Genomic DNA, 144,179 nt, shown 5'->3' on the forward strand with positions numbered 1-144,179 from the left:
AATCAAATTTGTCATCCTTAAATTGTTGTACTTACCAAATAATCCTCAGATGGCGATGGATTCTATCCAGGATGCTAAGCATATGCAAGTCTCAGTTGAAAATGGCGGATGATCAAACTTCCACACTGCACATGTGCAAACTCAGAAGTACGGAGAGCCTATTAGGACAATCCTCTTTAAATTAAAGTGCTCTTCATTTTAAATGAACTTTTTACGTTGGATTTAATTTACTGCATTTTGTTGTATTGAAATATTATGTTGTTAATTAAATTCAAAACAACATACTTGTGTTTAAAGTTAAAAATCAATTGGTGGCATTAGTTTTAACATGAAACATTTACATAATGCTACCAACATCAAGTGTAGCGGGAGCTTGCTACCTGTGGGTTCTGTTGGTAATTGCAAACAATGTGGTTGCTGCGACCAGTTTGTGTATGTGTTCTTAAGTTTAGACAGACCCAGTTATGAATGGGTGCTGTGCATTCATAAGTTGCCCACACTGTAAAATGTAATATTGTGTTTAATTAAAAATATTAAATAGGCTGAACTCAATTTTTATCAATTTGTTATCAGAACTCCATTTAAATACGTTACCAGTACTTTTTATGCAAAAACGCTGATAAACTCCATTTATTTGAGTTGTCTTAACTTAGAAAAACTAAGTAAGCTGGAAGTTTTGCTTCTCAGGGCGGAAGGATGAAAGATGTGTTTTGAAAATGCCACGTGACTACCGTCCTCCTCCCTCCCGGATCAGTCCGCATGTTCATGGCGCCAGCATTTGTTATGGAATATATTGAGCAAACCTGGAGATATTATTGTTGTCATTGCTGTGGATCTTTACCTGATACACTGACTTGGTGAGTAAATGTTTACTCTTATTCAAACTGATTTTGTGGCTTCTCTTAGTTTAGCACCAGGTTTCTAATCTTGCTAGCTAGTGTGAGATTATTATATTATCTTATGCCATGTTATATCCCTGATTAATGATTGTGAAATTATTATGTAGTTTTAGTTTGCTTTATTCTCCTGAAGAGGTGATAACTATTAGATTTATTAAACTGATTTGTATTAGATTAGACTGCTGATTTATTGTGAATGAATGATATTGTTTTATGATGCATTATACTGCTGAGTTATAAGAAATACTGTTTTCAGAGAGTCATGATCTTATTCGTCTGATTAGAAGAGAACAGAACATACCAGAGAGGTTTTCTGCCCCATCTCATCAGGAGGAGATAAAACAAGGAGCCGAGGTCATAATTTAGGCGCCGTGTGAGAGAAAGAATGTGAATGTTTAGGCTTTTACGACTAGGTGGGGGCCACTAGAGGCTATAATAGGCTGAGTAACCCTCCACCAGTTTGAGATTTGCTGTGACCCTCTGCATGCAGGTCTCCCCATCATGATGGTTTATGCTCAAAAGTGCTGAATTGTATGGAAATAAATAATGGTTGATTGAGCATTTATACACCGAGTATTGTCCTTCCTTCAGCCCAAAGATTAAAAGAATTGGGAGATTTCAACAACTTGGTGCCGTGACCCGGATCTTTGGTGTGCTGAGGAAGGGCAGATTTGGCCTGTGGTGAGATCGTGGGGCGAGGCGAACAGAGGGCCGGTCCAAAAACAGAAAGGTAAGCACAGCCTGTTGTATTATAAATACCAAATGTGCATATTGGGCTTTCCAAATTAATCTGTTCGCTGAGTTACACGTATTTTCACATTAAATTTGCCGGTGTCTGGTTTTCGGCGCGAGATACTAACATCATAAGTTGAGGCTGAATTCCAGTGTGTCATAGGAACGGGCTCTAACAAGAAACTAATAACATACTACGTTGAGTCTAGTTGCAGCCCACGTTACCTTCCACATTTAACTTTGTTTAAGACTGGCTTCTGTGGCAATAAGGTAGTAGAAACTCTTTCGGAGATGCGGCCATAAGTTCAGTACATAGAATAGAGGTTTGAAGTTGGTTTATGGTGCGGTTGTGCTCCGGTGATGCGGCCATAAAATTAGTATGAAATAAAGGTTGAAGCAGACGCTGGTTTGTGGTGCGGTTGTGCTTCGGAGTAGTTCTAAATTGAGCTCAGAGGTTTCTGTGCATGTTTCCGCAGGTGAAGCGCCCTCTGTGTGTGCGTTTCTGTTGGTGAGACTGCTCTGTGTGTGGTTTTGCTGGTGATACGCACGTGCTGTGTGTTTCTGCGTGTGAGACGCGCGCTTTGTGTGTTTCTGTGTGTGAAATATGAACATGGTGACAGTGACAGTTAATGTGTGAATTGGAGGACACTAGTGCGAAGAAAATGCTTTAAGATCAAAGGTTGACGCCTAGTGGACCTGTGGAAACTGGTTTTGTTCATGGTGTGGCAACCCCTCTGTCTGTGGACGCACAGGCCGGTCCAGCGGCGTCTGGTTAGCCAAGGTGGCGACTTGGGAACTGAGGACTCCCGCATAGCTACAGAATAACACTGAAACTTCTGTGTAATCACGGGTTTACATTTATTCTGGAATAGAACAAGAAAATGCTTTGATATGTAAGGTTGAGTTCTATCATAGGTAAAAGATAAAAAGGTTGAATTCCTCGTTTCAGTGGTTGAAATTGCTGTGTGCCTGTCCCCTGACGAGTGTAAAATTAAATAAAGAGGGAATTTGGAGCCACATAGAGATAGACGGGCATAATTGGGTGTATTACTCTGTGGTGTAAGAAAAAAAGAAAAAAGGAATAGAGGAGTTAAAGCAGTAAGAGGTGAGTAGTGGTGTGAAATATGTTGGGTTTTAAATCTGACGTAGAGAAAAGAGAAATAAAGCGAGAGTGGAGAATTATTGAGAAGCAGAGAGAGGAATGTGTTGGGAGACTGGCGTGCAGTTTGCGCTGTCAAGGTGGGCGTGTTGCCTGCTTGTCTATTTAACAGTGATGAAAATGATATTAAATAAATCTCTTAGTGTGTTAATACAGGAAGCTACGGACCTGGACCAACCGCCCCCCACAAGCACAGCGGCCAAAGCAAAATTATAGTAATGGAAACCACACCCAGCAAGAATCAGCAGCTGTGGAAGAGACAGCAGCAAGGAGAGAATTAGAGGAGAAAGTAAGATAAGTTTTAACACATTAGGGCCGACAGACTTGTGGAGGTTGGGAAGGCGTCCGGAGCATCACAACAAAAGGTGAAACAAAAACACACACAAGCAGAGAAATGTGAGAGAAAGGCTCCTTTTAAGGTAATGCCTTGTATGAGAAAAAGTTATAAATAACCCGCCTACAAATGCACACACACGCAATGAAAAAACAGCTTACACTCATGAACGTGTGAAGATTTTCTGGCAAGATTGAAGCAGGGAAATTTAACATACACCTGCTGTTTTTAATGATGAAGTTTATCCATTACTAACAAATAAACCCTCTGGGTTGCAGGACAACAATTTAACTTCAAAGAAAAAGAAAATAAAGAGACTGGTATGACCAACCAGTGATGAAACAAAAAATTTAGTGGTTAAGAGTCAAATTGTGAGATGTTTTCTGCTGATTGAACAACAAGTGATTGGAAAGAAATTTCTCTTTTGTGAGTTTAAACATGATCTTAAGAATTTGAACATGTGCATGTTGTCCTGTCAACTTGGTGGGTTATGAGTTGATTATATCGTGAGAAAGAGAAAAAAAAAAGGGGGGGGGGGGGAGAGAAGGCTGACACAGGGCCTGGCCCGGTGTTTCTCCCCTCTCTTTGTAACACAGCCAACACAACATCATTTTCCTGTTCGTACACTTCTGTTTGTTTTTGTTTTGTTTTGTTTTTGTTTTTTCTCTTTATGTTTAATTACAGGCTGCTTTGCCAGCCCTGAAAGCCGAGGCTGACCTGGACTCCTGCTCTCCCCTCTACCATCTTCGACGTGACCCTGACCAAATGCTGCAGCAGCTGGACCCACAACAACAACCTGAAAATGTCAACAGTGCTGTAGGAAAAGGATCTCATGCAGCGGAGACGTATAGCGCTAAACCTAAGGCCCGTTTCACTACACGGGGGAAAATTCTCAGACAGCTTCAGCTGACAGAGCTGTGACGAGACGCCCAATAAGCCCGGATGAAAAGTAAGGCCGAGCAACATGATGCTGACCTTGATAACCCTGCATTAACACTGTGCAGGACAGTGATGGACCAACACGGATGATCGGGCAGCAAAAAGGGCGCGACAGAGACAGAAGGAGCAACTGAGGTCAAAAGGCACCTCAGAATGGACAAAACACAGAGGAAGATGCAGGTTTCACCTGCGGTGAGCATGGACACTGGAGAAAAGGACTGCCACAATTGGGGCCAGAACTAGGATGGACTGAACTTTGAGCAGCAGCAGCAATGGTCGCAAACGGACTGAAAAGGAGGAGGGCAGGACCCCAGGGCACGCTTCAGGCCGTGGTTTACCCAAAACACCAGAACAGGAAAGTGATGAACACTCACATAAACACACACATCTACATACACTGACTCAGAATGAAGTAAAATACACACTCTGCCTGGTTTTAGTTCAGACTCTCAGTTAGCCAATGAGCTGAATAGATTTTATTTGAGATTTAATGATAATCATAATCCAAGGAATACACTTGATTTCTTAATAGAGAGCACCAGAGCCCCACCAGCTTTGTTCTTTGATGAAAGAAGGGTGGGAAATCTTTTTAAAATGAGTAAGATTAATAAAAGTCCAGGTCCTGATAATATATGTGGCCAGGTGCTTAGAACATGCGCTGAGCAATTATGCAGTATTTTTTATTATATCTTTCTTTTATCTCTTCAGCAACAGAAGGTTCCAGAGGTATGGAAAAAATCAATTATTTCTCCAGTTGCTAAGACCACAAAACCTACGTCATTAAATGACTTTAGGCCTGTCGCTTTAACATCCTTAGTGATGAAATCCTTTGAAAAACTTGTCAGAAAGGAGATCCTGCAGCAAGTAGAGAAGCTTATAGATCCACTACAATTTGCATACAGGCCTTGTAGAGGTGTGGATGATGCAGTGGTCACTCTGTTGAACTACCTTTATCGCCATCTTGATGGCGCCAAAGCTCATGCTCGGCTCTTATTTATTGATTTTTCTTCAGCTTTTAATACTATCCAGCCACATCTTTTAGTTGATAAGCTTCTTAACCAGTTTAAACTTGATTTTAATCTCGTTGGTTGGATTTTAGACTTTTTAACTGACAGATCTCAGTGTGTGAGAGTAAACGGCTGTTTTTCCAAACAGCTGAACTCTTCTACTGGCTCACCACAAGGTTGCTGTCTCTCTCCTCTACTGTATATTTTGTACACTAATGACTGTCGCAGTACACAGGCCAACAGGCATTTCATTAAATATGCAGATGACACAGTCATTGTAAGCCTCCTTCATGGTGAAGAGGATTCCCATGGGCCTGTTGTGGATGAGTTTGTTTCGTGGTGTGATCAGTCATTCTTAATGATTAACACCTTAAAAACCAAGGACATGGTTATTGACTTCAGGAAGACATCCCCCCATTCTGCACTAACAGTGGTAAATGGTGCAGCCATTGAACTGGTGGACAGTTATAAGTATTTGGGGCTTGTTCTTGACAAGGCTCTGTCCTTTGATTCACATCTTGCTGCTACAGTGAAAAAGGTTCAACAAAGACTGTACTTTTTAAGGAGGTTGAGAGGTTTTAATGTTTCATCTGAAATGATGACTCTTTTTTATAAAAGTTTTATTGAATCTGTTTTAACTTTCTGTATCATTGCCTGGTACGGTAATATGTCCCTGAATAATAAGACCAGACTTAACATCCTGGTTAAAGTGGCTGGCAAGATTTCAGGGAGGCCTCAGGTCCAGCTTGTGGACTTTTATAACAGGCAGGTGCTGAGGAAGGCGACCTCTGTCCTGTTGTGTTCAGATCATCCTCTCTTTAATGATTTTCAACTGCTTCCATCAGGTCGTCGTTATAAAGTGCCTGCAGTGAAGACAAAGAGACATAGACTGTCTTTTGTACCTAGTGCTATTATCACAGTTAATAACACTAAACCATGAGTGTTGTTGCCATTGCACATTGCACTTTTTTTGAAGAAAAATCTAGGTTGTCTTATCAGGCTTATATTATATTATTTTGGTGAGTGTATGTGATGTGTTGGTTGTCTGTTTGTTTGTTTGTACGGACATACTGCAAATCAATTTCCCGTTAGGGACAATAAAGTTACCATTGACATGAACAGATGCGCACTCGTTGATTGAGTGAGAAATGACACACACACACGCACACAAATCGAAATGCTGATTCACTGAGAAATGATCCACACACATACACATGCACACGCTTGTGCAATGAAGAGTGATGCGCACACACACACACACACACACACACACGCTGATGCAATGAAGAATGCTTTGCTAACAAATGCTTATGCTGATACGCAAAATGCTGCACACAAACTTCCAAATACAGAATTTTTACAAGAAGCCATTGATTACTTAAAATGTGATTTATGTCACCCAGACGGCATTTATGTAGATTTAAGGAACAAGGTCTAAAACGGTTTGGTTATGAAAACAATGTCTGTGCATGATGTCTGTTTATGGCTCAAGGCCTTGACTGAATTCTTTGCTGTGCTTCACACAGCCTGGTGAGGAGCAGTGGCACAGAGTGAAAATGATGAACTAATAGTGTAAGTTTTATTTCAGAGTGCTGCATTTTCTGTGATTGAGATTTAATTCAAGGAGGAACAAAAGGTGTTACGGTACCTGAGGTTCTCATTCCTACACAATATTGTCCCAGGAGAAGCAAAAACTTTCCTGTGAATTTCTGGCTGATTTTTGGGTTTTGCTTAGCACTAGGTTGATTTTTTTAGTGAGGTTTGGGTTGTTTTCTTTCTCTAAGTGAGAGAGAGAGATGGTTTTATGCTTGAACATGTCTGCAACGGGCCCTAGTATGTGTTATTCTGTTAGTATTTTATTGGTTACGTTTGTTTTTGCTTTTGTTACAGTGCACTGAGATAAGAAAATCTGAGAGGTGTGATCCACCGGTGGTGATATTTTGATATTTTGTGAGTTCATGATTTAATAATCAGCTCTTTAAACCAGGCCTGAAAAATTTAAATTTAAAGCGCTATGAAATATTCTTACTGGAAACAGTTGCAGAGTGTGCTTCTCCATGATCATAATGGGCTCTGGAGAAATTCACTTATATGGGACATTGATCACAGGAGAAGTCCTGAGTCTAAAAGGATTGCAGCGAGTCAATCCAGTCCAAAAAACAAAGAATTGTTTTCCGTTTAAAATGATGACGTCATCTTGCTGGTGATAGAGGCTCGAATAGGTTGCGCGTGAGACTCCATTATCAGCAACATCTGGTATGAATGTGTGTGAATGTATGCATGTGACTAGACTGGGATGGACTGATGACTAAAAGTTTTAACTGACTTGATGTTGAGACAAAGAATGTACCGACTTTAGGATTAGTAAATGCCGACAAACAAATTCACCCAGCCGGCAAGAGGAGGGTGGATGTTTCGCTTTGTTTTGTTTTTGCAGGAGCAGGAGGATAAGAGAGACTGGAGAGGAGAATTTCTGATGCTTTTTGAGATATGATGTCACTAATCTTTTCTTTTAATTTTCTAGCTCCGGTGAATTGACACATGGGAGTGTGTCAAAAAGGGGGAAGTGGAAGTTGAGTTTGAACATCAAACAATGGTTATATGAAAATTTCTATGAGTTTATTTGTGTGTTTAATAATTTAGCTATGGTAAAACTTAAGCTTATAATGTGTTAGAATTAAAAATGGTTAATTTGTTTTTGATTTCTTTTACTAAGCTAAGTGGTTATAATCATTTTCATACACACATTGCAAATGTGCTCATAATGAGTTAGCACTCAATCTTTTGAAGGTCATAAGCTTCATTCGGCGTGACTGTCCAGACTGATATATTGTAGGTATCGACTTTGAGTGCAGAGGATGCAAACACGCTTACACACACATAGATTATGATTAGAATAAGTCCCTGGGTCAGAGAGTCCTGAACATAATATTCTAAACCAAATTTGAATCACTAGAAGAGCAATGGATAACAACATTAGATTATTAAGGCTAGGCAGAGAGGTGTTTTGGTTTTCTGCCTTACAGAAAAAGGAACAGACACCAGACGAGGTCACAGAGATATGAGAATCCTTCCAGCAGAGACAGACACAGAGACTGCCAAGATAGCAACTGGGGTCAAGTGTCATGCAGTTTGGGCTCGTACTAGTCTCCTCGAGAAGATGGATCCCATAAACACAGCGATAACCATGAAGGGGTTGGCGAAAATTCAGGAACACCAGACCAACGAGGTTCAAGAGGCTCTTGGTAAAAAGGGGGACATGGCGGTGACCCCAGAATACACAGATCTTTGTTTGAAATCGGGGCAGAATAATCCCCTGATCTGTGCAACGACTAAAAGGGTGGTCTAACCCCTGAGGTTGAAGAAAGAAGAATCACCCAATTGGAAGACACTGGTTGCTGCAGCAATAAAATAATGGTTAAAAGCTCCTTAGACAGAGGTTCTAGTCTAAGTACATTTGAAGGTATAAGGTGGCACCAAAATGGGGGTGGGGAAACTGCAATGTAAAAATAAAGCTGTGGGAGAACTGGAGAGCGATGGGAGTGTCATCAGGAACTACTGTTATTGTTGATGTAATCATAGTTTTTATTGAATCTGAACTGCGCAAACACAGAGATTATCGCACATATGGTCCACCCGTTAAAGGGGGACAGAGGGCCTCAAGGGCAAGAAGAAATGGACCTCGTAATGTTGGATTGCAAGATGTAAGTGATCTCTTTGAAAAAGAGATCAAAAGGGGGAATTGTGAGATTATTATATTATCTTATGCCATGTTATATCCCTGATTAATGATTGTGAAATTATTATGTAGTTTTAGTTTGCTTTATTCTCCTGAAGAGGTGATAACTATTAGATTTATTAAACTGATTTGTATTAGATTAGACTGCTGATTTATTGTGAATGAATGATATTGTTTTATGATGCATTATACTGCTGAGTTATAAGAAATACTGTTTTCAGAGAGTCATGATCTTATTCGTCTGATTAGAAGAGAACAGAACATACCAGAGAGGTTTTCTGCCCCATCTCATCAGGAGGAGATAAAACAAGGAGCCGAGGTCATAATTTAGGCGCCGTGTGAGAGAAAGAATGTGAATGTTTAGGCTTTTACGACTAGGTGGGGGCCACTAGAGGCTATAATAGGCTGAGTAACCCTCCACCAGTTTGAGATTTGCTGTGACCCTCTGCATGCAGGTCTCCCCATCATGATGGTTTATGCTCAAAAGTGCTGAATTGTATGGAAATAAATAATGGTTGATTGAGCATTTATACACCGAGTATTGTCCTTCCTTCAGCCCAAAGATTAAAAGAATTGGGAGATTCTAACACTAGTTAGTGTTAGCCTAGCGTTGCTGCTGCCGCTGGGCTCATGTTACTTAAAAATTAACACCACAGCCTTAAAAACCTTACATAAAACTATGTGGTGAAATTTTCTGTTGATTGTTTGAAATAAAAAAGTGAGATAAGAGCCCAGACAAAATTCTTCGGGAGGTGCAACCGTTAGGGGTGGGGTGGGGTGTGGGGGATATTTTCAATCCATAGCCATAACTAACTAACTAACTAAATATATATATATATCATGTTTAACCTGAGTAGTAAAAGACCGCAGGGGGGTTGAAAACAATATGCCAGGAGTTGGCTGTGCTCGCGGACTCTATCAAGCCTTGACCTCCCAGTCAGCTATGGCGCTGGTGGATAACAGAGCTCTCCGAAAACGTGGAAGCACTTCTGCAAATATGTAATATTTTGATAAATTAAGTAGATATTTGAGCATTACACAGCTACATTCTTGCCTAAAAATATCTTAAAAGGTTATTTTGTGACCCAGAAAGGGTAGTCTGGGGAAAAGGAGGATCGCATTTGTCGGCCACGGTTGTCGGAGCCTGTGCGTACTTGTAAGCGCGGCAATGGCGGAGGAGCGCGGCTAAAAAACTTATTCCTTTTTCTGGGTCACAAAATAAACTTTTAAGATATTTTCAGGCGAGAATGTAGCTGTGTAAATTTCAAGTATCTGCTCGATTTATCAAGACATCACATATTTGCAAAAATGCTCCGACGTTTTCAGAGACGTCTATTTTTTTTTTTTTCATGCTTTGTGGCAGCTTTAGAACATCTGTGACATCTATTAATGTCAAATCTAGCCTTTATTTAACAACATAAGCAAACTCTATGTTACAATGATTGCACAGCCATTAAGGATCAAATCAGTTTCTGAAAAATGTTCTGTTTTTTCTCCCTCTGCTTGCTTCTTACTGTCTTTGAGGCTCGGGACCAGCACTCCTGCTGTTGGACAGAAAGACATCAGTAAGTATTTTGGTTTTCCAATATATTAGCAACTGTCAGTGACATTTATATTAATCAGGCTGAACTTTAATCATACTTTAGATCAGCCTGTTTTACTTATTGTTTTATTTGTGCTTTGGTTTGGGGAAGTTGTTTCTTTACTGATCTTTTCCTGTCTTCTGTTATTAGACTTGAGATATGACTGCACTATGCTGTTGCTGGTGACCACAGTTAATTCTACAAGACATGCTGTGTAAGTAAACAAACAACAACAGTTTGGTCTGCATTTCTTGAAAGATCACATCCCCCAAACTTAGTTTAGAGGGTCTACACTGTATATAGTGAAGTCTGCAAGTTTTCTAACAGAAAAATTTGTTTTGTGCCCAAAATCATTTTGCGCATCATTAGAATGAAAGTTATTGGCCATGTTTACATAGCCCTTTTTTAAAATGATGCTTTCATGACATTATTGTATGTTGGGTGGTGGTCACTATCCAGACTGACAATTTGGGACACAGAATGTCACCTCTCCGGTGGGGAGGGAGCCTGAGATCGTCTAAATTGGAGTCTGTTTTATATCAAATGCAGAAAAAAATGTTTTAAGAAAGCAATTAAGTTCATGTTCCAAAAAATATGATTGTTTGCTTGCAGGACAACAGGAGAGATGAGGCCTCCGTCACAGATGGTGTGGTCAGTGAAGATGGTCGCCTGCAGGTTCAAGCTCATTGCATCTCCAACCCACATCCACTGCCACTGTACTTAAGGGAAGTTAAAGACTTTCTTCTGCACCTACATTTGGATCACCTCGATCCATGACAGTCATTCAGGCAGTGATGCCTGGACTGGAAACAAGCATCCTTAAAATAATACAACATTCCAGCTCATGTGTTGGAATGGAAAACAAATGTGTTGTTTAAATTAGAGACTGCACTTGTGACAGAACAACAAATAGTGTATTTTATTTTGATTACATAAGTAATGTAAGTACAAAACAAACTTGTGGTGGGCCTAAACTTATTTTCAGAATAATTACATCTGAGACTTTGTTTCATTGTAAGATTATAACAGTGATGGCAATATAATTGTTTGTTGTTCAGCAGAACAGTGTCCAGTATGTTGGCTGTTATACTTTGTGTTTGAAAATAAAAGTTGGGCTCATTTTAACATCATTACAAAAAGTGTTGTTAATTATTTTTAATCATATTCAGGTTACCACAAATTGTTTTTTCATTTAGTTGAACTTAACATGTTTGTCAGTAGGTAAACAATTAGTATTGTACAGTCAGAAATATCAAGTTATTGTTAATACTGCAGACTTGCAATGTATAAGTTGTCCTAACAGTCATCTTAAGTAAGCTTTACTTAGTTTTTTTTGAGGCAACGAGTTTCCATAATTTTTTTGAGTTCTGGGAACTAACAAGGCTGTACAGTGTACTCAAAATGAGTAAGTTGCCCTAACTTGGTCATCTTACGTAAACTTGATCCAATTTTTTTGAGTTCTGGGAACAAATGAGCTTGTACAGAGTACTCAAAGTAAATAAGTTGTCCTAACTTAGTCATTTTTAGCTAAGCTTTACTCAATTTTTTTGACTTCTGGGAACTAATTAGATTTTACAGCAGCATGGCATAGCACAGCACAGAGTGTAACGTAAACTTGTGTTTCTTTTGTTTCTGTCACAGTTTGCCGAGGCAAACTGCGTGGAGTGTGAAGAGTGGACCCAGGTGCAGACATTCTAAAACTCAAAACTTAACTGATGATGAGCTGTTTATTCAGGCAGACAGGAAAGTACAAAATAAAAGGGCAAAAACAATTCAAACTAAGCAATAACCTAAACTGGGTAAACTAGAAAGGAAGCACAAACTATGAAAATCCTGGCAAACAGAAACACAAACAAAACTCTAAACATGGCAATGAGGAGGATATATGAAAACCTGAACGCAGGACATGGCATGGGAATAACACAGACGATCCGACAAAGACTGAATGAGAAGGCACAGACTAAATACACACAGGAGGCTAATGAGAGAAGTGGGAACACATGGGGGAACAGCTGACACACACATGAACATAACGACCTCAGTGGAAGAGTAAAACTAAACATGATGAACACAGGAACACAAGATCTCTTCAAAATAAAACAGGAAACATGAGACGCAGACATGACAACCAGAACCTGGCAACATAAGACAGACATGAAACACATGAAGGGCAGGGGAGACTTAACAGGGGTTGGACGACACAAGGGGAATCTAATAACAAATGAACTAGAAAACCTAATGAGCTTAACCATATACTATAAACATCAAAATAAACTAAAACTCAAAGCGCTGGGTCATAAGACCCAGGATCGTGACAAAGCCCCCCCTTCAAGGGCGGATTCCAGACGCCCTAAACCAGGAAAAACAAAAGCAACCCACCCAGGGCGGGCGGCGGGGGCCCAGGACGGAGGGCCTGAAACAAAGCCACAAAAACAAAATGTCCATAAGAAAACCTGGAAGTCACAAAATAGTCCAAACCAAAAGTCCATGAAAGGCACTGGAGCAGAGGAAACAGTCTATAATCATTTCAGGGTGGCGACCATGACTCCAGGCAAGGAAAGTTCAAAAGCACCACTCAGGAGGCCGACCCGGAGGACGGCTGCACAGGAGATTACACAGTTCAGGGGGCCGACCAGGGGGCCGCCCACGATGGCCATGACGCCTAGCCAGTGGCCTGAAAAGCGGCCGGTGATGTTGAGGAGATGACCGTGGAAAAGCCGGCCGTGCTAGGCGTGGACAAGGTGGTGGCATGGCAGAGGCAGGACCGGGCGAGGCAGGACCGGGCGAGGCAGGACCGGGCGAGGCAGGACCGGGCGAGGCAGGACCGGGCGAGGCAGGACCGGGCAGTGGCGCTGCAGGTGACTGCGTGGAAGCCGCAGGTGGTGGAGCAGGTGGCGGCTGGACGGGCTCCTCGGGCCCCCCAGCTGACGAGGCATGAGGCTGGACGGGCTCCTCGGGCCCCCCAGCTGACGAGGCATGAGGCTGGACGGGCTCCTCGGGCCCCCCAGCTGACGAGGAAGGTTGCTGAACGGGCTCCTCGGGCCCCCCAGCTGACGAGGAAGGTTGCTGAACGGGCTCCTCGGGCCCTCCAGCTGACGAGGAAGGTTGCTGAACGGGCTCCTCGGGCCCTCCAGCTGACGAGGAAGGTTGCTGAACGGGCTCCTCGGGCCCTCCAGCTGAAGCAGTGGCAGGAGCAGTAGGAGCAGAGACCACTGGCTGAACAGAAGGCTGAGCAGGTGGTGGAGCAGATGACTGAGCTGCCCAGTGAGATAAGGGCTGAGCTAACGGTAACACAGGAAATTGAACTATGGACTGGGCTGCTAACAGAGCTAATGACTGAGCTATAGACTGAAATGCATGCAGTAGTGATGGTGGTGATGATGATGGTTGTGGACTTAACTCTCCCGAGCCTCTGGAACACAGGGAGGACTGCTGGGCGGGCTTGCCTGAGCCTTCAGCAGAAACAAGAATGGGTGCAGGCACCTGCCGGACACTAGCCGCTCCCACCCGAGGAGTAGGTATGGGTGCGGAGACTGGCTGTAGCCTGGCTGACCTCACCCTGGGGACCGGCATGGGTCCAGGGGTGGACTGGTTAACAGCCCCCCTCACCCTAGAAGCCGGGACAGGTACCGGCAATGGCTGGGCAGCTGCCGTTCTCACCCGAGGAGCTGGTACGGGTGCAGAAACTGACAGAGCCTCAGCTGGCCTGGAAGCCAGAGCAGGGACCAACTGGGCCACAGCCTCCCTCACCCGAGGAACTGGTACGGGTGCAGGGGTACGCTGGGCCCAAGCTGCCCCGGGAGCAGGAACACGAGTAGGCAAAGGAGTAGGCTCAGAAAAAACAGTCTTAGAATGGGCAGGCTCAGGGTTAATATATACCGGGTCAACAAAAACAGACCTATCAAAAATGAATTTTGCATTTTTCTTTGTTTTAGTAGTGTTTGAAGTCCTTGGGTTAACAGTCTTAGAGTGAGCTGACTTGGGGATGACTGAACCAGACTTGACAAAACCTGAACTGACAGAACCTGAACTGAGTGTTTTAGACCTGGTAACATTGCTCACAGTCTTTCCTTTAACAGTATTCACAGCCTTTGGCGAGTGCTTATTGTCTCTGATTTCTCCCTCTTCAGAGGGAGCAAAACGAAAAAACCTTTCCCAGTCTATGTCATCATCCAACAGGGAGACTCCAACAGTGTCTGGGGTGAGTTTATTGTTCTTTTCAGTTATGACTTCAGGTGGAATGTGTGAAAGGCAGTCATAACTCACCACCGGGAGTTGTTCAGCAGGTGAAAAGTGATGGCGGCGTGAGCGTTGCTTCCTCTGAGGTGAGGAAGCTGACGGGGTGTACAGCTGAGCCTCTGACGTGCGGGACGGCAATGCAGAGGCTGGAGCGTGAGCATCAGAGGAAAAACGGAGCACTCCCACCTGAAGCGGCCGAGGCTTGGGTGCGTGCGGGGCAACAGGCAGAGGCTTTTGGCAACTTCGGGACCTCCAAAAGCCAGCCGAGTTCCACGGAATATGTGCTCAAAATCCAGAGCGCGCCATGGCTTCCAGCGGAGCTCCTCCTCCAGCTGGGCGATGGCTGCCTCCTGGCGCTCATACAGCTCACTGTCTGCTGGGTCCATGTAATGGTCGGATCGTTCTGTCACAGTTTGCCGAGGCAAACTGCGTGGAGTGTGAAGAGTGGACCCAGGTGCAGACATTCTAAAACTCAAAACTTAACTGATGATGAGCTGTTTATTCAGGCAGACAGGAAAGTACAAAATAAAAGGGCAAAAACAATTCAAACTAAGCAATAACCTAAACTGGGTAAACTAGAAAGGAAGCACAAACTATGAAAACCCTGGCAAACAGAAACACAAACAAAACTCTAAACATGGCAATGAGGAGGATATATGAAAACCTGAACGCAGGACATGGCATGGGAATAACACAGACGATCCGACAAAGACTGAATGAGAAGGCACAGACTAAATACACACAGGAGGCTAATGAGAGAAGTGGGAACACATGGGGGAACAGCTGACACACACATGAACATAACGACCTAAATGGAAGAGTAAAACTAAACACGATGAACACAGGAACACAAGATCTCTTCAAAATAAAACAGGAAACATGAGACGCAGACATGACAACCAGAACCTGGCAACATAAGACAGACATGAAACACATGAAGGGCAGGGGAGACTTAACAGGGGTTGGACGACACAAGGGGAATCTAATAACAAATGAACTAGAAAACCTAATGAGCTTAACCATATACTATAAACATCAAAATAAACTAAAACTCAAAGCGCTGGGTCATAAGACCCAGGATCGTGACAGTTTCAGTCTATAGCATAGTGTGACTGCCGCTTCTCCTTGGTGTGTGCATCAATAAGTAAATGATTAACGATTTATTTGAAGCTGTGCTGATCAAAACCCACCTTGCACTATTCCTGTAAATTAATCCACTGATATGTCTCAGAAAAAGGAATAATGTTCTCTTCCCTCCTTCTAATCATTGTCTTTTCAGTCTTAGTGGCTGTAAACTCTCAGAGAGAAGCTGTGAAGCTCTGTCCTCAGTTCTCAGCTCCCAGTCATCTAGTCTGACAGAGCTGGACCCGAGTAACAACAACCTACAAGATTCAGGACTGAAGCTTCTGTCTGTTGGAGTGAAGAGTCCACACTGTAAACTAGAAACTCTCAGGTAAGAGCAAGTATTTTGTGTTTTTTTCCCTGTAATTTAGAAAATTAATCACTAAGAAATTTTTGCTTTAGCTATGTGTTTAATATGCTTTGTGTTTTTAGTAAAACATTTTTAACAGAATTCTGACCAGAAAAAAGTTCCATATTGTCAAATCTAGAAGCTCCTGAATAATACCTCCTCAATATACCATGAATGCAATTTAACACCAGTGCTATTTCAAAGTATGTTCATAATTTTTCAGACTAAGTGGCTGTAACCTCTCAGAGAGAAGCTATGAAGTTCTGTCCTCAGTTCTCAGTTCCCAGTCATCTAGTCTGAGACAACTGGACCTGAGTAAAAACAACCCACTAGATTCAGGAGTGAAGCTTCTGTCTTTTTAAATTTCCTAAGACAGAAAGACTGTGATTTGTCCATACACATGGTCAGAGGGACTTTTAGATTTGTTTCTAAAGTATGAACAAATTCAGGTACAAAAATATTGATGATTAATAGTTTGTCCATGAAACATTCATTAACACAGTTAGTAAGTGAGCCCCACTGAGTGTAGGGTTTCTTGAAGTAATCCAGGTAGTGAGGTCAGATGTGCCTGGTATACTACTCTATGAACCAGTATGGGATGGTTTAACTCTCAGCTGTTATTTCCAATGCCCTTCTGAGCATGTGTTGACTCATGTGCCTATGTTAAAGGTGCTTCAATGTCATTGGCATTTGTTTGATTGTGCTGTGGCCTTGTGGGGATCCTGGCTTGTTCTTCCCTGTGTTAGCCATTCTGGATGAGTACCTGCTGTCAGCAGCACACGTATTTGTGTTTCCAGGAATTCATGAACTGCTCTTAGCTTCTTCAGCTAGTCGGTATGGATCATGTCAGAAACAGGTGGCTCTCTGTTGGATGTCTTTTGCAATGCTGACTGTTTCCTGTTCTGAAAGGTTGCTGTGGTTTTGTCGAACTATTGTTCTACAGACTACAGCCTGTGTGACAACTAGAGGGCTGAAGGATGACTATAATGATAACGCACACAATAGTGGTGGTGTGGTGATGGAAAGCTCAAAAGCTTTACAGTTACATGGAAAAACATTTCACCCCAGGAATATGTAGTTCCTGTTCCAAATACCAAGAAAGCACTCAGGTCTATTATACCTGAGAGACATCATAAGAAAAAGTACTTTATTGAAAATGATTTAAAACATGAAATAAAAGAGAGCTGTCATTTCAATTGCTCATATACAGTTAAACAATTCAAGCTCTGGGTTACAAGTTGGTGAATGGGTTTACAAAAGAGAAGTCCAAGGATTACTCATTTACACATGCATCTCTCCTCTACACACACTCACACTAACACGATTACAAACCAAAATAATCACTCCGAAATAAAATGTTCAGAACCCAGAATAAACAAAACCTTCAGTTTAGAGTAAATAAATCTGTTATTATTAGTGTAGAGTAGTTAAACACACACAGCAACATCCATCCAGCCATCCATCCATCCATCCATTAATTCTCTTCTGCTTATCCTTGTGTAAATAATTGAATATATTAAAAACACATGACACTTTTCATATATCCACACATACACTCAGCTCATCTGCTGTTTAAAAAATGGGCTTGAACATGCGACAGATCAAACGGCGTTGCCTGATTCTAGGAAGAAGTTACAACCCATATTCAACACACCTGATTCCTACTGAGTTAAATGACTCAACTTACTGTACAAAATAATCAATAACATGCCAGTAAATCTGTAGTGGGAAGACTTCTGGAAAAGGAAGAAGGTACAGGCAATTTCTACAAAAGCACAACAAACCTCAATCGGTAACATCGTAGACAATTCAGCCAAACCAGCAGCAACATAAACATGACTCCTACCTGTGACAGCTGTGAAAGTCAGGTGAGCAGAAACCTGGATGTGTATGACAACAGGTGAGCAAGTGATGGGGGTGCTCAGATAGCGTCTGTTACTTATAGTATGATGACATAATGCAATTGGCACCAAACAGGCAATTCGCAATGTGACATTGAACCAAATATTTATTCTTCCCTCTGGCCTTCCTTGATTTTGGCTTCCAACCTTCTTTTCTAAGTGGGGCTTTTTCTAAACACATTCTTCATTTCATACCCAAGTGTGTAAATCTGGGCTATTTTCCTGATGCATATATGGAGCTGTGTCAGTGCCATATGTTTTATGGACAGCAAGATATTTTATGGGCAAGATACTAACCCCAAATTGCCCCAAATTGCTCTCCGATGCATCCATCGGGGTATGAATGTGTGTGTGAATGTTAGTTAGAAAGCACTAAGAAAATGTGCTGGTGTGAATGGGTGTGAATGGGTGAATGCACAAGCTGTGTAAAGCGCTTTGAGTACTCACAAGAGTAGAAAAGCACTATATAAGAACCAGAACCAGTCAATTTACCATTTACATTTATTTTAAAAACAGATGAAAATACCTGTAAAGAATAGAAGGGAAGTTTGACACACACCGACCAAAAAGCCAGAATCCCCCGAAAATGAGAGCAGAACATGACAAGAGGAGAAACTGAAAGACGTCAAAGATGGATGAACAGACTTTGTGTCGATTTTAGAAACAGCAGTGGGGAGACACTTCACATTCAGCTGCTGTAATGGTTCAATAATGTTGCTAAATGTGAGATTTCAGCATCACCTCTAACTGAGCCTGTTGTATAAATATGAACGTACGTAATACTGGAAAGGTAACACGACACTGCTAGAACATGTTTATTTTCGGTCAAATCACATCAAGCTGGAGGTTCAGTTTAAGCAGAAACAGAAACAGGCTTCAAATCAAAGTACAACAACAGTCACAGTCAACAGGTTATAATATGTTATTACCATATGATATAGACAGGTCTTTAACCTAGATCAGAAGGGTGTACTATAAAAAAAGTTCAACACAGTCAGTCGTTCTGTGTATAAGCTGACTGGAAACTAAAACCTGAGACCTATCATCTCAGGGTATCATCACGGCGGTTGTCAACTTTCCCCTCAGATGTGCATGGGGTCAAAAATGATCTCTAATAAAATCAACGTGTTTTTGCTATAAACTTGGTTGTTTTTCTTCAAAATTTTTAAAATGAAAAGTTGTAATATATTCATATTCCAGTTATTCCTCATAAAACATGTTTGTGACACGAGGCCATATGCATTTTTTTTTCATTATTTTTTAAAAATTGCAGTTTTTGTATCACTACCCCACTCTTCCACAAGTAGGTTCAAAAATGACCCCAAGCAGTTCCTATGGAATCTTCTATGAACTTTTAATTCTTAGCAACTCTGACTGTCTCACTTACACATCTGATGGGTCAGGAGGTCATTTTTACACAGCAAGATACATGTAAGTATTATCTCCATTTATGAACTTATTTTTCATTGACAGATTATAAAGTGTGATCAAATTAGTGATCAAATGTGTGAAATGTGTAATCAGATTAGCCTACTTTGTTGTTAGCTAACAGCTTTGTATTTAGGTAGGTAACACAGTATTGTGTCAGTTAATAGTAGCCAACAATATTGTTGTCTAACACACACACACACACACACATACTTTGTACCTGACCTAGCTAACTCAAAAGTAGGCTAATGTTATATTAGCCAGGTTTTTTTTATATGATTTATAGTTTTCTGTGCATTTCAAACATGGTCCTTTCTAATGTTTTGTTTTTTGTTTTTTTTTTTTAAATTTATCTAAAGTAACATGGCTGCTATGACGCCAGCTAGGATCCCTGTGGACCTTGCCCTACAAATGATCCAGGACGGATGGGATGAAGAGCCCATCAGAGGCATTGACTGACTGACTCCTCCCACTGAATAAAGACAGCCAGACACAAAGGACTCCTCTGATGAGTCCTCTGAAGAGGAAATGGATAATGAGTCCAACCTAATGAGCCGCAAGTGCTCTTACTGGCCAGAGTTACCTCCCAGCCAGGCTAAAACACCAAGCCATAATATTCTGAATAGTCGGACTGGGCCTGCATCTGGGTTTAGTACTGTCTCCCCAATAGATGCATGGAAGCTGTTCACGTCTGATAATATAACAGAAGAGGTGCTGACATGCACAAACATGGAGGGATGAAGAGTAGCCACAGACCGTGGAAAAGAGTGGAAAAATGTAACCAAGCATAAGTTCATGGCCTTCATTGGAATGACCATTCTTGCAGGAAGTGAGAAGAACTGGGATGTACCAGTCCATGTGTTTTTTGGGAGTCCTCTGCATAACCCATTGTACAAAGCCACTATGTCAATTCAAAGATTTGAAGATATTGACCGTTTCTTGCGCTTTGATGACGAGAGGACCAGAGCCTACCGACTGAAAACAAACCACATCGCGGTATTACGATACAAATAGGATCTGTTCCTGGTCAACTGCAGGCAGAAATTCAACCCCAGTGATTGTGTTACAGTGGATGAACAACTGGTGCCTTTTAGACGGCTTCTGCAGTATATCCCAAGCAAGCTCGTGACAGCCAGAAGCAAGTAGTTTATGACAGCTGCACACAGTGAAAGGAGATAAGATGTTTGTGTGTGTATATATGCGTGGACAGTGTTATGGTCTCTGGAACTGTTGAATGTTCTCTGTTCATCCTCCAGACATAGGGACCAACATGTTTTGACACCTGATTGACCTGATTGATTGCTAAGTGCTAAAATGTGAATGAAAAGTAAAAAATGTACGTGTCAATAATGACATTACTCTTTTGTTTTAACTAACTATATCATCTTAACCAAAATGAGAGAAATGTCTTTAGTTTATTGCAAAAACGCATTGATTTGGTTGAAGAGTGGGGTAGTGATACAAAAACTGAAATTTCTTAAAATTATCCTGCACTAACCTGTAGAGGATTTTTCATGCAGCCTGTCTTATTTTGTGTTGTAAACTAGTGCTGGGATGCACAAAGGGTCCAGGCGTTTTAACTTTTTTGAATAACTTTGGTCGTCGTGACAGCAACCTCTTCCCACGAGACATATCCCATAATGCACTGGGTTGAGGTCACCAAAGAACATAAAGAACCAATCCGACTCCAACACTGACTTCTAGCAATGAGCTGTGTTCAGGATCAACATGTCAAACATGTTGCAGAATATTACACAACCTTTAAATAATGCAGTTAGTCTAGTTTAGCCTCAAATCAGTTTGATGTGTGAAGGCTTGCAGTGACGTGAAATAACCCAGTGTTTCCCAACTTTTCGGAGCCACGGCACATATTTCACATTAGAAAAATCACATGGCACACCACCAGAAAAAAATCCCACAAAAAGCATATTGATAATTTTCGCCCACGCACCAGGTATAGCAGAATTGGATCAGTTTGTACCTTTTTTTGCTTTCTTCTGACCACTACTCGTGCTACGGCCTTCATCTGGGTCAGAATTTTCTCCAGGATCCAGATCAGACTGACTACTACAACTACTACTTTTCAAATATTTATCTGTTGCTATTACGTGCTGCGTTGTCTCATGGCACACCTATGTGCCACGACACAGTAGTTGGGAAACACTGAAATAACTCCCCACAAATGTGCTAAACCAAAAGTAACGAGGCTGTTCTGGAAATGTGAGGTGGAGAAAGTACAGATACTTGTTTAAAAATGTAACAAAGGTTAATGAAAATTCTACTTAAGTACAATAACAAAGTATTTGTACTTCGTTACTTCCAACCTCTGGCCACAGGTGTGTTACTTTGAAAAAGTAATTAATTATAGTTACTAGTTACTTCTTCAAAAAGGTAACTGACTTACAAGATTCTAAAAGTAATTAATTACTTGAAAAGTAACTATTGCGTTACTTTTTAAAAAATGTTTAACCCTGTGGGGTCCAGGGTATAATTGGTCATTTTTAACTACTTTTGATGTTTCCTCTACATTTCACCTTTAAAAACTATTTACTTTGCCTTGTTTGGTATCATCCTTTTCAGCACAACCTCACGTGTCTGAATTTACAGTTATGTTTTCATTTTGACATACTGTATTAACACAATTGATCTAAAATCAGACAAAAAACATAAAACTGAGTAGAAAGTTATATTTTTTACTGTAAGAACCACAAACATGTTTAATGAATCATATTTCATAACTTTAAATGCAAATATAAATGGTCAATTTTAAAATCATATGCACAAGTTTTGCAAACAAAGTTATTTGCAGCCATTTACCTTTTACTCCCTTTAAAAAAAACAAAAAACATTTCAAACTATTTACAGAACAATCAGCTGTTCTGCATTCAATAAGATGCCACACAAATTATTTGTGCCACTCCAAAAAAATAATTTTTGTCCACTATAAAGGAGAACATCACAGCCTGATACCTGGAGACAGCAGTCACCTCATTGTTCTAACACACAACACAAAACTATCCACAACACTACACATTAACTACATAAGACAACACATTAACTACACACTCCAAACACGCTAAACGTCACAAATTTCTCACATCTCAAAACTCGCTCTCTCTCTTTTTCTGCTGTCTTTCTTTCTCTCTCTCTCTCTGACCATCACTCCTAAAACTTCCCCCTCTTCCTAAACAACCAAATGTCATGTTGCCATATCATTTTTGATTGGTCGACATGGTGCATATTTTTCCACCAACACGAAAGGGCTGTTTTTTGTTTTGTTTTTTTATTTTTTGGTCATAAGCAGAAAGTGCTTGCTAGCGCTGTCCTTAGACAGTAAACTATTCAGGAAAAAACACTGCGTATTGTTTATCATGACTCTGGTTTTATGTGGCCTATCACCACAATTTGTGTTGTGCAAAAAGTGATCGTCGGACAGAAAGTGATTGCTGCCCACGGGAGCGCGCAGCTGCTTAAAGCTGTAGCGTCCAGATTACTTACAGCTACTTCCGTGCAACTGATATAAGATGCGGTAAGCTGAACACAGCTTCAACCGTCTGTTTGTTGAAAAATAGTAACGCGACCGCACCGCATTTTCTTGTTAGTAACTGTAACGGCGTTGTAACGATAGAAATAGTAATTAGTTAGATTACTCATTACTGAAAAAAGCAACGCCGTTAGTAACACCGTTACTTGTAACACCGTTATTCCCATCACTGACTGTACCTAAGATAGTGGCCACTGTGTACCTAATAAAGTATCAGCCATGTTAAATGTGTGTTTCCATGCTGTATGTCCACAGTCACAATGACAGTCCGTGACACTGACAGAAGGATGAACAGGTTTAGACAGGTTGAAAACGTGTTGTCTGAGAAAGAAACAAGGCTGTGAATCATTTCAGTCCGTGTGTGTGACAAAGAGGCAGACTGGAGCAGCTAACTTTTGGAAATGGCAGCTTAAATACTTGAAACTCTGATAAGCTAATGCTGCTAAGTTCATACTCATTATGGACCGTGTTAAAATCAATATTTCATTCTCGTTCTCATTTTGTTGCTCGACAACAATAACAGAAAAATATGTACTTGAGAACACATTTATTGTCGATTCAGCTGTGAATGTAGAGTTCATCTGTGTTTTTGTAGAGTTGTAGAGCAAAGCGGCCTACTTAGCATTAGCTGCTCACCTGGCCAGAAAGCAAGGGAAACATCATAAGAATTAGTGGCTAATCCTGTTTCAAGCGATTTAGCATTAGCCGCTAAAGGCGCAAAGAAAGCAGGTAACCCTGCTAATGGATCCAAAGAGCTGTCCTACATTGACGTTAGCCCTAAGAACACTTCAAATAAAGCCTACAGTTAAACAGAGAGTGATTTTTGTTAGACAAAATATTCAATTCAATTCAATTCAATTTTATTTATATAGCGCCAAATCACAACAGAAGTCCCCTCAACGCGCTTTATATTGTACAGTAGATCGCACAATAATACATACAGAGAAAAACCCAACAATCATATGACCCCCTATGAGCAAGCACTTTGGCGACAGTGGGAAGGAAAAACTCCCTTTTAACAGGAAGAAACCTCCAGCAGAACCAGGCTCAGGGAGGGGCGGGGCCATCTGCTGTGATTGGTTGGGGTGAGAGAAAGAAGACAGGATAAAGACATGCTGTGGAAGAGAGACAGAGATTAATAACAGATATGATTCGATGCAGAGAGGTCTATTAACACATAGTGAGTGAGAAAGGTGACTGGAAAGGAAAAACTTTTTTTGATTGATTGATTGATTTTTATTGATTAGCATACAGAATACAAAATAAAGATTACCAAAAAGCAAAAAAAAAATCATGAGACAAGGCTAATCAAAGGGTATTGGCTGAAGCATTTGCTTATTATGCCAACCCTTTTAACAAAAAATCTTTTGCATGCAGCTCCTGTACACAGGGCTCGAAGCAAAGAATAAAAGAAAGCAAAGCAAAAACAAACAAACAAACAAACAAAAAATTTTTTCCACCTTAGATAATTACATCAAAGCAAAACAATCAAGAGTTTCAGAATTATTATTTTTGCTCTTTTCATTCTTGATTAATATATTTTTCTAATACTCTATTTTTAAACATGTTTTTAAACAAGGAAAATGAACTACACCTTTTTAAATCACTGTCATAACTATTCCACAGGTTAACTCCTCTAACAGAAACACATCTTTGCTTTATGTTTGTCCTTATCTTGTTTGTTTTAAAGACATCTGTTCCCCTTAAGTCATATTGACTCTCTCTGACTTTAAACAGCTTCTGAATACTGCGGCAAAGCAAGTTATTTTGTGCTTTATACATTATCTGTGCCATTTTATATTCGACTAAATCATAAAATTTCAGGGTATTCAGATTAATAAACAAAATGTTAGTTGGTTCTATATAGTTTGATTGATTTATAATTCTTATAGCTCTTTTTTGTAACTTGAAAATAGGAAGAGTATTTGTTTTATATGCATTACCCCATATCTCCAGACAATAAGTCATATATGGAAGCAACAGAGAACAATAAAGTGTGTATAATGATTTTTTGTTCAGGACATGCTTTGTTTTGTAGAGAATAGCAATGGTTTTTGACATTTTTGTTGTCACATGATTTATATGAGACTTCCAGCTCAGCTTATCATCAATTAGCACTCCAAGAAATTTATTTTCGAACACTCTTTCAATTTCAATTCCATTAACCCTGATTTTAGATACATTTTTCATTTGTCTAGTGCCAAAAATAATCAATTTTGTTTTCTTTATATTTAATGATAATTTATTTACATCAAACTCAATGCATCATGGGAATCCCCGGCAGCCTACGTCTATTGCAGCATAACTAAGGGAGGATTCAGGGTCACCTGGTCCAGCCCTAACTATATGCTTTAGCAAAAAGGAAAGTTTGAAGCCTAATCTTAAAAGTAGAGATAGTGTCTGTCTCCCGAATCCAAACTGGAAGCTGGTTCCACAGAAGAGGGGCCTGAAAACTGAAGGCTCTGCCTCCCATTCTACTTTTAAATACTCTAGGAACAACAAGTAAGCCTGCAGTGTGAGAGCGAAGTGCTCTAATAGGGTGATAAGGTACTCAAGGTCATTAAGATAAGATGGGGCCTGATTATTTAAGACCTTGTATGTGAGGAGCAGGATTTTGAATTCAATTCTGGATTTAACAGGGAGCCAATGAAGGGAAGCCAAAACAGGAGAAATCTGCTCTCTCTTTCTAGTCCCTGTCAGTACTCTTGCTGCAGCATTTTGGATCAGCTGAAGGCTTTTCAGGGAGTTTTTAGGACATCCTGATAATAATGAATTGCAGTAGTCCAGCCTGGAAGTAATGAATGCATGAACTAGTTTTTCAGCGTCACTCTGAGACAGGATATTTCTAACTTTAGAGATGTTGCACAAATGGAAGAAAGCAGTCTTACATATTTGTTTAATATGTGCATTGAAGGACATGTCCTGGTCAAAAATGACTCCAAGGTTCCTCACAGTGTTACTGGAGGCCAAGGTAATGCCATCCAGAGTAAGAATCTGCTTAGATACCATATTTCTAAGATTTTCAGGGCCGAGTACAATAACCTCAGTTTGATCTGAATTAAGAAGCAGAAAGTTAGCGGCCATCCAGGTCTTTATGTCTTTAAGGCATTCCTGCTGTTTAACTAATTGGTGTGTGTTACCTGGCTTCATGGATAGATAGAGCTGCGTGTCATCTGTATAGCAGTGAAAATTTATGCTATGTCTTCTAATGATGCTGCCTAAGGGAAGCATGTATAATGTAAATAGAATTGGTCCTAGCACTGAACCCTGTGGAACACCATAATTGACCTTAGTGTGTGAAGAGGACTCTCCATTTACATGGACAAACTAGAGTCTATTAGATAGATATGATACAAACCACTGCAGCGCAGTACCTGTAATACCTACAGCGTGTTCTAATCGCTCTAATAGGATATTATGGTCAACAGTATCGAACGCTGCACTGAGGTCTAGCAGGACAAGCACAGAGATGAGTCCACTGTCAGAGGCCATAAGAAGATCATTTGTAACCTTCACTAAAGCTGTTTCTGTGCTGTGATGAGCTCTGAAACCTGACTGAAACGCTTCAAATAAGCCATTCCTCTGCAGATGATCTGTTAGCTGTTTGACAACTACTCTTTCAAGGATGTTTGTTATGAAAGGAAGGTTGGAGATTGGCCTATAATTAGCTAAGACAGCTGGGTCTAGAGATGCTTTTTAAGTAAAGGTTTAACTACAGCCAGCTTGAAGGCCTGTGGTACGTAGCCGATTATTAGAGATAGGTTGATCATATTTAAGATTGAAGAATTAATTAATGGCAGGACTTCTTTGAGCAGTTTTGTAGGAATGGGGTCTAAAAGACACGTTGATGGTTTGGAGGAAGTAATTATTGAAGTTAACTCAGAAAGATCAATTGGAGAAAAAGAGTCTAACTTAACATCGATGGTACTAAAAGTAGCTGTAGATAATATTACATCTGTGGGATGATTATTGGTAAGTTTTTTCTCTAATGATAAAAATTTTATTTGTGAAGAAGTTCATGAAGTCATTACTAGTTAACGTTAAAGGGATTGTTGGCTCAGTAGAGCTCTGACTGTTTGTCAGCCTGGCTACAGTGCTGAAGAGAAACCTGGGGTTGTTCTTATTTTCTTCAATCAGTGATGAATAGTAAGATGTTCTGGCTTTGCGGAGGGCTTTCTTATAAAGCAGCAAACTATTTCTCCAGGCTAAATGATGATCCTCTAAATTTGTGACACGCCATTTCCTCTCCAGCTTACGAGTTATGTACTATGTGTTAATAGACCTCTCTGCATCGAATCATATCTGTTATTAATCTCTGTCTCTCTTCCACAGCATGTCTTTCATCCTGTTTTTCTTCTTTCACCCCAACCGGTCGCAGCAGATGGCCGCCTCCTGAGCCTGGTTCTGCCGGAGGTTTCTTCCTGTTAAAGGGAGTTTTCCTTCCCACTGTCGCCAAAGTGCTTGCTCATAGGGGGTCATATGATTGTTGGGTTTTCTCTGTATTTATTATTGTGCTATCTACTGTACAATATAAAGCGCCTTGAGGCGACTTTTGTTGTGATTTGGCGCTATATAAATAAAATTGAATTGAATTGAATTGAATTGAGTCATCTGCTTTAGGCTGCGTGTTTGAGAATTATACCACGGAGTCAGGTACTTCTGATTTGAGGCCTTAGTTTTCACAGGAGCTACAGTATCCAGAGTCGTACGTAGTGAGGAGGTAAAATTATTAACAAGATAATCGACCTCTGTTGGAGTAGCGTTCAGATAGCTGCTCTGCTCTATGTTGGTACAGGGCATTGAAGATGATAACAGTGGGTGGATTATATTCTTAAACGTACACTGTAAAATGTAATTCTAGCTGTTTGTTATTTCAACATATTATTCTATATCAGTTTGACGATAGATGACTGAAGTTGTTGTTATAACATAGAATTACAAGTTAAAAATGTCCCAATTACACCAAAAAAAGCTAACTTGAAAACTCAAGTCCAGCTAAATCAGCAACTTATGTGAACTTGACAATGTGGGTAAGTTGAGCACAGCAGGATTCAAAACTGCCTCACGTGACTGCTACCGAGGTGCATCATGGGGAATTGGCGGTTAACGACATGCTCACTTTACTTGGACGTTTTCTAATCGTCTTCTTTGGAATATGCTTTCAAGGTGAGTAACATTGGTTATAACTATAAGGAAAGAGAGCTACAAAAGTTGGAACATGTTTTGAATTTATGAAATGATGTGTGTTTTCTCTTTTACCGAAATGTTTGCTTTAGCTAATGTAACTTTAGCCGACAAGGTCCAGCTTGTGTGTCATGACCAAACTTGACCTAATAAACTGACACATGGCCTTTTTATGGGTTTAATGTGGCACTGACCAAATCACAAGTATTGTGCTGCTAGCTTTAAGGTTGTGCACTCAACCACTGTTGCGATATTAGCAGCTAACTCGGCTAATTAATAAAGCTTATTTCAAATTGTCTCTGTACTTGTAAATTTCTTTCAAGTTCACAGGCTGTTGTATTTTGGTGGAAGTTCATTTTGGCAATATTTCCAATAACTGGCTGGGTTCAAAAGAACTTTTGGCAGGACTCCGATGCTTGTTGTCATCTGTTTACCCCTATGTAATCACTTAAGTTGTTATTAACTGCTGCATGCTAAGCTGCAAGAGTGCACTGAGGACTGAGACAAAATATGGTCTACAAACCAGCATTATATTAGTTTTTATCAGATAGTCCTCCAGTGTGTTTATTTTTGCTTTAATTATATTGTGCAGTTATTTGTTACCCTGAAATGCTTTATGCTTAACAACAGCTCACCATTTTAACTTATTTTTGAACTCTTGTGATCAGTATGACTAGATTGTGTGAGTTTCCATACTAAAAGAGCTGTAGTGATAAAATAATTGGCATCAGAGACACTGATTTTGGCATGGTATACTGCAGAAGTTTGTTTTTTTTTTTTTTGCATAATTTACCTTTTAATTAAACTGCATTCTCTGTATTGTAACAAAACTAACATTGTTTATATGTCAGAAAATTAGCAAACATGAATAAATGGCGAAAACAATATAATTATAACATATATTTTTATTTTACTTATTTTAGGTCTGTGAAGCCAAAACTTGATGCTGGGGATTTATTTTTGTCAGTGGAGTCAAATGGTAAGTTACAATTTGTGCATTTTGTCATACTGTAAACACCACAGATTATATTGTAATTTAATAGCTCTGTAGAACAAATGATATAAAGATTGTAGTGTCAGGGTACTTCTTAAGAAGTAATATGGCACTATTGATGATCACATGCAGGTGGCATAAACTAAATATTCAGACGTGCTACCAACAAATGATTCATTAACAAAAGCAATGGAGCAGACTGTTTAGGTTCTTGTGGTTGTAATAACATCCATAACTGCAAGTTTGTCATTAATTTATTTTCACAGGTCTAGATGATCACATCTGACTTTGTCATTTAAATGAGGTGGACTTGCAAACTTTGCACTCTTTTGGGTAAATTGCTGTCCACTACATATACACAGAATGTGCACAGTATTTCAGATCTAAAAGGGAGTATGTAATGGACTTGCTGGCTTTAATGTAAAAAGCCTGTTGTGTAACTTTAATGAGGCAGTTGGACTAAAACAATATTGCTCATCAAGGTAAACATCTGAGGAATAAGGAAACTGTTACTTGTCCTTTTACTCAGTGTTCTTTTAATCGCACGTTTACTAAAGTTTTACATCACATAAGTCATTTTCACAATCATTCTACTTTAAAAGATTTCAGGACAGAGCTTATTGTTCTCTGAACTTCCTTGTTTGCTGAACGGCAGGTAAAGTGCATCTTTTGTTTGTTTACTTTTGTGTGTTTGTGTTTTCTCTAATGGGCCTCAGATGACCGTTTGCTTAAATTTGGGTCTCAAAGAATCTTTTTTTATTCTGCCTGTACTCTCCACCCCTCTTCTTCTATTGCTCAGGTTGAAGCAGAATTTGCCCGTCTTACATCTGTTGACCTGAAAGGGTTCCTTTTGCTGTGCTTGACCATTATGGAGAGGTTCGTGGAGCTGTACAAAATCAAGAGCGGCATAGGAGGGCTAACTAGGCTCATAAAATGCTTCGGTGATGATGTAAGTGTTCAACTGCGAAATGTTCTCCTTTGTTTAAGTTTTAGGTTATCCAGTTCAACTGATGAACTCATTGAAAGAAAGCTGATAAGTAAAGTCTGTCATCATATTTCACAACTGGACATTTAGTGTGGTACCTTTTACAGAATCTATGTATATTGATGGTAGGTTGGATATCATATTCTACTTGAATGTCCTGATAAGCCTGATTCAAAATCTCCAATGATAATCATATATTGATGGAATTATGTATCAAAAAGCTGTGAATTTGGAGCTGTCTACATGCTTTATAAACACTGTTTAAAAAGTGTTTTTGTTTTCTTTTGACTTCTTTGACCAGAGCCCTACACAAAGGAAGAGGACAGAGGACCTCATTTTCTAAAGGAAGATCCTCACACACTTTCAAGACTGTGAAGGTTAGCATTGTTTCTTTTAGTAAATTTAATAATGACAGCACCACAGTGGATTTTAAATGAAACATGTGGCATCTATGAAACAATAGATGCCACATGATAACATGTACTTTTTCCTCACCAAATGTATTATTACAAGATCTTTGACACTGGATTTGGTCTGGGTTTCAGAGAAACTAACTGGCAAGCTAGCATTGATATTATTAGTGTCTTGTGTTTATTCATGTCTTCACCAGGGTCTTTGACATTTCGCTGCTGTACTGTTCACTTCAGCTTTACGTTTGATTTCTCACATTGTATATTGTAATGGCAGAGATATTAGGATATTTAAGGGGCTGCAGTGGCTGCTACAGCTGTGGGGGCAATACTTTGGTGAAATGTCCTGGACCCTGGAAAAGAGACTGTGTAGACTGGGTAAGCAATTAAAGGTTACTGGCCGAGAGTCATTGGGCAGCTGGGTAAAGGTGGATGTTGATATTCAGTTCCAATTATGCAACCTGTTCAGCCACGTCTATATGCTCTTTTTCATGCTGTTAATATAGGGGAAAATAAACTTTAATCAATAAACTGATTAAAGAAGCATTGTCTATGGAGCCATAATCTGATCCTGTAGTGTAGCTGCAGTTTGCACATTTCATGTATTCTCAGCCAGATTTGGTTTAGAGCACAGCCAATATTTAGCATAAGTAGATTTAAATTCACACACTGGTGATGGCAAGCTACATTGTAGCCACAGCCGCCCTGGGGCGCACTGACAGAGGCGAGGCTGCCAGACACTGGCACCACCGGGCCCTCTGACCACCACCAGTAGGCAACAGGTGAAGTGTCTTGCCCAAGGACACAACGACTGAAACTGTCGGAGCCGGGGCTCGAACCGGCAACCTTCCAATATATAAGACGAACTGTCAACTCTTGAGTCACGATTCAGTCATCCACCCATGTGTGTGAATGACTGAATGTGTAAAGCACTTTGGAGTCCTTAGGGGACTAGTAAAGCGCTATACAAATACAGGCCATTTACCATTTAAATTGAAAATTTTGTTTGAATTCTGCAATTGAAGACATGCTCAGTTATTTATGAACATGATCTTTGTTTAAAGCAAGAAATGGATTTGTAACATGGGGTGCATATCTCATTCTGAAAAACTTTAACAACTAATAAGTGTTACCCAAAGCCAATCACCATCATCCAAGGCATCAGTATGGCTCTTCTTTGGAAAGACATGAATTGTTAAGCACAAGGGATATTGTGTAATTGTAATTGTGTAATTTTTTTTTTTTTTTTTGTCTTTGAACCCTTTTATAGCCGACAGGTATTGAAGACACGTTTTCTAAGAGGATGAAAGTTGGCATTGCGATGGTGAAAGAAGAAGACATCATCGATGTGTTGGTTGTCCTTGAGGCGGCAGTAATCCTGTCTAATCTGAGGAATGTCTCAAGTGCCATTTCCATGCTGATGGGCCTTCTTTTTGCCCTCAACATAGACTATCCAAAGGAACTTAAGGACATCTTTGAAGTCATTCAGAACATCCTAATGAACATTGGTGGAAGTCAGTGCATCTCACTAGTGCATGGTCTAAGAAACAGACTCTTGCAGAAAGCCATGCAGAACTGTAATTGTATGCTCCTTAGTGTTAAGGACAGTTTTTATTTTACCGTTTGTTTTTTTATTCTTGCAAGTTTTCATTCTCACTTTTGTATGTCACTAAATGACTACACTTTACATTCCAGATTAGACAATTACTCATTTGTTCATGGTTTAAGAAACTTATGTGAACAACAATATAATGGTGGACTTTGCAGATGCTTGTCTCATGCAAGTCAGTAGTTTTTCCTTTGTTTTGCAATTGAGCAGACTCAAACTGATGTTTCTGAAATATTCATATTATCAAATGTTTCAGAAGCATGCACTCATTTTCAGAGATATTGGTTCTGTGGAATTTGTTGCAATTGTAAACGAAGACAAATACAAGAGTTTGATGTCTTAGTTGTTATAAACTGATCTTTACTGTCACTTATCAAAGGTTTTGTACTATTTTAGTATTTCAAGTTTTATGCTAACAGGTGTGACTGAGCACAATGAAGTTTAAAAATTTTGCAAATGTAAAGAATAACTTTTCTAAAATAGCAAGTGTCCCGTTGATACATTACATTAATGCAGACTTTATGTTGTTACTTCACAAGAATCACTACTGCTCCTAGAGTATTGGTCAGAATTTAATCTTCACCCAAACTGGGCTCAAGACCAAGTTCAAATTTATTGTTTCACAGGAGCAGCCTTTGAGTTTTGATGGATTGTGAGCCTGATGAGCTACGTCACTGATTTTTCTGTTTCTCAGATGACTAAGATGGCACAATAAATGGTGAATGTTGGGTGCTCATGAGTAAATGTCTTGTCATGTTCTTAAAACAAACTTTCTGTATGAAATGATCAGATAGACTTTAATGGAATCTGTGGGTTTTTATTTTTTTTTCTGTAAACAACAGAAAATTAATTTAAAGGAATGTAGATATTTAAACCTGAGATCTAAGATAAACCTAACAGGTAGTTTTGCTGAAATGGATGTTAGAAAGCTAAAAAACAAAACAAAACTTAAGATGTTTAATACACATTTTTTTCTTTACATCCAGTCAATCAACTCTGATAATTAAAATGAAACTGATTTACAAGTTCACTCAGCTACCTTAAGGAGCTCCAGTAATTAATAAACTTAAATCAACTTAGCTAACAGATTATGTTAGTTGAGCTAAAATAGATTCCTAAGTTAAAAGAACTACTAAAGTATTTGAATTAACTAAAAAACCCAAGTCAACTGAACTAGGACAAGAGTTTAAACAATAGATTATTTTAATTTAGCTGAAAATGTTTTCCCAAGTAAAAAGGACAATTAAAGGAGTTGAACTGACTAACAAATCTCAGTCAACTAAACTAAGACGAAAGTTTAGACAACATGTGATTTTTCATTAAGATAACAATTGGTTGTGTTATAAGAACAAACTCTATTTCTTGACTTAACTTAAAATTTTAAGGCAGCCCTTTACCTCATATTTTTAAGTTGAAACAACAAGTTATATTTTACAGTGTAGTTACAGCACTTTCAGAAAGACAGTAGGAAACTTTGGATCAGGACGGCCTTTTTCGCGGTGATGTCATCAGCCTTTGACGGACTCTGTCAGGGCGGTGACAAGAAGTGACTTCAGTCTAAAGGTCATTGGTGGAGCTGAGCTGATGGACAGCATCAACATGTTACTGCAGCTGAAAAGACTCTCACTTTCCTCCTGGATTCAAACATTTATCATTCTAAACTCAGAATAAATTGTTCAAACAAGTCAAAGACATTCCTACATCAGGAAATAAAGACGAGTTCCACACATACTGACAGCTCTGTAGTGACACGTTCAACACTAATAACATGACCCAGGTATGAAGCTGACCTTTGACCTCAAACCCAGAAACAAACATCACTGATGTGTCAGTTATGGGACTGATGACATCACCGCCCTGTCACTGTGCTGTGATCATAAATGTGTGTTCATCACATTAATATCAGCTCACATGTGTTCTTGTAGTACAACTTCATCCTTTCATTTTAGCTGGCGGCTCAAACAGAGCTGGGAGCTCATAAAAATATCAAAGAGCGTTTAATAACTCATAAATATGACAAAGCTTCAAAGCTTCCATCAGTCTGTGCTGTCGCTCTTTATTCTCACAGTCAGAGGAATGGAAAGGACAGCAGGGGCCACTGCAGTGCAGGAGTGCAGTCCTGCTGAGGAGCCGGCCTCTCTCATCACGTTTTAAAATTCAGTGTGTTTAATTCTATGAAATCACCAAATGTGCCAAATACAAAGTGAACAGGGGGAGCAGCTCCACAGTCACTCCTCACTCAGTCACCACAGGCCAGGCTCACCACATCAGGGGAGGGAATCCAGGAGCGCTGATGAGGTTATCACAGCAGGTGAGTGATTACTGCAGTTCAAACTGAGGACGCGTCCCGTTTGCTTGGTTTTCATCACATTTAGAAGATCGATTTGTTTCAGCCTCTAACTGAGACGAGTTCCAGCTCACTGTGAGGACAGCTCACTCTTTCTGATGGTTTCTACCTGATGATGGTCTCAGGATTTCCTCCACTTCTCTCTCATTACTCTCCTCACTGTGTTTGATCATCAGTCTTCCATGAAAACTTTCATTTTGTGTTTTTCTTTATGAGACATCTTCGTTTGCTCCTTCTGTCCTCCTCTGCGTGAATGTGTGCTGATGGTGAAGAAGCAAACGCTCCACGACGTGTAGACTGATCAGTTTGATTATTTCAGTCAGAGCCGAATCTGTGACGTGTTAAGTTTTTCCTTAAGGAAGTACAGGAGAACTTCTGTCATTTAAATGATTTCATTTGCTTCAGCAGTTGAAATTACAAGTTACAGCGCTGGACCTCGGTGTGAAGTCAGCCGTCTGTTTTCACACAGTGGTTGACCCTGGATCGGGCCGTACACTTTTATACTCCAACAGTAACAAGTATTATTATGACACTCTTCTTCTGGAAGGGACGTGGCGGTCCTGCTGTCTTCCTACGAGTCTTTTCTCTGTCCATGTCCGTCCTCGCCTCACATCTGCTCCTTTTCTGTAATAAAGACAGGAAAAGAAAACACCTCCCTGCCTAGCCTTGATTATTAATATTATCCTACCGATTCTATTCATTATCTACATTCAGGACATTCTGTTTGGACTCCCTTGGCCCAGAGAAGATCATCCTGACTGTTAACTAGTTATGACAGTTATGATATGTAAGCATGTTTGCAAAACCCTCTGCACTCTAAGTCAATCACAATAATTCAGTTCAGTCATAGCGCTGAATGAAGCTTTTAACCCTCAAAACACAGAGTGCCAACTCTTAATGAGCACATCACAATGTGCATATAAAAGTCATACAAACAGCTTTATTTAACATCTGCTCAGAGAAACAGGAAAGAAGAAGTGACACCAAGTTATGTTCATTCTGTCAGCACAAACTTAAACAGTCACAAACCATTACATTGTTACAAAGTGCTCTTATTGTGAAATCTGCTTTCTCCCCACATGTCATGTTTCAGCTGGAGTCCTGCCCCCTTACAGTAAGCAGCTCACCTGTGTGTCCGTGGCCATTTCTCAGGATCGGCTTTCTTTACCTTCAGGCCGAAGAAGAAGCAGTGCAACGAAGAAGACGCATCCAGGATGAAGACGAGGGAGAGGAGACGTGTCTTCTTGGCTCGGTACATTTCTTTAATTAATGGGCTGGTGTTTCTATGTGTGTAATCCAAAATCTAGAGAAAAGCTCACATTTGCTGTGTACAATACCACACAGTGTACCATATACTTTACTAGTATAACTACAGTTTCAGTCTACAATCATTATTATTACTAGTTTTTCAAGTTAATCAGAGATTAGGTGACAGAATAATAACTTGACTGACCCGTTCATAAATGCATTAAATTAAATAACACCCACCCATCTGTTCTTTGTCCAAGACCAACACCATATAAAGCCTGTGCACAAACGTATCACTATGCATCACTGAAACACAAGCTTTTCTGGTGGCCGTGGAACTATTACTTTTATCAAGGAACGGGACCACGGCACATCTCCTACATGCACAGACTTTCTTTTTCAGCTATTTATTAATAAGTGACTTTTATGTATATATATGCATGTATATTGTGCTATTCTTACTTAGTGTATTGTCTGTCTTTGTTACTGTTTGTTTATACTGGAGCACTGTAACCAAAAATAATTTCCCCTAGGGATCAATAAAGTATTCTGATTCTGATTACTCTCCAAAGACAAACATATTGTCATATAACTTAATAACACAAACAGGACATTTGTATATCATGCTAAAGGTCAGAAATACACACTTAAGAAACCCATCAAAGTTCATACTGTCTTTAATTACAAATTTTAAAAACTAAATAAAAATCATTGTAGGCAATTAAAAAAATCTATTACAAACTCATTTATGTCACATGACAAATACTAAAAATACCAATAAATAATTCAGTCACTGTTCAATAAATATATATAAAAGGAATTCATATCTCTTTAAATACTTTAAAAGTGTCTTTTTTAAATAGGATAAAAGCTCAATAACAATGTTCCCATCCTTTCAATGTTCTTTGGTGGAGCTGACCTCAAACCAGCCTTCAGACTTTCAAGAACAAGCATCAACATGTTTGTGCAAATGCTTCCCTGGCAAAAACTACACACTTAGAACCACCAAATTCAGCTGCTTGTAACCATTTACTGACTGGCCTGTGCAGCCTCATATAGAGCAACGGGAGACATCTTTGCCATGCCGGTGGCAACAGTGTGCAGCATCGTCCACAGTGTCATTGAGGAAATAATGACCATTCTGCACAGAGGGATTCATTTCCCTACGACAGAAGAGATGAAGGAGGTTGGGGCAGGCTTTGCATGCCCGCTGGCAATGAGGCATCAACAGGAAACTGGTCCCCTCTATTGTGCTGCAGGACATCTGTGATGCCAGAGGTACATTTCTAGATGTGTACATTGGCAATTCAGGATCTGTGCATGATGCACTTGTACTACAAAGATCACCAAAGTACAAACAGGTCCTGTATCCACCAGCAGGCTTCTTCCTCTTGGGAGATGGAGTTGGAGATGGATACCCCATGCCTTCAGCACCCAGTGGCAATAATGACCCCATTTTATCAGCCTGTGTCAAATAAGAACATAATTCCTTTCTTATTACACCTACAAACACAGGGTAGTGCTACATCTGTCACTGTGAAGCATGCTGAGCTTTAAGAGAACACATGCAATGTTATAATTCTACCATTTATTCAAAAAAGATTGATTAAGCACTGAATAAAAGTATGCACTTTTTTATTTTAAAGCTCAAGTTGAAGAAAGGTTTGATCGGCACCATGCAAAGGACAGAAATATCACAGAGCGCACCTTTGGCATCCTCAAAACACGCTCGTGCTCCATCTTCTTGCGAGCCCTTGAGGTTCGGCCGCTGCTTGCTCCCAAAGTTGCTGTTTGCCCCCCCGGCAACAGATGACTTGGCGTTCGCTCTCTCTGTGGTAGAGTATCACTTCCTGTTCCAGGAAGTTCCTGTTCCCCCAAAATATGACTATCTAGAGTTGGGACCAGGAAGCAGAGTTGCAGTCTTACACGCCTCTCTGCAGCTTCTCTCTTCCTGCTACCCCCGCAAAAACCCATCTCCATTGAGACTGTGTCAGCTCCCAAACAGAAAAAAACAAACTAAAAACCAGCAATAAATAACTTAAACATAAAAAAATCACAAAGAAAGAACAATACAGTATCCAAATCTGAACCAAAGAGTAAAACAGTGAAATGTGGATTATTAAATATTAGGTCTCTCTCCTCCAAGTCTCTGTTAGTACATGACTTAATAATTGATCAACAAATCGATTTACTCTGCCTTACAGAAACCTGGTTGCAGCAGGATGATTATGTTAGTTTAAATGAATCAACACCCCTGAGTCACTAACTACCAGAAACCTTGAAGCACAGGCCGAGGGGACAGTGTGGCAGCAATTTTTCACACCAGCCTATTAATCAACCAAAGACCAAGACAGACTTTTAATTCATTTGAAAGCCTGATGCTTAGCCTTGTCCACCCCAGCTGTAAAACTCAGAAACCAGTCTTACTTGTTATCATATATCATCCACCTGGGCCTTACACAGAGTTTGTCTTGTTATGATTCAGTGTTATTGATGTTTTGCACTGTGTTTTTGTCTGCAACACCAGAGGGTGGCATAGTTTGTGTCCTGTGTTATTGATGTTATGTGAGTTCCAGGTGGAGGCTGACCATTGGTGGAGGACTGGGGGAGGCCGGCTATAAATGAGGACCCTTCTGAACCGGCACGCCCCCCCGCCTACTTCCTGTTCCCAACGAACTGTGCATGTGGCTGCGTATGAATCTGTGTTCTGGAATGAGAAGCTTTTGCTGTGTTTTAAATTGTTTTGTTCTAAATAGTTGTAAATATTTTTACTCGATAGCTGTAGGGGGGAGAAGCCATTTTCTTTTGGAACCTTTTCTTCTGTTTTTTGGTTAGGGAGGCAGGTAAGAGACCTGTATTTTCTTTTGGGGTTTTTCCGTGTAGGTAAGCCACTTGCATTTCATTTCTAGAGAGTTTTGTTTGTTGTTTTGGCCATGCTCACCGTGATGCCCGACACCTTGACTGGATGTTGTAAATCTGTGGCAGTTTTTGGTTCGTCTTCCTAGAGAGCAGGGAGTGTGGGGGCATTTTCCTTTTTTAAAAAATTTTCCTTGTATTGCACACCGGTTTCCCCTGGGCTGGGGTGTAAGATAATTGGGGGCTCGACCGGGATTTCTCAGACTTTTTATCTGATTTAGTGCTCAGCTAAGATAAAATGATGGTGAGTTTAACATCCATATAGATGCTAAACATTACAGCCTAAACATGGCATTTAATGTGTTACTAGACTCAGTTGGCTTCTCTCAAACTGTAAAAGAACCCACCCACCACTTACAATACATTAAAAAAAATGTCTTTTTTTAATTTGGAGTTACACAAAATGTCATCAAACATCACTGACATTGATGTCAATTCATCCCGCAGTTCTGCAGAAACCTCTGAAACAACAAGTGAAACATTTTCATGAACTTAGGCTACGTCCACACTAGCCTGGATAGATTTGAAAACTTTGTCGTTTTCATCTGAAAATGCTCCACGTCCACACTAGCGTTTTCAGTCGTTTTCACAGAGTTGTGCATCCACATTGAAACGGCCGAAAACACTTACGCTCCAGTACTGCGCATGCGTGAAACGCAAGAAGATTCGCCCTGCCTCATTTCTGTCTGCCGTTTATTTTCTTTCCGGCTTCATGAAACGTCGCGGCAAAATGTTGAGGAAAAGCACAGAGTTTTTTAAATGGACTAACAATGAGGTGGAGTTGTTGCTGCGAGTAACACAAAAGTACAAAGTTGCAAAAGCGAGTGAGAATTAAAGGATTTGAAGAAAAGCTATCTGGAGCATGTAAAAAACTGATATTGAAGATAGATCTTTAATAGGGCTGTCAAACAAAACAACTGCTGTATAATGCACTCCGCTACTCCGGGCAGCTTTGGGACATTCTGATCACTGCCTGGTCCATCTTATTCCAGTTTATAGGCAAAAACTCAAACGTGCCAAGCCTGTAGTCAAAACTGTGAAGAAGTGGACTAACGCAGCAAAGCAGGAACTGCAGGACTGTTTTGACTGCACTGATTGGACTGTTTTTGAAGTTGCATCTGATAACCTGGATGATTGCTTCAGACATTGACCCCCAACACACCTCCCACCTCTCCCCCCTTCACCCTCACCCTCCCCAATCCAGTCTCATCGACCCCCCACCCCACCCCAATCCAGACTCAACGACCACCACCACCCTCTCCAATCCAGACTCAATGACCTCCATCACACCTCTCACCCCCCTTTCCTCCTCCCTGAAACTCAGAATACACACTGAGGATGTGAGCCGACTATTTCAGAAACAGAAGCCCAGGAAAGCCCCCGGACCAGACGGTGTCTCACCCTCCTGCCTCAAAACCTGTGCTGAACAGCTGGCTCCCATCTTTACCCGCATCTTCAACAGATCCCTGGAACTGTGTGAAGTTCCCTCCTGCTTCAAACGCTCCACCATCATCCCTGTTCCCAAGAAACCCACCATCACAGGACTGAATGACTACAGACCTGTCGCCTTGACGTCTGTGGTCATGAAATCCTTCAAACGACTGGTGTTAGCCCATCTGAAGGACATTACAGGCCACCAGCTGGACACTCTGCAGTTTGCCTACCGGGCAAACAGGTCGGTGGATGATGCAGTGAACATGGGGCTGCATTACATCCTGCAACACCTCGACTGCCCGGGAACTTATGCCAGGGTCCTGTTTGTGGACTTTAGTTCGGCTTTTAACACCATCGTGCCTGAACTTCTCTCCTCCAAACTCTCCCAGCTCAGCGTGTCACCAGCTACCTGTCAGTGGATCACCAGCTTCCTGACAGACAGAAAGCAACAAGTGAGGCTGGGGGAGATCACCTCTGAAACTCGGTCCCTCAGTATTGGTGCCCCTCAAGGATGTGTCCTTGACTGCACCTCCAAGAACTCTGCTGTTAAACTCCTAAAGTTTGCAGATGACACCACCATCATTGGCCTCATTCAGGATGGCGATGAGTCTGCATACCGGTAGGAAGTTGAGCGGCTGGTACTCTGGTGCAGTCAGCACAATCTGGAGCTGAACACTCTTAAAACTGTAGAGATGACAGTGGACTTCAGGAGACATCCCTCAACTCTGCCCCCCCTTACCATATCAGACAGCCCTGTGTCGACTGTGAAGATCTTCCAAGTTCCTGGGTACCAGCATCTCCCAGGACCTGAAGTGGGAGACCAACATCAACTCCATCCTCAAAAAGACCCAGCAGAGGATGTACTTCCTGAGAAAGGATCATCGGCGCCACCCTGCCCTCCATCCAGGCATCTGTACCTCTCAAGAACCAGGAAACGGGCAGGGAAAATCATCACAGACCCCTCACACCCTGCACACAGACTTTTTGATCTGCTGCCCTCTGGCAGACGGTACAGAAGCCTGCAGACCAGGACCACCCGACATAGGAACAGTTTCTTTCCCCTCGCCATCTCCCTTCTAAACAGTTGACCTGTCACACTGCTCCCACTGCCAGACTGCAACTGCACCTTATGTACATTCTGTAGTATTCATTCCACCTCATTTCATTTCTGTATTTTATGTATATAAGTTTAGATTACTTATTTATAGTTGGTTTATACAGCTTTGTGGATGTATGTGTATGCATGTGTAATGTATATATAGATACGTGTGTGTGTGTGTGTGTGTGTGTGTGTGTGTGTGTTTTACATTGCTGTGCTTGAGAGCCACCATCTACCGGAACCAAATTCCTTGTATGTGTCTGCACATATACTTGGCCAATAAACACGATTCTGATTCTGATTAGTTTAATTGGTCACACGACTGCATCATATGACTAACATGCGTCATCATTTTTGAAAGTTGCAGTTTTCGCTGTCCACAATGCGACGCAAAAGCACCATCTTCAAATGCATGCGTTTTCGAGAGCGTTTTCAAAACGCTGTATTTTCCATGAGCGAAAACGCCGTCTCAGTGTGGACGGGAGGCCAAAACGGAGAGAAAACTATGCGTTTTCAAATGAAAACGTATTAGTGTGGATGTAGCCTTAGAAACTCTGGATGCTTTTAAGATGACCTGGATCACTACGACTCTACAAAGACATTTTCACAGACAGAAGTTGAGACGTGACAGGTAAAGCATTTAATTACTTTCATTGATAAACTCACAGAATTAGCACTGGATTTCAGTGGCCACACTGACCATGACTACTGAACTCTTACAAGACTTCAAAAGATGGACATTTCTGAGCTTACTCTGATGCTGTCATGTCTAAATAATTGAACTATGATCTCTGCAGTAATCTAATGTACACTCACTGGTTACTTTGTCAGTTAAACCTTATTAGTATTTGGATGAAGCCCTTCAGTATTGCCTCAGTTTTCTGTGGCACAGATTCAACAAGGTGTGGGAAACACACGAAGTCTATACATTCTCCACTGACCTGTAGTATCAACAAGCCCCAGAGACCTGCTGCTCAACGGATATTTTCTCTTTTTTTGGAGCTTTCTAAACTTTAGAAATGGTTTTGTGAGAAAATCCCAGAAGAACAGCAGTTTCTCAAATATTCATACAAAATGATCTGGTACCACAAACTATGCCATGTTTAAAAGGTAATTAAATCACCTTTCTTCCCCATTCTGATTCTGGATTTAAATTTCAGCAGGCCATATTAATACCTAAAAAAGTTGCTGCTATGAAACTGCATGATTAGATATTCTGTGAAAAAGCAGTTGAACGGGTGTACCTAATAAAGTGGCCAGTTAGTGTGAATTCTGCTGCTGATAAGTTGGTCTTTGAAAACATCAGTTACCCAGATGCCAAGATTAGAGCCCTGATCAAATAAACCATTAACTCAAATATTTCTTCACGACTGGTGAAAAAGCTCAACGTGATGATGTCATTCAGCTAAGAGAATGAAGAATGCAACAGAAACAGCATTTTATACATAATTTCATTATTTTCTTTGTTTGACAGATATTGTGTATACTGTACAGAAATTCAGTCTGTGAGTCGTTGAGTCCGTGAATACTCTAAGCATTTAACAGGGTTTTAGGAATAGGGCAAGTCACACAGGTCAATGTTCTTATTAAAGATAATGGAAAACTCCTTAGAAAGCAGCTGGTGAAGGCTGATGCCATCATGAGTATATACCCAGCGTTCACCTGTCCAGTCATAGCGCTTGGGTCCACTGTAAACAAGAGAAGAAAGGAAGAGGGAAGTAACATTACTCTTTATTGACTTATAACAGTTTATTATTATACCAGTTTATCAACAGAGAAATATATATATAAATTAAAGTTCCCCTCTCGTCCCTGCGGGCGGTCTATCCTTCAAGCTCGGGTCCTCTACCAGAGGCCTGGGAGCTTGGGGAGTCCTGCGCAGTATCTTAGCCATTCCTAGGACTGCGCTCTTCTGGACAGAGATCTCCGATGTTGTTCCCGGGATCTGCTGGAGCCACTCACCTAGCTCGGGGGTCACTGCACCGAGTATTCCGATTACCACTGGGACCACTGTTACCTTCACCCTCTCCACATCTTCTTGAGCTCTTCTCTGAGCCCTTGGTACTTCTCCAGCTTCTCCTGTTCCTTCTTCCTGATGTTGCGGTCATTCAGTATCGCTACATCTATCACTACGGCCGTCTTCTTCTGCTTTTCTACAGCTACTATGTCGGGTTGGATAGACACCACCATTTTGTCCGTCTGTATCTGGATCAACTTGAAAAAACATTCTAATGTCTTAATACAGACAATTTGAGCAAAAATGGAAAATAGCTGACTCCATAGAGCATGTTCTTGGTGTGCATTTTGATGTATGCAGAGACAGAACAACAGAATATCAAGTCGGGATGTATTTTTGTTCTGATGTTGAAAAGGAGTAAGATTGCCATCTCTAACAATTACACAAACAATGCTTATCTTCTTACTTTTAAGGTCTCAACAATGTATTTCAATGATCACTTAAATGCATTTAGTATTGAGGATGGATTGGATGCCTTCACACTCATCTGTGTAGATGATCTGGTGTACTATACAGGGAGTGCAGAATTATTAGGCAAATGAGTATTTTGTCCACATCATCCTCTTCATGCATGTTGTCTTACTCCAAGCTGTATAGGCTCGAAAGCCTACTACCAATTAAGCATATTAGGTGATGTGCATCTCTGTAATGAGAAGGGGTGTGGTCTAATGACATCAACACCCTATATCAGGTGTGCATAATTATTAGGCAACTTCCTTTCCTTTGGCAAAATGGGTCAAAAGAAGGACTTGACAGGCTCAGAAAAGTCAAAAATAGTGAGATATCTTGCAGAGGGATGCAGCAGTCTTAAAATTGCAAAGCTTCTGAAGCGTGATCATCGAACAATCAAGCGTTTCATTCAAAATAGTCAACAGGGTCGCAAGAAGCGTGTGGAAAACCAAGGCGCAAAATAACTGCCCATGAACTGAGAAAAGTCAAGCGTGCAGCTGCCAAGATGCCACTTGCCACCAGTTTGGCCATATTTCAGAGCTGCAACATCACTGGAGTGCCCAAAAGCACAAGGTGTGCAATACTCAGAGACATGGCCAAGGTAAGAAAGGCTGAAAGACGACCACCACTGAACAAGACACACAAGCTGAAACGTCAAGACTGGGCCAAGAAATATCTCAAGACTGATTTTTCTAAGGTTTTATGGACTGATGAAATGAGAGTGAGTCTTGATGGGCCAGATGGATGGGCCCGTGGCTGGATTGGTAAAGGGCAGAGAGCTCCAGTCCGACTCAGACGCCAGCAAGGTGGAGGTGGAGTACTGGTTTGGGCTGGTATCATCAAAGATGAGCTTGTGGGGCCTTTTCGGGTTGAGGATGGAGTCAAGCTCAACTCCCAGTCCTACTGCCAGTTTCTGGAAGACACCTTCTTCAAGCAGTGGTACAGGAAGAAGTCTGCATCCTTCAAGAAAAACATGATTTTCATGCAGGACAATGCTCCATCACACGCGTCCAAGTACTCCACAGCGTGGCTGGCAAGAAAGGGTATAAAAGAAGAAAAACTAATGACATGGCCTCCTTGTTCACCTGATCTGAACCCCATTGAGAACCTGTGGTCCATCATCAAATGTGAGATTTACAAGGAGGAAAACAGTACACCTCTCTGAACAGTGTCTGGGAGGCTGTGGTTGCTGCTGCATAATGTTGATGGTGAACAGATCAAAACACTGACAGGATCCATGGATGGCAGGCTTTTGAGTGTCCTTGCAAAGAAAGGTGGCTATATTGGTCGCTGATTTGTTTTTGTTTTGTTTTTGAATGTCAGAAATGTATATTTGTGAATGTGGAGATGTTATATTGGTTTCACTGGTAAAATAAATAATTGAAATGGGTATATATTTGTTTTTTTTTGTTAAGTTGCCTAATAATTATGCACAGTAATAGTCACCTGCACACACAGATATCCCCTAAAATAGCTAAAACTAAAAACAAACTAAAAACTACTTCCAAAAACATTCAGCTTTGATATTAATGAGTTTTTTGGGTTCATTGAGAACATGGTTGTTGTTCAATAATAAAATTATTCCTCAAAACTACAACTTGCCTAATAATTCTGCACTCCCTGTACAATAGGCAATTTTCAAATGACACTGTTGACTAAATGTACATTGTCCCATATTCTAATTTTGTATAAGTTACACCAGTAAACAATAGTGGTGCAATGGATCACGGTTGATCTGTAATCTGAACCGATCCCACTCCACGGTTCAGGACGCGCGTGATCCGAAGATTCGAAAAAGAAGAAAAAAGTATGTGTGTGGTGCGCGTGGTCAGTCTGTCAAGGGATAGTTATGGCCAGCGCTAGCAGTCCAAGTGGAGGAGCAGAGGAGTTTGCGGTATTTAAGCAGCCCTTTGCTGCCCAATCCGACCGGGCTAAAGCTATTACAAAAGCTACTGGGGTGTTTAGTTGCAGACGGGAGGCCGTATTCTGTTGTGCAAAACAAGGGGTTTAAACTAGTCAACGCGTTAGTTGACGCATTGACGCCGTGCAGCCCCACGCACGAGGCGATCCGCGGTAACTAGTTAACGGAGATTTGCCGCGTTAATGCAATTATGGCATTAACGTCATTTGAACGAGATTTACGCTGACAGCACTAGTTTAAACTATGATGAACGTGCTTGAGCCACGCTATGATATCCCGTCATGCGTTCACCTCAGTGACAAGATGGCTCCAAGCATGTATGAGCAGGAAAAGTTTAAAGTTATGGCTGAACTGTCCCAGGCATCTTCTGTTGCCCTAACTACAAATGGGTGGACCTCCAAGGATATGGAAAGCTACGTGACCGTGACCGCTCATTATATCACAGCAGAGTGGTAGATAGAAAGCCCTGTACTGCCCTATATTGCATCTTAATTTGTTTTTATATAATTGCGTGGAATGAGTCTTGAGTTGAATGTTTTTTAATAGGCAAAAAATACTTAAGTAAATGGCGAGTTAAATTTTTGTCTTATTTTTTTTCTGCTGATCCGAAAATTGATCCGATCCGTGACGAAAAAAAACGTGATCCAATCCGAACCGTGAGACTTTTGATCCGTTGCACCACTAGTAAACAAACTGGATGATTTATTGTTTGAATACATTTTTGTAAATTAATCTCTTACATTTTTTTTAATGGGTATTTGGCATTGATGGCTGTGGTGGGTACAGTGGCTGTAGGGGGCATTGGTTGTAAATACGTTCTGTTTAATTGCAGTAGTAGAGATGTCAGTGATTAATGTGATTTTATTGTTATCTGGCAGTGACGACACTAATGTTAGAAAATCAACACTGTTCAGTGTTAAACTTTTTGTTTTCATATCGTCATCCGATATATACCATTATATCAAACAGCCCTACTTAACACCAGTGTAGAATATTGTTGACACTGCTCAGTGTTAGTGTTATAAAAACACTAGGTCAGTGTTAAAAATATAACAGGTTGAAAAGTGCTAATTTAACACTCAAAAGTGTGGACACATATAGACACTTTTCTAGTGTTAAATTTAACAGTGTCAATTTCAAACTGGTGATTTTACTGTGTAGAGGAAGAAAGGTTGGCACTATTGGCTGATGTGCAAGAGAGCTACAACTAACAGGTGGTGAAGGAGAAAATGGAAAGGACTTTTGCTTATAGGCGGCTTAATTACAGCAGAGGCAGGGATGGGGTTATTTAAGGTCAAAGGTAATTCTGTTCAGCTGTTGCTGTTGTGTTTGTATAAATGGGAAAATAAAGAAAACCAGACATTGCAAAGGAAATAAATGACATATGAATGTAAACGGAAACGGAGATTGGCATGGTGAACTTTGAGTGCATGTAAAAACTACTAACAAACAATTAGCAACCACACCGTCAAAATATTGGATTTAATCGCTACAATAATGAAATATTTTCATGTCTGCGTTAATCAACAAGTTTAGCATTTTTTTGGTCACTTTAATTAAGTCAACACAGATTTATTACTTAACTCAAAGCTGACCAGATTGGTTATGTTGGTAACACATAAGTCACTTATTGGCATCTTAATAATAATTTAGAATTATAAAAAACAAAACTCAGCTTAGTGGAAATTGTTGAAATAACTGTATTAAGTAAATTGAACAGAGACATTTTTGGGTTCCATTTACTCATATTACCATGAAGTGATACAAAGCTTTAGTCTTACCTGGTAGGAGAAGAAAGCCAGATTTGTTTGTTTGGTGTCTGTTTGTTGATCACATAGGTGCCGTGGTCTCCACCCAGCTTCACTGTCAGAACCCCACTCTGTTAAACAAGAAACAACTGAAAACAACTGTTCTATTTTCAAAACAATTTTGACCAAACATCTATGTGGAGTATAACTAATCTTAATTTAATTTTTATTCATTTAATATGTATGTAAACTTTATTATATTCTATATTCATCGCAAAAAAACGTAAATTGTTTCAATCCTTTTCTGTTTGAATTTGATGACTATGACTCTCTTATCTGTCTGCAAAATCTGTTTTTTGCCCTTAAAATTACTGTAGCAATTTACCAGATGTACTATCAACGTCTGGTTTTAGACAGAGATACAACTGTGTATCATCTGTATAACAGTAATAAGAAATTTGGTGTTTCTTATGGAGCCTGATGGTAGTATGTATAGGGAGAATAAAACAGAGGCCAGAAAAGAGCCTTGAGGTACTCCACAAATGAGTGTAGCAGGGTAATATTTGTTACCCAGCATCATGGAGTATGTTCCGCTCTCTAAGAGGCAAACCATTTTAGAGCAGAGCCTTCAATGCCGACGCACGTCTTCAAGTGGTTTATAATAATAATGGATTGCATTTATATAACGCTTTTCGAGACCCTCAAAGCACTTTACAATTCCACTATTCATTCACACACTGGTGGAGGCAGCTACAGTTGTAGCCACAGCTGCCCTGGGGCAGACTGACAGAAGCGAGGCTGCCATATCGCGCCATCGGCCCCTCTGGCCAACACCAGTAGGTGAAGTGTCTCATCCAAGGACACAACGACCAAGACGGACAGAGCAGGGGATCGAAACAGTAACCTTCCAGTTACAAGATGAGCTTCCCAGCCCCCTGAATCACATCATTGAACACCTTCAGTAGAGCAGACTGTGTTGTGGATAGGGCTGCCACGATTAGTCGACTAGTCACGATTACGTCGACTATCAAAATCGTCGACGACTGATTTAATAGTCGACGTGTCGTTTGAAGCTTTATAAGATCACAAAAGATGCAGGAATAAGTAGTAGGATTTAAGAGTGTAATAACGGACTGAAACAGAAGATGGCAGCACTGCATGTACAAGGATGCCAGCTGCCATTAAACCCCGAAGAAGAAGAAGAAGTAGCTCTGTCCCAGAATCGACTATGTGCACGATAGCATATGCTAGTTCCGGTGCGGAAAATCCTGTGTGGAGCTTTGTTTCCGGTGTCCTATTCGCGCCCTGTTTAATGTCCAAAAGAAGTTAACCAAATGAATGAATTAAGCGTCGATTTACATTTCTATAGATGTCTTGGTCATTTACCCAATATATCTGTAAATGATGTTCACGGACTTGTCGATATTTTGCCCCGGCCTCAGAGCAAAGGAGAAAAGGATTCAAATGTTATATTTCTCAGCTGTCCCTCGTTTATTGTGGTGTTATGTTCTAAAAATAACCAGCGATGGGTGAAATCAAGTAGCCAATTTTATTTTTTTGATGCGTGGACATCGTGGACATCCAGTACTGCACTTTTTAATTTAGAAGGTAAGTCACAACATACCCTTCATACATACTAATGTATAGAAACCCTCACCAGCAATCGTTCATTTTGTGTGTGGCTTTTTTCACGGTTTGTTAACATGCTGTGTAGGTGTGGACATAACGGGAAACATCTGTGACTGTTGTTCACCTGTAGTTTGAATGCTGAACATTTGCCTGTTTAAAGAATAAGACCAGTCACTATACAGAGATGTGCTTCTGAATGTGGACGATGTGTCTTATGCTGCAGTGATGCAGTTCTGCTTGTGTTGAGTGATGCAAACAACCAATCGATCTAAACTCTTTAAACGTCAATCACGTGGTTACCGGCTACCGGCGAAAATAATCAGGACGGTAAGCCAATTTCTGTTTTAGAGCATTTGCGCCGCTGTGTGTTTTTGTGGTCTTCTTTTGCGGCTAATTTAGTGAATTTTGGTCTGATCGTGGTGAAACTTGGTGTGTGGAGTCAGTGATAGCTCTGGGAGCTAACCAGCCTATCTTTAACCGGTTACTTATATGAAGTCTGAATAATTTCTGGTTCGGTTTTGTTTGTTTAGCGGACTTCTGCGCATTTACGTAACTGCTCGTTTAATCGCGGCTTATTTTCGGTGTGTTTGGTGGTTGTAGAAATGGTTTATATGACATTTTAGCTGAGATTATGAGGTTTCTGTGGATACCACACATGTCTGGACTTATATTTCTCAACCCGCGTTATAACCGATTAAACGTGATCTCCTCCTTTTTGCCCCCGGTAGGAGACGTGGGGCTTAAGTGGTTAAACGTCAAAATCTATCATTAGATTTTTTTGTGACACAACAGTGGTGAGTGTTCCCACCTTCTGCTCTTTGGAACTTAACGCAATCTTTCCATTTTCAAGTTTTGGACATGATTTTGGAGTATATCTTCGCAGTAGCGATTTACATAAAGTAAAGCTACCGAAATGTGCAACCCCACATCCGCCTCAAACCAGGAAGTTAGCATTTTCTCGTGCACATAGTCAATTCATAGCGCAGCTCAGTTTCCAACAATGGCGGCAGCTAGTTAGTTTTAATATTACTGTTATTATTCTTTATGGGTCACAAAATAAACGTTTAACATATTTTCAGGCGAGAATGTAACTGTGTAAACCTCAAATATCTGGTCAGTTTATTAAGACACCACATATTTTCAAAAGCGCGCCGACGTTTTCGGAGACGTCTGTTACCCACTAGCTCAATAGCTAGCCGGGGGCAAGGCTCACTACAGCCCGTGAGAACACCGGACTCCCGGCAAATCGTTTTCAAACCCACCGCCGTCTTTTCGCTACTCAGGTTTAACATACATAATTCACTTAGATAACTTAAAAATGTTATTGTTTGGCTTTTTTAGTATTTAATTTGTTCCTGAGTAAATCGGTTTGGCTGAGATTAAAGTTCTAGTTTTTACACAGCTGAATAAACGTCAAGCAGACAACTGGTTATCAGAAGTGTGAGATGCTCCAGAATATACTCCGGTGTCCTGTTATATTTTAGATAGCAAGGAGCAGATGGCTGAGTTTATTAAACTTCACCGAAACAATCTGCAAATTTCATTAAAATTTAATAAACTATCATCTTGTCTTTATTTTTAGTTAGCACATACCTTAAACACTTAAAGCTGTAAGCTAATGATAGTTATATAAGAGCAGATGCATGCTGGTGCAATAAGCTGTACGTTTCTTTGTCCAACGGATGCATGATCTGATTAGTCGACTAATCGCAAAAATAATCGGTGACTAGTCGACTATCAAAATAGTCGTTTGTGGCAGCCCTAGTTGTGGAAGGCTCTGAAACCAGACTGATACTGATAGCAAAAGATAAAAGATTTCAGACGTTATAGGGCAGGGGTAGGGAACTCCAGGACTCGAGGGCCGGTGTCTTGCAAGAGGCGGTCCGGGTTTGTTTAGGAGATGAGTGAGGTGGGGATATTAAACAAAATGAGATTATATTAGATGGACACATCAATCACCTCAACACTGATCACTGAAAGCCCAGATGACAAGATGAGGTCTAGACAAGGGGTTCTTAACCATTTTTACCTCTGGGCCAACCTTTCCACTACAAAGTGGCCCCGTGGCCTCATTCAGATATTAACACTGTACTGAATAAATTGATGTTGCTTTTGGTTTGATTTATATTTAATAACTAAATCAAATCTACATAATTTTAACAGCTAAAACCTTGTCAAATAAATATGATAATGACATGATGCAATGTATTAATCAAAGACATTTATTTATTATGTGTATGTCAACCTGCACATAAAAGAAAATGCCAAGCAGGTTAACAATTCATAGAACAAACCAAACTGCAAGTACAAATTGAAATTGAAAGGCTCAAGTCAGGCTTAATAACACAAAAATAATTAATAATTCAATTTTACTACAGCAAAAGAGACATGAAAAAAAGGGAAAATAGAAATTGGATAAATAATGTGGTGATAAAATAAATACATTCAAAATAATTTTCTAATTAAATATATAAATAAAAACTATTATAACATATAAATAAAGTGCAAATGAACATACAGCTTTATAATCTGTGAGTGACTCTGAAAGTCTGAAACTTGCTTCAGCAGTAAATCTCTTTTCATTGGCAGAAGCAGAAGTTATGCTTTATATTTGAGACAAACAGTCAAAACAGGTAACTCCCCTTTATGTTCACCTCTTAATAAGACACCTGAGCCTGCCTCTCAGACACCATCAGATCCAGTCTGGACTGGGGGAAAGGCTCACTCTCAGAGCAGCTTCCAGTGTTCCTCTGAGTCTGCTTTGGGCTTTGGTCTTGGTTGTGGCCATAGTGGAAAATCCTGATTCACACAGATATGTAATTGTGAATGGGAGAAGGAGTTTCACAGCTCTCAGTGCCAGACATGGGTACTCCTTTAAGACACCAGTCCAGAGCCCAAGTCCAGTTTGCCCCACTGCAACTTTAACGAAGCTGGGATTCCAGATTTCAGGGCAAAGCAGCATCATTTTGCTTTGCCCTCCAAAATCCACACACATCCTCCTCTGGGATCCTCAGACAGACAGGGTCACTGATCTTCACCTGAGGGGAGTTATCCAAGATTTGAGACCAAAGTGGAAACATGTCCATCATCTTTTCCTGGACCCTTTTAGTCCACAAAGCAAGTTTCCTCTTAAAGCTTCAACTTTGTCTGCAACACAAAACATGTTGCTGTTCCTTGAAGTGAGATGTTCAGCAGGTTCAGCAGTGAAAAAAATGTCACAGAGGCAGGCAAGCTCAGCTGTGAACTTTGAGTTGGCATAATAATGAAAAAAGGAGATTTTTTTTCTCCATTAGAAAAGAGAAGACCTCATTCCTCAGTTCAAACAAACGCTTGACGACCAGCCCTGTTGAAAGCCATCTCACCTCACTGTGGTAGAGCAGCTGGACATGATCTGCTTTCATGTCCTCACAAAGCTTGGCAAAACATCTGGAGTTTACAGCATTATTTTTAATGAAGTTGATAGTTTTCACACTTACATCCATGACCTCAACTCTGGTCACATCATTTTGCTGCAAGGCTTTCACGATGGAGAAAACAGTGGGTCAGGAATCTGCATAATGACGCCGTGATGCCTGCCAGTCATTGAAGCTGCACCATAACTGCACACCCCAACAGTTCTGCCAGTTCAGGTCGTTCTCAGTAAAACATTCCTGAGCTGTGGCTCGTGTTGGTAGCTCTCCACAAAACAGCATGTCTTCATGCAAACTGCTGTCCCAGTGATAATAAACAAAAACCAGCAGCAGTGCGCCATTGGTGACATCAGTGGACTCGGCTAGTTGCAAAGATAAAAAATGGGCTACTTTTTATTCTTTCCAGAAGCTGATGCTGTATGTCTAAGGCCCTGTCTGTGATCAGTCAGAGTTGTAGTTGCGAGGGGGGGGGGGGGATTACTTCATTTTTGCATTTTAAGAACTTCTCTATATCTTTTGCTAACTGCAAACGAGTATCTTCTTCTGCTTGCTTATTGAGGCTGATTAAACAACTTCCACCAAGCAGTGGGAAGCTGTATTGTGACTGAGATTTTCATGGATAACAGTAGTCCATGGTGTCTTCAATTAACAACTTATGATGCCCTCGCGGCCCACAGGTGTAAAACAAAAATTTTTTTCCAGCCCTCAAGGTGTGGCTCATGGCCCAAAAATGGGCAGCGGCCCCATGGTTAAGAATCACTGGTCTAGAGTGTGTCCTTGTTTATGTGTGGGGCCACTGACAGACTAGATTAAGTTACATGACCCCAAGAGTTGCAAAAATTCAATAACCAAAGGTTTGGAGGGACAACACATGGATATTTAAATCACCAAGGATTAGCAACCTATCAGTGGTTGGTAATGTCACAGACAGAAAGTCAGAAAATTCCTGAATGAAATCTTTGTTAACGTGAGGTCTGTCTACTAGAGCACAGAGTAAAGGAGAGGACAGATCCAGCATAAACAGTTGTAAAACTAGTGTAGTCACTTCTGGACAGCATTCTGCATTTAAAGTGATCTCTGAAAATTGTTGCCAAGCCGCCTCCACGACGGCAGGTCTTACATGTGTTAAGGAAGTTACAGTTTTCAGGAGTCAGTTTGACAAAAGCAGCTAGATCAGGGGTGCCCAATCCCAGTCCTCGAGAGCTACTGCCCTGCAGCTTTTAGATGCGTCCTTGTTCCAGCACACCTGAATCAAATGAATGGCTCGTTATCAGGCCTTTGCCAGACTTGATGGCATGCGGAATTGGTAATCCATCTATTTGATTCAGCTGTGTTGGAGTAGGGATGCATCTAAAAGCTGCAGGACAGTAGCTCTCGAGGACTAGGATTGGGCACCCCTGACGCTAGATCATCGGTGGGTAGCCAAGTTTCAGTCATAAAAGAAAGTCCAAACCACAGGAGACAAACAGGTCACAGTATATGAAGGTCTTATTCACCACAGACTTTACATTGATTAATGCTAATTTAAGTTGTGGATAATCTGAGACTGAATGTGTGGCAGCGCCGGGTAAAATAGTGGATGGTACAAATTCCAGATGCTGAAATTGGTGGCAGTGACACATCTAGTTTTTCTATCCAGTCTAGGTGAGAGATGACGGGAAGCTGTCCAGATGGATGGAATGTGCAGAGAAAGTCTGTTTCCCACAGAATTATTATACACATGGAGATTATGACGGCAGCCCCGGTGAATGTAGCGTGGGTGGCGAGCTATCGCCAAAGCAACACAGCGCACATAAGTTTGGGGAGGCAGCCGAGTCCTCATGTTTAGATGTAGCAGTCCCACTTTTGAATAGCTCATTCCATGAGCCTTTGGTATGGCTATAGAGATCGACAGACCACGTGACTTTTGCGCGTTGCATTGTAGGTACAAGTGGCAGCAAAATCAAAACACTGCATCAAGCGCTAGCATTTCCAGCACAGGTAACTATTAATTCTGCGATTTTAATCCCTACTTGCATTTTATTTGCCCCAAAAACAGTTATGTACAAAACGAAGGAGAACACGGCAGGTCTGCACAAAGATAGACTTGACGATAAGGACAAAAAAAAAAAAAAAAAAAAGGTGAAGACGTTAGTGTGCTGCCCAGCTTTCATCACACTCATTTTTATAATTATATGGTCCTAAGTGTGAGTGCATACACTCATGAAGTGTTTGGTAACTTCAGATCACTGCAACAAGCTCAGGTCCAGTTTACCGACCGATGGGTACAGGACACAGACATGTTCCGAGTAGCCAGATATGTAGGTGGACACCAGGTTTTATTCTAAGTGAAAGGCAACCCTTCAAAAAACGGACTGAGCAGTGGAGTAGCCAAGGCAATAGAACAATATAAAACTCGATTACTAAAATATAATTTATTTCACAAAAACATTTAAAACAGTTAAAAACACCCCTGGCCAGAGAGAACACACAGTAAAAACATAAAAACAACACTAAGAGTCCAATGGCATCAGCCACAGCAGTAAAATCCACTAAAATCGGAGCGGGGCAAAGAAAGCCTAGCAACGTCCCTGGCCATCCTGTCTGTCTCTTTGCTCCGAAGTACCGGAAGAGAGAGGGGGTGCAGCGACAGTCACTGTTCTTTCCAGTGAAAGGGATTTCTTGTACCACCGTGTATTTCTGGACTTACCCCGCAATCCAAGCCCTCCGTCGCCTCTTCGTGACTTCGGAAACATGACTTGAACACTTTTTCTTCCACGAAGGAATCCGATAAAAACCGATCGCTTTACCCGTCGGCTTCCAGTGGCTGTCACGAGTTTCACCCCGGAAATGACGTCACATTTTGAAAATGTGACATCATTTCCGGAGTAAAACCGCAAAGGATTGTAGGTACAAGTGGCAAGTGGTACTAGCACGCACAAGCTATTACAAGACAACAGTCACACAGTGATAAAAAGAAACACAAAGAATGGCAAGAAGCTGTTGTGCCATAGCCGGTCGCATGACAGCCACGGGAAGCCGACGGGTAAAGCAATCGGTTTTTATCGAATTCCTTCACGGAAGAAAAAGTGCTCAAGTCATGTTTCCGAAGTCACGAAGAGTCGACGGATGGCCTGGATTGCAGCCATTCGAAGACCAAATATAACGTTCCAGAACACTCCTTAGTCTGCTCCAAGCATTTCCACAAAGGTCAGTCTTCTGTTGTAGTTATTACATAATTTATCATAACATAATTGTTGATGTAAATAAGTCTTATATTGATTTGAATTGAATTCGTTGCGCTATGCTGCTTTGTTCATTGTAGCTTTGCGGGCTAATGTTTGTTGTGTTTTGTAGGAAAACCAGCCTACAAAATGCTGGAATGCGATCCAGACTGGGCACCTCTATCAGCCTGGGTTACCGAGTTTCAAGCTGCTACCACAGCCAGATTTGATCGGTTAAGAGAGAGAGCGAGATCAAAACAGCCACGAAACGTCCCGCATATATGTGCCCAAGGGTTGTATTGAAGCAATCAAGTGACGAATAACTGTTTTCCAGTATGTTGATTTGCAACGGGGTTTTTTTGGGGGGGTTTTTTTGCATTGTTGATTTGTTTTTCACCGAAGCAGCTAATAAAGCATAATGGAATACAATTTTGCCTCTTTCTTGTAAGATTCTATAATAGAATGAAACAATAATGCCAGTTATAAATAAAGACAACAAATTGAATGAATTATTAAACACTTATTTTATTTCTACTGCATCTTAAAAAGTTGTGTAATGCTACAACCTGAAACTACAAATAGATGCGTTTGCCTGTACAGGAGATAAAGGAAAAAGTTTAATGACAGCTGTAAAATGAAATAGTCCAAATCAGAAAATAGATACACCAAAGTAAACTGGACCTGGGCTTGTAGCAGGGATCTGAAGTTACTAAACACTTCGTGAGTGTATGCACTCACACTTAGGACCATATAATAATAAATATGTGCGTGATGAAAGTTGGGCAGCGCGCTAACGTCCTTACTCCACTCTGTATGCTCGTATGGGTCTAACGCTTTCACTCCTTTGATTTTTTCCTCGTACCTTTTTTTTGCCTTTTCGTCACGCCTGTCTTTGTACAGACCTGCCGTGTTCACTGTCATTTTTATTTGGCAAATAAAATGCAAGTAGGGATTAAAACTAGGGCTGCTCGATTATGGCAAAAATGATAATCACGATTATTTTCACTGAAATTGAGATCTCGATTATTTGACGATATTTATTTAACAATAACAATGTATTGAATAATGGCTTTAAAGATTGTCAAAAAATAATCTAAAATAGTGTGCAAATACTGATAACAGTGCAAATGTTTGCAATATAAAAAAATAAATGAAAAATGTAAACATCTATGTTTAGTGAACTTCAAAATACTGCACAATATTTGATCCACGTCTGACTCCGCGAACCCATAATGTTTCCACCAATGTTCCCTCTAATGTTTCATGTGTCTGAGCGAACACACAAACTCCCTGAGCGTCCCTTGGACCACTGTGAGCGACATCAGACGTGTGCACTGTGGTCACGCCAGCATCTAATCCATCCAAGTTACATGGTTTATTAAAATAATCAAATTACAGCATTTACATTTATGTTAGACTACTTTTAATTAACTGCTTTAGCCCACTTACAATGAAAATGTAAAAAATCCTGTTCATGACCTGTGTAGTATGTTAACACTATTGGAAGTAAAAATAACTTGAACTCCAATTTTGAAAACACAACTTTCTTTCTTTCTTCTTTTTTTTTTTTTTTTCTTTTCATAAAGCTCTGACTTGTATTATGAGTCTGTGGTCTGGGAGAGAGTCTGTAACTCTCTGTCTGCCAAATACAGGATATATTGACCAATGTTGGGCAATTAATTATATAGTTACTCCTCAGTTTGGCAAACAACAAAGTTTTTTGCAGCTATTTTTTTTTTTTTTTTTTTTTTTTTTTAAATGCAGCCAAGGCGTTTTTTTAAATAAACATTTCAAACTATTTACAGAACAATCAGCTGTTCTGCATCAAATCTGATGCCACACAAATTATTTGTGCCACTCCAAAAAATAATTTCTGTCCACTATGAGATAAAGGAGAACAACAGCCTGATACCTGCAGGCCTGACAACAGGAGATGTATCACTGCTGTAACACCTGTAACATTCAGCAGCCGCCTCATTGTTCTGACACACACAACAAAACCACTGACTACACTACACACTAACTACACACTAACTACACACTAACTACACAAGATTTGCGCTAAACGTCTCAAATCTCTCACATCTCAGAACACCGCCGTCACTCCTAAAACTTCCCCCCGTTTCTTAACAACTAGATGCCACGTTGCCATATCATTTTTTGATTGGTCGACACAGTACTTTTTTCGACCAATAGGAAAGGGTTGGGGGTGGGGTTTGGTTTTGTTTTTGCTCACAGGCTTTCGAGCGTTTTCCTTATAAAACGCCGTTTTACCGTTCTTCCGCAGTAAATATAAACAACGACAGTATTCAGGAAGAAAACCAAACATTGCAGATATTTTTATCATAATTCTGGTTTTACGTGGCCGATCAACACAATTTGAAAACTGGTATAAAGTCCACACTTTTTCCGTCAGTTGTTCCGTCTGTCCTGCTCACATCTCCAATGGTTGGACACGTTGTTATTAACGTGGCTTCACTGCACATCAGCCACGCCGCTTTGCTAGCTAAAACACCGGTGTCGGCACATAAGGACGCTGTCATAGGCTGTCAACGACGTTGATTGGCTGCGTATATACGAATGTGAATCGCATCATTGGCTGGACTATGGGATAAGGTGGCATCGTTCTAATCCCACACAGGAGCAGCCAGTCACTGACTAACACTGCAAAACAGAATTGTTAAAGTTTTAATTTTAATTTCAATTCAGGTTAGATTTTTTTGTGCGCAACGCAGATTTTCTGTGCGCAGAGACCGTGCCAGCAGTGCGCAATTGCGCACGTGCGCAGCTTAGAGGGAACATTGGTTTCCACACCACTGAAGTCGTTTTACCTCTTTTCAACCAACGGCATTCTTTCTTCAGCAGCCATTATCCTCTCCTCTCCAAATAACTTCTGCTTAGCTTTCCGAGCTTCCCTCGGGTCCTCTTAATTGTTGTGACGCGTGTTCGAAACGCAGAGAGGTGCGCTCGATTTGCCACACGGAGCAGCGTGAGAGTAAAGCACGAGGGAGGTGCTAATAATCGGCTCAGTCATTTTTAATGATCGTTGAAAACCCAGATCGTAATCGAGATTAAAATTCGATTAATTGAGCAGCCCTAATTAAAACCGCAGAATTAATGATTACGGGTGCTGGAAATGCTAACGCTTGTTGCAGTGTTTTGATTTTGCTGCCACTCGTACCCACAATGCAACACACGAGTCACATGGTCTGTCGATCTCTGTCGATCTCAATAAGGAACAATGCTCCTTCTCCTGGTCTCAGGTGACCAAGTGCATCTCTTAGTCCAAAGCCTCCACATGCTTAATCAACACATGTCTACCTTCTCTGTGCCCCCCTTACAGCTGACATCATCCCCTCTTCCATGGAGTCAGGAGTGTTAACCTCAGTGACTTCCATCTTCAAAATGCCAACAATACCTCCCTCCCACTCCACAGCAAGTCACAGGAACACGTTCTGTGAGAGATTACCCGGAGTCACCACTGAATGACACAAGACATCTTTCCTGTCTGTGGTTTCCTCTGTGAACAATTCCTCTAAGAGTACAAGTACACACTGCAGTAGTTGAAGAGTTATCACATCCTCTATTGACAAAATAAAGTCAGTAACGATAAGAGAGGCACCTCAATTTCAATTGGATCCATATTCAATTTGTGTAATATACCCGGATATTTATATATTACAGCCATTTGTATTTCTTAGAGCTATTTTGTAATATTTAATTTAGGGCTGCCATGAATAGTCGACTAGTCATGATTACGTCGACGATCAAAATCATCGACGACTAATTTAATAGTTGACGCGTCGTTTGAAGCTTTGTGAGATCCTGAAAGACGCAGGAATAAGTTGTAGGATTTAAGGATGTAATAACGGACTGAAACAGAACATCTACAAGGATGCCAGCTGCTGTTAAACACCAAAGAAGAAGAAGCAGTCTCCAGTATCGTAGCTGTGTCCAAATTCAGGGGCTGCATCCTTCGGAGGCCGCATTTGTACAGCGATTACGTTACAGCAACACGACGAAGGCTGTCCAAATTTGTAGACTCCTCCAAATGCGGCCGACAAATGAGTCCTCCTTTTCCTCAGATTTGAAGGATGGGTCGGGTGTATCCTTCGTGATCCCCAACCTATCCCAGAATTCATAGCGCGGCCAAACCAATTCTAGTTCCAACAACTTTCCAACAGCTAAGTTTCCAACTTAGTTTTAATATTACTCTTATTACTCACAAAATAAAACTTCTAAGATATTCTCAGGCAAGAAGGTAGCTGTGTAAACTTCAAATATCTGCTCGGTTTATCGAGCCATCACATATTTGCAAAAGTGCTCTGACGTCTTTGGAGTCGAGCTGACGGGGAGGTCAAGGCTCACCAGAGCCGGCGATAACAGCGAACTCCTGGCACATCGTTTTCAAACCCCCCGCGGTCTTTGGTTAGTCAGGTTAAACAAGTCACATACAAGTCACTTAAATAACTTAAAAATGTTATTGTTTGGCTTTTTTCAGTATTTTATTTGTTCCTGAATAAATTGGTTTAGCTGAGATTAAAGTTATAGTTTTCACACAGCTGAATAAAAGTCAAACAGAAAACTGATTAAACAGCAGTGTGAGATGGTCGAGAGTTTACTCCAGTGTCCTGTTATATTTTAGATAGCAAGGAGCAGATGGCTGAGTTTATTAAACTCCACCGAGACAATCTGCAAATTTCATTAAAAGTTTAATAAACTATCGTCTTGTCTTTATTTTTAGTTAGCGCATACCTGAAACACTTAAAGCTGTAAGCTAATGATAGTTATATAAGCGCAGACGCATGCTGGTGCAATAAGCTGTACATGTTACGTCCAGTGCATGCCTGATCTGATTAGTCGACTAATTGCAAAAATAATCGGTGACTAGTCGACTATCAAAATAATCGTTTGTGGCAGCCCTACTTTAATTGTATGTTCATCATTTAGTTTCTGTAAATAAGCATTTAGATAATTCTGCCATCATTTATTATGGCTACGATTAAAGTTCACTTTACAGTTAGCAACCTTTACAACATCCATAGAGTGACTTACAGAGAAGACAACATCATAGTCTGCCCCAGTAAAAGCTTCATCGGTGAGGTCTTCAAAGTAATCAGCCAGAGCATCCAGTGTCTCATCGACCAGCTTCTCATATGTTGCTACAGACAGTTCACTTTTAGAGAATGACGGAAAGTTATAAATTAGTTCAAGTAGTCAAAGCTTAAGCAATGCTTAAGGAGAAAAACAAAAATTAAAATATTGGTTACCTTACATGCACGAGGGTGACTTTTTTCTGACTCGGTGAATTCAGGTAGATGGTTTTGCTCCACCTGCAACCATTAATTCTGCTCCCGAACCACTGAAATAGAAAAGTCCAACAACTTATTTAATTATTCTTCTCCTTAGTCCAGTTTTATGCTCAGCTGGTTTCTGACAATTATGCACCTTGTAGAGTATTTATGGCCAACTTTGAATTTTATAGTTCGTATATTTTCCATTTTGAAGACAGATCATGAAATCAATCAATGTGAAACATTTGTGACACGTACTTTTATGCTTAATAAAGTGTTGAATTTGGAGGTGCAAGGCCCTCCCTGATTTCGGACTGAGACATAAGCTAATTCTAACTGTAAGCCTCTCTATTAAACTTTGTTTACTTCTTCAAAGGTTCTGTGGGCCCTTCTAAGAACTCTGAGCATCAGGACTTTCTATAGATTTTCCAGTTGGATTCGGGTCAGGTGATTGGCTGAGCCATTCTCGCAGCATCTGGCAGAGTTCAACTTTGGTGTCATCTGACCAGACTGTATTCTCCCAGTATTTCACAGGCTTGTCAAAAATTTGTTCAAAAACAGATGCAAGAATGCCGACAGTTACACACTCATGCAATAAAGAGGATGTTTATTGTATTACAACACACAATAAGACAACTGATCGACTGAGATATTGATCATTTAAGCGAATTTTCCATTAATATGGTTTATAGTGTACTGAGGTGTTTTGAGGGTTTTATTGCTTCTTTTCCTAAAGGGATGGTTCGAAAATTCCTACACCAGCAAACAGTAAATATTTGTGATAATATTCAACTATAGAAGTAATAATATTTGAACAATTCTTCAGTCAGGACGTAGTGCAGAACAGTGAGGATGTCCATGTAGAGTTTAAACAGGCCTCACAACAGGTTGTGTTTTAATTTGATACAATTCATCTTAATTTGTTACATAGTGACGACGGTTTAGTGTGTGTGTGTGTGTGTGTGTGTGTGTGTGTGTGTGTGTGTGTGTGTGTGTGGAGGGACCATTTCTGTGCCTCTCTGTAAAAACCAGACCAAACATTTGAAGATAAACTGGAGATGGCGGTGAAGCAGGCTCGGTGATAACTACAAACCGTCATTAAGTAAGTTACAGTTTAAACCCATCACCACCGAGTAAAAGCTGAACTTACGCTGTGTGAAGGCCGGCAGGCGGGATGCAGCGCGTGGTTAATGAACGGACGAAGCCCCGGGAGGTGAGATAATCTCCAAAACTACAGTGGACATAAAGGACACTGTCAGTGTGGCTCGTATCTAACATTAGCATCATGTACAGTCACACTAGACTCAGCTCGTACCTGGTTCGCCAAATCCTTCTTCCTCTGCTGTGTCAGCATGCTGAACTGTGTGCTCGCGAACTGACACATGTGTGAATAAATCCCTGGTGTCTTACAGAACAGACGCATGGTTTACTGACGGTCCGACAAATACTCCCAGTGTTTTGACAGCCAACGCTTCTTCTCCTTCTTCTTCTGCTGCTGCTTTCTTTCTTTTTCGTCATTTATTGGCGGTTGGCAAACAGCACAATGGTGCATTACCGCCTCCTGCTGGTGTGGAGAATGAGTGTGTCTTAAAAAACTAAATATGGCCTGATAATACTCGAGTTCTTAAAAATACATCAACCAAGTCCATTTTCACTTTCAGATCACCGAACTTCTGGATCAGCTGTCTTCTTTCAGAGTCATATTTCTGACATTAAAACAGGTTTTCCTCCCACTGCTTTTGACACCTTTCTTCCATTTTCTGCCGTATTATCTGTCCTGCTAACACTGATAACCAATTCACTGATACCCATGGTACCCATAAGGTGGTGATGATAAGCCCCATCTCTCTGACTCTGTACAGTGTTTGCTGAATGTCTGGCCTGCTATCTGAGTCACTGTCTTGCAAACTAGCCAATGATGAACTTGAGTCTGAGCATATCACCGATCTTAATGGTCTTGAGTCTTCAGTCCACTGGACAGCTGACAGTACTGAAACCATTTCTGTACACTAATAAACTGTCACTGATCCTTTTCCTTACTTTGACATGAAACTCAGGAACAATAAATACTATCCTGCTTTGGTCGGCTGTCTTCTTTGATGCATCTTTGTAGATTTTGACATAACTGTAACACCGATCTATATATGCCTGCACTATATGTGCGTTTAAAATAAAACACCTTTTCCTACAGCATCAGAGAGTACTCAGGACAGTGCTGATCACCGCACCACCGTGTTGCCATAATTGTATCATATTCATAAACAGGTTTTCTGCCATGTGTTTAGCTCCATCCATCTTTCCATCACCTTTGACCAGCTTCCCTGTTCCTGCTGAAAAGCATCCCCACAGCATGATGTTGTCACCACCATGTTTCACAGTGGGGACGGTACGTTCAGGGTGATGAGCAGTGTTACTATTCTGGAACATATAGCTCTTTGCATTTAGGCCCAAATCATTCAGCTTTGGTCTCTTTTACCATTTTTGGATGATGGATTGAACAGCGATGTTCAAAGCTTGGGATATTTTTTATAACCTAACTGTATAGGAATTTCTTTTACTTGTGTATTAATCACATTATTTTATTGTATAATGCCTTGGTGCCACTGGATTTTAACATGTCTGACACCCATACTGTAAGAAGGAAGTTGGGGGAAGCAGACAACTCCACAGGAAGAATCTTTTGTCTCTTTGAGGACTCTGGGAGGTAGCAAGGGAGTGTGAACCTTAAGGTGTGAAACAGCTGTGTACTGCCTTTTGTTCCTGAAGAAGGTATTTAACTGAGAGCCATGTTAGGCTCAGTGAGACTCTGCTGACCGTCTGCCCCGCGATCATGCAGGCTCTTCACAAGCTTGGTTTGTCTGTTCTTTGTGTTTGATTAAAGAATGTTAGCTACCGCTCGTCTGCAGGCTTTATTTAAATGGAAAACTTCCACAACACTAACCCTGCTTAAAATATCTACAGCTTCGTCCCTGAGCTGTCTGTCAAATTCATGTTCTCTAACAAACACTGAGGCCTTCACAGAGCAGGTGTGTTTATAATGAGACTACATTACACACAGGTGAACTTGATTGTCTAATTAGGTGACTTCTGAAGGCAATTGATATCACTGGATTTTGCTTAAGGGTATCAGAGCACAGGGGGCTGAATACACACCACACTTTTCAGATTTTCATCTGCTTAAAATAACTTAATTAACTAAGAGAGGGATCCAGAAAATGGAGCTCTCAGAAATGAGGAAAAGCAGCAGACCAATGAGGAGGCTCATGGATGCAGTGATGAAGGGCATGCAGTGGGTGAGGAACAGGGTGATGACCCACTGTGGGCGACCCTACAGAGAGCAGCTGAAAGAAGAAGAAACAACAGGCCAACTGTAACTACAGTCATGTATTTGAACCTATTCTGTCACACATCAAGTCATCTGAAAAGACGAGTGGAGATGTATTTAAATCTCTTTATACAGTAACGTGGAATCAGCTTAAATCTGACATGATATACAAACATTACTATCATCCCCACTGTAGGTCAGCCAATCATTTCACTCAAACATGATACCAGCGGTTGGGCCTTGGTTTGCAGGTTTCAGATCTCTGCTGACCACACCCACTGAGCAGGAGTGGACAAATTAAAAGCTTACCTGTAGCTGTCACACATTTATCAGACTCACATGTACCACACTGAATTCAACAGGACACCTACATTCTAACACTCAGCTGTAAGATCGTTTCTACAAACCTAAAGACCTCAAAACTGAGTCATTGTGTAGATTTTTTTTTTTAATTCTTTTGTCTTTTTTTAAAAATCCAATGTGCAAATAAAGGTCGGATCATTTCAAGTCAATATGAAATATTATTTTTTTTTAAGTCAAACAAGTTAAAATGTTCCTGTAAAGAACATCATCAGTAAATTCATTTGAAAAGGCAAAAGAAGACAATAACAAAGTACAGGGACATATTAAAGGAATTCAGTGCTGGAGCTGTCCACCATTATCATCGTCATCATCAGTGTAAGAATACACACCTTGATGAGCTGACTTACCTCCACAACCAGCACCATGAGTGACGTGGGATGGAGTTTGTCTCCAAGTACGTTTTGTCATGGTCCTGAGTCTTTGAGCGTTTTGAGTTTACTGTGGTTCAGTGTTTTGGGGCTGGGGAGATGTTGGTGTTCTGGTTCTCTGTATGGGTTTGGTCCTGCGTTTATCTGAATCCGCTGTTTCCCAGTCCCTGTGTCTCAGGGTGTTGTTTGCCTGTTTTATTTCGATAGTCTCCTGCCTAGTGTCTGCAATGATCAGTTTTGCTTCCTTTGTCTCAGTACTCTGGATTAGTGTCAGCTGTGAGCTGTTCCCTCATGTTCCCTCGTGTGTGTATATTTTCTTCGTCTCCCTTTGCTGTCTGTTGTGAGCTCCCTCATGGTACGTGAGCCGCTAACCTTCTGTTAGCCTGTAAGTCAGCTTTGTTCCAGTTTTGTTGCTTTGCCTTTTGCAGCACATAAAGCTGTGGTTAAGTTTCTGTGTGATGATTTCTTCTGTTGGATCCATGCTCTGCTTCCACGTGTCTGCAGCAGCATTGCTAATGTTGCTGTCACGTGTGCTATTATGGTCAAAGGCAGTCAGCTGCTGTTGCATTACCCCAAATGTGCTTTTACTTTTGTGTAGTATTGTAGTGTTTGTGTCAGGATGTGGACAAGTTTTTATAAAACCAGCAAAATGCAATCAGTAGTTCTCTAAGAGTGAAGTGCAGACTGAATGTTTAACAACTGAAACGTGCCCTTGTTAGACAAAGAAATTAAATAATTATAAACCATAAAGAGTGATAAACAGCATGTCTCACACATCAGTTACAGGTATGATGGTATTTGTATTCACAGCTCTCAGACTGGATGTAGGAGGGGAGAAATTTTAATTTGAATCCAATGGGCTGCAAAGCTTACATCATTCTGCTGAAATAAAAGAAGTCATGAACTGATTGTTCGGTGTAATCAAACAACCAGACTCAGTAAACATACTGATTCATCCTTTAATGTCAGAACAGGAACTGTTCAGCAGAAAGTCTCTTTGATTTGGATCATCTTTAAGGTCATTGATGAATCAGTCGCCCCTTTCAGATTGGCCACATGTTTCCAGTAACCTGAGTTTTCCCAGCAGGCCCAGCTGTTCTTTCACGATGCTTCCCTGGTGCAGGTTCCTGTCTCCTGCAGGTTTACCTTCGACCTGTGAACAGAAGAGTCAGATCAGGTCCCATCATGGCATCATTGCACCAAAACAAAGACAAAATAGATTCATTAGATCTTTATTGTTGGTAGAATTAAATAATGATTATGGACATTCACATTTTAAATATAACGCAATAATTTAAATGAATTATTCATTATTACAATTCATTATAGGGAATTCTTCAGATTTTGAGAATGTGATACTGCAACAGCCCTGCAAATTTCAGGAACAGCTCAATAACACAAATCAGTCTGTTTGCTTCAGTTAAGTGCTGGTCTTCTGTTTTATTGGCTGTAGATAAAGAATCATTCAGGTAAGAGTTTGTACAAACACAAATACATACAAATTAGTCTAAGAAGGTGGTTCCCAAACTTTTTTTGCAAGGCCCCCCTTTGTTCTACAAGAACCCCCACCCCGCACAAACACATTCTCCAACCACACACACCCATATTTTGTTTATTTCACACCTCAAACCTTTTGTAAACAATTAAACAAATAAAAGTAAATTGCAATAAATTACAGGTAGCAATAAAATAAACTGCTACCTCTTTGAAATAACAGAAAAACAAACCATCTTTATGTTGTCATTATTTTAGGTGTAGTTTTTTTTTCCTGTGTAATAATATTCAACATTGCCATCAATACATTTTTCAAAAAATGCCTCTCTGTGCAAAATGGGTTTAAAAACATAACTGTGGGATACTGTTTGTCCGTGATATGGACAGCCCAGCGTGTGCTCCCAACGCAGGGGAAACTAATTCTGTCGGGGAGACCTAACTTGGCACCTTCACCTGGTTTGGAAACACACACACACACACACACTTTGGGAACCACAGATCTAAAAGAATCATAGATGTGTATGATCTGATGATCAAACCACCTAATATTTACAGGTGTGCAATGAAATGTGTGCAAACGCATAATTTTGCTGCATGCATTTGTGAGTACTCATCTATACACGTATAACAACCTGAATAAAGAGTTCTTATTCACAAAATCTGATCAGTTTGCTTTCAAAAAGATTTGTGTGTATAAAATGAGTATTTGTGATATTGTTTTCTCTTACAGGTTGTTAAATGTACACCTACAGACTGACTGATACGTACAGATCACAGCGCACATGCATGTGGGGGTTTGACACACTGTCAGTGTCACATAAATCCACAAATGTAATGTTTATGTATGTGTATTCCTAAATAACATGTTGTAGACCTTCTGGCACTAATTTGTCTTTATAAAATATCATCAGGAAGTTCATATATATATATATATATATATATATATATATATATATATATATATATATATATATATATATATATATATATATATATATATATATATATATATATATATATATATATATATATATATATATATATATATATATATATATATATATATATATATATATATATATATATATATATATATATATATATATATATATGTCGTCAGGGCACCCTGACGACAAGTGGGCTACTGGAACAAGAAGGCATCGGTGGGCAAGAGACGAAAACAGGGCGTTGTTGGAATGCTACTACGCAAGTAACCCTGGCGGAAGGGGTTACATGAATAGGATGAGGGACCTATGGATTCTTCGATACCATCAACGTGTCTTTTAGACCCCATTCCTACAAAACTGCTCAAAGAAGTCCTGCCATTAATTAATTCTTCGATCTTAAATATGATCAACCTATCTCTAATAATCGGCTACGTACCACAGGCCTTCAAGGTGGCTGTAGTTAAACCTTTACTTAAAAAGCCATCTCTAGACCCAGCTGTCTTAGCTAATTATAGGCCAATCTCCAACCTTCCTTTCATATCAAAAATCCTTGAAAGAGTAGTTGTCAAACAGCTAACTGATCATCTGCAGAGGAATGGCTTATTTGAAGCGTTTCAGTCAGGTTTCAGAGCTCATCACAGCACAGAAACAGCTTTAGTGAAGGTTACAAATGATCTTCTTATGGCCTCTGACAGTGGACTCATCTCTGTGCTTGTCCTGCTAGACCTCAGTGCAGCGTTCGATACTGTTGACCATAATATCCTATTAGAGCGATTAGAACATGCTGTAGGTATTACAGGTACTGCACTGCAGTGGTTTGTATCATATCTATCTAATAGACTCCAATTTGTACATGTAAATGGAGAGTCCTCTTCAGACACTAAGGTCAATTATGGAGTTCCACAGGGTTCAGTGCTAGGACCAATTCTATTTACATTATACATGCTTCCCTTAGGCAACATCATTAGAAGACATAGCATAAATTTTCACTGCTATGCAGATGACACGCAGCTCTATCTATCCATGAAGCCAGGTAACACACACCAATTAGTTAAACTGCAGGAATGTCTTAAAGACATAAAGACCTGGATGGCCGCTAACTTTCTGCTTCTTAATTCAGATAAAACTGAGGTTATTGTACTCAGCCCTGAAAATCTTAGAAATATGGTATCTAAGCAGATTCTTACTCTGGATGGCATTACCTTGGCCTCCAGTAACACTGTGAGAAACCTTGAGTCATTTTTGACCAGGACATGTCCTTCAACGCACATATTAAACAAATATGTAAGACTGCTTTCTTCCATTTGCGCAACATCTCTAAAATTAGAAATATCCTGTCTCAGAGTGATGCTGAAAAACTAGTTCATGCATTTATTACTTCCAGGCTGGACTACTGTAATTCACTATTATCAGGATGTCCTAAAAACTCGCTGAAAAGCCTTCAGCTAATCCAAAATGCTGCAGCAAGAGTACTGACAGGGACTAGAAAAGAGAGCATATTTCTCCTGTTTTGGCTTCCCTTCATTGGCTTCCTGTTAAATCCAGAATTGAATTCAAAATCCTGCTCCTCACATACAAGGTCTTAAATAATCAGGCCCCATCTTATCTTAATGACCTTGTAGTACCATATCACCCTATTAGAGCACTTCGCTCTTGCACTGCAGGCCTACTTGTTGTTCCTAGAGTATTTAAAAGTAGAATGGGAGGCAGAGCCTTCAGTTTTCAGGCCCCTCTTCTGTGGAACCAACTTCCAGTTTGGATTCAGGAGACAGACACTATCTCTACTTTTAAGATTAGGCTTAAAACTTTCCTTTTGCTAAAGCATATAGTTAGGGCTGGACCAGGTGACCCTGAATCCTCCCTTAGTTATGCTGCAATAGACGTGGCTGCGGGGATTCCCATGATGCATTGAGTTTTTCCTTCCAGTCACCTTTCTCACTCACTATGTGCTAATAGACCTCTCTGCATCGAATCATATCTGTTATTAATCTCTGTCTCTCTTCCACAGCATGTCTTTCATCCTGTTTTCCTTCTTTCACCCCAACCGGTCGCAGCAGATGGCCGCCCCTCCCTGAGCCTGGTTCTGCCGGAGGTTTCTTCCTGTTAAAGGGAGTTTTTCCTTCCCACTGTCGCCAAAGTGCTTGCTCATAGGGGTCATATGATTGTTGGGTTTTCTCTGTATTTATTATTGTGCGATCTACTGTACAATATAAAGCGCGTTGAGGGGACTTCTGTTGTGATTTGGCGCTATATAAATAAAATTGAATTGAATTGAATTGAATTGAATTGAATTGAATTCGATACCCAGCATCCACACTAACGGCGAACCAACTAGTAGCTCAGTGTTCCAACATTCGAAAGAAGGGACTGCTCTCACAGCTAGAGATTGACGAGGTACAACATAAATGCTACGGCAAGGAGGAGTCAGGGCGCCAGGTCAGGGGAGATATCATCACCCCACCGAGATTGGGTACATAGCCCCAAGTGCGATAGGAGAAGGATCGTTGAGTGCGAGAGGAACTGACCTGAAAGATAGGATCATGGCCAAGCTTGAAACCTGGATCCCCGTAGCGGTTACCAAGATTACGTGAAGTACCCTCAGAAGGTCTGCTAGATGATGTTAATGCAGCACTACGGATGATACCTACAACCACGATTACCGACACTAACAAGCTGATCTACACTACGGCAGCAGTGATCAGTGAGATGCTTGGCTACAAGTTGAACAGCCACAAGGGGCAGTACCCTCCCTGGAGAAGGAGGCTAGAGGGCAAGATCAAAGTAGCACGGAGGGAGGTTAGCCACATAAGGTGCATAAGAAATACAGCAAGCTGTCAATACCTGAGGCCTTGGAAACTGCCAAGCAAAGACTCACAGCCTTGGCCAGCCGCTTGAGGAGGTACACCAGAGAGATAGAAGGCAGGAGAATAAACCAGCTGTTCTCCACAGAACCAGCCAAGGTTTACTCTCAGTGGCAAGGGAACAATAAGAGAACAGCACCACCAAGGCTGGAGACGGAGCAATACTGGAAGAGCATATGGGAGAAGGACGCAACCCATAACGGCAATGCTCAGTGGCTAGTGGATCTGAGGGCAGACCATAGCGACCTCCCTGAACAGGGTCCGGTAACCATCACAGTGGCAGACATCCAAGAAAGGGTCTCCAGTATGAAGAAGAGTTGGACAGCACCAGGGCCCGACATGGTTCACGCCTACTGGCTGAAGAAGCTGACTGCACTCCACGAGCGTCTGGCAGCACAAATGAACCAGCTGCTAGTTAACGAGAGACACCGGAATGGCTAACCGAAGGTCGGACGGTCCTGATCCCCAAGGACCCCAAGAAGGACCGGTCCCATCCAACTACCGACCAATAACCTGCCTCAGTACTACATGGAAGCTCCTGTCAGGCATCATATCGGCTAAGATGAACAGGCACATGGGTCAATACATGAGCGGGCACAGAAAGGGATTGGCAAGAATACCAGAGGCACAAAACACCAGCTACTGGTAGACAGAACAGTCAGCCGAGACTGCAAGACCAGGCTGACCAACCTGTGCACTGCCTGGATTGATTACAAGAAGGCCTATGACTCAATGCCCCACAGCTGGATACTGGAATGCCTAGAATTGTACAAGATCAACAGGACCCTAAGAGCCTTCATCAGGAACTCAATGGGGATGTGGCGTACAACACTAGAGGCCAACCTCAAGCCCATAGCACAAGTCACCATCAAGTGCAGGATCTACCAAGGAGATGCTCTGTCCCCACTGCTGTTCTGCATAGGCCTGAACCCCCTCAGTGAGATCATTAACAAGACTGGCTACGGATACCGACTACGAAATGGAGCGGTTGTCAGCCACCTCCTGTACATGGATGACATCAAGCTGTATGCCAAGAGTGAACGAGACATCGATTCACTGATCCACACTACCAGAAGTGTAGTCGGATGGTAACAAAGAGAGGGAAGGTAGTCAGAACTGAGGGGATTGAACTACCAGAAGGCAACATTGCAGACATAGAGGACAGTTACAAGTACCTGGGGATCCCGCAGGCGAATGGGAACCATGAAGAGGGCGCTAGGAAAGCTGCAACCACCAAGTACCTGCAGAGGGTCAGGCAAGTCCTGAGGAGTCAGCTGAACGGTAAGAACAAGATCCGGGCCATCAACACCTACGCCCTGCCCGTGATCAGGTACCCTGCTGGGGTAATAGGCTGGCCAAAGGAGGAGATAGAAGCCACTGACATAAAGACAAGAAAGCTCCTTACCATGCATGGAGGGTTTCACCCCAAGTCCAGCACCCTGAGGCTGTACGCTAAGCGGAAGGAAGGAGGCCGGGGACTGGTGAGTGTCAGCACCACAGTCCAGGATGAGACAACGAACATCCACGAATACATCACGAAGATGGCCCCAACTGACCGAGTGCTCAGTGAATACCTCAGGCAGCAGAAACCCAAGAAAGAGGAGGAAGGCGAGGAACCATCATGGAAGGACAGGCCCCTGCACGGTATGTACCACCGGCAGATAGAGGAGGTGGCTGATATCCAGAAATCCTACCAGTGGCTGGACAAAGCTGGACTGAAAGACAGCACAGAGGCACTAATCATGGCAGCACAAGAACAAGCTCTGAGTACAAGATCCATAGAGGCTGGGGTCTCACACCAGGCAAGACCCCAGGTGCAGGCTGTGTAAAGATGCCCCAGAGACAATCCAGCACATAACAGCAGGGTGCAAGATGCTAGCAGGCAAGGCATACATGGAACGCCATAACCAAGTGGCGGCATAGTGTACAGGAACATCTGTGCCGAGTATAACCTGGAAGTCCCGAGGTCAAAATGGGAGATGCCCCCAAGGGTGGTGGAGAATGACCGAGCTAAGATCCTGTGGGACTTCCAGATGCAGACGGACAAAATGGTGGTGGCTAACCAACCGGACATAGTGGTGGTGGACAAACAGAAGAAGACGGCCGTAGTGATTGATGTAGCGGTTCCGAATGACAGCAACATCAGGAAGAAGGAACACGAGAAGCTGGAGAAATACCAAGGGCTCAGAGAAGAGCTCGAGAGGATGTGGAGGGTGAAGGTAACGGTGGTCCCCGTGGTAATCGGAGCACTAGGTGTGGTGACTCCCAAGCTAGGCGAGTGGCTCCAGCAGATCCTGGGAACAACATCGGAGATCTCTGTCCAGAAGAGCACAGTCCTGGGAACAGCTAAGATACTGCGCAGGACCCTCAAGCTCCCAGGCCTCTGGTAGAGGACCCGAGCTTGGAGGATAAACCGCCCGCAGGGGCGAGATGGGTGTTATATATATATAGATACAATGGGAGTCGCAAGTTTGATTCCCACCTGGGGCGTCTGTATTCAGTAAGCGTCCTAGACAAGACCCTCCCATGTGGAATAAGTGAAGTGCTGTGAATACTTTTCGGATTTGCAGTATAACAAAATATAGGTTCATTACTGCTTCTATCTGAATACTACGTTAATAATAACATAACTCCAACACTGGACTATAGGCTCTTACCTGTTGTGGGTCATGTGACTCTTGACCAGATGCCCAGCAGCCAGAGCAGCCATCAGTGAGAGCTCTCCAGCGAGTACGGTGGCACACACGATCCTGGCCAGCTGTCGGGCGTTCTCGCCTGGACAGTCCTGACTGGCCCCTTGCACACCCAGCATCTACACACACATGTGAACGCACAAATTATATGGCAACCAAATCCTTCCATTGATGCAGCTTTGAATGAAACAGTGCTGCAAATCCATTTCTGACTGTGTAATCTTTGCCATGTAAGAGCTCTGCAAGGATCTAAAAACCACACGACTGTGGTTTGTGTCACTGTGCAGCAGCACACCATATATTTCTGCTCACACTTGCACTTGGTGCATCCTCTTGAAATATTTACTCTCCTGGCGTCTTTCCTAAAACCAAATCTAAGAACAAAGTTTTTAGTTGTGACTCACTGCAGACACACAGGTACAACAACACGACTGTGCAAACTAAAAACAGTCGTCATGGAGACAACTATAAAGGGACACGGTCCAAGCTGAAATCCAAAATGTTTTATTTTCATGGACACTGTTGGGCACTGAACATCTGCATGTGTTCACTGTCTGTGTTTGATAAAAAGTCCTCGGGGGCACGTGTCACTGTTTTGTAATCGTCCAGGTCAGACAGACATGAACTGGGAGGGAAGCAGAAATGTTACTTCAGAAGAACAGAATATAAAAACTGTATTTAAAAGGATTGTTGATGATGTCAGGAAGCTGGAACCTACGCCTGCTTCAGTGTAATGTCATTGTCTTCACTTTTTTCTGCTGCAGATGATTGACTTTAAACTGGTAAGGGCTTGCTGTGTCACTGATTCCAGTGGGTTTCTCTCCCGTCACTTTAGCTAGCAGCCTGCTAAACTGTTTTCACGGCTCAAACTGAGAGCAGTTATAGTTGTCAGCTGTCAACAAGACACAAGAAAAGTGACTCAGGACAACTTACTGATCTACTGGCACAGCAGTGAGTTACATGACTGAGACCTTTTATGGCCTCTTACTTTGGTGCTCACTCTGCAGGTTTCCCTCCTGCTGAGTTCTTCATACACTCAGACTGTGCACCACATCCATCAGTCTTTCTTGTCATTGCCATTATTGACACCTCTAACTGCATGATCTTAAATGATCCTAAACATATAACAGTTGTGTAACCACTTTAAAGTGAAAAGGACTGCCCAGTGTTAACTGCTGATCTTCAGTTGCTTGACATGCATGATGTGCATGTACCTGCAGACAGGCCTGTTGTGGAGGCAGGTTGGTTCCTCCTCCTACAGTGCCCAGTTCTATAGATGGCATAGTACAACAGATGTACAGGTCATCTCCTGCTGGGCCTGACGGCTCCATGAGGGTGATGCAGTTACTGCTGCCCACTGACTGAGCTGGGTCCTGTACACACACACACACACACACACATTAACACAGGACACATGGGAATAACTTGGATGCACAACATTTCCTCACAGGTCATTTACCTGTCCACACGCTATGTAGATGGCTGTGACCAGGTTGGCTGAATGTGCATTGAATCCCCCGATGCTTCCTGCCATGGCTGAGCCCACCAGGTTCTTATTGATGTTAACTTCCACCAGAGCCTCTGTGCTTGTTTTCAAAACCTGAAGGGAATGAGACCGAGACAGGAGCATGAAACGCTGTCGTCATTTTAGAAACAATCAAAGTGATTTATGAAAAGACACAGTAGGACACTGGAGTCTCCAGATGGGACACACCCAGTGACTCATAGGTAGCACAGGTAAATAACTCTGCACCTGGTGGGTAAAACCACACAGTTGTGCTCTGTGACGTCATCCTGTGAGAGAGAACGTCTCGTGAAAACAATAAAGGTCCATCAGACTTCTGAGTGTTATGATCAATAATTTTGAACTTAAATCCCGTTTCCTCAGTTTTGTGTGACAAATTTAATCTTGTTTTCTGTCAGACTGTTTTTAACCCAACCTAACACTCAAGGTTATACTTGGTCCTACTGTTTGAAAAACGGATTTAATAATTCTCTAAAAAGCAGAGTCAGTACGTGCATTTTCTACTATATGGAACGCCAGGACTGCCATAATGAATTAATTAAATACACCATTAAATAATTAATTAAATGTGGCAATAATTAATTAAAATTGGAAATAATTAATTAAATAAATATTTACGACATATTTAATTAATTAATTATTGACACATTTAAATAATTATTGACAGTTTTAATTAATTATTTAATGGTGTATTTAATTAATTCATTTTGGCACTATTGTCACCTTCATGTCTCGCCTTTAAAACATTTTATCTGTCAGCCTCACCCATCAAACTAAGTGGGCGGGGTAAACGCTGCCACTGCAGCTTCTAACATTTGATTGGTTGCCGTGCAAAGTAAGTCAAGACAGGTCGATCCTAGATAATCGATTGCTTGTGGGGACTTGGGGCAGCCAGGTATCCCAGAATACATTTCAAATCACAGGCAGCAATGGTGGTGGTGTAAAGTTTTAAAATACCCCGATTTTCTGTCACCAACTACACATTTAATAGTGTTTTAGCTGCAAATGTCGTGGCGTAATCTTCACATGTCTGGTCAGGTTGTCAACATAGAACATGTTTGCAAAAGTGCTCAGATGTTTTCAGAGATGTCACTGCTCTGCTAACAGTCAGCATGCAGAGTGTACCGAGTTCACAGCCCCGGTGTTCCAGCTTAACTGGTTTTTTTTTGTTTTTTTTGTTTGTTTTTTTTTGGGGGGGGGGGGTTACATTAACCGGTTTGTTTACATATTCCACTCTCCGTGTTCCACATGTTGCATTCGCAGATTCTCATTTTCACCGAACAATCATCTCTTTCCGCCTGGTCTTGTGTCTCTGTGCTTCTGTAACATAAAGAACGAGCTGACATTTTTCTCACGACACCAGCGATCAGCTCAGCAGACCCTCAGTTTACCTGCATGCATCCTCCTCCTCACTTGTCAGCTGTTTAACACCTGCTGCTAATTCAAGAAACACGCCCACGTTACCTGGTGATAGTCACAGGTAGCTCCATGCCCTCCTGGGTTTTAAATGCACCTTAGAACCAGAGATGGGCAGTAACAATTACTGTTACTGTAATCTGATTACTTTTTTCAAGTAACGAGTAATGTAAGGATTACTATTGCAAAAACGGTAATTAGATTACCGTTACTTTCACGTAGGAACGCTGCGTTACTGCATTACTAAAACCGCGATTTTTTGCGAGAATGTCTCATGACAGTGACGTAAGCGAGTGTGACGTTCGTGACAACAGCTGTGTGCAGATCAACAATGGATAATATATCGAGTGCGGGAGAGCATATGAGCGTGCAGCGTTTAAAGCGTGGAAGTACTGTCCTTACTTTGAGTTTGATTCCATAAAAAGTGACAAAAACATTAGTGTCCGTTGTGCGTGGGAAGAAAACTTCTTTTTAAACCCCTAAACTTCCAGGCAAGCACCGAGTGCGCTACGACGTAATGTGAAATTCAGAGAGAAACTCCCGGATTCTTCCACTGACCGCTGCGGCACACCTGCACCAGGGTAAACCTCCGCCTAGCCCACTCCTGCTTTACAGGTGAAAATAGAGCAACAGGACCGCTAGTCTTTGATTTTATTTATTTTCTGCTGTGTTTTACTTGCATCTATTTGAAAGAGTGAGTGTAAACACAAAAACACATTTTATTTTATGTGCTGGAATGTGCAGAAAATAGGTTTAAATGTTAAACAAATTTCTTCCAGTCAGAGAAAGTTGCATATAATTTAATTTTTGCTTGATGCATAAAGTCAAAAGATTAAAACTAATAAAACAAGTTATAAAAAGACACATTTCCATTTGATTACATTTTGTATGATGGATTATGCAGAAAAAGTAGAATTGGGCTGAAAGATCTATCGCTTTATCACCTATTCAGGTTGTAAATCATGTTTTTAAAAAGTAACTAAGTAACTAAGTAATTAATTACTTTTGAAAATAAGTAATCAGTAAAGTAACGGGATTACTTTTTGGGGGAAGTAATCAGTAATTAGTTACTGATTACTTTTTTCAAGTTCAATTCAATTCAATTCAATTCAATTTTATTTATATAGCGCCAAATCACAACAAAAGTCGCCTCAAGGCGCTTTATATTGTACAGTAGATCGCACAATAATAAATACAGAGAAAAACCCAACAATCATATGACCCCCTATGAGCAAGCACTTTGGCGACAGTGGGAAGGAAAAACTCCCTTTTAACAGGAAGAAACCTCCGGCAGAACCAGGCTCAGGGAGGGGCGGCCATCTGCTGCGACCGGCTGGGGTGAAAGAAGAAAAACAGGATAAAGACATGCTGTGGAAGAGAGACAGAGATTAATAACAGATATGATTCGATGCAGAGAGGTCTGTTAGCACATAGTGAGTGAGAAAGGTGACTGGAAGGGAAAAACTCAATGCATCATGGGAATCCCCGGCAGCCTACGTCTATTGCAGCATAACTAAGGGAGGATTCAGGGTCACCTGGTCCAGCCCTAACTATATGCTTTAGCAAAAAGGAAAGTTTTAAGCCTAATCTTAAAAGTAGAGATAGTGTCTGTCTCCCGAATCCAAACTGGAAGTTGGTTCCACAGAAGAGGGGCCTGAAAACTGAAGGCTCTGCCTCCCATTCTACTTTTAAATACTCTAGGAACAACAAGTAGGCCTGCAGTGCAAGAGCGAAGTGCTCTAATAGGGTGATATGGTACTACAAGGTCATTAAGATAAGATGGGGCCTGATTATTTAAGACCTTGTATGTGAGGAGCAGGATTTTGAATTCAATTCTGGATTTAACAGGAAGCCAATGAAGGAAGCCAAAACAGGAGAAATCTGCTCTCTCTTTCTAGTCCCTGTCAGGACTCTTGCTGCAGCATTTTGGATCAGCTGAAGGCTTTTCAGCGAGTTTTAGGACATCCTGATAATAAAGAATTACAGTAGTCCAGCCTGGAAGTAATAAATGCATGAACTAGTTTTTCAGCATCACTCTGAGACAGGATATTTCTAATTTTAGAGATGTTGCGCAAATGGAAGAAAGCAGTCTTACATATTTGTTTAATATGTGCATTGAAGGACATGTCCTGGTCAAAAATGACTCAAGGTTCCTCACAGCATTACTGGAGGCCAAGGTAATGCCATCCAGAGTAAGAATCTGCTTAGATACCATATTTCTAAGATTTTCAGGGCCGAGTACAATAACCTCAGTTTTATCTGAATTAAGAAGCAGAAAGTTAGCGGCCATCCAGGTCTTTATGTCTTTAAGACATTCCTGCAGTTTAACTAATTGGTCTGTGATACCTGGCTTCATGTATAGATAGAGCTGCGTGTCATCTGCATAGCAGTGAAAATTTATGCTATGTCTTCTAATGATGCTGCCTAAAGGAAGCATGTATAATGTAAATAGAATTGGTCCTAGCACTGAACCCTGTGGAACTCCATAATTGACCTTAGTGTGTGAAGAGGACTCTCCATTTACATGTACAAATTGGAGTCTATTAGATAGATATGATACAAACCACTGCAGTGCAGTACCTGTAATACCTACAGCATGTTCTAATCGCTCTAATAGGATATTATGATCAACAGTATCAAACGCAGCACTAAGGTCTAGCGGGACAAGCACAGAGATGAGTCCACTGTCAGAGGCCATAAGAAGATCATTTGTAACCTTCACTAAAGCTGTTTCTGTGCTGTGCTGAGCTCTGAAACCTGACTGAAACTCTTCAAATAAGCCATTCCTCTGCAGATGATCAGTTAGCTGTTTGACAACTACTCTTTCAAGGATTTTTTGATATGAAAGGAAGGTTGGAGATTGGCCTATAATTAGCTAAGACAGCTGGGTCTAGAGATGGCTTTTTAAGTAAAGGTTTAACTACAGCCAGCTTGAAGGCCTGTGGTACGTAGCCGATTATTAGAGATAGGTTGATCATATTTAAGATTGAAGCATTAATTAATGGCAGGACTTCTTTGAGCAGTTTTGTAGGAATGGGGTCTAAAAGACACGTTGATGGTTTGGAGGAATTAATTATTGAAGTTAACTCAGAAAGATCAATTGGAGAAAAAGAGTCTAACTTAACATTGATGGTACTAAAAGTAGCTGTAGATAATGTTACATCTGTGGGATGATTATTGGTAATTTTTTTCTCTAATGATAAAAAAATTTTATTTGTGAAGAAGTTCATGAAGTCATTACTAGTTAACGTTAAAGGGATTGTTAGCTCAGTAGAGCTCTGACTGTTTGTCAGCCTGGCTACAGTGCTGAAGAGAAACCTGGGGTTGTTCTTATTTTCTTCAATCAGTGATGAATAGTAAGATGTTCTGGCTTTGCGGAGGGCTTTCTTATAAAGCAGCAAACTATTTCTCCAGGCTAAATGATGATCCTCTAAATTTGTGATACGCCATTTCCTCTCCAGCTTACGAGTTATCTGCTTTAGGCTACGTGTTTGAGAATTATACCACGGAGTCAGGGACTTTGGATTTGAGGCCTTAGTTTTCACAGGAGCTACAGTATCCAGAGTCGTACGTAGTGAGGAGGTAAAATTATTAACACTAGAATTACTGAGCCTTTTTTCCCTGGTGCAAGTCCCTACTACTAGATTTACTGGCCTGCGCAGATTTGCGTAAATTCCCCCCGACCTTAACACCTCTTGGCACCCCGCTGAGATTTTCACAGGTCGTCAGCTCCATTGTTCTCCTGCTTTTGTTGTGCAAACACACCCTCCCCAACCCCTAACCATGAGAGATTCAAGTTTTCCTTCCCTGCAAGGCTGCTTTCCTTCCTTACCTGCCTGCATGCCTGTCCATAAACATATATACACAGAGTTGTACATATATTTATATATTTATATAGCCACACCTTATATAATATGCATAAAGTCTAGTTATACACACAGACACATCTATATCATATATACACACACACACACATATATATATATATATACATATATATATATATGTGTGTGTGTGTGTATATATGATATAGATGTGTCTGTGTGTATAACTATATATGTGTGTGTGTATAACTATGTATATATATATATATAATATGTATATATGTATATATATATAAAATGTTTGTATAGTGCACTTTCTATACCGTGCTCTGTCCACTTTTTGCAATGACAATGCAGATTTTCCACTTGTGGGACAAATAAATGCAGATGTGTGTGTGTGTGTGTGTGTGTGTGTGTGTGTGTGTGTGTGTGTGTGTGTGTGTGTGTGTGTGTGTGTGTGTGTGTGTAACATTGGCATTTGTTTACTCAGATCCAAGGCAGGCCAAACCTCTGTGTTACAACCTACATACAAAAGACAGACATTCACAATATATGGGTACACAAGTCTGTTTTATTTCAAAGTGTTTCAAACTTTGAAACGAACCTTGGTAGGGAACAGCTGTTCCCTACCAAGCATTTCTTGCAGCTGGCAACAACGGTCGTGCATTCAGTATAGTTGTGACTTCGCAAAAAAATGTGGTCAAAATCTCATGAGTAAGTTGAAGCATTTCTATCAGGCATTTCTGAAAGTTGTAACACAGAGGTTTGGCCTGCCTTGGATCTGAGCAACTCTGAGTGAGCAAATGCAAATGTGCCAGGCCTCAAGGACAATGGGTGGTTTGCACAACAAAAGCTGTAGGAGAAACAAGCTGACGACCTGTGAAAATCTCAGCAGGGGTGCTTAACACCTCGGGACTTGCACCAGAAAATAAAAAAGCCAGTAATTCTAGGGGGTATTGGGTTTAGGGAAGTTACGCAAATTTGCGCAGGATAGTAAACCTAGTGTTAACAAGATGATCGACCTCTGTTGGAGTAGCGTTCAGATAGCTGCTCTGCTCTATGTTGGTACAGGGCATTGAAGATGATAACAGTGGGTGGATTATATTCTTAAACTTAGTTACAGCACTTTCAGAAAGACATCTACTTTGATAAAGTCTACTCTCCACTGCTGTGTAATCAATTATTGTAAATGTTATCAGGAAATGATCAGACAGCAGAGGGTTTTCAGGAAACACTGTTAAATGTTCAGTTTCTATGCCATACGTTAAAACAAGATCTAGAGTGTGATTAAAGTGGTGGGTGGGTTCTTTTACATTTTGAGAGAAGCCAATTGAGTCTAATAACAGATTAAATGCGATGTTGAGGCTGTCATTTTAGCATCTACATGGATGTTAAAATCACCCACAATAATTATTTTATCTGAGCTGAGCACTAAATCAGATAAAAGTCTGAGAAATCAGAGAGAAACTCTGTGTAAGGCCCAGGTGGACGATAGATGATAACAAGTAAGACTGGTTTCTGAGTTTTACAGCTGGGGTGGACGAGGCTAAGCATCAGGCTTTCAAATGAATTAAAAGTCTGTCTTGGTCTTTCGTTAATTAATAGGCTGGTGTGAAAAATTGCTGCCACACACCCCCTCGGCCTGTGCTTCGAGATTTCTGGTAGTTAGAATGACTCGGGGTGTTGATACATTTAAACTAACATACTCATCCTGCTGCAACCAGGTTTCTGTAAGGCAGAGTAAATCGATTTGTTGATCAATTATTAAGTCATGTACTAACAGAGACTTGGAGAGAGAGACCTAATATTTAATAATCCACATTTCACTGTTTTACTCTTTGGTTCAGATGTGGATACTGTATTGTTCTTTCTTTGTGATTTTTTATGTTTAAGTTGTTTATTGCTGGTTTTTGGTTTGTTTTTTGTCTTTTTGGGAGCTGACACAGTCTCAATGGAGATGGGTTTTTGGGGGGGTAGCAGGAGGAGAGAAGCTGCAGAGAGGCGTGTAAGACTGCAACTCTGCTTCCTGGTCCCAACTCTGGATAGTCATATTTTGGGGGGTTTAATAAATTGGTCCATATTTCTAGAAATGAGAGCTGCTCCATCCAAAGTGGGATGGATGCCGTCTCTCCTAACAAGACCAGGTTTCCTCCAGAAGGTTTGCCAATTATCTATGAAGCCCACATCGTTTCTGGGACACCACTCAGACAGCCAGCAATTTAAGGAGAACATGCGGCTAAACATGTCACTCCTGGTCTGATTGGGGAGGGGACCAGAGAAAACTACAGAGTCCGACATTGTTTTGGCAAAGTTACACACCGATTCAATATTGATTTTAGTGACCTCCGATTGGCGTAACGGGTGTCATTACTGCCGGCGTAAATTATGATCTTACTGTATTTACGTTTACCCTTAGCCAGCAGTTTTAAATTTCCTTCAATGTCGCCTGCTCTGGCCCCTGGAAGACAATTGACTATGGTTGCCGGTGTCTCTAGCTTCACATGTCTGAGAACAGAATCACCAATTACCAGAGTTTGACCCCCGGCGGGTGTGTCGCCGAGTGGGGAAAAATGGTTAGACACATGAACAGGTTGGTGGTGTACCTGGGGCTTCAGTTTAAGACTATGCTTCCTCCTCACCGTCACCCAGCCGCCCTCTTTCCCCAGCTGCTTGGGGTCTGCCGGGGAACAGCTAGCGGGGCCTATGCTATCTTCGGCTGCACCAGCTACAGGGCCTGGCTAGCTACGGGTGAATGAAGGGGTGCGGCCGAGTCTCCAATTCAGTAATCCTGGCCTCCAGAGCTGCAAATATACTACATTTGTTACAGGTATCATTACTGCTAAAGGAGGCCGAGGAGTAACTAAACATCTGACACAATGAGCAGGAAAGTGCAGGAGGGACAGGTGAAGTAGCCATGGTGCTAACGAGTCGGCTACGAGCTAAGCTAAACTAGCGAAACAGTAAAGAGACAGTGAGTGAATACTTTGGCTATAAATTAGGTAGTGAGTACACAGAAAGGGTGATTCAGATGAAGCACGTTAAGATTATACTATGAAAAAGGGATGTATCAAAAGATTTAAATTCAAGTAACTTGACCAACACTGCTTAGAACACACATGCATCAACACTACATATGAGCGGGCGGAGGGAGGTTTGGAGTCTTCTCACACCCCCGTTCTCTGCGGCCTGCTGGAGCGGGGGGGCTGGGAGGAGGAGTTGGCCGTCCGATTGGGGTCTGGAATGTGGGGCCTCCCTGCTGCTGCCGAGTCGGGGCGGTCTGCTTCTCTCCACCCCAGGGAAAAGGGTAACACCACCTGGGTCTGGGTGCAGTTTCCCCCTCCAGGGGCAAGGGTACCTAGACCCGGTTCTTAGAGTACGCTTGGGGAGTGTGATTGTGTGTACAGCGTCTCTTTATGTCTGTCTCCACGTTGGGTGAGTGTAGAGTAATTGCATATGAGAGCATGAGGGTGGGAATGGATGTTTGTGTCTATATGTCAGGTTGGGTATCAGACGCCACCTCTCTGGGGCCATCTCAGGCCCTGCAAGGTTTGGAGGCCTATCTCCCCCCGACCACTTCCCCTGCCGGTGGCGGACGCCCTCAGACATCGGTGCGTTGGTGGTTCTTTGTGTCCAGGGATGGGCGTCCAGGTACACACTGGCTCACTCCTTGGTGGCTGCTTATCGGGGCCTGGAGCCTGGGGCTCGCTTGGGCCCCTTCGGGGGTGGGGTGCCCTCGGCCTCTCGGCCTGGGGCTCAGTCACTGTGGCACAGCTGGCTGCCGGCGGAGCTCATGGGCACGTCACTGCAACCCCCCCCCCCCCGGCTTCTGCTCCGCAGCTGCTAAGTGACCCCTCATCTGGGGCTCTCCTAAGCTCTTTCTGGGATAGTGGCGCGGCTGCCCCTCTGTTGGTCTTCCTTGGTCTCTTGTGTTCTGAGGGCCTCTGGATGTCTGGAGTTTTGATCTCCTCCATAACTGCTTCATACCCTGGAGGATGGGGCTATGGCCCCCCCACATCCTCTAACAGATCATTACATGAAGGAACCTTTTAAATACCAGCGTATCCATGCTCACAGGTGTACACACGGGTGCTCACACACACAAACCACACCCTTTTTGGCTCCTACCTCAAAGCACACTGTGTGCTGTCAATCTTACGTGCTGCACAATAATGTTTAATATTTAGTATCCATCCATCCATCTTCATCCGCTTTATCCGAGGCCGGGTCGCGGGGGCAGCAGCCTAAGCAGAGAAGCCCAGACCTCCCTCTCCCCAGCCACCTCCTCCAGCTTATCCGGGGGAACACCAAGGCGTTCCCAGGCCAGCCGAGAGATATAATCTCTCCAGCGTGTCCTGGGTCTGCCCTGGGCCTCTCCCGGTGGGACATGCCCGGAACACCTCACCCAGGAGGCGCCCAGGAGGCATCCTTGTCAGATGCCGAACCACCTCAACTGGCTCCTTTCGATGTGGAGGAGCAGCGGCTCTACTCTGAGCCCCTCCCGGATGGCTGAACTTCTCACCCTATCTCTAAGGGAGAGGCCAGCCACCCTTCGGAGGAAGCTCATTTCTGCCGCTTGTATCCGCGATCTCGTTCTTTCGGTCACTACCCACAGCTCATGGCCATAGGTGAGGGTAGGGACGTGAGATCGATTTCGGTAAATTGAGAGCCGCTTTTACACTCAGCTCCCTCTTCACCACGACGGACCGGTGCAGCGTCCGCATCACTGCAGCTGCAGCACCAATCCGTCTGTCGATCTCCGGCTCCCTTCTCCCATCACTCGCGAACAAGACCCCGAGATACTTGAACTCCTCCACTTGGGGCAGGAACTCATCCCCGACCCGGAGTGGGCACTCCACCCTTTTCCGGCTGAGAACCATGGCCTCAGATTTGGAGGTGCTGATCCTCATTCCCGCTGCTTCACACTCGGCTGCGAACCGCTCCAGTGCGAGCTGGAGGCCCTCACCTGATGAAGCCAACAGAACCACATCATCCGCAAAAAGCAGAGATGAGATTCTGAGGCCACCGAAGTGAAAGCCCTCCGCCACTTGGCTGCGCCTAGAAATCCTGTCCATAAAAATTATGAACAGAACCGGTGACAAAGGGCAGCCCTGGCGGAGCCCATCACCCACCGGAACGAGTCCGACTTATTGCCGGCAATGCGAACCAAACTCTTGCAACGGTTGTATAGGGATCGAATGGCCCGTAGCAATGGGCCAGACACCCCATACTCCATAACACCTCCCACAGGACACCCGAGGGACACGGTCGAATGCCTTCTCCAAGTCCACAAAACACATGTAGACTGGTTGGGCAAACTCCCATGCACCCTCAAGTATCCTTGAGAGGATAAAGAGCTGGTCCAGTGTTCCGTGACCAGGACGAAAACCGCATTGTTCCTCCTGTATCCGAGGTTCGACTAACGGACAAACTCTCCTTTCCAGCACCCTGGCATAGACTTTCCCAGGGAGGCTGAGGGTGTGATCCCCTGTAGTTGGAACACACCCTCCGGTCTCCCTTCTTAAAGATGGGGACCACCACCCGGTCTGCCAGTCCAGGGTTACTGCCCCTGATCTCCACGCAACATTGTAGAGGCGTGTCAACCAGGACAGCCCTACAACATCCACAGCCTTCAGGAACTCGGGCGGACCTCATCAACACCAGGGCTCTGCCACCAAGGAGTTGTTTAACTGCCTCAGTGACCTCGCCCCGAAATTGGCGGGTCATTCCCTCATCCCCAGACTCTGCTTCCTCCTCGGAAGGCGTGTCAGTGGGATTAAGGAGGTCCTCAGTATTCCTTCCACCGCCTGACAATTTTCTCAGTCGGCGTCATCAGTGCTCCGCCAGCACTATACACAGTGCAGGTAGAGCACCGCTTTCCCCCTCCTGAGGCGCCTGACGGTTTGCCAGAATCTCTTCGAGGCAGTCCGAAAGTCTTTTTCCATGGCTCTCCGAACTCCTCCCACACCCGGGTTTTTGCTTCAGCCACTGCCCGAGCCGCATTCCGCTTGGCCTGTCGATACCTGTCGGCTGCCTCCGAGTCCCACAGGCTAACCAAGCCCGATGGGACTCCTTCTTCAGCCTGGTGGCTCCCTTCACCTCTGGTGTCCACCATTTGGTTCGGGATTACCACCACGGCAGGCACCAATCACCTTGCGGCCGCAGCTCAATGCAGCAACCCGGCGATGGAGGCGCTGAACATGGTCCATTTGGACTCAATGTCCCCAGTCTCCCTCGGAATGCTGTTGAAGCTCTGCCAGAGGTGTGCGTTGAAGATCTCGCGGACTGGGGCCTCTGCTAGACATTCCCAGCACACCCTCACTACGCGTTTAGGTGCACCGGGTCTGTCCAGTGTCCTCCCCCGCCACCTGATCCAACTCACCACCAGGTGGTGATCAGTTGACAGCTCAGCCCCTCTCTTTACCCGAGTGTCCAAAACATATGGTCGCAGGTCTGGTGATACGATTACAAAATCGATCATCGACCTGCGGCCTAGAGCGTCCTGGTGCCACGTGCACTTATGGACACTCTTATGTTCGAACAAGGTGTTCGTTATGGCCAAACTGTGATTTGCACAGAAGTCCAATAACAAAACACTGCTCGGGTTCAGATCAGGGAGGCCGTTCCTCCCAATCACGCCCCTCCAGGTCTCGCTGTTGTTACCCACGTGAGCATTGAAGTCTCCCAGCAGGACAACAGAGTCTCCAGGTGGGGCACCTTCCAGCACCCCCCCCCAGGGACTCTAAGAAGGCTGGGTACTCTGAACTGCCACTCGGTGCATAAGCGCAGATGACAGTCAGGACCCATTCCCCGACCCTAAGGCGCAGGGAACAAACTCTCTCATCCACCGGGAAAAACCCCAACGTACCGGTAGCAAGCCGAGGGGATATTAGAATACCCACCCCAGCCCGCCGCCTCTCACCAGGGGCAACTCCAGACTGAGACAGAGTCCAGCCCCTCTCCAGGAGACTGGTTCCAGAGCCCAAGCCATGCGTAGAGGTGAGCCCGACTATATCTAGCCGGTACCTCTCAACCTCACGCACTAACTCAGGCTCCTTCCCCACCAGAGAGGTGACATTCCATGTCCCTATTGCCAGTCTTGGCAGCCGGGGATCAGGCCGCCAGGGCCTCCGCTCCTGGCCGCCGCCCAGCACACAATGCACCCGACCCCTATGGCGCCTCCTGCGGGTGGTGGGCCTACGGGAGGATGGGCCCATGTCTCCTCTTCGGTCCTGTGCCCGGCCGGGCCCCATGGACTAAGGCCCGGCCACCAGACGCTCGCCCTCGGGCACCCTCCCCGGGCCTGGCTCCAGGGCGGGGCCCCGGTAACCCTATCCAGGACAGGGTAAACTGTTCCCTCGATGTTTTCTTCATAAGGGTCTTCTGAATTGCTCTTTGTCTGGTCCCTCACCCAGGACCAATTTGCCATGGGAGACCCTACCAGGGGGCAAAAGCCCCCAGACAACATAGCCCCTGGGATCCCTGGGACACACAAACCCCTCCACCACGATAAGGCAGCGATTCACGGTAGCGATTTAGTATTTACTGTCATATTCCCATATATCATCGTGATGTTGTTTATTATATTGCTCTTTTTTCTTCTTCTGCTTGTTTTCCCTTTTTTCTTTCTCAACAGGTGATCCAGGTGATCGATATATGTATTTTTTGTCTGCTTATTTTGTTGGTTTTTGTTTTTTGCCCTTTATCCCCGTCCCTCTTCCCCGCTGTTTTTCTTTCCCTCTTTCTTTCTCCCCTTTCTTTTCCCCAGTCAAGTCTGTCCTGTGTGTAGCGAAAATAAAATAAAATAAACAATAAAAGGTCAATCAAATGGACCAATACGGCAAGGCTGGGATGGTCCATTTGGTAAAGTAAATCCGTTGGGCATCTTTCTTCGCCTTTAGACAATAATTCTGATGGCAAAAGAGCCAAACGGGACAGGCAAAAAAAAAAGAAAAAAGAAAAGAAAAAAGAGATCACAGTTTAACTGTGCTCGATATAACGCAATGTCGGCGCATTTTTCTGCACAAGATAAGTAAATAAAGTTTTTTTTCCCCCGAGGGCAGAGCTGCTGGAGCTTGTTTCCCTACAGAGCACTTTATAGGCAAACCAGCTTTATCAGCGGCTGATGTCCAATCACCGGCACACAGCTTTGAAACCTCACCTGAGTTTTAGCTCTCAGTGGTTAAACACTGGACTTAATTCACTCAGGTTTTGTCTGTCGGGTCACGTTTACTTCGCTGTTTTATTTACAACTGAGGAAATCGGTTTGGCTGAGGTGAAAGTTACGTTTCATAACCGCATAGTTTTACTGAAATTTAATGGTTCACTGCCACATGTGTTAGTCTGAACCATTCGCTTTTCTTTATCTGGTGTGTTTTGGATTTTTTAACAGTGAATTTTGAGATTAAACTGACTTTTAAAATGTTTTTATACAAAGAGGAAAGAGAAGGCGCATTTCCACTGAGAGGAGCAGAGTTTGCAACAGCATGTTCATCATGAAGACTGCAACCTGGACAGAAATATTACATCATCTGTTTTTTAATAGTTATTCAACTGTATGCTAAGCACCAGCTGTCTGTTAGAATTTTTAGAGTTTACTTAACTGAAAATAAACAAGGTTAACATATAATTTGTGTTTTTGTAACTATTGGGTATTTTTGCAAAACTCTACACACAGATAAGAAAACCCTTCACCAAATCAGCAAAACATTGTAGTTTTCTTGTAAAAGCGAATAACCTTTGCTTAACTCTCCAAACCTTCATAAAAATGGTATTTTCTTATCAAACAGTAAACACAAGCCATCACATTAATAAGCACACAATGCACCAACTACACACTGATGGTATGAATAAAAACACATCTGGCTTTTGCTTTCTCTGTGCACAAGGTAGGCTATGTCAGTTTGAGCTCATACTTTTGTCAAAGGTCCGTAAACATAGAGGGATCCAAACTTCAGGTACTGGTGTTTATTCACACACATCAAAACAAACACAAGTGTTTATTTCCAAGTCAAAACAAAATAGTAATTTCACTGAGGAAAAAAAAGAAATCAGTCTACATCGTGTCGTCTCTCTGGGTCCGGCCACAAAATGTCATCTACATCACATGCAATGTCCACCAGTCCAAGGCACCGGGGAAAATATCTCCTGGAATGGCGTATCCAGGTCTGACATGATGCCTGGTCAGTATCCCCACATGCCTCCTCCATTGCCTGTAAAAGGGCTATGCACTGATGGGGATGACGGTCATAGACCTTCCAGCGCCAGGCAGAGAAGAACTCTTCAATTGGATTCAAGAATGGAGAGTATGGGGGGAGGTTGAGTACAGTGAAGAGTGGGTGATCTGTAAACCAGTTGCGGACCAAAGCAGCCCTATGGAAACTAACATTGTGGTAAATGGTAAAATGGCCTGTATTTATATAGCGCTTTACTAGTCCCTAAGGACCCCAAAGCGCTTTACATATCCAGTCATCCACCCATTCACACACACATTCACACACATTCACACACTGGTGATGGCAAGCTACATTGTAGCCACAGCCACCCTGGGGCGCACTGACAGTCCTATTCATATTGTCATATTGTCCCATATGATGATGTATCTGGTCTGCTCTGGTCTTTGAACATTAGTGAGCATGTCATGTAAAGTGTCCAGGAATGTAATAATGTGTGCAGTGTTATATGGGCTCAGGGTTGCATGATGGTGAACAACATCATTTTGACTTATAGCTGCACACATAGTTATGTTACCACCACGTTGTCCTGGGACATTGATGATGGCACGGTGTCCAATAATGTTCCTGCCACGTCTCCTTGTCTTAGTGAGGTGAAAACCAGCCTCATCCACAACAAACTGCTCATGACCCATCTGCCTCTAGCTCCATCACTCTCTAGACAAGTCTAAACAAATTCAGCACAGCAGGCACATGCACAGCACTACAGTATGCACTTTGTTTCATTCGGATTCTGTTGCGGGCAAGTACACAACCTAATACAGAAATGCTCACATTTTGTATGTTTTGGAAGGTGGTGTCATCCTCAGTTATGCGCTGCTGAATTTCACGTAGCCTTATGGAGTTATTTGCAATCACCATATTGACTATATGGGTTTCCTGGTCTGCAGTGAACATGCTTCCTCTGCCCCCAGCATCTGGTCGTCTAGCAATTCTGTAAAGTAACAATTTCAGTATTTTTACATCTATGGTATTGTTGTGTTTCTCATTAGCATACAGCAGTGCTACAAATCTTAGTGCAAAGTGACTGTACTAACCGACTCTCATTTCAAAATGTCCTTATGATGCTTGCTACAGTGTAGCGGCTCGAGTTAGGCTGAACCCGTTGGCCAGCTTCCCTCAGGGTCACTCCATGGTTGATTACATGGTTCACTGTTGTAGCTCTGATGTCATCAGCAATTCTATTTCTTACTCTTCTTACCCTTCCTCTCCCCCCTCCTCGTCCTCCTCTTGCTCCTCCTTGTCCTCTTCCTCTAACTTCACCTCCTTGTCCTTGTCGTCCTCTTCGTCCTACTTCTTCACCTCCACGTCCTCTTCCTCGGCCTCCTCTACTTCTCACTCTTCCTGCTCCCTCCATTGTACTCCACACACAGAGCTTACCTGTATTATAGTGCTTAGGCTGATTGCAAAGTGAACTAACTATCTAAAAAAGTTTTCACGTGTGACAGTGTGCCAGACAGTTGGCAAAATAGTGTAAATAATGGCCATAAATGTGTATAGTTTTGCTAGGAGTGTGTTGATCATTTGGAAATTGAGTGTAAAGCAGTGAGTTGTGTTTACAGTTCTGCAAAAAGAGTGCTGTGCAGTGGATTGTAGCTACAGGTTTGCAAAGTGTGTGTTACAAAATGGCAAACTGAGTGCAAAGCAGTGTTTGTGCTTTTAGTTTGGCAAACTCAGTGAGTGGTTTTGCTATAAGTATTAATAGTTTTAGAAATTGTGCTATAAGAATCACAGTTAGGGTTTAAGCATTCTGGAAAAAGTGTAATAGGACCTCCCTATTTATATCATAGTTTATGATATAGCACGTGTATTTCAGTAATAGCCTGCTTATTTCAGTGTAGTGGTGAACAGTCACACAGCTCCGTGGGCGTTATCTGTGATACTCCTTAACTATAATTTATCCAGGTTAACTTCAGGTAACCATTCAGACAGTTCTTTTGCAATGAAAAACATAAACACTCATGTCGCCGGTAGGTTTCCGCTGTGCCAGCTGTTTAAATTACAGCTGCTTATGCAGTAACCATGGTAACCACGGACTCTGAGCGGCTGGATCGACGCAGGTCAGACAACAATTTTACATATATGATCTTAAAACAGGACACAGCCACTATACGTGCTGGCCTCATATCATATGTGAACGCAGACTGTGTCTATGTTTGGCGTTTGCTTTATATCTAATCTTCCTCTCAAACATTTAAACAGCAGCGAGTCTGCAGCTGAGGGAACACAAACTAAAATTGGTTTGATCGTTTCTTGCGAGTATTAATTTGGTGATTTATTAAATGTATAAATGTTATTCTAATCTGCTGCTGAGTCTCTTTCGCTGATAAAAACGCAGATAACACAGATCACGAACACCTGTTCAACCAATCACTTTCATTCCACTTTGATCTGTGACAAACTGATGCGTTCATCTCTGTTACAGTGTTGTGTTAGACTGCCATATTTTTGTGTTCTTTATGCTGTAGATTTTCCCGTCTCTGGAATAGTTGGCAGTAATAAGGATGATTTTCTGTAAAATCATATTACAGTTTTTCTCAAATGCTAAAACACAAAAGCCACAAAGACGCGGATGAAACAGGTCTATAGGGTTCCCTTTGAGCGCAACTCTGCGCGACACAAAGACCTACGTTACGAGTATGTGCAAGTAAGTATACATCCATGTTCACAGTACAGTTAGTGGACATACTGTGTTGCTCAGTGGCCTACATTACTTCTGGACAATACTGTGCAACCTGATTGACTGTTGTTCTGAACACGTGCACTTTCACACTTTCACCTGTGTTGACATCCCAGCGGAGGCCTTCCAAGGACAGATTCGCCATTCCAGGGCGTTTTTCCCGTGGTGCCTGGCAAGAGACAATATAGCCTGCGATGTGGATGAGGTGATGTGGCCCGATGCAGCTCAGAGACATGATGCCGCACAGTGATTGTGGTGTGTGTGTGGTGTGAATAAAGTAAATAAAAAAACTTCACACCCTGATCATGTTTTCAAGAGTACTGTTGTGTGCAATAGATTCTGTTTTTGCATTGAGTTGTGTTACAGTAGTGTACGTACATGCAGGATTTTCGATAGATTGATACTCTTCATATGGAACTCACAAGTCTAAATGCCTAATCCTCTGCAGAGATCTACGACGATCTGTTACTGTATGGTTTCTAGAAATATGCATTGGCAGTTATGAAACAAAGAACCTTCTCACAAATTGAGCATTGTGTTTTCAATTGTTTTGCTGTAATGTATAATGATGTGTATAGTGTTTACATTTTTGAAAGCTTCGAGCTGCTCTTTTGGTGTGAAAGTTTGAGTTTTGCAGTGGGAAGGTGTGGTTGTGTTTATGTAGCTTTAGAAAAGGGTGTTGTGTTTAGAAATTGGGGAACATGGTGGGAACGTTTGTGAAATGTGTTTTAGCATTTGAGAAAAACTGTAATATGACCCGTGACATATTCGTAGATGACAGTTAGATTAGTCAGCTGGGAAACTGTGTGTTAACTCAGAGAGCTGAAGATATCGTGGAGACGCTGACCTCGCTCCGTGGTGTACAGGGCCGTTTACCCTCATGATTAATATTCACAATAAAAATATTAGCCCAAAATCATGAAGGCTGTATGTGTTTCATAGTGTCGAACAACCTTTGTACAGTTAAAGCCAGCAGTTACATGACGGAAACACCAACGTTATCTCTTTTATGCGTTTATACGCAGGTCACGCTGATTACTGAACACAAACCCAAAGATCAGCTGTTAATCGGATTTATTTGCTCTCTCTCCTCCTTAAACATGTTTTTAATGTTTGTTATAATTCAGAATTGGCAACTGAAACACGTAGGACACATACGAACATCAGGAAATAAAAACCTGATAAATATAACCTCAGTAAATGAAGTCAGTGTCAGCGGGGGTTATTACAGCTGTGTACCGGGGCCTGCGCTTTGTCGGCGGTAATAACAGCTTGATTGCTTGCGAGGCGAGCGGGTCTATCCCACGCTTTGCCGTGAGACTGGGCAGACATCTCCAAAATCATCGAAGCACTTTTGCAAAGAGGCTGTATCTTGACAAACTGACCAGATATCTGAAGATTAAACCGCTGCATTCTCGGCTAAAAAATATTAAAACGGTATTTGGTGACACACAAACAGGGTTTTTCAAAGTTCAGTCCTGTTAGTTTCAACATGCCGTTTTTTGGTGTGCAGAAACGCCTGCTAAAAACAATGGCCACCAGGCCAAAGCAATGGTTTTGACTCGATCAGCGTTAACCCCGCCCCCTGGGTTTGATGGGTGAGGTTGACAGATAAAATCAATTCATGGTGAGACCTGAAGGAGTCAACTGTGCCAAAATGAATTAATTAAATACACCATTAAATAATTATTTAAATGTGGCAATAATTAATTAATTAAATGTGTCAAAAATATTTATTTAATTAATTATTTCCAATTTTAATTAATTATTTAATGGTGTATTTAATTAATTCATTATGGCAGTCCTGGCGTTCCATACTACGACTCTCCAAGTCTTTAAAGTGAAAGATTGCTTCTGTAGAGAGTTGAAAAAGCTTTCTAGTAAAATCTGGTATCAGAAATAAACTGGGGAAAACAGCCCCCTCCCCCCCCCAAAGGTTTTTGTTATGATTGTATTTGTGTACCTGTCAGTTTACAATGCTATTCTGCATCCAGCCGCTAGAGGGCGCATTACGCGCAGTGGTATCAAGTAGCGTTTTGGGGCACAGAGGAAGAATAAACCTTCCTGTTGTGAAACTGACACCAGCTCAACGTGTGTCCCTTTTTCTATTCTTTATCACAGGTTAGTAAATGCATTTAAATGAATGTATACTGCAGACCTTACAAACAGAGGATGTTGTTTATGTGGGTAATGAGCGCAACTCGCTAAAGAAATGGATTCGTTCTGAGTTGTGTCCGAATTGTGGGTTAAGGCTGCAGGCTAAATGATGCTAATGCTAGCGGACTGGGCTAATGTGGGATACTGAGTGTGTGTGGGGAAGCTAATCTGACCTGTGAGAGACTTCTGGACTGTGAACTCTTAATGTATTATGCACTCTGATAAATTGGTTTTATACTATGTTTTATTCTTCTGGTTGATGTTGTGGTTACAAGAACAAGTTTGTGGTTTAATACAAAGACATTTATAGAGTGTTATAAGGAAACTGATCAATGCTGACTGCACAGTAGTAGTGAACGCTGTAAAGGAGCATTGCACTTTATATAGTTGTAGGTTGTATAAGAACAGTAAATATGTTTGTCTTATGTGAAAGACATTATTTTCTTGTAAAGAGTAAAATAGCTGTATATTTTAAAAAACAGAAGTTATATTGTCAGTACAGTGGAAATACATTTCACATAAATAAGTTAGTGCTGAACGAGAATTAAAATGTGTAAAATGAGTTCATTTTATGATGTTTGTAAATGTAGTTAAAAATGAAGTACAGAGTACACTATTGTGTTTTGTTTATTCTTGTAAAACAAATGTGTTTATTGTGATATATTGTGGATCTGATATTATCAATGGATTTAAGCAACATTTTGTTTATGTTTTGTCAAAGTTGTATTGAGAGATTTATACAGTCTCTAGCTCAGGGAACTGTGGCCATGTATGGTAAACTGGACTGAAACACTAACAGCAGTTAGTGTGGTGATACCTGAAGCTGTTCTAAGCTGTTGTGAAGAATAAACCTTCCTGTTGTGAAACTGACACCAGCTCAACGTGTGTCCCTTTTTCTATTCTTTATCACAGCACCACACATTGTTGAACAGGAAACCAGTTGCCCCTCTGGTCATCATCTTAGGGAGGCAACACTTCACTCAATATTTGAACCTGACACAGGTTTCTGCTGAAACTCTATTGGCAGACAGTTTGTATAAAACTGGCTAGTCCCATCAAAGGTCACACAGTGTTTCCTACCTCTCTGACCACCTTGGCAGGGATGGTGGCTTCACAGACAGCAGACTTGCCCCGGCCTTCGATCCAGTTGATGGCAGCTGGCTTCTTGTCTGTGCAGTAGTTTCCACTAACAGCCACCACCTGCAGCTCTGGGAAGTGCTGCTGCAGTAACCTCAGAGCCTCCTCTGTGCCCTGTGGGCAGATTAGATTCATTACGTATGGTTGCTACGTCATAAATGCATCTGACACAGCGACGCAGTTTCATGTTGATGAACGCTGATCCATCTAAAACACTTTTTCCAGAAGTGCTGAATAAGAACCATTGTTAATCCAGTATGAGTGAGCACTGGGTGATGGTGTAAGGCAGAAATCGCTTTAACAAAAAAACACGTGGAGCCAAACAAGGCTGAGGAAGGCGCAGCCCTGTCCCTGCACCAGTCGGAGGTAATGTTAAAGAGCAGTGCTGCAGACAGTAAGGCCACATTTGGCTAGTTTATTATCATTATTTGATTTAACTCGTGCTCGTTGTGGTATTCACAGTGACAGAGGACAAAGCTGCAGGCACAACCACAGTTACCTTAGAGATCATGTTCATCCCCATCGCATCTCCAGTCTTTGAATGAAAGCGGATATAAAGATTTCTCCCTGCCAGACCCACCAGCAGCTTCTGAAGCCTCGCAAACCTGCAAACAACAATTCTCTGTCACACAGGAACAATACACACTGCAGACACACAAGCAGGCTGAGTGCACACACTGCAGACACACAAACAGACTGAGTGCACACACTGCAGACACACAAACAGACTGAGTGCACACACTGCAGACACACAAACAGACTGAGTGCACACACTGCAGACACACAAACAGACTGAGTGCACACACTGCAGACACACAAACAGACTGAGTGCACACACTGCAGACACACAAACAGACTGAGTGCACACACTGCAGACACACAAACAGACTGAGTGCACACACTGCAGACACACAAACAGACAGAGTGTACACACTGCAGAACAGTTTACCTGCTGGTGTTGTCAAAGGCGGCTTTGATGGCCTGAAAACCGTCGGTGCTCTCCAGCCAGGCTTTGACTTCAGCAGCACGGCAGGCAGAGGGTAGCCTGACTACAGGGCCCCGAGTCATGCTGTCAGCCAAGATACGACTATGGGCTCCCCCACCCAGCTACACACACATATATATATGGTAAATATTAACACATGGTTCATAGTACTACTGGTTTTTCACACTGTAAAGTAACTGATAACACAAAAACTAACATATGTTTGATAATGTTTCACTGCATTGAGTCACTACTGGTAAACATCAAGTTCCAGAAAGGCTCAAATTTTAAATTTAAACATGAACACCAGTGAAATGTGAAACTGAGTAAAACCATTACAGGTTATACCAAACCAACTGATCTGTTGCGAGTCTGCTTAAAAACAAAAGGTTCACCAGTCTGATGAGTTCATAATTCTGTTCTTGGATTATATGTGGGGGACAAATGCACACGTATACATGTGCAGCCCTCAGTGTGCAACCATGTGTGTGAGAGCAGCGCATATCAAATAATACCAATGCTAGCTTTGATGCACTTTGATGTACTTTGTAACAAAGAAACAATAGACCACTGATGATAAAATATTTCAGGGTGAAAATTAATCAACAACATTATGCAGCAGCAAACACACTATGGTACAGATAAATAAAGGTACATGTACTACTGAGTGTTTCAGATACTGCGTTCATGCTGTAACTTGTCCTGCAGCACATACAGACTAGCAGTAACAACACTTGCAACACTCACTGCGATTGCTCGACAGCCGCGGTTGGTGCTGGCTACCAAGCAGCCTTCTGTAGTTGCCATGGGAACCTGGAACTGTTTCCCATCTAGAAGTAGTGGTCCAGCCACACCCACAGGTATGGGCACATAGCCAATCACGTTCTCACAGCAGGTGCCGACAACCTGGAAAACAAGGGCTATGTTTAAAAAAACTTACTGACATTTTATTTTAAAGCTAAGAATTGATGTTTTTACCAAAATAGTTTCTTAGAAAATTAATACTGTACTGGAAATTACCACTACATCCCAGTAAATAAGGTGAGAGGAAAGAATCTGAAAACTTTATTAATCTAGGAGGTAATTATTTGGTCACAGGTGCTTCAGGACAGTAACAACAGTAACTAACTAAAATAAATAACACAGATACAACAGAGCAGCTGTAATTATAAATGTCTCAGTATATTACACACAGCTAAATACATATACAGTAGCTCACACTGAGATGCCCCTCTCATTATACTGACTGTGTACTTTTCAGTATGTACAGTTATTGTAGTGTGTACGTGTGCTTCTCCTGTATGATGCAGTGCTCCATCATGTTGTCACCTGTATGACTGTAAATACACCTGAGGCTGGAAACACGTGTAAGCTTTCCTCCCACTGCTCTGTGGGTCAGGCTGCAATGTTCTGTGTTCATTAATGTTACAGTTATATTAATAATTATAAATGGTAGTTAATAATGATCAGTATAACTAGGCTCATATGGTCGGATGGTGCAGTTACAAATGTTTCTGTTTAAATAAAACTTCTGTTGAGATTTTTAACCTTCAATGACCTTTAACCTTTTGTTTGATCTTTTTGGTGCCTAATGTTCTCTTTATTTTAGCCAGCGCTTTGTGACTTCCTGTTTATCAAAATAAACTTTACTTTCTTAACAGGACTTTGCTATGATATGTGTGAACACAGTCATTAACAGTTGTGTGGTGATAGCTTATAACAAAGAATGTGTAACAGGTACAACACACTACTAAAGTCTTCCTCCTTTCCTTTCCCCATGGTAAGGCCCTTTGTTTGAAATGTTCAGGTAAGTTCGGAGCAGTTCAGGGACAAATTAGACAACAACAGAGGAGAACGCAGTTGTGTCTCACCTTCGAGTAGTCATAGTTTGTGTACGGTAAAGAGGAGAGCGCAGAGGAACAGGGAAGCTTGGTTGATAACATTTTTCTTCTAATTGCCACTCCTCGCTCTGCGGTCTCCATGATGGCTTCCAGTTTGTAGGCAGGGATGTGTTTAGAGCTGACCAGAAGCATCACCTCAGCATCACTCAGGAAACGAGGGCCCAGCTGCAACAACCGGACTCACTATCAGTTACATAGTCTGCACAGACCAGTCGCTGGGAATTTACTTTAAATACATGATAATAAATAATATACAGTAAGATAAAATAACTAAAAGACAGAGAAATAATTCTGAAATGACTTCATAAACATGTCATTTTTTCCCCACAACAAATAAACATTTTGGAAAACAGGTGTATGTCAGAGACAGTTTATTAAATGATGTCATCAGGTGTCAAGATCAGAAACAAACATCTTCACCTGTTAAATGTAGCCCACTGTTGGCATTGACACCATTTATAGTTTAGCATACATGCTGCTTATATAAATATTTCCACAGTCATAACTCAGCAGTAAATGCCGTGGACTACATGCATGCTGTGGTCAAACATCCACTAATTCACGGTCATGAATTTCATGGTAATTTGGTTTAATGTTACTTTGTAAGCTGCACGTCGACCAGATGATTCTGGCATAATTGGTAGAGCTCATTTAAAGTAGCTGCTGTGTGTATGAATACTTTTGACCCCGTATTTGTACTTTTACCACACAGAAATGACAGAAAATTCAAACTTGTGAACCCAATTCTTATTTTTGAAAATCTTTCCACATTGGAAAAAGAACAGTTCAAAGACATCGATGAAAGTCTGAGGTTACCATGGCATCCGTGACGAGTGTGTGTAAACTGCAGCTCTACAATCACTGCAGATCACATCTTTGTGCAGGTATTGTTTCTTTAAGTAGAGTTGATCATTTTAATTTGTGTACCAAACTGCAAATGAACGAGGTGGAGGTAGGCAGGGTCAGGCCTGTTAACTTTAAAGTGAAGGCAGTCCCATCTTGTAGCTGCAGTTAGCTGCTGTTACTAAATTATCGAAAGTTGAAACTTTTTGTGGGCTTGTCAGTCTTCCTGTGATAAAGCCGAACCATTTCAACTTAAAGGGAAACGGCATGTTTCAGCAGCATGAGTCAGAAAAGATGAGGAAGGACAAACATGTCAATGGCCTCCACCTGGAAACACTTCCTGTTTGGGGGCCATCCCCTCTTCTCCACATTAACACCGAAGCCGCTGAGGCCGACACCCTCGACTACCTAACTGATCAGGTCAGGAGTTTAACTGACTTGATTCTTTACTCTGATTAAAACGAGCTCCTTCATTACCAACAACATAACATGTTATGTTAGCATAAGTGTGTTCAAAGCTGCCCAACATAACGATCCTGAAGTCCAGCACATATATAACTGAGCTGCCTGAGCAGATATGTGTGGAAAATTATTATCATTCTTTAAACGATCACAACTGATGGCAACAGTTTTAATATCGCATGATTCAAAATAAAGAAAATGACTAAATGTTTGTGGAATGAGTTATCAGCTTTTGAAGACGGGCTTCAGCGATTTGCGTCTAATGACTGACCTTAGGGTTGTTGAGGATGGCCACACAGTCATTCAGGTCTCTGGGCTTTTGGGGGAGCGTGTTCTCCGTGCTCTCGGACTTGGATTCTTCTTCTTCTTCCCTCATTACAAAGAAGCTCCTTGGATGATGATCGTTGTCGGCAGCAGACAGGGGCCGGATAACCTCATCTAGGATAACAAAGTTGAATTTGATAACAAAGTGCTAACAGGGCCGTCTGTTTTACCACTATCACGAGACACACCTTTCTCCTCTTTATGGGCAGGTCCTGGAACAGCCATGGTGTGAGCAGGGGCGTGGCATCGTGACCTAACCAGATCCTCCCTGCAGCAGGGCTCGGATGGGGATGGAGGATTTAGGGTGTGGGTGGAAAGGGAGATGGCGTTCTTCAGTGACAGCGTAGATTCCATCTCAGCCTGTTCAAAGAAGATGTACTTGATAGCTAGCAGCAGGGCCAAGACAAGACAGATCATTTGCTCTATGTCCATAGTTATCATCCTGTAAGGTAAGATGGAGAGGAACATGTTTCACTTCAGAAAAGCACGACAACAGGAATGTCCAGGAAAACTCTGCAATTCCATTATAAACACAAAGCAGCCTTTTCCCTCACAGATGACCCTGACCATCTATCTCTCCATAGAACAGAGTTTTTGCCCTTTATGTCTCACATAGAAAGTGTCATACATTCAGCAGCTCAACAACATGTGCAATGCTACATGAGGCAGTAATCACAACTGTGCAAACGTTAAATTAAAACAACCTAAATTATTGCATCACCTCGTGAGGTAGAACTGCCAAAGAGGTTTATCCGGCTCAATTCTCCTGGGTGAGAAGTGGTCCAGCTCCATGCCAACCCCGAGCATGTCGACTGTAGAATTTATGGACAATGGTTCAGCAATCCAGCGGCTGTGAGCATGAACCATGACCAGGCCTAGAGACTGAACGTGGAGCAGAGAAACACATTACACACTTCTTCAAATAAAGACAAAGACACTAAGTAACGTGTTAGAAGTTTACCATGATCATTTTGACCCTCTGTGTTACAGGATTGGGTTTGTTGTCCTCCTCCTCCATTGCTCTGGACAAATGGTTGAGCTGCCAGATAGGATGGCCCCCCTGACTCTCGCGGGACAGCTGAAAGAACAAATAACAGGATCAATCAAAGAAACCCACACAAACATCAACATGTCAGACAAATGCAGGAAAGCTGTGCCCTTACCTCCAGCAACAGGGAAACACATGCTGGGAAGAAAGTCATGAACACAAAGTAGTTGGCCAAGACAGACATGCATCCAAAGCAGCACATGATTTCCAACTGCCTCACACCTGCAAGACACCAAACAGATATCTGATAATGCTCAACAACAAGTCACTGGTTATTATAACAGCAATGATAAACTCAGTATAGTGGCTAGCTTGGTGACCTGTGGGGGAAGAAACCACACCTGGCTGATGTCACTTCAGTCGATACTAATGTGCAGTCTTACACAACCTTTGATCTGATTACAAATGTAGTTATCTCCAAATGATTTCAAAAATAGAAGAAAACTTGTGACGCAATAATAATCAAACATGTGGGAAACTCAACTGGTGCTAAAGTGACCAGACATAAATACATGACAGCTTCCAGCAAGCTGTGAAAAAAGATGATTCAAACAGTGCTTACTTCACAGCAACATAAAAGCAGCTTCAGTTCACATGTAAAACAGTATGTTTGTATCAGTATCTGACATCGGTTCATGGAAACTGTGGAAAACAAGCTCAGGAACCAAGGAACTAACTAGCTGGTCTCTCCTAATGCGGACACCAAACAGCAGCACATACCTGACATGGTTCCCACTCCGATCACTAAGCATTCCACGAGAGCATCCAAAGTAAAGGCAGGTCCAAGTACTGCCATCCCATGAGCAATGTTATCCCTCACTTCATCCTGAAAACATATGAGTGATATATTAGTTTCTCAGCTGCTGTTGGGCTGTGGCACTAAAAACCAAATATAATAGTGCATACCTGAGAACTAGAGCTTAAGGCAAACTTGGCGAGAGCGCATGCTTTGGAGAGATCAATGAGAAGCAGAAAGAAGGGCAAAGCCTCACTGAAAGACAGGATCAAACTATTTATCGCAAGTTTCTGAAAGAGTTCCTGAAAAAAGGCCCATTTTATCAAGTGTGTCCTTACTTGAGGCCAGTGAGCTCCTTATCAAGAAAGTGAATGACAACTGTGCTGAATACAAAGCTGGAGAAGATGGTGAAAAGGCCAGCAATGCCTACAGGAAAAGCAGATGGAGTCAGGTCAAAGGGAAGAAAACGTCACTGACATGTCCTACAAATACATGACCACTGATAATGTACCTAAAATATATTTGGACCCCAGCTGTCTTAGGTTCTGGAACTGAAAGTAAATATAGACGATGGCGATACAACGTGTAATGGTGAGGATGATGACGTCACTGCTCAGAATTTCCTGCAATAATAAAAAAGAATAGAGCAGCGGTGAGGTCATCAACATCGACTAAAAATACAAACATACGTGTTGCACTACTTGTTATTATTGACACTGATCCTTTGCTCACCTCTGTTTTGGGGCAGTCAAAGTTCCAGCCACATATCTGATCATTCCCAGTAAACATGTTCATGGACATCATGCAGACAGTGAGGGTGACTGTGCCCACAATCACCTCCCAGGGGTGAGAGGCCACCACGAGGCCGTGGGCACGGAACACGCGGGTCAGCATGCTGCAGCGGGGCTACAACATAACACACGTAAACTGAAGAGCTTTCCGAGGATGTCCGATGACAATCTGACAATTTGAAATGGGATCGATTCGTTTAACTTTGATTTCTACAGCGTCAGGTCAAAAGCGCTTAATACGTTAAGATAACAGATAACCATAGAACTGATTACTGACAGGGTTAGGTTTTACACCACAGCTATTTTAAAGTGCTAAATTAGGGTTACCATATTTTGTTTTTCAAAAAAGAGGACACTTGGCTCAGTCATGAAGAGCTTTAATAACACAATAATACCACTTTGGGTGGCACCCTGGGGGGGGGGGCGCAGAGCCATGGTTTTCTATGGGGCTCCCACACAAATGCAAAGCACAGGATGAAGCATCGCCAAATACTAGAAAATATGGTAAAGCATATCTTGCCTTTGGCTTCACCTGCACAAGGGCCAAGGTAGGTCTCCCCGACAGAATTCCTTTCCCCTGGGTTGGGAGCAGCGCTGGGCTGTCCAAATCACGGACAAACAGTATCCCACATTCTTGATTTTTACTTCACAAACACTTCTTATAATGACTAACTACTCCTGACATTTTAGAGATGTTAGCTCCCCTGTGCAAATCAGGGACAAACAGTATCCCACAGCTGTCTATGTTTTTGAACCCATTTTGCACAGAGAGGCATTTTTAAAGCAATGTTGAATATTATCACAGGAAAAAAACAACTACACGTAAAATAATTACACCATGACGCCTCTGCCTTTCTAAATGCAGGGACAGTAACTGCGTGTGTATGTAAGCGTGTAAAACCTGCAGATAGATTAACAATAACAGTATTTTGTCTCTATCCGCGATTGTAGAAATTCATCTCATGTAAACAGTAACGTGGCGCACAGCGTGAAAAGAGGCACATACCTTTGACGTTGCATGACGAACTCTGTATTTCTCGTCCACACATAAATGCTAAAACTGAGTTTTCGAAAATCTCCAACCTGGCAGGAGTTTTAAAAAATTTCCGTTTTTGAAACGCCGTTTACGTGTGGACGAAAAATGTCATATAGGCTTTTACAAGTTTACAGTTTTGTTTTTTTGTTTTTTTACAAAAAAATAACTTAAAAGCCTCTGGAATTAAATAATGGTACAAAACTAAGGCCTCATCTGCATAAGAAAAATTACCAGTACTGGGCCGGTAAGAGGGAAATTTCTTTTGCAGTTCATCTGAAATGATGCACTTACGCTTTGGGATCTTCTAAACAACATTAGGCGCGTTGCTGCGCACCGTCTGTCCCGTCTGTGAGCGCAGAACAAGCGCTCACAAAGCAGCAGTTCGGGGATGACATCAAGCGCATGGGTCCTCTGTCGGACTATAGGAAAACCCGGACATTTTCATCAATCTCGAAAATCCCCACCGACGGCCCGGACAGAACGTGAAAAGTGGACATGTCCGGGGAAAAGAGGACGGGTGGTCACCCTAGCTAAATAAGAAACTTTATTTATACTATTTTAATAAGTCAATTACTTATATAAACCTGCAGGTTATTATTATTTTTCTATTAAAATGTCGTTGTGTGAGTGAGTGCGCGCAGACTGACTTACCTTGGTAAGAAGATGATTATGGAGGTCTGATTAACACAGCCCCGCCGTGCAGGAGATGTAAAGCTGCAGATTACACTGACTGAACGCGGATTCTGCACTTCACCTCCCAGTGTCACCACACCGATGGAACCATGGCACGCTATGGTGTCATGCAGCACTTCCACCTATCAGGTCAGTCTGACGCTTGGCTAGCGGCGTTTCCCCGCCCCGTTTCCTAGGCGACAGTAGTACTAGGGCATGGCCAAAGCTAAAACGACTAATCTCGCCACTATTACACACACCAGGCTGTATGTAAAGATCACAGCATGTTAGTTAGCTGTTAGACTTTAGAGTACCCCCTTTTATCTATTTTAAATAAATTTAAATATAATAAATAAAATACGTTTTAAATAACACATTCTAACCGCGATGTAGTACCAGTATAGCGGTGCCATTTGAATCCAACGGACTGGGGTTATGGAGCGACATTACAGTTTTTTCTGAATGCTTAAACCCTAACTGTGATTCTTATAGCACAATTTCTAAAACTATTAATACTTATAGCAAAACCACTCACCGAGTTTGCAAAACTAAAAGCACAAACACTGCTTTGCACTCAGTTTGCCATTTTGTAACACACACTGTGCAAACCTGTAGCTACAATCCACTGCACAGCACTCTTTTTGCAGAACTGTAAACACAACTCACGGCTTTACACTCAATTTCCAAATGATCAACACACTCCTAGCAAAACTATACACATTTATGGCCATTATTTACACTATTTTGCCAACTGTCTGGCACACTGTCACATGTGAAAACTTTTTTAGATAGTTAGTTCACTTTGCAATCAGCCTAAGCACTATAATACAGGTAAGCTCTGTGTGTGGAGTACAATGGAGGGAGCAGGAAGAGTGAGAAGTAGAGGAGGCCGAGGAAGAGGACGTGGAGGTGAAGAAGTAGGATGAAGAGGACAACAAGGACAAGGAGGAGCAAGAGGAGGACGAGGAGGGGGGAGAGGAAGGGTAGGAAGAGTAAGAAATAGAATTGCTGATGACATCAGAGCTACAATAGTGGACCATGGAATCAACCATGGAGTGACCCTGAGGGAAGCTGGCCAACGGGTTCAGCCTAACTCGAGCCGCTACACTGTAGCAAGCATCATAAGGACATTTTGAAATGAGAGTCGGTTAGTACAGTCACTTTGCACTAAGATCTGTAGCACTGCCATGCTAATGAGAAACACAACAATACCATAGATGTAAAATTCCAGAAGATATTTTCCCCTGTGCCTTGGACTAGAGCAGCGCTCCCCAACTCCCGGGCCTCGGACCGATACCGGTCCGTGAGTCGTTTGGTACCGGGCCGCGAGAGTTGAGGCTCAGGTGTGAAATGTATGGTTTTCAGGGTTTTTATCGGTTTTCAGCATTATTTTGTTATCGTTTTTATCGTTAACTCGCTTTTCCTGGGTCTTTTCACGTGTGTTATGAATACATCGTCTTTTTTTTGGTACCGGTACTAGTTTTATTTTGTTGTGTTTATCCGCGACACCTTAAAGGCCGGTCCGTGAAAATATTGTCTGGCATAAACCGGTCCGTGGCACAAAAAAGGTTGGGGACCGCTGGACTAGAGGACATTTCATGTGATGTAGACGAAATTTTGTGGCCAGATCCACAGAGATGACACAATGTAGACTGATTTCTTTTTTTTCCTCAGTGAAATTACTTTTTCGTTTTGTCTTGGAAATAAACACTTGTGTTTGTTTTGATGTGTGTGAATAAACACCAGTACTTGAAGTTTGGATCCCTCTATGCTTACGGATCTATGACAAAAGTATGAGCTCAAACTGACATAGCCTACCATGTGCACAGAGAAAGCAAAAGCCAGATGTGTTTTTCATTCATACCATCAGTGTGTAGTTGGTGCATTGTGTGCTTATTAATTTGATGGCTTGTGTTAACTGTCTGATACAAAAATACCATTTTTACAAAGGTGTGGTGAGTTAAGCAAAGGTTATTCGCTTTTACAAGAAAACTACAATGTTTTGCTGATTGGGTGAAGAGTTTTCTTATTTGTGTGTAGAGTTTTGCAAAAATAGCCAATAGTTACAAAAAATGTGCTCAAGCCATCAGAAAAAACTGTAAGAACAGGAGGGAGACATGAATGAACTTAGTCCGCTCATACCTGAAGGTTGAAGTCTTCTTCTTTGTTACAGTTTTTTATTTTAAGCAAAAAAGTTGACGAAGCTCTAAAGCTTTTGACGTTCATATATCTTATGTGTGTGTGTGTGTGTGTCAGATTGCAGAAGAGCAAATTCACTCTTTCTTACCACAACAGCTAAATAGTAAAGTCAATATTAAATGGCAGCTACAGGCGTTGTGTTAATCCTACTGGATTCTGTTTCATGACATCAGCCTTCACAGTCATGTCACTTCCACTTCAGCTGATTTAGGTTTGATATTTCATTTTACAGTATTTCATTAATCACTGTCCTGTTTACAGTTTTTGTCACTGCACTGTATTGCTCTAAATGTAATGTATATTATATATATTATCTTGTGTATGATATGTTTGAATAGCACAACAGAACATAAAATGTGGGGTCCCTATTTTATTTGAATTTACAGTATAACTGTAAAATTGTAAACAGGAGGAACAATGCGGTTTTCGTCCTGGTCGCGGAACACTGGACCAGCTCTTTATCCTCTCAGGGATACTTGAGGGTGCATGGGAGTTTGCCCAACCAGTCTACATGTGTTTTGTGGACTTGGAGAAGGCATTCGACCGTGTCCCTCGGGGTGTCCTGTGGGAGGTGTTGCGGGAGTATGGGGTGTCTGGCCCATTGCTACGGGCCATTCGATCCCTATACAACCGTTGCAAGAGTTTGGTTCGCATTGCCGGCAATAAGTCGGACTCGTTCCCGGTGGGTGATGGGCTCCGCCAGGGCTGCCCTTTGTCACCGGTTCTGTTCATAATTTTTATGGACAGGATTTCTAGGCGCAGCCAAGTGGCGGAGGGCTTTCACTTCGGTGGCCTCAGAATCTCATCTCTGCTTTTTGCGGATGATGTGGTTCTGTTGGCTTCATCAGGTGAAGGCCTCCAGCTCGCACTGGAACGGTTCGCAGCCGAGTGTGAAGCAGCGGGAATGAGGATCAGCACCTCCAAATCTGAGGCCATGGTTCTCAGCCGGAAAAGGGTGGAGTGCCCACTCCGGGTCGGGATGAGTTCCTGCCCCAAGTGGAGGAGTTCAAGTATCTCGGGGTCTTGTTCGCGAGTGATGGGAGAAGGAGCCGGAGATCGACAGGCGGATTGGTGCTGCGGCTGCAGTGATGCGGACGCTGCACCGGTCCGTCGTGGTGAAGAGGGAGCTGAGTGTAAAAGCGAAGCTCTCAATTTATCAGTCGATCCACGTCCCTACCCTCACCTATGGCCATGAGCTGTGGGTAGTGACTGAAAGAACGAGATCGCGGATACACGCGGCAGAAATGAGCTTCCTCCGAAGGGTGGCTGGCCTCTCCCTTAGAGATAGGGTGAGAAGTTCAGCCATCCGGGAGGGGCTCAGAGTAGAGCCGCTGCTCCTCCACATCGAAAGGAGCCAGTTGAGGTGGTTCGGGCATCTGACAAGGATGCCTCCTGGGCGCCTCCTGGGTGAGGTGTTCGGGCATGTCCCACCGGGAGGAGGCCCAGGGCAGACCCAGGACACGCTGGAGAGATTATATCTCTCGGCTGGCCTGGGAACGCCTTTGGTGTTCCCCGGATAAGCTGGAGGAGGTGGCTGGGGAGAGGGAGGTCTGGGCTTCCCTGCTTAGGCTACTGCCCCCGCGACCCGGCCTCGGATAAAGCGGATGAAGATGGATGGATGGATGGACAGTATAACTATATTTACCCACTAATACTAAGGTATTTACATTACAGTTTTTCTCGATTGCTTAAACACTATAACCAGGCCTCTAAACTAAAATTTCAAAACCATAAACGCTATTGGTCAAAAAGCTCACCCATTTCCCTGAACTATAAACACTATTCCCTGCTTTGACACATGACTCAAATTTGGTGAACTGGTACTGCAAAACTCTACACACAAATCCCTACATTTTACAGTGCTTACACCATGTAGTCATGTAGAAAGCACTAGCATGCAATAATGTTAACTTAAGTCAGCATAGCTTGAGCCCAATTAGCACACAATTAACCAGGTGGAAACACTAGGAGTCAAAATTTAGCACACACCAATCAGAACCTGCGATGGATAGATAAAAGGGCCAAAGTCAGCTCATTCAGGTTTGAAACAATGGATCCAAAGAGATGCAAAGGAAGAGGACGTGGTGGAGAAAGAGGACATGGTGAAGGAGGAGGACGTGGTGGAGAAAGAGGACGTGGTGAAAGAGGAGGACGTGGTGGAGAAAGAGGACGTGGTGAAGGAGGAGGACGTGGTGGAGAAAGAGGACGTGGTGAAGGAGGAGGACGTGGTGGAGAAAGAGGACGTGGTGAAGGAGGAGGACGTGGTGGAGAAAGAGGACATGGTGAAAGAGGAGGACGTGGTGGAAGAGGAGGAGGAGGTGGTGAAGGAGGTGGAGGTGGAGAACGACGGCGACAAGGAGGGGGAAGAGCAAGGGCACGAAGACAGTCAGTCTCGGATGAAATTGAGCCACTTTAGTTGACCATGTCCTTGTCCATGGGATGACTATGAGGGAGGCTGGGCAACGAGTACAACCAAATTTGAGTCGCTTCACTGTTGCCTCCATCATCAGAACCTTCAGGGAGGAAAACAGGTAGGTGTACTTGCAGTAAGACTGCTTTGTACAGTAACGTTTAAGTTACTGAATTTATGTGTCTTGAGTTTCAGTATGTTTCCATTATTTTCCTGTAAAATGAATGTGTGACAGTTACAGTAATGAGTGCTTCTATTTTTGTAGGACACAGAGACGACCACCTGGTGGAGGCAGGTTAAGGCTTTTTGTCGGAGGAGCAAGAGAGGGAACTTGTAAACATGGTAATTGCAAATAATGTAATCCGCCTGCAAGAGATTCAAAGGAGAGTGATTGAGGATGATCATCTTTTTTCGAGGCATAAATGCCATCAGCCTCTCCACAATTGACCGCATCCTCCGAAAGAATCAATTCGGATGAAACAGGCATACCGAGTCCCTTTCGAACGAAACTCTGACAGAGTGAAAAACCAACGTGTGGAATATGTTCAGGTATGAGTTTTGATACTGTATAAGGTATTGTGTACCATCACAGCATGGCAGTTTATGCTGCCATTTCAGCACTCTTGAACTTTGGTTCAGGGTACCGATTGACTCTACTGTGTTATGTGTTTTGCAGAGAATCTTTGAGATTGAAGGACGGCCTGTTCCCCATGAAATGATCTTTGTGGATGAGGCAGGTTTTAACCTGACCAAAAGAAGGAAAAGGGGAGGAACATAATTGGCCATCGGGCTATTGTAAATGTCCCTGGTCAGCGTGTGGGGAATGTCACTATGTGCGCAGCCATCAGCCAACGAGGGGTACTCCACCGCCATGCCGTACTAGGACCCTATAACACTATGCTTCTCCTTGCTTTTCTTGATGGTTTAAGACAACATATGTTCCAGCTGGACTACAGGGAACCAGCACAGCCAGAGCAGCCTCACTACGTTGTTGTGTGGGATAACGTCAGCTTCCATCGCGCTGCTCTGGTTCGTGACTGGTTTACCAATAACCCAAGGTTTTCTAATATCTTTCTGCCTGCATACTCCCCTTTCTAAACCCGATAGAGGAGTTATTTTCGGCATGGCGGTGGAAAGTGTATGACCGAGAACCTTATGTCCGTGTTCACCTCCTTCAGGCCATGGAAGAGGCCTGCCTAGACATATCAGTAGATGCATGCCAGGGGTGGATCAGGCATGCAAGAGGATTTTACCCCGCTGCCTGGCTGGGGCCAATATAGCCTGTGATGTGGATGAGATTCTCTGGCCTGACCCAGACCAAAGACAAGATGCTGTGGTGGGATAATGTTTCTGGTGTGTGTTGTACTGTATAGTACATGAATGACAATGTGCCACTGTACATACATTGGTTGCGTCTTTTGTGTTTATCATGTGACAAGGGTTTTGAAGGGGAGAACCATAAGCAACCTAATTGTTTTGGAACTATTGTTTTGAATTAATTGTACCAGTGTGCAAAACTCTGTTGTAGTGTGTGTGTTTTTGAGGGCTTGTGTTTGATGTCTGAGGGCAAAGTTCGGTTTTTCAGCAGGAGTGAATAGTTTTGGGTGTAGAGCTTCATTTTGACCTGGAAATAGGATGTTTGGGGAATTGAGTGAGATGTTATGGATTTGTGTTTACTGTTGTGCGGATATGAGGCGTAGTTTCAAGAAATGTGTTTTAGCAATCGAGAAAAACTGTAAAAGAAGGGAATAGAGTTATTTAACCTTATCTAACATCCAGGTGTTTAACAGGAAAGGAGACACAAATTGTACTGTAAGTAAGTCTAGCATAAATCATTTAAAGTACAGTATAGTACAGTGTAAGGAATTGCTGAGTAAGTACTGTTTAGGTTTGTGCATATTCAATTGTCTTTTTATATGAAATATAAAAATGATACATTGATAGTACTCATTATTATATCTGAGCCTGTTTTTATTCACCTTTAATGAAAAACAAAGAACATGAAACACTTCTTAACCCTTAAAAATTAACTTTAACTACACAGTACAAACCTTTTTCTAGAGCCACTCTAAATGCAGTAATCTTAATTACTGTGTAAGTCATTTTAAGCACCGGAAAGGACACACAGATTATACTGTAAGTAATTTTGTTGATTTATTTTAATTGTCAGTGAGCCCTTCATTTCCGGGCTCAAAGGTAATTGGACAAATTAAATAAGTGAAGATAAAATGTTCATTTCCAATCCTTGGTTGAAAACCCTTTGCTGGCAGTGACAGCATGAAGTGTTGAGCTCATGGACATCACCAGATGTTGGTTTCCTCCTTTTTAATGCTCTGCCGGGCCTTTACTGCAGTGGCCTTCAGTTGCTGTTTGTTTGTGGGCCTTTCTGTCCAAAGGTCAGTCTCAGTGCTCAGCTGGGTTAAGATCAGGTGACTGAGCTGCCCATACAAGAATTTTCCACTTCTTTGCTTTAATAAACTCCTGGGTTTCTTTGGCTGTGTGTTTTCAGTCATTGTCCATCTGCATTATGAAACTCTGCCCAACCAGTCTGACTGCATTTAGCTGGATGTGAGCAGACAGTCTGTCTCTGAACACCTCAGAGTCACTCGGCTGCTTCTGTTCTGTGTCACATCATCAATAAACACTAGTGTCACAGTGTCACTGGCAGCCATGCACGTCCAAGCCATCACACTCCCTGTACTGTGTTTTACAGATGATGTGATATCATGAGCTGTTCCACACCTTCTCCATACTTCATTCTTGCCATCATTCTGGTAGAGGTTGATCTTGGTTTCATCTGTCCAGAGAATGTTTTTCCAGAACTGTGCTGGCTTATTTTAGATGTCAAAGTCCAGTCTAGCCTTAAAGCTTATGAGTGCACTTTGCAGTGAACTCTGTATTTACTTTCATGCAGTCTTCTCTTTGTTGTTCACTTGGTTGGCTGCTGTGAAGCAGTTTCTCGTCACCATGGAAATGATTCTGCGATCATCCCCCACTGTCTTCTGTTTACGTCCAGGTCGTTTTGCGTTGCTGAGTTCACCAGTGATTTCTTTCTTTCTTTCTTTCTTTCTTTCTTTCTTTCTTTCTTTCTTTCTTTCTTTCTTTCTTTCTGCATTGCATGCTGGGAGTGTTGTGGTGGAGCATGTGGTGAGTGTGACTGAGAGACTGAGGACTTGTTTCCAACTTTACCTTTCTGTCTGTAATATCTTTTTTCTGATATTATAGTTTAGATTTTTATACGCTGCGTGGAATTAAATTAAGCGTTACTGATTTTGCTGACTTTTTTGCAGCTTTTTGCCGGTTGGCGTGCGAATTGCCAAAATGGACCTCACTAACCTTACGAGACAACATGGTTTTAAGATCATACCTACTTGTCCTTGCTCTGTAGAGGAGTGTAGTCTGGCGGTGGGTGAAATTGTGGGTCATAGCAGGATTAAATCTGCTGCTCGGATGAACAGCGCAGTGGTGATTTTTGTTGACAGTGTGGAGAAGGCAAATAAAGTGACTGAGAAAGGTATTGTCGTGAATGACATTTTTTTTGTCGGCTTCTCCTCTAAGCACGCCAGCGAAAAAAGTTACGATTAGAAATATTCCTCCGTTTATCAGTGATGAATTACTGGTGAGAGAGTTGTCTCAGCATGGAAAAAATTATTTCTCCGATCAGAAAACTGTCATCGAGCTGCAAATAACCGCTGTTAAAGCACGTTGTCTCACACAGGCGACAGGTTCTTATGATCCTAAATAAAAAGGATGAAGACCTAAATTTAGTGTTTAATGTGTGAGTGGATGATTTTGACTATAACTTATGTGACTTCGGGCGCGTTGGTGTGTTTTTGGGTGTGGCGAGGTTGGCCATTTAGTTCAAGCGTGTAACGGGAAAAATGTCCCTTCAAATAATTTAGAACAAACTCGGGTGGTAGGAGGAGAAAAGAAGCAGAGAACAGCAGAAGACAGAGATTTGGGGAGCAATGAATTAAACGAAACAGGAGAGCAGAGTGGTGAGAAACTTGGTCGGAAAGCAGCTGAAGTGCAGGAAAAGCAGACTACAGAAGAAGAAAATGTAGAGCAAACTGTCCACACTCAAAGTCAAATAGTGATAGATACACAGGATAATCGGGAAAATAACACAGGTGTGGTAAAGGAGAGCTCAGGGAAGACTCAAGAAAGGAGAACAACTGCAAATGATACTGAGGACACAGAAGGTAGTCAGATGTTGTTAGAGGAGTCCTTTCCACACATTGCTTCTGGTCGAGTGAACGCTGGCGCGCTTGGCTGCCGCTGCTCACCGATTATTATTATTATCTACTATTACTATTTTTATTATATTTTTTCAGTTGCTGATGACAATTTAAATCAAGTATCTAAGGTGCGACCCTGTTTTGACTTGTTTTTGCAATATTTGCGGGCTTCTATTGCTTGCGCTGCAGCTGTCAACTGGTTATTCGGTCCCTCCGTTTGTGTTCAGTGCTCGGCCCTGATTAAGATGCGGATCCACAGGGTGTTGGTGTGGCTCGTGCTCACCTGGGGTTTTTTATCCATCATTCATCACCCGGCGACAGCTCTTCTCCAGTACTCTGCTATGGATCTTTTGCGGCTTCGTTTTTGCCTGGCTGTCTCTCCACCTGTGGCTCTATACTTCTACCCGGACATCGCCCTCCAGCCCCGCCGCAGGTATATACACCGAGGGCTTCGGCGGAAGTTCAACATCACTGACACTAACTCAATATTTTCCATCTAGTCAAAAACTCGTCGTCCTCCCTGCAAGACTGACCGGGCTGTTGACCACAGTGTGCTGGCCCACCTGGCTAGATCAACTAAGCCTACTGTGAGGCACGGTAACTCCAGCATCAAGTTTGGTCTATTAAACATCCGCTCTCTCACTGGTACGGGACATCTCGTACACGATCTCCTCTGTGATCGTAAGCTGGACTTTCTTTGTTTGACTGAAACATGGCAACAGCCTAATGACTTTGTTTCTCTCAACGACTCCACTCCATCTGAGTTTGTTTACACCTGTCAACCTCGCATCTCGGGGAGGGGCGGAGGTCCCGCGATAATTCACCGGAGGCACTGGAAAGTGCTCCCTGTCTCTGCCCCTCCCTCCCATTCATTTGAATATACTGCACTACAGCTCCCTGGATCTACCCCCACCATCATATGTACTGTTTATCGGCCACCTAAGCCAAACAAGGAGTTTTTAAATGAATTTTCTGCTCTTCTCACTCATTTCTCTGTACTTTCTCCAAATCTGATCATTGCTGGTGACTTCAATATTCATTTGGACAATAATAAAATGCCTCTTTCCAGAGACTTTACCTCCTGCCTGGAAAGTTTTGGGCTTCTACAGTACATAAAATTTCCCATTCCAAAGGTCATATCCTGGATTTGGTCTGTTGTTCTGGCATTACCCCCACCCATTGTAAAGCCACATTGTTTCCCCAGTCTGATCATATGTGTATCTCTTTTGATGCAAACATAACCGCTTCCAAAACCTGTATCTCTCGTAATATCACTTTTAGGAAAATTAGTAATATCAACCCAGCTGTTTTTTCATCTGCCGTCCATGACCTTCAATCTATTCATAGCTCCTCAACCCCTCATGAACTCGTTTGCCATTATAATGTCAACCTTCATAACCTTCTTAACATATTTGCTCCCCTTAAACATCGAACTGTCTCATTTTCCCGTTCAGCTCCATGGTTTACCTCCAACCTGCGTCACCTTAAAGCTAAAGGACGCCAACTCGAACGTCTATTCAAGAAAACCGGACTTACTGTACAAAAAAAAATGCTCAATGATCATGTTTTGTTCTATAAGGACTGCATTGCCTCAGCCAAATCTGCTTACTACTCTGGTTTAATTAGTTCTAATGAAGGTAACTCCAGGTCCCTCTATTCATTGTTCAGTAAAATTACAAAACCTCCAGACACATTCCCCTCCCAGATGTATTCTGTTGATTTTTGCAACTCTTTTATCTCTTTTTTCACTTGTAAAATCTCAGACATTCACCGTCAACTTAACTCTTTAGGAGCTCCTGACTCTGAAATAGACTTCCTGGTTCCCCCACTGTCTTCCTGTCAGTTATTTTCAAGCTTTACTCTTCCCTCCATAACTGACGTATCTAATCTCATTAAAAAATCTAAGTCATCCACCTGTCAACTTGACCCTCTTCCTACTTTGTTAGTTAAAGCCTGTCTTCCCTCGTTAGCACCTCTCATAACCAATATTATTCATTCCTCCCTGAACACTGGAATTGTCATGGTCCTGGGTCGGTGACCCAGTGTTATTGGTTTGTATTATGACTGTTGTTTTGGGTTTCCTAGGGTTTAGTGGTGTTCCCTCTGTTTGGTGTCTTCCCTGCTTGTGCATCCCCTTAGTGTAGTAGGTCTCTATGTTTAGTCCGCGTCTCTGAGTCTGTGTCATTACGTGCATGTGTTTCCTGTTTTACTTTGAAGGTCTCTGTCTTATGTCAGCGCGTTCTGTTTACGTTTCCCCTGCCCCGTCAGCTGTTATGTTTCCCAGGTGTGTTTCCCTCCTGTTTCCCATCCCCTGATTACTGGTGTGTATTTATAGTGTGTGTTCACCTGTCCTCGTTGCTGGTTCGTCTGTGTTGTTCACCTTGCTCTTCCTGCGTCTCTCCGTCCGCCTCTCGGTGTATTTCCCCGTACCTCCCTGCATCTTCGTTCAGGTTTGTTTTGTTAGCTCTGCCCAGTTTAGGTTCCAGTTTCATGTTCCCCCGCCATCGCTGTTTGTTTCCACTCCTGTTAATAAATACTCACCTGCACCAGAGCTGCCGCATTTTGGGTCCTTTTCTACAAACTCCACACGTCTGCCACACCGGACGTGACAGGAATTGTTCCTGAAGCACTGAAAAAGGCTTCTGTTATCCCAATTCTCAAAAAGCCTGGTGCAGACCCCAATAACTTTGATAATCTTCGCCCTATATCAAATCTCCCCTTTATTTCAAAAATTCTTGAAAAAGTTGTCGCCTCCCAGCTTCATTTACATCTCATTGACCATAATCTCTATGAACAATTTCAATCTGGTTTCCGCCCCAATCATAGCACAGAAACTGCTCTGTTAAGAATTACCAATGACCTTCTGATGGCAGCTGATTCTGGTCTCCTATCCATTCTCATCCTTCTTGATCTTAGTGCGGCGTTTGATATCATTTCTCACAATATTCTCCTGAACCGGTTAGCTTCCATTGGTATTAGTCACACACCCCTTGCCTGGTTTACCTCCTATCTCTCAGACCGCACTCAGTTTATCCAACTTAAATCCCATTCTTCAACTCTCTTTCCTGTTTCTGCTGGTGTGCCCCAGGGTTCAGTATTGGGGCCTCTTTTATTCATTATTTATATGTTTCCTCTTGGTTATATATTCCGAAAATATAATATAAATTTCCACTGTTATGCCGATGACACCCAGCTCTACCTTTCTTCTAAACCCAATTCATCCCTCCCACCTACCTCCCTCTCAGACTGTCTTATTGAGATTAGATCCTGGTTCTCCTCCAATTTCCTCAAACTTAACAGTAATAAAACTGAAGTTTTACTTGTTGGTACACCATCTATCTTAACCAAATCCCACAGTTTTTCCATTAACATTGAAAATTCTGCTACCCTTCCCTCCCCTCAGGTTAAGAGTTTGGGTGTCATACTTGATAATACTCTTTCATTCCAGTCTCACATTAATTACATAACCCGGTCTGCTTACTTCCATTTACGTAATATTAACTGACTCCGTCCCTTCCTTACCCCTCATGCTGCTGCCATCCTTGTCCATAGTCTTATTACATCCCGTATTGATTACTGTAATTCCCTCCTATTTGGTCTCCCTAAAAGGTCCCTTCATAAACTCCAACTTCTTCAAAATTCTGCAGCTCGGGTCATAACCCGTACTCCGTTAAGTGCTCATATTACCCCAGTTCTTTAGCAGCTTCACAGGTTGCCCATAGAAGTCAGGATAAATTTTAAAATCTTACTTCTTACATATAAGTGTATCCATAAATCTGCTCCTTCATATTTGTGTGACCTGCTCCATATCACCACTTTTTCCCGCCCTCTCAGATCATCATCTGCTATTCATCTTACTGTTCCATCCTCACACCTTATTACGATGGGGAACAGAGCTTTCAGTCGCTCTGCTCCCCGGCTCTGGAACTCTCTTCCTCCTGCACTAAGAAATATTGACTCCCTCTCCGTATTTAAGACACAGCTCAAAACACATCTGTTTAAACTGGCTTATTCGCTTTAATGCTGATTTTATCTGTTGTCACGCTCTGTTTTGTAATTTTAACTTATTTTATGTATTTTATGACTACTGTTCCTTTTATTAATTGTGTTTCTTGTAAGGTGACCTTGGGTTTCTGAAAGGCGCCCTCAAATAAAATGTATTATTATTATTATTATTATTTAAAGCCCAAAAGACAAAATCAGGGAGTAAGTAAGTAAGTAAGTAAGTAAGTAAAACTTTATTTATATAGCACCTTTCAAGATAAAAATCACAAAGTGCTTCACAGAAGCTAAAACCTAAAAATAAAAATCAACCAAAAGCAAGTTTAAAAAGATGAGTTTTTAGCTGTTTTTTAAAAGCGACCACTGAGTCCACAGATCTCAGGCTCAAAGGGAGAGACTTCCACAATCTGGGGGCCACAGTTACAAAAGCTTTGTCGCCTTTTGTTTTCAGCCTCGTGTGTTGGACAGCAAGCAAGCCCTGGTCACATGACCTCAGGGACCTACTGGGAATGTATGGATGTAAAAGTTCACTTATATATGTTGGTGCTTGTCCATGCAGAGCCCTGAAAGTCAAGGTCAAAACCTTAAACTGGATTCTGAATTTAACAGGGAGCCAGTGCAGCTGAAACAGCAGGGGTGTGACATGGGAAAACTTGGAGGACTTGGTCAGAAGCTTTGCAGCAGCATTCTGAACAACTTGCAGATGCTCCAAAGAGGCTTTACAAAAACAAGTAAACAAAGAATTACAATAGTCCAGACGAGATGAAACAAATGCATGAATGACAATTTCTAATTTGGAGCGCGATACAATGGGACTCAGCTTAGCGATGTTTCTCAAGTGATAAAAACAGGAGCGAACCAGAGATTTTACATGGGCATCCAAAGTCAGAGCTGAGTCAATACTAACACCAAGGCTCCTGATAGACGGTCTTGCAAATGTAGCAAGTGGACCCAAGTTTTCCAAAACACCAGGTACAAAATTTTTAGGAGCACAAACAAGAACTTCAGTCTTCTCCTCATTTAGTTGAAGAAAGTTTCCAGCCATCCAACATCTAATGGACTCTATGCGCCTATGCAAAATCTGTAGCTTGGAAACATCATGGGGCTTAAAGGAGATATATAACTGAATATCATCTGCATAGCAGTGATACGATATGTCCTTAAAAGTGCTCAATAAGTGTTGAAGAGGAAGTAAATACAGTAAGAACAATAAAGGCCCCAAAACTGAACCTTGTGGCACACCATAGGCAAGAAAAGTAGAAGAGGAACTGTACTTAGAGGTAGCCACAGAAAAGGATCGTTTATGCAAATAGGATTCAAACCAGTCCAAAGCAGCCCCTGATACACCCACCCAGTGTCTCAGCCTATCTAGCAGAATATGATGGTCCACAGTATCAAAGGCGGAGGTCAGGTCCAACATCAACAGAACGGAGCATTCTCCTACATCACATCTCATCAAAATGTCGTTGGAGACTCTAAGAAGTGCAGTTTCAGTAGAGTGAGCTCTACGAAAGCCAGATTGGAATTTATCCAGAATACTGTATTCATCTAGAACAGCTATAAGCTGCTTAGCCACAACCTTTTCTAAAATCTTAGCAATGAACGGTAATTTTGAAATCGGTCTGTAGCTACTGAGAAGAGAAGCATCAAGCTTAGGTTTTTTTAACAGTGGGTGAATAACAGCATTCTTACAATAAACAGGGACCTGACCAGAAACCAGTGAGGTATTGATAATTGTGAGCACACAGGGACCAATAGACTGAAAGACATTTTTAAACAAAGATCCAGGTAAAATATCAAGAGAGCAGGAGGATGCTTTCCTCCTGTAGCTAGCTGTCAAATTGAGAATGATGTTACAGATAAAATGGAGTTGGGAAGCTCAGGACAGAATTGGGTAGAATCTGACTGTGATGTGGAAGAAGAGGATGAAGGCGAAGAGGAATACTAACACCACTTTTAACAGTAATACACAAAACTCTGGACTCGGACCTCTCTCTCCCACAGTCAACACAATACCCGTCATAATCACAAACAGAGAGCAACACAATTATCATAAATCCAGTAACTCCAAAAACATTAATAACCTCCGGCCTCTTCAAAAATGTCAGCATTCATTGAACTCTACTGTCAAAAATCCACCAGTCTCAATTAGTATGGCACTTTTAAATGTCCGCTCTCTGTTGAATAAGTCTTTTATTATTAATGATTTAATTTTAGATAATAAACTTGATTGTTTATTTTTAACTGAAACATGGCTGGGCTCGGACGCACCAGTTGTTCTCACTGAGGCCTCCCCACCAAATTTTAATTTCTCTTTTTCTATTAGAAGTGGTAAGAGAGGTGGTGGGACTGCATCTTTAACCAACAACACACTCACCACCAAACACATTTTATTTGATCATTTTACCACTTTTGAATTCCACGCTATTGTTTTTAGCAGCCCTCCAGTTTTATCTGTTACAATTTATAGACCACCTAAAGACAGTGCTGCTTTTATCAAGGAATTCTCAGAATTTTTAACAAACATACATTCAAAGTATAATATGATAATTTTAACCGGTGATTTTAACCTGCGCATAGATAATCCTTCTGACCCTACATCAAAAGAATTCTTAAACATTCTTCATTGTATGGATTTTACCCAACACGTCACGCAGCCGACTCACAACAGAGCACACACTCTGGACCTGGTCATCACCCATGGGCTGTCCACCAGTGTGTCCTCTGTTGTTGACAACTGTCTCTGACCACTACTGTGTGTTTTTAACATCACCGGTTTTATTCAGCGGGAGACCTCGGTGCGAACTGTGAGGAGGCGCTATCTAACCTCTGAAGTGGCTGCAAATTTTACCAGGGTTTTAGACCAATGCCCCTCTGTGATTCTACCTGCACCCTGTGATTTTATTTTTAATCATTTTAACCTCAAACTGAAGAAAAGTCTTGACTCCGTTGCTCCACTCACCACCAAAAGATTAACGTAAAACGTGTATCACCCTGGAGAAACGAAGAAGTCAAAAACTCAAAAGAAATTGCAGGGCAGCAGAAAGGAGATGGAGGAAAAATAAAATGCAATCAACCATCAAATACTTTGCGAGCAACTAAAAATTTACAATAATACACTAAGGAATTCAAGAAATTCATACTTCGCCAAAATAATCAGTAATAACAAAAATAATCCGAAGGTCCTCTTCTCCACCATAGATCACTTATTTAACCCTGATTTTAACAGCTCCCAAAGAACCCCACAGACTCACTCTGTGAGCAGTTTGCAGACCACTTCAGGGGAAAAATCAACACCATCAGATGTGATATTTTATCTTCTCGTGATATGATTTTAAACACATCTGAGGGCTCGACTGTACCTGAGGAGACACTGGACAGCTTTGTCCTGGTTAATGCTGAGAACCTTAAGAAAGTTTTCTCCACAGTGAGACCCACCACATGTCTTTTAGATCCAATCCCCTCTTCACTCTTTAAAACACTTTATGGATTTTTTGAAGCGGAGCTTTTATACATGATGAATTGCTCTCTTCAGTCGGGTGTCTTCCCTGCTGCCTTTAAAACGGCGGTGGTGAGACCCCTTCTGAAGAAGAGCAATTTGGATTGTAATGATTTTAATAACTACAGACCTGTATCCAACTTACCATTTTTAAGTAAAATTTTAGAAAAACTTGTTTTTACTCAGATTAATGATTTTCTGAATGATAAACAGATCCTAGAAATATTTCAGTCTGGATTTCGGGTGAACCACAGCACAGAGACTGCTCTCCTAAAGGTTTTAAATGATCTTAGATGTAACTGGGACTCCCAAAAGCTCTCAGTCCTGGTGCTACTGGATCTAAGCGCAGCCTTTGATACAGTAGACCATGCTATTCTTTTAAACAGACTGAAACACATGGTGGGCCTCTCTGGTGCTGTACACAACTGGTTCACTTCCTATCTCTCAAACAGAACTTTTATGGTGAGTATGGATACATGCTCCTCTAAGATCCATAAAATGACATGTGGTGTGCCCCAAGGGTCGGTTTTAGGCCCTGTACTTTTTAATTTATATATGCTCCCTCTTGGCGGTGTCATCAGGAGGCATGGAGTGAACTTCCACAGTTACACTGATGACACTCAGCTGTACATCTCCGTGTCTCCTGATGACACCAGACCAATGGATGCCCTTTTTAACTGTATTCTAGATATAAAATCTTGGATGGCAGAAAACTTTTTACAGCTTAACCAGGACAAAACTGAAGTTTTAATCATCGGTCCTGAGGCTCAGAGAGAGAAACTCTTGTCTAAATTACAGGCATTTTCACTATGTCCTTCACTACAAGTGAAAGACCTGGGTGTTATTCTTGACTCTGAGCTTGGTTTTATCCCACATATTAAACACGTAACCAAAATTGGATTTTATCATCTAAAAAATATAGCCAGAGTCCGCCCTATTCTCTCTCGGGCCAACACGGAGATGCTGATGCATGCTTTTATTACCAGTCGCATTGATTACTGTAATGCCCTGCTCTCTGGTCTCCCCAAAAAGAATATTTCACCTTTGCAACTTTTGCAAAACTCTGCAGCTCGTGTGCTGACGAAGACCAGAGGGCGGGCCCACATTACACCGGTGTTAGAATCGCTGCATTGGCTCCCCGTGTGTTTCAGGATCGAGTTTAAAGTTCTTTTATTGGTTTTTAAATGTCTTAATGGTCTTGGGCCTTCTTATCTTTCAGATCTGCTTTTACCATATGAACCCTGGCGGACCCTGAGGTCCTCTGGTACTGGCCTTTTGATTGTCCCTAAAGTCAGGACACATACTCACGGAGAGGCAGCTTTTCAGTGGTTCGGTCCTCGTCTGTGGAACAGCCTGCCGGAGGAGCTCAGGGCCGCAGAGAACGTACATGTTTTTAAAAACAGGCTCAAGACCCACCTTTTTAATTTAACTAACGTTTATTTATTTTATGCTTGTTTATTCTATCCTGTTATTCTATTTATATTAATTTAGTTTTATCTAATATTTATTGATTGTATTCTTATTCATTTTTTATCTTCTTACTCTGTTTATACTTATATTTATATTATATCCCACTCTTATTTATTTTATCTTTTTATCCTGTTTATATTCTTATTAGGTCATATCTCCAGTGTTTCCTCGGAGGGGCTCTCTGCACCGGGCTGTGATCGACCGTGGCTGCTGGGGCTCTGTGGGTCCTCTCAGCCTGGCTGGGGGCTTCTTTGCCTCCCTCCTGCTGCGTGCCCAGCCTGGAGGCTGCGGTCTGTGACCGGCTCCCGGTGCAGACGGCTCCCTGTGATAGTGTTTCCTCACTTGGCTAATGCGTACCCAGCCCAATTTTACTCTTTAAGTGTGTGTGTGTGTGTGTGTGTGTGTGTGGGGGGGGAGAGATGTGTGTATCCATGACCTTTCTGTTAATGAGAGTGTGGGGAATGAGTGGGAGGGTGGGGTGGGGTGGGGTGGGCTGCTTTTAACCATGTAAAGCACTTTGTGCTACAGTGTTTTTTTGTATGAAAAGTGCTTTATAAATAAAGATTGATTGATTGATTGATTGAATGCTGGACTGAAGATAGTCTGGCCAGTTCAACCTATAGAGCCTCTCGAAACAGCAGAAGAAAGGTTACGGGGTGCAAAATGTTAAACACTTTCTCAAGGTCACAAAGAATATGAAAAATGTGAAAATAGAGGATTTCTTTCCAGACAAGAAGTTGCTTCTGTTGCATGTGAGATCACAGTTGAGCAATAAAGGAAAGGGTGATTATTCAGACAAAGAAGTCTACAGACTGAGAAAGATAGTTCGAAAACCTAAGCAGGAATTTAATAATGATGAGGAGTACGATGGCATCTAAGGTTTTGTGTTTTCTATCTTTGTTTATCCTTGTATCTTTGGTGATGAGTAACTTCAGAGTTTCTACTTTAAACCTGAATGGAGCCATAGATATGAGGAAGAGAGTCAGTGTGTATGAGTTAATGAAATTAAAGCACAGAAATGTATTAATGGTCCAAGAAACACACTGCGATAATTTAAATGAGACAGACTGGAAAATGGTTGGGAGGGAGAAGTGATTTTGAGTCATTTACTGTAAATAGAGCCAGTGGTGGAGTGGCGCTCCTTTTTTCAAAAGACTTTCTACCAGAGTCCTATGATTTTCAGGAGGTGGTAAAGGGCAGGCTGATGGTGGTGAAGGCAAAGTATGAATGTTTCATGATTATGTTTGTGAATGTGTATGCTCCAAATACGGGGCCAGAGAGAGTTCTTTTTTTACACAAGCCTGAGGATGTCTTATGCAAGTGCGATCCAGAAGAGTTTCTTTTTTTGGCCGGAGACTTTAACTGTACAGAATATGATCAGTTGGACAGAAATCATTTAGAACCCCATGTGCCCTCACAAACATTTCTAAAGCGTTTGACAGAAGCACAGTCTGTAGTTGATGTTTGGAGGGAAATGCACACTAGAAAAAGCCAATTTACATGGGCTAGGTGTTGTCAGGGTTCAATGTTGAGAGAAGAATCCATAAATAACCACAGATCCAGGCGTGTGCAATTTAGACGGCATTTTAATGAACACATGTGTGAGTTCAACAACCCAATCAGTGTTGAACTGTCTTTATCATATTCAGACAACTGTTTTATGGGGTTAAGATAGTACAGCCCCTTTTTCTGTTACTAGGCAGATTTACGTCACACCAAAACCACAATGACTTTTAACATAGAACATCATCTTCGTGTCGACGGCTGATGCTTCCTGTCTCCATCCTCGCTGTCGCTCCATGAGCGCCTCCTTATCTCCCCGATCAGGTGGACTTCCTGTAACAGACTACCACGTACGCCTCGACTTTGCAGCCATAGCAAAACGTATTTCAACTCTTGCCTACTAAATGAGTCTCTCTAATTTGTGTGTGCGTGCACGTGCAGGGGCGCGTGCATGCTGTGTACTGCGTACGTGTCATGACCTCTCACTATTTGTCTGTCTGTGCGTGCAGAGTTTGCATCTGCTTTCTGAACCTTAGTTGACCTCAACTTAAGCAACCAACCAGGCTAAGGCCATCCTGTGTGTAATGATCTTGACTTATATGTAAAATATATAACAACTGTTTCAGTCTACCACAACTACTTAAGGCTTAATCCATAATAAATGCATAATAAACACCCTGCTCTTCACTTGCACTCACTCTGCTTTCGGTTTCACTTCTGCAAAAGCATGTAACTTCCTGTCCCTGCAGTCAGCTTCTCACCCACTGAAACGGTAATGATGATTATAAAAATAGCAGCAAATAATAGCAGGAAAATATTTCTATTCCCCACACTCCCACTCTCGACCTCTGGACCACCAGAGGTCGCAATACATTATGTTGGGTCACTCCTTGGCCCATTCAGCTGCTTCCCTGTCCACCCCTGACGTCATGGACATTAGGATCACTTTTCCCACTCTGACCCTCTCTCGGCATTCTGTGATTTAGCGAACCAGACAACCCCATGTCATCTAGATGGTCTTAATAATAAAAGGCCCACTCCCACTTGAGAACACTTCATGCTTAAGTGGTCTCTGCTCCTCTTCTGGGTCCCTCTCTTCTGGGCCTCCTGCAAAGGATAGAAAACACTTTCTCCCTACTATGCTCTAAGTTACTCTGTTCCTCAATTGTTCTCTTCATTCAAACCTGATTCAAGCTAATATTACTCAAAACATGAACCTAATTTTGTATTTGGTTTTTGACTTTTATTTTTATATCTCATTCAACCGTACTCAGCATTTGTAAAACTCTTAAAAGCACTGCCTTTAAGAGAATCGAAGGAAGCACGTCTCTGCATGTGCTTCCTCTTGCTCCTTATCTGATCACCCACATCCTGTACACAAACTGTCACTGCTGCAAGGGCCTCTCATCTAAAGTCACCTATCACAAGAAAATGTATCAAGGAAATCATTATACCTGCTTATTCTACTAAAGGATAAAAAAAAACAACCACTTTAATCATTACATGTAAACACATAGTTAATTGCTCCTAGATAAACTTCATCATAGCTAAAAGCTGAACTCTAACTGTATTTTGAACTCCCATTTCCTGGGTGATAACCTGTTTGAATATATCATTTTATTTCACTTTGCTGCTCTTAATGTAATGGTACATTCTAATTATATTTTATCAGTCATTATATTTTATCAGTCTTAACCAAAATACATAAGCTTTCCCCCCTTTGGACCTGGTTTAAAGCAAAAAAGAAACCTCGGTCACTTCGACAAGCGTTCGTTATTCTGTAGCTGCATTTTATATAATAAGACTCATTTGGAGCTGCATGTGTTATCTCAATATTTTACATGTCACCCAATTTAGTTACCAGCGAAACTCCTATTCAGTTAAATGCTAAATGGATTTCAGGCCTTTTGCCTGGAATCAGTACTGTCATGTGTCTTAATGAGCTCTATATGTCTGTAAGCGCGTGCAATCCTTCAAAACTCAGGTCCTTCTCACAGTAGATTGGCTAATCATAACGTTAACCAAAAGTCTGTGCCCCTCAAGAGACGACTCTCTGAGCCACAACTCCGTTAAAGGCACCAAAATGCAATGTGTATGAAAAAATCATTTCTACACGTATAATTTCCAATATTATTCATTTGAGTCAGCGAGACTTTTAACATCCTCATAAAAGCTCTCCTCTACCCTAGAAATAAATCTATTTACTATCTGTTTCTAAAGCCTACATTATAACAACATTCTAACATTATGTCACTGTGACAACTTATCCTAAAAATCAAAAAGAAATCCCACATTTTCTACTCATAAAATGTTCACTATTTTTCCCCAAAGCATATCCTTTATTCCCACAGTTTCCCTCTAAATTTGGTGTACAACTTCTTATTAACACCAGCGATTTATCTTCTAAACAGAATTCAGTTCATTTTACTCCTTTCTTTAGAATTAACAATCTCTGCCTCAGTTTTACCATATCTAAATTATCAAACAACCCCAATCGTTATAAAATCATACTAAAACCCATTTCAAATTAAACAAATTAAATCTTAAATCCCTCTCTTTTTTGACACATCTCATGTGGCAAAAAACTCAAAATGCTCCCCCCAAGCTTAACCAATTAAAAGGAAAAAAGGTTAGTCATTTCATTTCTCAGAACAGCTCAGCAATTCTCCTCTCCGGTATTTTGCTCCAGCCCTGAAAACCTGTGTTTAAGGAACAACATCAATTTAATCATCATGTCAAATCTTCTCCAACTCGTTGCTCCATTGAACTCTGGATCCTTGGAACTTCCTGGAAACAAAACCTGTGCCTTACATTTCATACTCAACCCCCCCTGTACGATCCAATCTGTGTCATAACAAAAATAAACTTGAACAGAACAGTTATTAGTCATGAGTTACCTCAATTAATGGTAACTTGAATCTCATCAAACAATGTTTCCCCTTTTAGCATTTAGCATTCTATAATGTAATAACATAATCCAACCCCAGTAAATAATTTTCTCAAAACAAACATCCACATCCCCAGAATTAAGTCTTCCACTCCTCCTGTTTGTCAACCTTTTATTTATTTCCCCTCTTGGTCCCATCACTCGCATTCACTCACATGCGTTCACATGATATTTTTGCTGATACTGCAGCCTTCTGCGCCATCATCAGATGCTCCACATCAGCAAAATGAGCTCAATCCTTTATTTCGTTTTCCTTTTTAGGAAAATAGTTCTCTATATTTTGACTGGATTGACACGCTGCAATCATTTTTAGACAGAGACTTGCCGCCACTCAGTCTCTGATTGTAATCAATTATAATTCTGTAAAGCCCACCTGATTTTCGTACTTGGTAATTTTGTCAACGCCGTCCGTTCACTGTCTTCCAGGCCTGCTTAGAACAAAAATGAAAAAAGAGCTGATTATTAGCTCATCAAAGTACCAAACAAAATCACCTGACAGGTTTTTTCCTGAGTGCACTTACTACTACAAAAATTTTTCTCTGGGCCCCTCTCAGACCTATCCAGGTCTAATCAAACTCCCTCTCTCGAAATAAAACAACAGCCTCAAAAATCTGAAACAATCTTAAATTTCACCCGTTCAACACACCGAAAACCTCGTCAAAAGATCAAAGACCGTTTGCACAATGTCACCCTTCCTCACTTTACCATGTGTTCATTCAGCACAAGATAAAAACCAATTTCAATAACGTATCATCCTTAAATTATAAATTTCCTGTCCAAATCTGCCCCTCTGAACAGACCTGACCACCGTAATCAAATATCCTGATACTTTACCATTATATATTTCGCCAAATAATCTTCAACAGCCACCGCTCTCTCTCCTGAACTGAAAGCCTCCGACACACACGCACACAGGAAGTGTCTTTGTCACTCACTCACTCCAGCTAATTTGCATAACTCACTCCCTTGTCATACAGCTTCGTTTGAGTTATTCCACAACTCTATTTTATCCAAGTGTGTTTTAAGTGTATTTTCTTCAACATTCACACCATTTTAACACTCATGAAATTAGCAGGCTGATTTAATTACGTATGTTTGTGTTCTTAGCCAGGTTTTAAATCAATATCTGTTCATTAATCTTCATGAGCTTATCTCTGTAAGGTTAGTGCCTTTTCTGTTTGTATGTGTGATTTTTATAAATGTTTCTTTATGATCTTTGTGATCTTGTAAATGTTTCTTTTGCAGTGTTCCAAACTCCTTTTGACAGGGTGTGTTTTCTCTCTTTGGCTCATCACTGGTCATTGTTAATGACATTTCCCCTTCGTCTGTGCCCAGTGGCCTTACCTGTTAAATCCCGTCTCCTCCAGTGACTCCAAGGTCACTCCGGGACTTAGGTTCAAGCAATCGTGACTGCGCCTTGCCTTAGGTTGTCCCAGGGTTTCGAGGTGGGATCTTACCCGTCATGGGCTGTCCAGCCTTCCATGCCCGCCTACTACAGGGGCCAACTGGGCAAGAGTGTTATCAGGTCTAGGGACACACTGGTTCTGGAAATTAAAGGAGTGTAAACTGCTTTCTTTATTAAACTTTCCAACAATAATTTCACATGTACCAGTTTGTGTACGTGCGTTTTCAATTCATTAATGTAATTGTTAGTTCCTGTATTTATTTCTCTCGGTCTGTCTCTTTTCTAAAACCTGTAATTAATATAATTTTATTACTTTATTACTTTTTCTTAAAACATGCATTCGCTTCATCTTCTTAGAATTTAACTCTGTCTATTTCTCTGGGTGCTCCCCTGACATCATCAGTCACACACACACACCTTCCTGTTTCTGCAGGCACCAGGCAGACTCTGTCTCCCTTTAAATTTCACAGTCTACAACCAATCAGTAATTCTACTAAATCTTGATCCAAAAACAATACACTTTCATTTCATTCACACACATTTAAATAGAGCTCTTTCAAACATCAGGACAATCAACACTCCTTCACACACAGGACCATTCTTTAGGTCAGTTTTATAGCATCAGTCACCCAATAATCTCTTAACTGGGTTTCCCAAGTATATATACTTATGTATTTTCAATCGGAAAAAATAAACTCAACCTGTCATAACATCTCTCATGGATTTCTTGAATTAAAAGCACTTTCAAACTTTAAAACATCCTACTTTTCCTCACAAAAGAAACATATTTCATACTCCTTTCTTTCATACACCCCTTTTAAATGCTCTAACCTCTTTCAGACGCCATAAATCGTCTCACACGCACTGCCTTTTCTCTCTCAAACTTCCATTTTCCACTCACTCAGACAAATCATGCAGAGTCACTCAAATCAAATACTGACAGCATTCACACGGTTAAAATCACTCGAAATACGCTTTCATACGAGTATTTTGGACATGCCTTCCATGATCAGAAAGAGCAAGTCAAAAGAAAAAAGAAAAAGAAAACTGAAACCTCTCATCGTCTCACACCCCGCTTCTCCCCACACACACATAACTGAAAAATAAAACACACCAACATTTATGGCTCACGAAATATACATCTATCAAAATTCAGTCATTTACTATACATCCACACTAATATATTCAAACTGTATTTACACTCTCATAATAAGCAAAACCAACCCCTTATATACAGGCATTTAGCAAAAAGCTCAATACTCTCGAAAACTGAAACCACCCTCTCTGCGCGTCACCGCTGCTCATTTGCATTTACACACACCATCAGTGCACATCCGGCTGTGCATTACTGACACAGAGACTGATCTTACTCATAGATCTCATATTTTATATTACAGACGTCTTATTAATTACAACTGCACAGGTTTCAGGCCTCTTAACACCTATATAATTTTGATAAATTTACGTAACGGCTCCAACCGATAAGTCCCAGACTTTTTGTGCTCAATTCACCGGACCAGCTCCAACCGTTCCGTCCACATTTCTAGCCCTAACTTGATTTACAGGTAGCCAAAAAAGCGCAAAATAGAGGCTCCAACCTCTAGCAATTTCGGAGGTTCCCAAGTTCTCCCCCGCTGTCGACGGTACTATCCCTACTGTCCAGTAGGTCTAAGGTCAGCGTCCTGCCTTAGCGCAAGCGTTACCAAGGAGAAAATGCGCTTCTTAACAGACGCCGCTGTCGTTCTACAAAGATTTAGAATAATTTGAACCAACAATCTACACTCCCACACAGGAGTAAGAATCAGGCAGACCTATCCTTGTGGACATAGGGGCTCCAACCCACAAAATGACCATCACAAAATAGAGTCCATGACCAATAGGGCTCCAACCCACAAAACAACCAAATTCCCTACCACACTAAATTAGCAGCTCCAACTGCTTTAATTCTCTCAACGGCTCCAACCGTTCTTAATTCTCTCAGCGGCTCCAACCGCTTTTAACTTTCTCAGTACTGTACTTTATTACTTTCATTATCACCAAAATCAAAACAGACTTTCACCAGTAATTTTCAGTGAGTAGACTTTAATTTGACATGTCCAATCTAGCACATTTTGGAAAATTCAACAGGTATGTGCCTTAACAGGTATGTGCCTTACCTTTGTTTAAGCCGGCTTGTCTCTCACTTCAGACCACTGACTCGTATCTGCCCATCTAATCACCACAGACCCTGGATCTCTCCATCTACACCAAAATTCCCTCTCTCACCGGAACGAGCCCCCAAATGTTAGGGTTCAATGTTGAGAGCAGAATCCATAAATAACCACAGATCCAGGCGTGTGCAATTTAGACGGCATTTTAATGAACACATGTGTGAGTTCAACAACCCAATCAGTGTTGAACTGTCTTTATCATATTCAGACAACTGTTTTATGGGGTTAAGATAGTACAGCCCCTTTTTCTGTTACTAGGCAGATTTACGTCACACCAAAACCACAATGACTTTTAACATAGAACATCATCTTCGTGTCGACGGCTGATGCTTCCTGTCTCCATCCTCGCTGTCGCTCCATGAGCGCCTCCTTATCTCCCCGATCAGGTGGACTTCCTGTAACAGACTACCACGTACGCCTCGACTTTGCAGCCATAGCAAAACGTATTTCAACTCTTGCCTACTAAATGAGTCTCTCTAATTTGTGTGTGCGTGCACGTGCAGGGGCGCGTGCATGCTGTGTACTGCGTACGTGTCATGACCTCTCACTATTTGTCTGTCTGTGCGTGCAGAGTTTGCATCTGCTTTCTGAACCTTAGTTGACCTCAACTTAAGCAACCAACCAGGCTAAGGCCATCCTGTGTGTAATGATCTTGACTTATATGTAAAATATATAACAACTGTTTCAGTCTACCACAACTACTTAAGGCTTAATCCGCAATAAATGCATAATAAACACCCTGCTCTTCACTTGCACTCACTCTGCTTTCGGTTTCACTTCTGCAAAAGCATGTAACTTCCTGTCCCTGCAGTCAGCTTCTCACCCACTGAAACGGTAATGATGATTATAAAAATAGCAGCAAATAATAGCAGGAAAATATTTCTATTCCCCACAGTGTAGAGAAAATTTTTTGACTGCAGCTAGATTAGACAGGATATACTGTTTTAGACATCTTTTTGGAATTTTTAAAGCGTGTAACATACATCCTGTTTCTTTCTCTGATCATGCTCTGGTTTCTTGTAATGCTTTTATAGCAAATCTTAAACATAAGTCTGCTTACTGGCATTTTAACACTGTTTTGTTACTAGATGCAAATTTCAAGACATTCAAGACATTTCAAGTTTAGCTTTTTCTGGAGAGTGTTTAAATCTAGGAAAGATGATTTTCTGTGTTTAAAGCAGTGGTGGGATCAGGGCAAAACTGAAATCAAAGAATTTTGTCAACAGTACACTTTCAATGTCTCTTCGGACTTAGCCAAATCTATGAGAGATCTGGAGTCTGAAATAGTGGAGCTGCAGGTGTCTGCAAATTCCACAGGAAACCGAGGTTGTTTTGAGAACCTTAATTCTAAAAAAGCTTTGTTGGCTGACTTGCTGGGCTCTAGACCACAGGGGGCACTGGTTCGTTGCAGATTTCAAAACCTTTCTTTGATGGATGCTCCTACAAAGTTTTTCTTTTCGCTTGAAAAAAAGAAAAGACAGAGCAAGTTCATGGTTTGAAATCATCTGCTGGGGATCTTCTGACAGCAGATGGTGACATCAGGCGGAGAGCAGCAGATTTTTACTCAGAGCTTTATCGTTCTGAGTACTTGGAGGATGAAGAGACTTTTAATGCCTTCCACAGTGGTCTCCCCAGAATTTCTGAGGATTTCACCAAGGAGCTGGGGGAGCTTCTAACAATGACTGAAATTAATACTGCCTTACAAAGTATGGAAGGCGGGAAGGCCCCTGGCATAGATGGACTTCCAGTCGAATTTTATAAAGCTTTTTGGTCTGACCTTGGTACTGATGTCATGGAGGTTATGCTTGTTATATGCTCTGTCTATATGTTAAATAATGTTAGGTGTTCTATTGCTGGGATGATTTTAGCAGGTTTTAACATGTCTTTTAACATATCTGCATATTCAGTTCAGTTCAGTTCATTTTTATTTCAAACATATACATTCACCAACATTTCATAAAATCATTCCATGCAGTTGTTTGAAAAGGAGTAGGCTGAAGTATATACTTATTTAGCCCTACCCCCTCAGGTTTACATCCTCATCATCTAAATTTGAACAACAAAACGTTTACAATGCCTTCAACTTAGAACATAATAACATCAAAAAAAAAAAAAAAAAAAAAATTGTCATGTTCAACAAGAAAATCAAGAAAATAAACATCAGTTTGACTGCTGTCTTGGGTTAATTGCATTTTCTTCATTCTTATACTTATTTAAAATTTCTTTTTGAGTTTTATTTTAAACTGGTTTATATCACTACTGACCTTTATTTCTTCTTTTAACTCATTCCAAAATTTAACTCCCGCTATTGAAATAGACATCCTTTTCAATGTTGTTCTTACTTTTTCCATCCATCCATCCATCCATCCTCATCCGCGGATGAGGATGGATGTTCTTACTTTTTGTAATTTTAAATTCCACTTCCCTCTAAAATTATACCTCCCTTCTCTTTCTAAGAACCATTTACTTATTTCGATTGGGAGCATCCCTTTCCTTGCCTTATATATTATTTGCACTGTTTTAAACTTCACCAGATCCTGGAATTTTATAGCTTGCGTCTTAATAAAGAGCGGGTTTGTGTGAGCCCTATACCCCTCCTGATTTATTAGTCTAATAGCCCTTTTCTGCATTATAATTATAGTCTGAATATTACTTTTATATGTATTTCCCCAAACCTCTACACAATAACTCATGTATGGTAATAGTAAAGCACAATATAACATATACAATGTTTTCCTATCCAAAAATTGTTTTACTTTCCCCAAGACAGCAATGCCCGTGCTAACTTTCCCTCACATAAGTGATGTGTGATTTCCAACAGGCCTTATGATCAATGATCACACCAAGAAATTTTATGGTATTAACCCTTTCTAGATATACATTATCAACACAAATTTCAATATTATTTTTTTTCTTATAGTTTCGAATAACATAAATTTTGTTTTATTTAAATTTAAGGACAATTTGTTTCTATCAAACCACTTCTTTAACATCTTTAACTCCTGTGTGATCACCTCCAAAACCTGTTGAAATTCCACACCTGAACAAAGTATATTGGTATCATCTGCAAAAATTACAAACTTTAGTATCTTCGATACTTTACAAATATCATTTATATACATAATAAACATTTTTGGTCCCAATACTGATCCTTGCGGTACTCCACATTCAATATCCATCAGTTTAGATTTAAACTCATTTATTTGTACATATTGCTGTCGATTCATCACATAGCTTTTTATCCAATCTAATACCACACCCCTAAACCCATATTTTTCCAGTTTGATTATTAGAATTTTGTGGTCAACAGTATCAAATGCTTTTTTTAGATCTAGAAAGACTCCAAGTGCATACTTCTTCTTATCCATACATTCAGTTATTTCTTCCATTAAATCCATCAATGCCAAAACTGTTGATCTGTTATTTCTAAACCCATACTGGCAATTTGCCAACAATTCATGTTTATCCACATGATGATGATGATATTATTGTTTTTGTTAGAAGTCAAAAAATGTCAATAAGTTAGGAATGATTGTTGAAAACTTCTGCAGATTTTCAGCTGCACGAGTAAATTGGGCTAAGAGTGAGGCTCTTGCAGTAGGAGATTGGCATGCTGGACTCCCGTAACTTCCAGGTGGTTTGAAGTATTTGGGTGTGTACTTGGGAGATGAAACAAGAACTGGGAAGGGGTGTTGGGGACAGTTGAGGGGGAATTAGGGAAGTGGAGATGGTTATTACCCCAGATAATAATCTCTCCCCTCCCTCCAGGACATTTACAGCACCCGTCTCACTAAAAAAGCCCTTTGCATAGCGGCTGATCCCACGCACCCAATGCAAAGCTTCTTCAAGCTGCTGCCGTCAGGGAGGAGACTGTGGAGTCTCCAGGCCAGGACCAGCAGACTGAAGGACAGCTTCATCCATCAGGCTGTCAGGAAGCTTAACTCCTCCCGATTCTGCCCCTCTCCCTCTCTCCTCCACGGTCTCACTGAACTCTGTCACACACACACACACACTCTCTGACTCACTCACTGGCCTGCACTAGTTATTAGTCACTTTGTGGAGCATTGGACTGCCATTACCTCATAAGACTTTGTTGTTACACTATCTCCTACCGTACATTACCAAATCTCCATTTGCACTATTTGCCTATTTGCACTACCTTGCCTGGTTTACACTCAATGTCATTTACCCTTACCTGAATATTGTATATTGTATATTGTATAGCTTTTTTTGTTATATGTAATATTGTACTGTATTTATTTAAATTTTTACTTTTTAATTATTTTACTTGCATTTTTAATCACTCTCTTATATTTAAATGTTCATTTGGGTTTGAGAGTAACGAAATTTCTATTCTCTGTATGTCCTGTACATGTGGCAGAATTGACAAATAAAGTTGACTTTGAACTTTTGAACTTTGAGATGTCATATAGAGGGAGGGTGCTGATTATAAACAACTTAGTTGCTTCTGTATTGTGGCATCGATTAGCTTGTCTGGAGTCACCCCCTGGCTTATTGTGTAAACTTCAATCTTTGTTGACCAATTTTTTGGGGGGATAACTGACACTGGATACCCCAGGCTGAGCTTTTTTTGCCTAAAGAGGAAGGTGGACAAGGGCTGGTTCACCTGGAGAGCAGAACTGCTGCTTTCAGATTGCAGTTTATTCAGAAGTCCTTGATGGGAAGGGAAGAAAATGTTTTCTGGAAACCAGTAACTAGTGTTATTTTAAGAAGAATAGGAGTGTTGGGCATGGATGCTTCAGTGTTTTTATTAAACTGTAATTTGATATGTTCTTAAGACTTGCCAATGTTTTATAAAGGCCTTTTTAAAGCTTGGACCATTTTCACGTGGAAGAGACTGGAACCTACTTCTTCATTGTTTTGGCTTCTAGAGGAACCGTTGCTGTTTGGGGCCCGGCTGGATACACATGATGGAACAGGACTTGCTTTTGCAAAAAGACTGCTTGAGACAAAGGTTCTCAAACTAGGACAAATTGTGGAGGTGGCTGGACCAGACCTTCAGAACACAGAAGCAGCAGCATCTTTGGTTGGTTTGAAATCCAGCCGCATCATGAGGTGTATTCTGGACTCGTGGCTTAGACGGTTAACCTCATTTGAAAAGGAAATGCTGTTGGACTATTCCAGTGGATTGGAGATTCCTGATGAAAGAGATCCTTTTCCAGGATTGGGATTGAATATTGATTTTACAGGCATGGCAGGACCACTGCTCGGGAACCAAAAAGACTGTTGAGTGGAAATCTGTTATATAGACTGTCTGTTCAAGGGTTAAATAAAAGGCAACTGAGTGAAAGAACAGACACTGTGTGGAGAGAAAAGTTGAAAGTTGAGGATGGTAAAAAACCTATATGGTGGGTCTTTTATAAACCCCCTTTGAATAAGAGGTCAGGTGATCTACAATGGAGGATTTTGCACGGGCCATTGCTGCTAATAGTTTTGTGTCCAAGATTAAAAAGATGCAAGTGAATTGTGTCCATTTTGTCAGGAAACAGAAACAGTTTTTCACATGTTTCTTGAACGTAAACGCCTTGAACCACTGTTTGTTATGTTAAAGCATGTCTTTGAAAAATGTGGAGTGGGTTGGTCTCCATTGGCATTTCTGTTTGGTGCTGGCTATACAAAAAAAGAGGCTTCAAAATGGAAGCTGCTAAACTTTGTGATGGGTCAAGCAAAATTTTCTCTATATAAAAGTAGAAAAGATAAGACTGATAATATTTCAGAGAAAAGGGTTGATACTACTTTCATTTTGCTGGTTCAATATAGAGTTAAAGCCGAGTTTCAGTTTTACTCATTGATGAATAATTTAAAAGATTTTTCTTCTCAGTGGTGTTTTAAGAATGTGGTGCATTCTGTTATAGATGGCCATTTATGTTTCAGCCCTATGTTCATTTGACAAAAACTTGTGATGTCTTGATGTTTATTTATTGGGAATAAATGTGTTGTTAAAAATAAAATAAAAAATCTTTCTTTCTTTCTTTCTGCATTGCATGCTGGGAGATTGGTGGTGGAGCCTGTCGTGAGTAGGACTGAGAGAATGAGAGCTGTTGTATATTTCAAACTTTTTTGTTTTCTCTGTTAATTATTGCTTTGCGTCCGTGAATTTGGATTAGGATTGACGGTTCCTTGGGGGTCTTGGTGTGAACTCTGCAGGGATGGTGTCCTCAGGGACATGTCCCTGTCTTTGAGACACGGAGTGAGAGTGGTACCACAGCCCAGCACTTCGGTGGAGCAGGTGCTGTTGGGACAAAGTGGGGCATGGAAACTCTGCATACGCCTCCCGTATGAATAAAGGAGTTGTTTTTGTTAAGCAACCTGAGTTAGTTTTTTCACTTATTGAAAGTGGAATTTCAATAAACGACGAGTTTCTTCAAGTTTCCCCCTTGGCGGTACCGTCCACACGGATTACACTGTCCAGAGTTCCGCCCTTTATATCCAATGAAGCTCCTGGCACAGGAGCTTAAACGCTTCGGAAGAATGGCCAGTGGATTCAAGACCATGAGTTTGGGGTGTAAGGACTCTAAACTTGCACACGGTCAGTCTCTGTGTAGACAGATGTTTATGTACCTGGACTCGCCAACTCAGTCTTTAGATGTCTCTTTTCATGTTAAACATGAGGAGGGATATTATATGGTGTATGCAAGTTCGGGTGTGATGAAATGCTTTGAGCAGGGCTCTAGAGTGCGACCAATTCGGTTGCAAATGCGACCTAATTTTTCAATGGTGCGAATAAAAAAGATCTTAGGTCGCACCGGTGCGACCACCTGTTCAAGTAAAAGGAAAAAAAAAAGTCTCCGTGTGGTCAACAACAGACACACATTATGCCCCTATCGTGGTCTAAACCAATCAGAGATAGTCAGGGGCGGGACCTCTCTGATTGGCCGTGGTCCAGTTGAAAGTGCAGGTGGATATTCAATTCAATTCAATTCAATTTTATTTATATAGCGCCAAATCACAACAAAAGTCGCCTCAAGGCGCTTTATATTGTACAGTAGATCGCACAATAATACATACAGAGAAAAACCCAACAATCATATGACCCCCTATGAGCAAGCACTTTGGTGACAGTGGGAAGGAAAAACTCCCTTTTAACAGGAAGAAACCTCCGACAGAACCAGGCTCAGGGAGGGGCGGGGCCATCTGCTGAGATTGGTTGGGATGAGAGAAGGAAGACAGGATAAAGACATGCTGTGGAAGAGAGACAGAGATTAATAACAGATATGATTCAATGCAGAGAGGTCTATTAACACATAGTGAGTGAGAAAGGTGACTGGAAGGAAAAACTCAATGCATCATGGGAATCCCGGCAGCCACGTCTATTGCAGCATAACTAAGGGAGGATTCAGGGTCACCTGGTCCAGCCCTAACTATATGCTTTAGCAAAAAGGAAAGTTTGAAGCCTAATCTTGAAAGTAGAGATAGTGTCTGTCTCCTGAATCCAAACTGGAAGCTGGTTCCACAGAAGAGGGGCCTGAAAACTGAAGGCTCTGCCTCCCATTCTACTTTTAAATACTCTAGGAACAACAAGTAAGCCTGCAGTGCGAGAGCGAAGCGCTCTAATAGGGTGATATGGTACTACAAGGTCATTAAGATAAGATGGGGCCTGATTATTTAAGACCTTGTATGTGAGGAGCAGGATTTTGAATTCAATTCTGGATTTAACAGGAAGCCAATGAAGGGAAGCCAAAACAGGGGAAATGTCATGATCCTAGGTCCTTCTGACCCAGCGTTTTGTGGTTTTCTATTTAGTGTGATTTTGGTTCTGTTCTTCTTCTGTTAGTGTTTACTCTGTTCGGCCCGTGTGTGTCCTTGTATGTGTAGTTCCTGTTTTATTGTGACGGTCTGTGTCTTATGTCAGTGTGTCCTGTTTACGTTCCCCCACCTCGTCAGCTGTGATGTCTTCCAGGTGTGTTCCCCTCCTGTTTCCCTTCCCCTGATTCCTGGCGTGTGTATTTATAGTGTGTGTTACCTCGTCCTCGTCGCTGGTTCGTCTGTGTTGTTTCCCCTCGGTCTCCCTGCGTCTCTCCATGTGTGTTTTCCCCGGACCTCCCTGCATCTTCGTTTCTGGTTTGTTTTGTTAGTTTAACCCAGTTTAGGTTCCAGTTTCATGTTCCCAGTGCCTCGTTGTTTGTATTTCCATCGTTAATAAATACTCACCTGTACTTGAGCTGCCGCTTCCTGGTCCTAAGTAATTTCCACACGGCTTGCCCCGGCAATCCGTGACAGTACGAACCAGCCACCATGGACCCAGCGGCAGTAAATCCGTCCGAGGAGCTCCGGGACGACATCACGTATAATGTGGAAATTCTCCTCGGGCTGTGGCTTGAGAACCCTCCGGAGGAGCTACGCCGCACCGTGGAAAGCCGGCTACAACGGCTGTTTTCTGGCCTGCCATGGCTTCTGACATCACTTCCTCCAACCATGCAGGCTTTTCTCCGGCACACACCTCACCTTCTCTCAGCCACTCCTGCCTCGCTGCCCGACTCGCCGGATGTGATCTTGCCCGGCCCGTCGGAGCCATCTGCGGGGAGGAAACGCCGATCGCGCCGCCGGCGCGCCACCCCACAGCTGGACGTTCGGACTTCTAATTCGCCGGCTGTGGTGAGTGAGGACTCTTTTCCGTTTTCGGACTGTTTGACTGTTCATTCAGGGGCTGTGTTTTGTGCGGCAGATAATGATGGGAACAGCTTGTCGCCTGCTCTGCAGCTCTCAGCTCAGTTAGCTGCCCCGCAGCCACTCTCAGCTCAGTTTCCAGAGCCTCCAGTGCCACCTGTAGTTCAGTCTCCAGTGCTTCCAGTGCCGCCTGTAGTTCAGTCTCCAGTGCTTCCAGTGCCGCCTGTAGTTCAGTCTCCAGTGCTTCCAGTGCCCCCTGTAGTTCAGTCTCCAGTGCTCCCAGCTTCACCCTCAGTGCAGTCTCCAGTGCCCCCAGCTTCACCCTCAGTGCAGTCTCCAGTGCTCCCAGCTTCACCCTCAGTGCAGTCTCCAGTGCTCCCAGCTTCACCCTCAGTGCAGTCTCCAGTGCCGCCTGTCGTCCAGGCCCCAGTGCCGCCTGTCGTCCAGGCCCCAGTGCCTCCGGTGCCACCCGTAGCTCAGTCTCCAGTGCCTCCGGTGCCACCCGTAGCTCAGTCTCCAGTGCCTCCGGTGCCACCCGTAGCTCAGTCTCCAGTGCCACCTGTAGGTCAGGCCTCTGTGCCCCCAGTGTCACCTGTAGGTCAGGCCCCTGTGCCTCCAGTGTCACCGTTACTTGCAGTTCAGATTCCAGTATCACCAGATTCACCCATTCACTCCATGCAGGGAGAAAGTCTTATATCTACTCAGGATGCGTTTCACGGTTTAACCGCCATGGGCACAGTTTGCCACTCCAGGGCTTCCCCAGAGGCTAGGTCTCAGTCCCCAGCTAATTCTGGACCCCTGAAGTTTAAGCAGCCCCCTGAAAACCACACCATGTCAGCGTTGCCTGGGCAGAGCCAGTGCTCAGTGCATTGCCAGTCGCCTTTGTGTCAGCTAGTAGCCTCCATGACTGCTGGCTTAGTTATGGCTTCTGCTGGAGGGTCCGTGGGACCGCTCCGGCCTTCGTCTCGTGTCTCCGCTGGAGGGTCCGAGGGACCGCTCCGGCCTCGTCTCTCCTGTCTCCGCTGGAGGGTCCAAGGGACCGCTCCGGCCTTCGTCTCCTGTCTCCGCTGGAGGGTCCAAGGGATCCGTCCAGCCTGTTGCAGCCCCTCCGTCTCCGGCTTCCACGCCGCCGCCAGCTGCAGCCCCTCCGTCTCCGGCTTCCACGCTGCCGCCAGCTGCAGCCCTTCCGTCTCCGGCTTCCACGCCGCCGCCAGCTGCAGCCCCTCCGTCTCCGGCTTCCACGCCGCCGCCAGCTGCAGCCTCACCGTCCACGTCGTCACCTGCAGCGCTTCCGTCTCCGACTTCCACGCCAGCTGCAGCCTCTTCATTCTCGCCAGCTGCAGCGCCTCCGTCTCCGGCTTCCACGCCGCCGCCAGCTGCAGCGCCTCCGTCTCCAGCTTCCACGCCGCCGCCAGCTGCAGCCTCACCATCCACGTCGTCGCCTGCAGTGCGTCCGTCCCCGGCTTCTACGCCGCCGCCTGCAGCGCGTCCGTCTCCGGCTTCCACGCCAGCTGCAGCCTCTTCATTCTCGCCAGCTGCAGCACCTCCATCTCCGGCTTCCACGCCAGCTGCAGCCTCTTCATTCTCGCCAGCGGCAGCGCCTCCATCTCCGACTGGTCCAGCCTCCGAGTCTTCAGCCCCGTCTGGTCCAGCCTCCGAGTCTTCAGCCCCGTCTGGTCCAGCCTCCGTGTCTTCAGCCCCGTCTGGTCCAGCCTCCGTGTCTTCACCTTCAGCTAACCGGCCACTTTCCAGGCCACTGGCCAGGCGCCATCACCGTCGTGGGCGGCCCCCGGATTCCCTTCGTCTGAGTCGCCACCGTTGCCTTCCGCACGGTCGGCCTCCGGACCAGCTCCATCACCTCGTTTGCCAACGACGACGCCATTGCCGCCCTCACGGTCGGCCCCCTGAACTGCTTCCACGTGGCCGCCGCTGCCTTCCGCACGGCCGGCCCCCTGAACTGTTTGGGCCCCGGTGCTGTCGGACCCCTGGCCGGCCCCCTGAACTGCTTCCACGTGGCCGCCGCTGCCTTCCGCACGGCCGGCCCCCTGAACTGTCTGGGCTCCGGTGCTGTCAGCCCCCTGAACTCTTCTGTTTTGGACTCTGTTTCCTTGGGCTCCAGTGTGTTTCTTTTGTTGTTTTTTGGTGCTGGCTCATGTTTTGTTTTTGTTTTTTTTGTCCCTCTCGTGCTCCTGTTTTGTTTTGCTCCGAGCCCTCCGTCCTGGGCCCCCACCGCCCGCCCTGGTCGGGTTGTTTTCTGTTTTGTGGTGGTTTTGTTTTCTTGTTGGGCTGTCTGGGGCCAGCCTTTGAGGGGGGGGTACTGTCATGATCCTAGATCCTTCTGACCCAGCGTTTTGTGTTTTTCTATTTAGTGTGATTTTGGTTCTGTTCTTCTTCTGTTAGTGTTTACTCTGTTCGGCCCGTGTGTGTCCTTGTATGTGTAGTTCCTGTTTTATTGTGACGGTCTGTGTCTTATGTCAGTGTGTCCTGTTTACGTTCCCCCACCTCGTCAGCTGTGATGTCTTCCAGGTGTGTTCCCCTCCTGTTTCCCTTCCCCTGATTCCTGGCGTGTGTATTTATAGTGTGTGTTACCTCGTCCTCGTCGCTGGTTCGTCTGTGTTGTTTCCCCTCGGTCTCCCTGCGTCTCTCCATGTGTGTTTTCCCCGGACATCCCTGCATCTTCGTTTCTGGTTTGTTTTGTTAGTTTAACCCAGTTTAGGTTCCAGTTTCATGTTCCCAGTGCCTCGTTGTTTGTATTTCCATCGTTAATAAATACTCACCTGTACTTGAGCTGCCGCATCCTGGTCCTAAGTAATTTCCACACGGCTTGCCCCGGCAATCCGTGACAGGAAATCTGCTCTCTCTTTCTAGTCCCTGTCAGGACTCTTGCTGCAGCATTTTGGATCAGCTGAAGGCTTTTCAGGGAGTTTTTAGGACATCCTGATAATAATGAATTACAGTAGTCCAGCCTGGAAGTAATAAATGCATGAACTAGTTTTTCAGCATCACTCTGAGACAGGATATTTCTAATTTTAGAGATGTTGCACAAATGGAAGAAAGCAGTTTTACATATTTGTTTAATATGTGCATTGAAGGACATGTCCTGGTCAAAAATGACTCCAAGGTTCCTCACAGCATTACTGGAGGCCAAGGTAATGCCATCCAGAGTAAGAATCTGCTTAGATACCATATTTCTAAGATTTTCAGGGCCGAGTACAATAACCTCAGTTTTATCTGAATTAAGAAGCAGAAAGTTAGTGGCCATCCAGGTCTTTATGTCTTTAAGACATTCCTGCAGTTTAACTAATTGGTGTGTGTTACCTGGCTTCATGGATAGATAGAGCTGCGTGTCATCTGCATAGCAGTGAAAATTTATGCTATGTCTTCTAATGATGCTGCCTAGGGGAAGCATGTATAATGTAAACAGAATTGGTCCTAGCACTGAACCCTGTGGAACACCATAATTGACCTTAGTGTGTGAAAAGGACTCTCCATTTACATGCACAAACTGGAGTCTATTAGATAGATATGATACAAACCACTGCAGTGCAGTACCTGTAATACCTACAGCATGTTCTAATCGCTCTAATAGGATATTATGGTCAACAGTATCAAACGCAGCACTGAGGTCTAGCAGGACAAGCACAGAGATGAGTCCACTGTCAGAGGCCATAAGAAGATCATTTGTAACCTTCACTAAAGCTGTTTCTGTGCTGTGATGAGCTCTGAAACCTGACTGAAACTCTTCAAATAAGCCATTCCTCTGCAGATGATCTGTTAGCTGTTTGACAACTACTCTTTCAAGGATGTTTGATATGAAAGGAAGGTTGGAGATTGGCCTATAATTAGCTAAGACAGCTGGGTCTAGAGATGCTTTTTAAGTAAAGGTTTAACTACAGCCAGCTTGAAGGCCTGTGGTACATAGCCGATTATTAGAGATAGGTTGATCATATTTAAGATCAAGAATTAATTAATGGCAGGACTTCTTTGAGCAGTTTTGTAGGAATGGGGTCTAAAAGACACGTTGATGGTTTGGAGGAATTAATTATTGAAGTTAACTCAGAAAGATCAATTGGAGAAAAAGAGTCTAACTTAACATCAATGGTACTAAAAGTAGCTGTAGATAATATTACATCTGTGGGATGATTATTGGTAATTTTTCTCTAATGATAAAAATTTTATTTGTGAAGAAGTTCATGAAGTCATTACTAGTTAACGTTAAAGGGATGGTTGGCTCAGTAGAGCTCTGACTTTTGTCAGCCTGGCTACAGTGCTGAAGAGAAACCTGGGGTTGTTCTTATTTTCTTCAATCAGTGATGAATAGTAAGATGTTCTGGCTTTATGGAGGGCTTTCTTATAAAGCAGCAAACTATTTCCCCAGGCTAAATGATGATCCTCTAAATTTGTGACACACCATTTCCTCTCCAGCTTACGAGTTATCTGCTTTAAGCTACGTGTTTGAGAATTATACCACGGAGTCAGGTACTTCTGATTTGAGGCCTTAGTTTTCACAGGAGCTACAGTATCCAGAGTCGCACGTAGTGAGGAGGTAAAATTATTAACAAGATAATCGACCTCTGTTGGAGTAGCGTTCAGATAGCTGCTCTGCTCTATGTTGGTACAGGGCATTGAAGATGATAACAGTGGGTGGATTATATTCTTAAACTTAGTTACAGCACTTTCAGAAAGACATCTACTGTGATAAAGTCTACTCTCCACTGCTGTGTAATCAATTATTGTAAATGTAAATGTTATCAGGAAATGATCAGACAGCAGAGGGTTTTCAGGAAACACTGTTAAATGTCCAGTTTCTATGCCATATGTTAAAACAAGATCTAGAGTGTGATTAAAGTGGTGGGTGGGTTCTTTTACATTTTGAGAGAAGCCAGTTGAGTCTAATAACAGATTAAATGCGATGTTGAGGCTGTCATTTTTAGCATCTACATGGATGTTAAAATCACCCACAATAATTATTTTATCTGAGCTGAGCACTAAATCAGATAAAAGTCTGAGAAATCAGAGAGAAACTCTGTGTAAGGCCCAGGTGGACGATAGATGATAACAAGTAAGACTGGTTTCTGAGTTTTACAGCTGGGGTGGACAAGGCTAAGCATCAGGCTTTCAAATGAATTAAAAGTCTTTCTTGGTCTTTCGTTAATTAATAGGCTGGTGTGAAAATTGCTGCCACACCGCCCCTCGGCCTGTGCTTCGAGGTGTCTGGTAGTTAGAATGACTCGGGGTGTTGATTCATTTAAACTAACATAATCATCCTGCTGCAACCAGGTTTCTGTAAGGCAGAGTAAATCGATTTGTTGATCAATTATTAAGTCATGTACTAACAGAGACTTGGAGGAGAGAGACCTAATATTTAATAATCCACATTTCACTGTTTTACTCTTTGGTTCAGATGTGGATACTGTATTGTTCTTTCTTTGTGATTTTTTATGTTTAAATTGTTTATTGCTGGGTTTTTGGTTTGTTTTTTGTCTGTTTGGGAGCTGACACAGTCTCAGTGGAGATGGGTTTTTGGGGGGGTAGCAGGAGGAGAGAAGCTGCAGAGAGGCGTGTAAGACTGCAACTCTGCTTCCTGGTCCCAACTCTGGATAGTCATATTTTGGGGGTTTAATAAATTGGTCCATATTTCTAGAAATGAGAGCTGCTCCATCCAAAGTGGGATGGATGCCGTCTCCTAACAAGACCAGGATTCCTCCAGAAGGTTTGCCAATTATCTATGAAGCCCACATCGTTTCTGGGACACCACTCAGACAGCCAGCAATTTAAGGAGAACATGCGGCTAAACATGTCACTCCTGGTCTGGTTGGGGAGGGGACCAGAGAAAACTACAGAGTCCGACATTGTTTTGGCAAAGTTACACACCAATTCAATATTGATTTTAGTGACCTCCGATTGGCGTAACCGGGTGTCATTACTGCCGACGTGAATTATGATCTTACTGTATTTACGTTTACCCTTAGCCAGC

At 42.1% G+C, this 144,179-nt stretch overlaps 2 protein-coding genes across 3 annotated transcripts; both read right to left on the reverse strand.

The window, feature by feature from the left end:
• Positions 1 to 42,633: 42,633 nt before the first annotated feature.
• fxn (frataxin) lies at positions 42,634 to 62,392 on the reverse strand. Its single transcript, XM_031735308.2, has 6 exons — positions 62,189 to 62,392; positions 62,024 to 62,104; positions 60,850 to 60,941; positions 60,635 to 60,755; positions 47,371 to 47,468; positions 42,634 to 42,889 (listed from the first exon to the last, which is right to left on the reverse strand). Exons 1-6 carry the CDS (start codon positions 62,294 to 62,296, stop codon positions 42,751 to 42,753), a joined length of 639 nt encoding a protein of 212 aa, XP_031591168.1. The 5' UTR covers positions 62,297 to 62,392; the 3' UTR covers positions 42,634 to 42,750.
• A 3,360-nt stretch (positions 62,393 to 65,752) lies between these two features.
• On the reverse strand, positions 65,753 to 103,817 carry hmgcra (3-hydroxy-3-methylglutaryl-CoA reductase a). Of its 2 annotated transcripts, none has more exons than XM_031735307.2 (20): positions 103,671 to 103,817; positions 101,925 to 102,098; positions 101,704 to 101,815; positions 101,531 to 101,618; positions 101,363 to 101,447; positions 101,177 to 101,282; positions 100,572 to 100,678; positions 100,370 to 100,486; positions 100,130 to 100,290; positions 99,597 to 99,850; positions 99,356 to 99,522; positions 97,750 to 97,944; positions 96,626 to 96,784; positions 95,843 to 96,000; positions 95,393 to 95,498; positions 94,837 to 95,007; positions 74,384 to 74,524; positions 74,139 to 74,297; positions 72,889 to 73,043; positions 65,753 to 66,082 (listed from the first exon to the last, which is right to left on the reverse strand). In XM_031735307.2, exons 2-20 carry the CDS (start codon positions 102,084 to 102,086, stop codon positions 66,031 to 66,033), a joined length of 2,655 nt encoding a protein of 884 aa, XP_031591167.1. In that variant the 5' UTR covers positions 102,087 to 102,098; positions 103,671 to 103,817; the 3' UTR covers positions 65,753 to 66,030. The 2 variants fall into 2 exon arrangements, with proteins under 2 accessions (XP_031591167.1, XP_039476785.1); XM_039620851.1 differs by lacking the exon at positions 103,671 to 103,817 and adding an exon at positions 103,311 to 103,331.
• Positions 103,818 to 144,179: the final 40,362 nt, after the last annotated feature.

The sequence above is a fragment of the Oreochromis aureus genome, linkage group 12 (genome assembly GCF_013358895.1).
Source record: "Oreochromis aureus strain Israel breed Guangdong linkage group 12, ZZ_aureus, whole genome shotgun sequence".
In the NCBI taxonomy this organism is placed as follows: Eukaryota; Metazoa; Chordata; class Actinopteri; order Cichliformes; family Cichlidae; genus Oreochromis; species Oreochromis aureus.

Coding starts and splice junctions, on each gene's coding strand:
- hmgcra (XM_031735307.2), bottom strand. CDS start 102,086: ATGCTGACCCGCGTGTTCCGTGCCCACGGCCTCGTGGTGGCCTCTCAC. Junction 96,785..97,749: donor CAAACTATGACTACTCGAAG/GTGAGACACAAC, acceptor CTTGTTTTCCAG/GTTGTCGGCACCTGCTGTGA. Junction 66,083..72,888: donor AGTCACATGACCCACAACAG/GTAAGAGCCTAT, acceptor TTCTGTTCACAG/GTCGAAGGTAAACCTGCAGG.
- fxn (XM_031735308.2), bottom strand. CDS start 62,296: ATGCGTCTGTTCTGTAAGACACCAGGGATTTATTCACACATGTGTCAG. Junction 60,756..60,849: donor GTCACCCTCGTGCATGTAAG/GTAACCAATATT, acceptor ATTCTCTAAAAG/TGAACTGTCTGTAGCAACAT. Junction 42,890..47,370: donor TGGCTTTCTTCTCCTACCAG/GTAAGACTAAAG, acceptor TCTTGTTTACAG/TGGACCCAAGCGCTATGACT.